Here is a 139,096-nt window from a genome sequence, read left to right as displayed (position 1 = left end):
GGCTGTACTACCTGCTAAGCTCTCTGCCCCCCACCCCCCCCCCAGGCTGTACTATCTGCTAAGCTCTCTGCCCCGCACCCTCCCCCCCCCCCCCAGGCTGTACTACCTGCTAAGCTCTCTGCCCCGCGCCCCCCCCCCCCCAGGCTGTACTACCTGCTAAGCTCTCTGCCCCCCCCCCCCAGGCTGTACTACCTGCTAAGCTCTCTGCCCCCCACCCCCCCCCAGGCTGTACTATCTGCTAAGCTCTCTGCCCCGCACCCTCCCCCCCCCCCCCAGGCTGTACTACCTGCTAAGCTCTCTGCCCCGCCCTCACCCAGGCTGTACTACCTGCTAAGCTCTCTGCCCCCCCCCAGGCTGTACTACCTGCGGAATGGGGAGCGGATCTCAGTGTCCGCAGCCTCCAAGCTGCTCTCCAACATGATGTGCCAGTACCGGGGCATGGGCCTGTCCATGGGCAGCATGATCTGCGGCTGGGACAAGAAGGTGGGTCCGCTTGTCCCCACACCCCTCAGTCCTGATGCGATGTCAGCCCCTCATTGTAACCCCCTTTCTTCCTCCCGGGGGCTGTGTCCCCCCCCAGTCCTGATGTGATGTCAGCTCCTCATTGTACCCCCCTTCCTTCCTCTCGGGGGCTGTGTCCCCACACCCCCCAGTCCTGATGCGATGTCAGCTCCTCATTGTACCCCCCTTCCTTCCTCTCGGGGGCTGTGTCCCCACACCCCCCAGTCCTGATGTGATGTCAGCTCCTCATTATACCCCCTTCCTTCCTCTCGGGGGCTGTGTCCCCACCCCCCCAGTCCTGATGCGATATCAGCTCCTCATTGTACCCCCCTTCCTTCCTCCTGGGGGCTGTGTCCCCACACCCCCCAGTCCTGATGCGATGTCAGCTCCTCATTGTACCCCCCCTTCCTTCCTCCTGGGGGCTGTGTCCCCACACCCCCCAGTCCTGATGCGATGTCAGCTCCTCATTGTACCCCCCCTTCCTTCCTCCTGGGGGCTGTGTCCCCACACCCCCCAGTCCTGATGCGATGTCAGCTCCTCATTGTATCCCCCCTTCCTTCCTCTCGGGGGCTGTGTCCCCACCCCCCCCAGTCCTGATGCGATATCAGCTCCTCATTGTACCCCCCTTCCTTCCTCCTGGGGGCTGTGTCTCCACACCCCCCAGTCCTGATGCGATGTCAGCTCCTCATTGTACCCCCCCTTCCTTCCTCCTGGGGGCTGTGTCCCCACACCCCCCAGTCCTGATGCGATGTCAGCTCCTCATTGTACCCCCCTTCCTCCCTGGGGGCTGTGTCCCCACCCCCCCCAGTCCTGATGCGATATCAGCTCCTCATTGTACCCCCTTCCTTCCTCTCGGGGGCTGTGTCCCCACACCCCCCAGTCCTGATGCGATGTCAGCTCCTCATTGTACCCCCTTCCTTCCTCTCGGGGGCTGTGTCCCCACACCCCCCAGTCCTGATGCGATGTCAGCTCCTCATTATACCCCCTTCCTTCCTCTCGGGGGCTGTGTCTCCACACCCCCCCAGTCCTGATGCAATGTCAGCTCCTCATTGTACCCCCTTCCTTCCTCTCGGGGGCTGTGTCCCCACACCCCCCCAGTCCTGATGCAATGTCAGCTCCTCATTGTACCCCCCTTCCTTCCTCTCGGGGGCTGTGTCCCCACATCCCCCCAGTCCTGATGTGATGTCAGCTCCTCATTGTATCCCCCCCCTTCCTCTCGGGGGCTGTTTCTGCATCTCCATGGCCACTTCTGGGTCCAGATGTGGACCAGTGTTTCATTAGCTTGTCCCTTTTGCTAAAATAGCGAATGTGAACTATGTCCCTCGCCTGCCCCCCCCCCCCCCACGTTCTATGACTGTTACTAGCGTGCTGTCCTAGCTCTAGTATTTCCGTGTTCTCTTCTCCACCTCTCCTGGCTCTCACCTGAAACTGTGTGACCGACCACACCCTCTCCGTTCCCGACCTGGGCCCTTCGTGCATCCACTAGGGTCCTGGGCTCTACTACGTGGACGAAAATGGGACCCGGCTCTCAGGAGACATGTTCTCCACCGGGAGCGGGAGCTCCTATGCCTACGGGGTCATGGATAGCGGCTACCGGCCCAGTATGAGCATCGAAGAGGCCTATGACCTGGGCCGCAGGGCCATTGTCCATGCCACCCACCGGGACAGCTACTCTGGAGGCGTGGCCAATAGTGAGTGACAGTGACAGTGCCCCACCAGCCGCCACAAGCCCTGGGCGGGGGTGGGGGGAGGGCAGGGGGTTTGACAGTGGGAGGCTGGGGGGGGGGCAGAGTGGCAGGGAGGAGGTTACTGGGCCACGAAGTTCCCAGTGACAAAGGCTGCGGCGGGCGTGTCGTCATGGCCTTCAGCGGCCACCGTGCGCAGGAACTTGCAGGAGGAAGCTGACCGCGCGCTTTCTCGTCTGCTCACAGTGTACCACATGAAGAAAGACGGCTGGGTCAAAGTGGAAAGCACAGACGTCAGCGACCTGATGCACCAGTACCGGGAGGCCAATCAGTAACCATGGCGGCGGCTGGCCCGCCCCCTCTGGGAGCGCCTGGCCCACTCAGGGACCCGGGCCTGCGCACCCCACGGCAGAGAGAGGGGCCTGGCCTGAGCCCATGGGTAGGGAACTGGCCGCCAGGGGCTTGGCGCAGACTTGGGCCTTTTTGTGTGTTCTCTATTGCAAGGAGCATCTCTCCCCTCCCTCCCTCTGCCATCTGGGTGTCCCACCGAGCACAATAAAGGAAAAACGGTTATAAAAGTCTCTCTGTTGTGGCCGAGTGGGTTTGGGGCTGTGGCGGTGGGGGCAGGGGGCAGGAAATAAAAGCTTTTCCTTGGAAGACAGACTCAAACTCCTACCTAAGAAATGGGGCCTCCCCAAATACTTCTCCTGGGTGTTCCTTCCACACTGGTCTCTCCAGGACCTCAGAAGTTATCTGTGGACACTCATTTGCAATTTGACAGAGATGAGGGCACCCAGAACAACCGGTTTCGCACTGGTAGAGTTAGCTGGAAAAGCTTCCACCGCGACTGTGTGTGGTCATCGCTAACAAGGTGCCGTTTACCTCAAACAGCACTTTGGAGATACCGGATATTGAGTGTAAAGACGGACATTAGGGGTTCAATTTCATAATGTGTCAGGCTCAGTTGCAACAAGACGACAGGACCATATTGAAACGGCAGAGATAAGGAGGACGCCCTCCAGTGGAGACTACGAGGAAGCGCCACAAGTTTCAACCTGAAAGTCATTTCTGGAATCAACAAGTCTACATGCTCTCTCTCTCTATAGGGATGGGCTCTCAGGCGGGTCCTAGAGAACACTCATCAGTGTTCTGGTCAGTGTTCCGTTAGACCAAGGAGACTGGTCCATTCCCTCCCGTGCGGAAGGTCCTCCGACATAACTGGGAACACACACTTAGAAGCGTCAGGCACGGGCTCTGCTCAGGGTGCTTGCGGGGAGGACAGATGAGGGGTCAGGGCCTTCAGCTCAGCGTCTGTCAGTCAGTGGGAGCCCTCTTAGGCCCCAGTGAGAGTCCAGGGTGTGTGTCTCTGGCTCAGAACGTGCTATTTTTTTTAAAAATTTGTTTATTTACTTATTTATTTTAGAGAGATGGCAGGAGAGAGAGAGAGAGAGAGAGGGAGAAGGGGGGAGGAGCAGGAAGCATCAACTCCCATATGTGCCTTGACCAGGCAAACCCAGGGTTTCGAACCCGCGACCTCAGCATTCCAGGTCAACGCTTTATCCACTGCGCCACCACAGGTCAGGTTAGGCCAGAACGTGGCTGTTTTTACTCTAAAACCCGAAAACCAGAGCTTGGGTTGGGGGGGAAGGCGACACTTCTCAAAACAAGTCCGGAGCTGGTGGTTGTCAGACCCGGCGCTTCTCCAATTCCAAAGCCTCCCTCTCCTTGAACACAGCTCTATTTCACTCAGTGACAATTTTTTTTAAAAAATAGCAATACTTTTCCGTGACGGGAACAGCCGCTCAGGGCGCGAGCCTCGCTGGGGGCCCCGGGGCGGCGTCCGCCGGAGTCGCGCGCCCCCTGCTGGCCGCGCCGCGCGGAGCCTGGGCCCGGCCGGGAAGCGAAAGCGAAAGCCGCGCGCGGGGACATCCCCGCTGGGGAGCGGCGCGGGCGGACGGAACCGGGAGCCAGGCGGAGGCGGAGGCGGAGGCAGCGGCAGCCGGAGCGGGTGGCCGCGCTCAGTCCTCAGCACTTCGCGGGGGCACCGCCGGAGCTGCCGTCCCCAAGCCGCCGCCGGTGAGTTCCTGCGGGTGGAAACCCGGGGCGCTGCCGGGGACGCACCCCAACCCGCCACCTCCCGGAGTCCCTGTGCCCCCCGGAGCCCGCGGGGTGCGAGGGCCGGGCCAGGGGCCGCCTGGCTCCCCCCCTCGGCCGCGGCGGGCGGCGGGGGCGGGGGTCCCGGGAGAGGGGCGACGGCACCGGACGGAGGCCAGGCCCCCAGCGCCCCCGGCAGGTCGGGGGAGACGTCCTGACGCGCGGGGTCCCCAGGGGAGCTGTCAGGATGGGGCCGGACGAAAGCAGAGCCCGTGGCCGGGCCGGCGGAGTGGGGGGGCGGCGATGGGGACAAGGATGGAGACGCCGGGTCGGTAACTTCGCACCGTCCGCCCCGCAGTGACACCATGCGGCTCCCCGACCTGCGGCCCTGGGCCTCGCTGCTGCTGGCCGACTCGGCGGTGCTCTGGCTGCTCCAGGGGACCCCGGGGGCGCTGCTGCCCCGAGGGCTTCCCGGCCTCTGGCTGGAGGGCGCTGTGCGACTCGGCGGGCTGTGGTGGCTGCTGAAGGCGGCGGCGCTGCCGGGGCTCGTGGGGACGCTGCTGCCGGCGCTGTGCCTGGGCACGCCCCTGCTCCTCTCCCTGAGGGCCCTGAGCCCCGGGGCCCTGCGTGCGCCCCCCGCCAGGGTGGCCTCGGCCCCCTGGAGCTGGCTGCTGCTGGGCTACGCGGCTGCGGCGCTGAGCGGGGCGGTGTGGGCCGTGCTGAGCCCCCCGGGGGCCCCGGGCGGCGAGCCGGGCCAGGAGAAGAACAAGGGCTTGATGTGGCGGCTGCTGAAGCTCTCCCGGCCGGACCTGCCGTTCCTGGTCGCCGCCTTCTTCTTCCTCGTGGTCGCCGTGCTGGGTAAGTCAGGGAAAGGCGTGGGGGCCGGGCGTGGGTGAGACCCGTGGCTCCAGCACGTTCATGTCGTCCTGCCTGGTCTTTCAGGTGAGACGCTAATCCCGTACTATTCCGGGCGGGTGATTGACATCCTGGGCGGCGATTTTGACCCTGACACCTTCGCCAGCGCCATCTTTTTCATGTGTCTTTTCTCCGTTGGGAGGTAGGTGATGGGCGATGGGGTCCGTGTGCTAAAGCCCCAAATATCTTTACAGGGGCCGTCAGAGCCGAAACTCTGCTTTGTGCACGAAGCACAAAGCACTTAAACTAAAACATACCCGTGTGTGTTTGCTCACCATTTGGTTTCACACATCCACACATTCATTCCTTCATTGGCCATTTTCCTGCCATCTTCCAAGTTTATAATATGACATCATTAAAGTACAAATACAGTGAAGATGGTAAAGAAGGTGTTTGTATGTGGAATGCAATGTCTCTCAGGGGAGGCTCAATATATATATATATGTATCATATATCATATATATATATATATATATATATATTTTTTTTTTTCTGAAGTGAGAAGCAGGGAGGCAGAGAGACAGACTCCTGCATGCAATTGACTGGGATCCACCCGGCACGCCCACCAGGGGGCGATACTCTGACCATCTGGGGCATTGCTCTGTTGCAACCAGGGCCATTCTAGTGCCTGAGGCAGAGGCCATGGAGCCATCTCCAGCGCCCGGGCCATCTTTGCTCCAATGGAACCCTGCCTGCGGGAGGGAAAGAGAGAGAGAAGAAGGAGAGGGGGAGGGGTGGAGAAGCAGATGGGCGCTTCTCCTGTGAGCCCTGGCCGGGAATCAAACCCAGGACTTCCACACGCTGGGCCAATACTTTACCGCAGAATCAACCGGCTAGGACTCAATATTTTTATATCCATGAAACTTCATTTCTCCTTTCCGTCTTCTACCTCCCACCTTAAGTTTGTCTCCAAAGTGACCCCCTGGTCAGGGTGGGCAGTTTTCTCCCTCCAACCCCCCCCACTCCTCCTGTCACTCTCTGAAGATCTCACCCTGACGCGCATCCCTGTCCTCTCCAGCTTCTTCCGTCTTTTCCGCTTTGTTAGCTTCCCCTCTTCTGTTAGACATACCCAGGAATCTGCAGTCAACTAACTAAGGAACCAACGGATGGGGCGGGGACTAGGGTGGCGTGAGGCACCTAGGCTGGAAATCTAAGGAGTTGCTCCCTCTTCTCACCCTCGGACCTGATGGCGCCCCTGGGAGGGTCATGCTCGATTTAATACCTCAGAAACCGATCTTCATTATGTCTTCATTCCATTCTTGTTACTTTTTTCTGAAACAAATTACTCAAAAAAATTGTTTTTAAATTAAAGTAAAAATGGTTCTTCAAGTCTCTGCGTCTCTGTAGCGTTTGGCATTAGAACAAATCTTTCATTATTGATCTCTTCTCAAGGTAGTTAGTTATTTATTTTTCAGAGACAGAGAGAGGGACAGATAGGGACAGACAGACAGGAAGGGAGTGAGATAAGAAGCATCAATTCTTTGTTGTGGCACCTTAATTCTTTGTTGACTGCTTTCTCATATGTGCCTTGACCTGGACGCTACAGAAGAGTGAGTGACTCTTTGCTCAAGCCAGTGACCCTGGGCTCAAACCAGCGACCTTGGGCTTCAAGCCAGCGACCTTTGGGCTTCGTGCCAGTGACCTTTGGGCTTTGTGCCAGTGACCTTTGGCCTTCAAGCCAGTGACCTTTGGGCTTTGTGCCAGTGACCTTTGGCCTTCAAGCCAGCAACCTTTGGGCTTTGTGCCAGTGACCTTTGGCCTTCAAGCCAGTGACCTTTGGGCTAAAGCTGGCATCCATGGAGTCGTGTTTATGATCCCAAGCTGGATGAGCCCATGTTCAAGCTGGTGAACCTGCACTCAAGCTGGCGACCTCGGGGTTTTGAAGCTGGGTCCTCCGTGTCCCAGTCTGACACTCTATCCACTGTGCCACCACCTGGTCAGGCCTCAAGTTAGCTTCTATGAACTCTCTTCTCACTTTCCAATCCACTCTTCTTACTCTGGAGAACTTTCCTTCTCTAGACCCTTAAGTACGGACTTTTCTCATGACTCGGTTCTTTGAGAACATTTTTTTCTTACTGGGCTGACTCAGTTCACCTCGGCAGGTGGTCCCATGTCCATATTTCCATGCCCAGCTCGTCTTGTAGGCCAGTTGCTCCCTGGCACGCCCATGGGGCCACCCACTCTCATCTCAGCTCCTCAGCCCCAGAGCTGCCGAGCTGTCACACTCCCTCCTGGTCTGGAAAATGGCTCCCTCCTCTTCTTCCCCTTCATGGAACCGGTATTCTAGGCTCCACGCCTCAGCATCCTTGATGCTTTTCTCACGTTTCAGAATGAGCCTTGTCATTTTCTACTTTCAAAATGTTTCTCCTGCGGCCCCTTTCTCTCCATTTTAACAGTGATCGCCAAAGTCCAAACCCTCAGTGTTTTATGACTGACTGTATCCTAACAGCCTGTATCTAAACATGGTAACTCGATTGGTATGAGAAACTCATATTTTGTAACATACCACCTCCCATGCGTTCACAGCTGTCCTTCATGTTTGTGGTAAACATCTGGTTGGTCTAACGGGGGCTGTCAAAGTCCGGGGAGGGTAGAGATGGGGACCAGCATGAGAGAAAGGGTTCGGGAGTTCATTGCTGTGGCCCCACAGCGATGTGTCTGGGAGTAGGAAGAAGGAGCTTGCGGGTGGGGAGGAAAGAGACCCAGACAGAGGGGAAGCCTGGAGGGATGGCTGGGGCGGCCAGGTCAACCCCAGCCTGTTTCTATTTACAGTATCTTTTCTCGGTCGCTGTATTCTCCCCTTCCATCTAGCAGGGTGAGCCCTGTAGAGACTGGTGAATTGGGACGTGCGTTGGGACTGTGTTCTGGGTGTAGCTCACTGTGGCCTTCTCTCTTCCTCCTCTCTCTATACCTGCCCCTCTCACCCCCCCCTTCCCTGTTTGTTCCCCTCCTGCCTCTTGGGTGTGCCCCCCCCCCCACGTTGCATTTCTTTTCGTCCTGTGCTTTCTCCTCGTCTCCCTCACTCATCCGCTCCGGCTCTGCCTCCGCCCCCTTCACCCTCCCGTCTCCCTCCGCCCTGCCGTCTCCCTCCGCTCTGCCCCACAGCTCCCTGTCCGCAGGCTGCCGCGGAGGCTGCTTCGTGGTCACCATGTCCAGAATCCAGCTGCGGGTCCGGGAGCAGCTCTTCTCCTCCCTTCTGCGCCAGGACCTCGGTTTCTTCCAGGAGACTAAGACAGGTGGGCCCGGGGTCCAGGAGACTAAGACAGGTGGACCCGGAGTGCAGGAGACTGAGACAGGTGGGCCCGGGGTCCAGGAGACTGAGACAGGTGGGCCCGGAGTGCAGGAGACTGAGACAGGTGGGCCCGGAGTGCAGGAGACTGAGACAGGTGGGCCCGGGGTCCAGGAGACTGAGACAGGTGGGCCCGGGGTCCAGGAGACTGAGACAGGTGGCCCCGGGGTCCAGGAGACTGAGACAGGTGGGCCCGGGGTCCAGGTGGGCCCGGGGTCCAGGAGACTGAGACAGGTGGGCCCGGGGTCCAGGAGACTGAGACAGGTGGGCCCGGGGTCCAGGAGACTGAGACAGGTGGGCCCGGGGTCCAGGAGACTGAGACAGGTGGGCCCGGGGTCCAGGAGACTGAGACAGGTGGGCCCGGGGTCCAGGAGACTGAGACAGGTGGGCCCGGGGTCCAGGAGACTGAGACAGGTGGGCCCGGGGTCCAGGAGACTGAGACAGGTGGGCCCGGGGTCCAGGAGACTGAGACAGGTGGGCCCGGAGTGCAGGAGACTGAGACAGGTGGGCCCGGGGTCCAGGTGCGGGGCCCCGCGCTGCCTGCACACAGCCTGTCCCCTGGCCTCCACGGCGGGGCCAAGCCATCGAGCTGCTTTCCTCTCTTTTGTGGGGGGTGGTGTGTCTGTAAGCCAGGGAGGCTGCTCGGAGGAGGGGCGGGGCAGAGTCGGAAGGGCCGGAGAACCTTCTACTGGGGGTCCACGTTGCACGCGGCTCCCTCACCTGCTCTGTCCTCCCCAGGGGAGCTGAATTCTCGAATGAACTCGGATACCAAACTGATGAGCTCCTGGCTCCCTCTCAACGCCAACGTGCTCCTGCGGAGCCTGGTCAAAGTGGCGGGGCTCTACGGCTTCATGCTCAAACTGTCGCCTCGCCTCACCCTCCTGTCTCTGTTCGAGGTGCCCCTCACCATAGCGGCCGAGAAGGTGTACAACGTCCGCCGTCAGGTACATGTGGCTGGCAGGGACCCCCTTAGCGACCGATCCGTCCTGGGGGTCTTCTCTGCCCTTAGAGCAGCAGTTCTGACGGACCTCAGGAGGCCCGTGACCCGGGGACTGTGTGTGCGTGTGTGCGTGCGTGCGTGTGTGTGTGTGCGTGTGTGCGTGCGTGCGTGTGTGTGCGTGCGTGCGTGCGTGCGTGCGTGTGCGCGCGCGTGTGTGTGCGTGTGTGTGCGCACGCGCGTGTGTGTGCGTGTGTGTGCGTGTGTGTGCGTGTGTGTGCGCGCGCGCGCGTGTGTGCGCGCGTGTGTGCGCGCGCGCGCGTGTGCGTGTGTGCGTGTGTGCGTGTGTGCGTGTGTGTGCATGTGTGCGTGTGTGTGTGTGTGTGTGTGTGTCTGAGAGAGAGGGAAGAGGGAGGGAAGGCACATTTTTTTCCGGGGAAAGGATCACTTTCATCAGAGTCTCAAAGGAGCTTGTGCCTGTCTGCCCCACAGAGACTGGAAGGCCGCCTTGGCGGGTTCGGGGGTTTCCCCTCATAATCACGGGGGTGGAGAGAAAGCAGAGCATGCCGTCAGGAAGACTTGAGTCTGAATATCAGCTCCAGCTCCACCTTTTTCCTCTTTGAAAAAAAAATTGTAGTAAAAGAGGCATAATGTAAAATTTACCATTTTAAACCTTTTAAAAAATGTGTCATTTCAGGCATTAAATACACTAAATACATTTATCACCCCCATCCATCTGCAGGGCTCTTTTCCTGTTCCCAAACTAAAACTGCGTACCCATTAAACACTAGCCCTGTCCCCCGCCGTCCCCCAACAGCCGCCATCTCCTTGCTTTGTGTGACTTTGATGACTTAGGTCCCTATAAACGGGCTCACAGGGCATTTGTCTTTCTGTGGCTGGCTTATTTCATCCAGCTCAATGTCTTCAAGGTTCACCCAGGTGGCAGCCTGTGCCCGATTTCTTCTCCTTACGGCTGAATCATCCTCCCTCGATGCCGACGACACACCTTGTTTACCCAGTCACCCGCTGATGGACACTTGGGTGGCCTCCACCTTTTGGCTATGGGGAATAACATTGTTATGAACATCAACGTGCAAATATCTGTTTGTGTCCCTGCTTTCCACTCTTTGGGGCATGTTCCCAGCAGCAGGGTGCTGGGTCGGAGGGTAACCTATTGTCACGTGTCGACGGGCACCGCTGGTTTCCACGGGGGCTGCGCCGTGTTACTTTCCTGCCAGCGGTGCACAGGGGCGTTCAGTTTCTCCAAACCTGCTGTCTTCTGTCTTCTAAAGTTACACTCCTTGTAATCATGTAACTGGAAGTTTGTACCTTTGGGTCACCTTAATCCAATTTCTCTGCCCTCACACACCTTTGGTAACCACAAATCTGATCTCTTTTTCTTTCAATTTGGTAGGGTTTAAAATTTTTTTTTTTTTTTAAGATCCTACTTACAAATGAGTTTAATACAGTTTTTACCTGACTTATGTCACTTAGCATAATGTCATCAAGGGTCACATTATTTGTTGCAAAAGGCCGGATTTCTATTTTTAATGGATGATTAATATTTATATATATATATCACTTTAAAAAAATAATAGCCATCCCAGTGATTATGAGGTTATCTCATTGTGGTTTTGGTGTGCATATTCTTTTGTGTGTGTGTGTGTGTGTGTGTGTATTTTTCCAAAGTTAAAAGCAGGGAGGCAGACAGACTGCTGCATGCACCCAACCAGGATCTACCCAGCATGCCTACCAGGGGGCGATGCTCTGCCCATCTGGGGCTGCTGCTCCATTGCAACTGGAGCCATTCTAGCACCTGAGGTGGAGGCCATGGAGCCGTTCTCAGTGCCCGGATCAACTTTGCTCCCATAGGGCCTTGGCTACAGGAGGGGAGGAGAGAGATAGAGAGGAAGGAGAGGGGGAGGGGTAGAGAAGCAGATTGTCGCTTCTCCTGTGTGCCCTGACCGGGAATCGAACCCGGGACTTTCACATACTGGGCCGATGCTCTACTGCTGAGCCAACAAGCCAGGGCCTGGTTTGCATATTCTTAATGGTTAGTGATGTTGAACATCTTTTTATGTGCTTATAAATACTTGTTTTGAGAAATGTCTATTCAAGTCCTTTGCTCAATTTTAAATTGGATTGTTTTAAAATTGTTGAGCTGTAGGGTTTCTCTACATATCCTGGGTACTATCACCCCTTTAACGGCTCTAAGCAAATATTCTGTCTTTTGCTGTGGATTTCCTTTCTCACTATATCAGTAGAGTCCTTTGATGCATGATAGTTTTTATTTTTGATGACATCTAATTTATCTGCTTAAAAAAAAAAAATTTATTATGTGTGCTTTTGGCGTCCATTAGCAGACGGAGTGTCGTCAAGCTTCTAGCTTCTAGTTTAGCGCCTCGGGTTTCGCTCTTTGCTCCACCTTCTGCTACCAAGCTGTGGCCCCTGGGAGAAACGGCCGTTTCTTCCTTCCCTCAGACACGGGTTTAGTGTGACTTATCCCAAAGGAAGTGAAAGAGAGGAAACCGCGTGTCTCTCCTACATTCACTACACTGAGAGCTCAGCTGTCGGTTGTCCCTCCGTCCTTCACTCCCCGTGTTCCTTCTGGAAATCTCCATGAGGAAGAAGGAAGGAAGACAGTGTGATAGTTTTAGGTGGATTGGGACGCATGCCTGCGGGGGGCTGCTGTCTCCCGCTGAGTGGACCCCTGACATCTCCTGTCCCCACGCCCCTTGCTGCTCCAGGCGCTGCTCCTGGACATTCAGGACGCGGTGGCCAAGGCGGGGCAGGTGGTGCGTGAGGCGGTTGGAGGGCTGCCCACGGTGCGCAGCTTCGGGGCCGAGGAGCACGAGGCCTGTCGCTACGAGGAGGCCCTCGAACGGTGCCGGCGGCTGTGGTGGCAGCGAGACGCGGAGCGGGCGCTCTACCTGCTCTTACGGAGGGTGAGACGGCTGAGGGGCGGGGGGCGGGGGACCTGGGAGGGAGAGGGTCCTGGGAGGGGGAGGGTCTGGGGGTCCCGGGGGCCCCCACTGCTCAGGGTGGTGGGGGCAGGGAGGGGAAGGAGTGGGCGAGGGGGGGGGGTCCTGGGAGGGGGAGGGTCCTGGGGTTCCGGGGGGGTCTCAGGGGGGCCCCCACTGCTCAGGGTGGTGGGGGCAGGGAGGGGAAGGAGTGGGCGGGGGCCCCGGGAGGGGGAGGGTCCTAGGGTTGGGGGGGGGGGCGGTGTCCCAGGGGGGCCCCCACTGCTCAGGGTGGTGGGGGCAGGGAGGGGAAGGAGTGGGCGGGGGGCCTGGGAGGGGGAGGGTCCTAGGGTTCGTGGGGGGGGTGTCTCAGGGGGGCCCCCACTGCTCAGGGTGGTGGGGGCAGGGAGGGGAAGGAGTGGGCGGGGGGCCTGGGAGGGGGAGGGGCCTGGGGTTCCGGGGGGGTGGTCCCGGGGGCCCCCACTGCTCAGGGTGGTGGGGGCAGGGAGGGAAAGGAGTGGGCGGGATCCTTCTCAGCCCCGCCCCTCCTCTGGCCTCCAGGTGCTGCACCTGGGGATGCAGGTGCTGATGCTGAACTGCGGGCTGCAGCAGATCCTGGCCGGGGACCTGACGCGGGGCGGGCTGCTGTCCTTCCTGCTCTTCCAGGAGGACGTGGGCCACCACGTGCAGGTGAGCGGGCCCTGCAGGCGCGCGCTATCTCTCTCACTCCTCCGTTTTCCTCCCTGGCCTCTGGGCCTGGCCTTTGCTGGTTCCCCGTAAAAATACAGAACTAAACCAAATCTCAGCTCATTATATTATGAAGGATTTAAAACATGCAAAAAGGTTAAAAAAAAGACACGCTCTAATCAACCCACCTGTACCTATCGCTCGCTTTAACAAGATCAATTCATTCATGGCTCATCTTGTTTCATCGGTACCCTCGCCCTCTTCCCCCTCCTCATATTTACCTGAAGAAAGTCCAAGACATGGTGTCATCTGCACATATTTCAGTTGTATTTCTTTTTTGTTTTATTTTTCTGAAGCTGGAAACGGGGAGGCAGTCAGACAGACTCCCGCATGCGCCCGACCGGGATCCACCCGGCACGCCCACCAGGGGGCGATGCTCTGCCCCTCTGGGGTGTCGCTCTGTCGCGACCAGAGCCACTCTAGCGCCTGAGGCAGAGGCCAAGGAGCCATCCCCAGCGCCCGGGCCATCTTTTGCTCCAATGGAGCCTCGGCTGCGGGAGGGGAAGAGAGAGACAGAGAGGAAGGAGAGGGGGAGGGGTGGAGAAGCAGATGGGTGCTTCTCCTGTGTGCCCTGGCCGGGAATCGAACCTGGGACTTCTGCACGCCAGGCCAACGCTCTATCACTGAGCCAACCAGCCAGGGCCTTCAGTTGTATTTCTAAAACAGAAACGAAAAAATGTAACCACACAGCCACGATCATGCCTGAAGAATTAGTAATAATTTCTAAGACTCACCCAATATGGCCGGTGGTTGAATTTCCCCTTGTCTTGTGCATGTAACGTGTGCATGTGTTACATAGTTCCCTCTCTCTGGTGCGTCTGTGGTGGCATCAGCCTCGGGCGCTCAGTGCCGCTGTCTGTGACCTTCAGGGGTGGCGGAAATGGGGACACTCTATCTCCACTGGTCAGCGGGACAGCCTTTCCTTCACCTACCGCTGGTCAGCGGGACAGCCTTCCCCTCACCTACCGCCTGGTCACCCGGCCGTGCAGTCAGCGCCCCCCTGTACTTACCAGGTTTCAAAAATAGTTACTTCATCTTGGACTTTATTTTATAAAGTTCCTACACAATTTGATTTTGATAGAGAGGGAGAGAGACAGAGAAGAGAGAGAGAGATGGAGGGACAGTCAAGGACAAACAGGAAGGGAGAGAGACAAGAAGCATCAACTCTTAGTTGCAGCCCCTTAGTTGTTCATTGACTGCTTCTCACATGTGCCTTGACCCCGGGGCTGCAGCCGAGCCAGTGACCCCTTGCTCAAGCCAGCGGCCTTGGGCTCAAGCCAGGAACCATGGGGTCATGTCTGTGAGCTCATGCCCAAGCTGGCGACCCTATGCCTAAGCTGGTGAGCCCGCGCTCAAGCTGGCGACCTTGGAGTTTCGAACCTGGGTCCTCCGCATCCCAGGCCGACGCTCTATGCACTGTGCCACGGCCTGGTCAGGCTTCTAGACATTTGTTAAACATCTTCTGTGTGTGGAGAGTGTTGAGAGGCACCCGGTGGCTACCAAGATGCGGTGGACGCACGCCTACCTCTAAGGACTGCCCTGTCTAATCAGGCCGGCTGGTCCAGGGCACAGTCACACGGAGCAGTAACTGAGGAGGGCGGGGGTAGAGGCCACGCCGTGTGGGAGGGTGTGCACCTCTCCATCTTGTACAAAGCATTTCCAGTGGGGGTGGGAGTAGAGGCCACGCCGTGTGGGAGGGTGTGCACGTCTCCATCTTGTACAAAGCATTTCCAGTGGGGGTAGGTGGGTGGGTACTGGTGCTGCTTTTACTTCCCCTCCAAACTGCCCTTTCAAAGGTGGAGCACCTCTCCTGGACGAGGCAGAGGTGTGTGAGCAGCCGGGAGCCTGGCCTCGGGTGCAGCTGTGTTTCCTTCGCTGACCCTCTGCCCCCCGTTTTCCAGACCCTGGTGTACATGTGCGGGGACATGCTGAGCAACGTGGGGGCCGCCGAGAAGGTCTTCTGCTACCTGGACCGACAGCCCAGACTGCCTCCCCCGGGGACGCGGGAGCCGCCGGCCCTGCGGGGGCTGGTGGAGTTCCAGGACGTCTGGTTCGCCTACCCCAGCCGCCCCGACCAGCCTGTGCTCAAGGTGCCGGAGGGAGGCCGGGAGGGAACGGACCCCTGGCTGCCCACTGCTTAGGTGTGGCCGGGCGTCAGGCCCTGCCGATCAGCCGCCTCTGAGACCCCGGTCTCCACCTCTGACAGAGAGACGGGGCAGGCTCCGGGGGAAGGACAGGCAGGCTCATTGCTCCTCTCCCCTGTCGTTGCTCTCTCCTGGCTCCTCCAGGGGCTGACGTTCACCCTGCGTCCGGGTCAGATGACGGCGCTGGTGGGGCCCAACGGGTCCGGGAAGAGCACCGTGGCCGCCCTGCTGCAGAACCTGTACCAGCCGACCCGGGGCGCGCTGCTGCTGGATGGGGCGCCCGTCCCCGAGTACGAACACCGCTACCTGCACCGGCAGGTGAGCGGGCGCAGGAAGGGTAGGAGCTGGCAGGAAGAAGAGCAGAGAGCTGGGCGGCCCTTGGGCAGACACCCAAGGAGCCCATTCTGGGGGAGGCAGGTGAGGAGGCGAGGAGGACCCCCGCCGCTGTGGCGCTTACACAGCGCCCTCTGCTCCCACGCCCTCCGCGCAGGTGGCTCTGGTTGGCCAGGAGCCCGTGCTGTTCTCGGGCTCCGTGAGGGACAACATCACTTACGGGCTGGCGGGCTGCAGTGACGAGGACGTGATGGCGGCCGCGCGGGCTGCCCAGGCGGATGAGTTCATTAAGGAGATGGAGCACGGACTAGACACAGGTACCTTCCGTCAGAGCGGGCACCGGATCTGGCTCTTGGGGGAGGCTGTGTCCCTGTGACTCCATGCTGTTCCCTGCCCCCTCCCTCGGCCCCGCCCCGCCCCCCCCCTAGCCCCAGGAGTTCCACAGGGCAGCCCAGCAGGTGCCACCCGGGCCCGCCCACCTGTGCCGTGGGAATACCAGTCGGGCCCTTGCTCCTGCCTGTGGGAGGATGTGTCGTGGTCACTTGTGCCTGAGGAGGGGTGTTTGTCCGCGTCCTCAGATGTAGGAGAGAAGGGAAACCTGTTGGCTGTGGGACAGAAACAACGTCTGGCCATTGCCCGGGCCCTTGTGCGGGACCCACGTGTCCTCATCCTGGATGAAGCCACCAGTGCCCTGGACGTCCACAGTGAGAGGGCTGTGAGTACTGGGGGTGGGGGTGGGGGTGGGACCTGGATGTCCACAGTGAGAGGGCTATGAGTACTGGGGGGGGGGGGGTGGGTGGGACCTGGGTGTCCACAGTGAGAGGGCTGTGAGTACTGGGGGTGGGGGGTGGGTGGGACCTGGATGTCCACAGTGAGAGGGCTGTGAGTGCTGGGGGTGGGGTGGGACCTGGATGTCCACAGTGAGAGGGCTGTGAGTGCTGGGGGGGCAGTGGGACCTGGATGTCCACAGTGAGAGGGCTGTGAGTACTGGGGGGCAGTGGGACCTGGGTGTCCACAGTGAGAGGGCTGTGAGTACTGGGGGGGGGGGGTGGGACCTGGGTGTCCACAGTGAGAGGGCTGTGAGTACTGGGGGGGGGGTGGGACCTGGGTGTCCACAGTGAGAGGGCTGTGAGTACTGGAGGGGCAGTGGGACCTGGACGTCCACAGTGAGAGGGCTGTGAGTACTGGGGGGGGGGATGGGACCTGGGTGTCCACAGTGAGAGGGCTGTGAGTACTGGGGGTGGGGGGTGGGTGGGACCTGGGTGTCCACAGTGAGAGGGCTGTGAGTACTGGGGGGTGGGGTGGGACCTGGACGTCCACAGTGAGAGGGCTGTGAGTACTGGGGGGGTGGGACCTGGACGTCCACAGTGAGAGGGCTGTGAGTACTGGGGGGTGGGGTGGGACCTGGATGTCCACAGTGAGAGGGCTGTGAGTACTGGGGGGATGGGACCTGGACGTCCACAGTGAGAGGGCTGTGAGTACTGGGGGGTGGGGTGGGACCTGGACGTCCACAGTGAGAGGGCTGTGAGTACTGGGGGGTGGGGTGGGACCTGGACGTCCACAGTGAGAGGGCTGTGAGTACTGGGGGGATGGGACCTGGACGTCCACAGTGAGAGGGCTGTGAGTACTGGGGGGTGGGGTGGGACCTGGACGTCCACAGTGAGAGGGCTGTGAGTACTGGGGGGATGGGACCTGGACGTCCACAGTGAGAGGGCTGTGAGTACTGGGGGGATGGGACCTGGACGTCCACAGTGAGAGGGCTGTGAGTACTGGGGGGGGGGGTGGGACCTGGATGTCCACAGTGAGAGGGCTGTGAGTACTGGGGGTGGGGGGTGGATGGGACCTGGATGTCCACACTGAGAGGGCTGTGAGTACTGGGGGTGGGGGTGGGACCTGGGTGTCCACAGTGAGAGAGCTGTGAGTACTGGGGGTGGGGGGTGGATGGGACCTGGATGTCCACACTGAGAGGGCTGTGAGTACTGGGGGTGGGGGTGGGACCTGGGTGTCCACAGTGAGAGAGCTGTGAGTACTGGGGGGGCAGCGGGACCTGGGTGTCCACAGTGAGAGGGCTGTGAGTACTGAGGGGGGGCAGTGGGACCTGGCGGGCCACGTCTGAAGGGTCCTCTGTGCAGCATCGGGCAGTGGGACGGGTGACCCACCGATGAAGCAGTGTGTGTGCACTCTGGGTGGTGGGGTACCCTCAGCCAGAAGACACTGGCCATTGGGGGTGTGGTATCCATGTCCCTCTCTTCCTGAGACGTCGTGACCCTCCCCGCAGCTGCAGGACTGGCGAGCCCGCGGGGACCGCACGGTGCTGGTGATCGCTCACAGGCTGCAGACGGTCCGGAGCGCCGACCAGGTCCTGGTGCTCAGCCAGGGACAGCTGCTGGAGCACGACCAGCTCATGGAGGGCCAGGACCTCTATGCCCGCCTGGCGCAGCAGCAGCTGGAGGACTGAGGCCCCGGGGACACCGGCCCTTCCCGTGACAGCTTCCTGCCCCAGCAGCGCCGCTCTGAGCCTCCCTGGGCGGTGCCTCTGCGCAGCTGGTTGCTCTGTGATGGAGATTGGACCACACGTGCCTTCGTCCATGGGGAGAGAGGGAGAGTGGGTTGTGGTCTCTGTCCAAGGACCTCATTTCCTTGATGGACAGAGCTGGGCCTGGTGTCGAGTAGTGTACTATGCATGACAAATGCATTTCCAAATACTTTTGCTTGTTATATAAACAACACACATTCGTATAGAGAAGTAAATCTACCCTCGGTTTCACTTCCCAGAGATAAACATGGCTGCTGTTTTGCTAGTAGTCCTTTATCTGTCCTTTGAGGTGTGTGTTAGTCATTGTGACTTAGATATTCATGGGGCTGGCTTTCTGTATTCTTTCCCATTCCCACCAGTGTCTGATACTTGGGAGCTTGGGTATGGAGGGGAAGAGCACACTTCCAGAATTAAGAGTATTAATAAAAATTGATAATAGCTAACATTTGTAGTTTAATATGAGAATGATGCGAAACATTTTTCATGTACTATCATTTTGAGTTCTTATTCTCAGTCCTAAGAGGTTGGTTATTGTTATTCCCATTTTATAGATGAGGGAACTGAGTCTCAAAGAGATTAAGTAACTTTCCCAAGCTTACACAGTGGTGGCCTCCAGATCCGGCCCCAGAGGCCACACAAGGCCATATGTCGTAATAAGCTCGTAGTAGACGATAATAAGTGTCTGGTGGATAAATGAATAAATCTCCTTCCTCCACTGTCCTCATTTTCAATCCTCCCTACGTGGGCCAACCAATGAAAATGCAAAGCTGTACACATTTCTGGGTGCTGGGAGGGACTTACCTTGGAAGGTCCCTATTCTAGGAAACAGGAGCTTTCACATTCCCAGAAGTAGCTGGGTCTTTCCAGCGCTGGGAGTTTGTCCTGCCCGCCGGGCAACTGCAGGGGCGGGGGCAGGGGCGGGGGTGGGGGCGGGGTGGGGATGGGGAGCTCCTGCATTAATAGAAAAGCCTCAGCGTCCTCCTGCTCCTCACCCCTCCACCCCCTGGCAGCCCCACACGGCTCTCTGAGTGTCACAGGACTGCAGTATGTCTTTGGGGAGACGGAGGGCTGGCCTGATTCCTTCCCTTCCACACCACATAGCCTTCCTGGTTTTATAAAATGGGCATAATCGTTCCTAATCTCCCAGCCTCAGGGAAATGGCAGCTCTCCGAGCAGACGATCTCTTCAACTTCCTCGGTATCTTCAGTACAACTGCCCCCACAGACTCACGACACTGTACCCCTGGCAGGCGTCATAGAAGCAACGCGGAGAGCAGTCGCATCTGACTTCACAGAAGAGGAAGGTGGCCTGAGACGCCGCGGCTAATCAGCAGCGGGTCTGGGAGGAAGCGTCAGGCACCCTGGGAGCAGTCTAGGAAGACTGGAGCGGAACTCAGGGTCTTAAGATGTCGCCCAGATCAGTTATCTCAGGAGAAGCTCGCAGGTACACCTTATGTCAGGGACACAGAAAAAGTTCCCGACAGTCAAGGTCATTAGCATTGACAGACACACCCTACGTGTCTGTCTGGCAATCGCAGGCGTTCGTACTCCTGTCTGTCCAGAGTGGTAGTTCTTTCCATCCAGCCCTCCTACCTCCCAACACCGTCTAGTGTCCCCTTCTTGTCACTGACGTTCAGTGTCTTTCCCGCTCAGCCATGTTTTACTCTTTACAAGGGAAGATGGGAACAGGAAGGAGGAACCTTAGGAAACTCAGTTTTCTTTGGAGCCCAAAGCAGCCCCCACTTCATCAGCCTTGCTCAGCAGTGTGTTTAACGTCCTCTGTGCCCTAGCCACGTGCGGTGCCCCCGCCTGGCAGTCGTGAGTCAAGAGGAGGAAGGGCGGTGGTGTCGGAATTTAGGGGGCAAGGACCGGGGAATAAGGAAAACTAAAAATCTCTGGTTTGGGAGGCTCAGCGAGTGGAAGGAGCACCTGTTTATTTGAGTCTGATGCCATCTAGTGGTTCTAGGAAATCCTGGGTTTTCAGTGGAGAGTTTTGTGGACTCCTGAGTTGTAATAATACAATAACAATAATAATCATTTATCGAGTCCTTCCTGTGTGCTGCTGCTGTGCTAAGTGCCTGACATATATCTTCTGAGTTTATCTTCAAGATAATTCTATGTGGCAGGTGGCACTATCATTCTAGAAATGAGAAAATGGAGATTTAGAAACATTTACTGACTTGCCTGGGTCACAGAACATGAAAAGGTGACACTCTGCCCAACTTTACAGCAGTACGCCTCAAAGGAGTTGACTATACTTTCTTTAACCACTTACCTCCCCCCACTGTTTTATTTAAAGATACAATTTATTGGAATAGGCAATATGTTAACATGGTTTACAATTCAAAAGGTGCAACAAGGTAGAGAGAGGAAAGCCTCTCTCTCATTCTTCCTCACAGTCTGCTGATACCCCGTAATAAGCAGTCCACGCTTGGAAGCAGCCCCCGCAGAAGTAGAATATCTATATAGAATAATTTCCTAGGCCCTGGCTGGTTGGCTCAGCAGTAGAGCATTGTCCTGGCGTGCAGGAGTTCCAGGTTCGATTCCCGGCCAGGGCACACAGGAGAAGCGCCCATCTGCTTCTCCACCCCTCCCCCTCTCCTTCCTCTCTGTCTCTCTCTTCCCCTCCCACAGCCAAGGCTCCATTGGAGCAAAGTTGGCCCGGATACTGAGAATGGCTCCATAGCCTCCACCTCAGGTCCTAGAATAGCTTCAGTTGCAATGGAGCGAGGGCCCAGATGGGCAGAGCATTGCCCCCTGCTGGGCATGCCGGGTGGATTTCAGTCAGGCACATGCCGAGTCTGTCTCTCTGCCTTCCCACTTCTCACTTCAGAAAATTACAAAAAAAAAAAAAAGAAAAAAGAGTATAATTTCCATAGAAGAAATAGAGAAAATTGTAAAAATGTTCTCCCCAGAAAAGCTCACGGTCTAGTTATTTAGGGAAATGTAAGACAGTCTTTATAATTAAATGGCTTAATTGTATAAACAGCATTCTTTTAACGAAACAAGTATAATACTGATGTTAAACGATGACAATAGACAAAAAGATGAGAGATGAATTTATTTACTGATATTGATGCAAAAGTGTTAAAAAGAATAATGTAAGCAGAGTCCAGCGCAGATTTAAAAAAACCTTACCAGGACAGAGTTTGGTTTGTTCAAAAAAACCTTCTGAAGTTCATAATATTATAACTACAGTGAATGTTTCCTGGGAACAGTGAGTTCAAATGAAGGAATTAGTGGGACAAAAGGCCATAAACATTCACTTTCCTGGATCTGGGGATAGACAAGACCCGATCATGGGAGAAAGGGGTCACATGACACACACAAATCAGTATGTGTGTGGATCCACCCACCCAGACATCGTATCAAAAGAGTGACCGCAGATGAGCGGCCAGAACCTTAGGTCAGTGGTGGGATTCAGCCAGTTCACACCGGTTCAGTAGAATCGATACCAAATTTTTGTTGAGTTCTGTGAACTGGTTGTTAAAGAGTCACTTTTCATCAGAGCTTTCGCTAAGGTGGGTGCGTGGGCAGCCGCCCACTGTGGAAATCACAAATTGACATTCCTGACTCTATTTTTAATGTCCATTTGCGCAACACCATATTCTAAGCGCCCGTAGTCGTGTTCATATCGTCCACAGGTGAAAAACATTGCAAGTGAAGACGCCAATCAAGAAGCAATATGGAAATACTTTAATGACAATTTATTGTGTGGTTTTTTTTGGCCAGGTATTATTTAATATTTTAAAACTCTTATAACATAATCTAGTTTGGTGCACCTCTTTTATTGTTCTTATTTAAGTATTAAATGCATGAAATAATAAATTACCTTTTGATATATCTTTTTTTTATACTTAAAACGGTCATTAGGGCAGAGAACTGGTTGTTAAATTATTTGAATCCCCCCACTGCTTTAGCTCCTCAGTTCCCAAATGGATTCTCTGCGTGAGATCATGAGTTTGCTTCAGACACTGCAAATTCCACCTCCTTCTGTTATTTATTTATTTATTTATTTATTTATTTATTTATTTATTTATATTTTTCTGAAGTGAGAAGCGGTGAGTCAGACAGACTGCCTCATGTGCCCAACCGGGATCCACCCGGCATGCCCACCAGGGGGCGATGCTCTGCCCACCAGGGGGCGATGCTCTGCCCATCTGGGATGTTGCTCTGTTGCAACCAGAGCCATTCTAGCACCTGCGGTGGAGACCTCAGTGTCCCAGCCAACGTTGCTCCAATGGAGCCTTGGCTGCAGGAGGGGAAGAGAGAGACAGAGAGGAAGGAGAGGGGGAGGGGTGGAGAAGCAGATGGGCGCTTCTCCTGTGTGCCCTGGCAGGGAATTGAACCTGGGACTTATGCCGGGCTGACGCTCTACCGCTGAGCCAACCGGCCAGAGCTCCTACTGTTCTTTCTTACATTCTTCCCTCCTTCCCTCCCCCTCAGTTGACTCTCCCTCTGCTTTGTGACCATGGTCACCACTGAGAAATTTTTTAGGTAATTGTTTTCAGCTGGCAAGGTTTTAACCAAGTACAGTCCCTTCCATTAAACTGGTGTTCAGAACATAGCGGTCTCTAAAAACAGGTTTTAATTTCTTGCCTTGTATCTCAGACTATGTTTCTAACTTCTCTAAAGCAGCTTAGGTTTCCGGTGACAGGAGGGTGTAGAAAGAGGAATGTGAATTTAAATAACCAGTTTATTTCAAATTTAAAGTCACCAAAATAGCAGGTGGAGGAGTGTCTTTGTCCGGCAATGGGGAGAATTATTTGTTAGGACTCTCACGAAACAACATCATGTGTCACAGCCAACTTCTCTCACCCCCTAGAGAATGGGGAGAGAAAGAGGAAGAAAGGGCAATATGCAAAATAGGAGCCCGTGTGAAGAACACAGAAACCCCGTGTTTATGTTAAGCCTAATCCGGAGGGACCCGAAACATTGAAGACAGGAACAAGGTCCGTCGGTTACACATCAAAGCTTTATTGTCTAGCTTGGCCAAGCGGCAGCAACTCCGACAGGAGAGCGCGCCAGCCCTTTGTTCTACCTAGTTTTTATAGTTTTGTAAGTGGGAAGTACAGAAGCAAAAATTGTAATTAGGAGCCCTTTACCACTATTGGTTATAGTCATATGTCCTTTAACATGATAGGACCAGGTTCAATTTGCAAGCCATACATCCTTTTGGAGAAAACAAATTTTACAAGTCAACACAATGGCAGAAAGATATCTTTTACATATTAAAAGGCATTCCTATATTATCTAGTGTTCATCTGCTATCTCTCTGTCCAGAGTCACATGTGTTAACTACATGCATTTACATAGGAGAGGTAGTTTCCGTGGGGACAAATGCCCGTAAATGGCTCATAGTTATAAGAAAAGGTTTATTTTGGCTTTTCTCTCCCTGCACCTGGCTAGCCAGTCACCCTTTTCCCCACAGGTGTGGTGGAATGTCTGGGGATCCATGTTTCCCTCCCCTTTGCATTTACAACACAATGCCAAGGGCCATCCTGGTTATGCCAATCACATAGTACAGAGACTATTCTCACAATTTCTCTGCACACCTTAACCCAAATTAATAAAATGTTCTTCAAGCCTCCCAAAATATTAATATTAATTCTGTAGCTTTTGGTACTTTACAACACCTGCGGGTGAAGTGGCTCAGTGGCTCCTCATTTATATCAGGTAGGGGCCGGGTGGAAGTCAGCCAGGACGAGAGGATAAAATGCCTCACTTTGTGTCCCAACTCCGACAAGGAGAACATGAAACAGAACAGAACCAGCCTCTATTCACGGTCCCCCCAGCACTGCCCAGTCTCGCTGGTAAACCTGGGGACCCCAGATCCTTCCACTGCGGACACTGACACCGAGCGTGGAAAATGACTCAGCAAAGCCTCCAGCTGGACTAACCAGGTGCTGCAGTTAATTTGAGACGTGTCAGAGGCCATGGACAAGGCAGCTTCCCTGCTGGTATTGCTGGGTCTCCTTAGTGGCTACAGAGGGGCTCCGAGCCATTCCTACCAGACCACCGGTTCCCTTCTGTGAGACAGGGGGCGGCGGATGCCTGTCCTCACACCCAGTAGTCACAGTACAGCTCCTCAGGGATGTGGCCCCTCTGTGCTTCCTATCACTGGAGAACCTGAAGTTCAGAAATAAAGCTTCTTTGGTTTTTGTTTTTACAGCGCCCCGGAATGAGCACAGCCTACAACCTCTCTAGTTTGGTGACCTTGGCCCATTCTTTTATTGCTTCACCTATAAAATGGCGATCTTCACGGTATTTAGTGCGAAGAGTTGTGCAAATGATTCTCTTTCTTTTCCCACCTTTCTCTCTGCCCTCTACCCCCCACATGTTCGTACAGTGCGTAGTAGACTGACTCCTGGCCTCGGACCGCCCCTCTGCTCCCGGCAGGCCTGGGGTCGCCTTGTGGTCCCTGTCTCCGGCTCAGCCCCTGACGGGTGGGTCTGAGTTCTGGCCAGGCAGCCGCGGACGGTCTCGGTAAGCGTGGAGCTGTGGCAGGTGGGCAAGGCTGTCCGGCGGAATCAAAAAGGCATCCTCCAGCCTTCCCCAGCTGGAGAGGGGCGTCTCCACAATCCTCGGCGGTGGCCCCAGGGCAATAATTTTCCTTGTACCCATGAAGAGTGTGTCATTCTAAGGAACATCGGCAAGCCAGCCCTTACTGACCCCCTACACGGAGCACGGCCATCAGGTGGAGGTGGCCAAGTACGCGCCCTGCCGACTCGATGTCCCCTCTGGAGTCGTGTCGGGGAAGCTGCGGGGTGGGGACACCACGCAGAAGGGGCACCCGTGGAAGTACGGGTGTCAGGCTCTCGCTGGGAAGATCGAGGACGTCACTTGGCGAGAGGACAGTAAGAGGTCCGCAGAGGTCAGGGAAGGAAGGGAGAAGTCTGCAGCCGTCTTCCTGGGGGGCGGGGGCTCCTCTGTGGGCGAGATCACGGGACACAGCACAGTCTTCAACGGCGTGGACATCAAGCAGAGCAGGCCATACCGGCTGGTGACCCGCAGTGAGTTGCGTTCTTTGAGGGGCCACCATTCAAGTTCAAGTTTCCAGTTAGCGACCACAGCCGCTCTGTCAACCGTGTGCCATTCTCTCCCGACGGGAACAGACCTGTCAGAGCCAGCGCCCACGGCCAGGTGCGCGTCTACGACGGGAAGGCCGGAGAGAACGTGTGCGCGCCGTGAGCTAGCCAGGCTCACCACGGGAGACGTCTACGCTCTTAGTGGGCACCCTGATAGCGCGCGTCTGCTTTCTGCTTCCGGAGACAGAGCTCTGAAATTTGGGACGTCAGTGTGAACTCGCTGGTCAACGCGGGTACCACGGGCTCAGCAGCCGGGCTGCTTGTGGCGGGAGGACCACCCCCCTCCTGAGCCCCTTTGGGGGGCCTGTGTGAGTGAAGCCGGGCACAAGGCGACAGACAAGGAGTTCAAACCGCTGAGTTCTAACTTCCTCCCTCCTTCCTGCCCACACGCACGCAGGTCTTTCCCGGGGGCCTTACTTAGCTCATTGGGAATCGGGGAAAAGCACTTGACCGGAGGCTGAGGGGGGGCGGTGCTCAGAGGCCGGGGAACCCGGGGAGGGCGGGCCTGGCAGAAGCCCAAAGCCTTTTCTCTGCCCGGCAGGCCGCACCCCGGCTGGGCCCGGGCAGCTGCTCTCAGAGATGAAGGAGAGACTGTTAAACCTAATCCGAGGGACCCGAGACATTGAAGACACGAACAAAGTCCCTCGATTACACATCAAAGCTTTATTGTCTAGCTTGGCCAAGCGGCGGCAACTCCTACAGAAATCTGACGGAGAGCGCGCGGGCGCTTTGTTCTACTTAGTTTTTATAGTTCTGTAAGTGGGAAGTACAGAAGCAAAAATTGCAATTAGGAGCCCCTTACCACTATTGGTTATAGTCATATGTCCTTTAACATGATAGGACCAGGTTCAATTTGTAAGCCATACATCCTTTTGGAGAAAACAATTTATAAGTCAACACAATGGCAGAAAGATGTCTCTTTACATATTAAAAGGCATTCCTATATTTTTAGTGTTTTTCCGCCATCTCTGTCCAGAGTCACACGTGTTAACCACACACATTTACATAGGAGAGGCAGTTTCCGTGGGGACAAATGCCTGCAAATGGCTCATTGCTATAGGAAAAGATTTATTTTGGCTTTTCTCTTCCTGCACCTGGCTAGCCGTTCACCCCTTTCCCCACAGGCGTGGTGGAATGTCAGGGAATCCATGTTTCCCTCCCCTTTGCATTTACAACACAATGCCAATCACACAGTACAGAGACTATTCTCACAATTTCTCTGCACATCTTAACCCAAATTAATAAAATGTTTTTCAAGCCTCTTAAAATATTAATATTAATTCTGTAGCTTTTGGTACCTTACAACACCTGCGGGTGAAGTGGCGCAGTGGCCCCTCAAGAGCAGGAGGGGAGAGGAAGGAGGGGGTTGAGAGAGCGGAGATCGGAGTGTATGTGGATTTGGAGGGAAAGAGGAGTTGTCAGGTGGCAGATGGCACGGGGTTGGTGAGACCAGGGGGCCAGGGGCGCTCACCCAGGAAGTTAGACACTGGCCCTTCCTTCCTCCTGGGGGTTTATCTATCTTCCGTTTGCTAAGTGCTCGCTGTATTTTTGCCTTATTCTGAATTGAATTCATTGAAGTCATACAACTGGAACCTCTTCGCTTTCCTCTTTCTCACCCCAAACCTTCCTGTCTTCCTCCTTCTCTCAGAAGAAGTATCCCCTTTTTCTTGCCACGACGAACGCTCTCTCTCATTCTGGGATTCCACTCGGCAGTTCTGGGGCAATTTCTCCTTCCTTTTCCGTTCTATCCTCAGTCTCTCTTATCTAACGGCTGCCTTCCACTTCTGTCAGAAACTTGTTAAGATCTTCCCTACCTTGGAAGTAATTTTTGCTTGGTGTCGCTTTTCTCTCAAGTGAGAGTCTTGCCTTTTCCTTTATTTTCACTTCAAGAATGTGAAGGACTGGCTGACGCCTGCCACCCTCATCTCCTCGTCTCCAATGTACTCTTCACTCTTTTGGAACGCAGCTTTGACCTTGAACACTCTGCGTCCCATTGAAGGTTATCGGTGCCCCACCGAGTATAAAATACAAAGGATGCTGCTTTCTTATATTTTATCCTCTTGGACATTTTTGCAGCATTTGATTTTCTTGAAAATCCTCTCCTCATGCCCCCATCCCCCTTTTTTTGTGGTCCTGTTTTGGTTTATACAAAATCACATTATTATTATTATTGTTAAATGAGAGGCAGGGAGGCAGAGAAGACTCTTGCATGCGCCCTGACCAGTATGCACACAGCAAGTCCACTAGGGGGCGATGCTCTGTTGCTCGGCAACCGAGCTATTTTAGCTCCTAAGGCGAGGCCATAGAGCCATCCTCAGCATCCAGGGCCAACTTTGAGCCATTTGAGCCATAGCTGCGGGAGTGGAAGGAAGGGGGTGGGAAGCAGAGGAATGGAGAAGCAGATGGTAGCTTCTCTTGTGTGCCCTGACTGGGAATCGAACCCAGGACACCCACGTGTGGGGCCGACACTACCACTGAGCCAACCGTCCAGGGCCAGAAGTCACATTCTCTAGGTTGTTCCCGATCTCTTCTGTTTCTCTCTGATAACCCCTCACTATCTCCTCCTGAGGCATAGGCTCCAGAATGCTCTGCTTTTTCTTGATTCACACACCCTCTGTTGGCAACGTCAGCCACCCCACGTGAAAGGGGAACTGTTGGTCAGGACAGGCCGGGACAGCACTAAATGAGGACGTGAGACGTAATAAACACTCTGTCTAGTTCTTCTGGGACCACCTACTACTTGGAATATACGTATCTTTTTCTCCCCCAGCCTCTTTCCACATACTAAACCACTGTCAGCGACCCTGCAGGTAAACAGTTCCTGCCTGGTACAACACAACTCTATGAAGGTATTTTACCCAGCACCTCGTGATGCACAACTCCTCTGTCCTGATTGGTTATCAGAGTGGGAGTTTCCAATGCTGGGGAGGCCAGAAAGGTATATACTCTAATGAATATTTTTTTGACTGAGTTGTGCAAGGGCAGGCCCCGTTCCAAAGAGGCTGATGCTTTTCCTGTCTCGTTTCTTTCTTCCAGAATGGGTTCTGGGTGGGTTCCCCGGGTGGTGGCTCTGTTAGTGATTTTAACCAGGCTGGATTTCTCTGTGACTCAAGGTGAAGACACTCCAGGTAAGTATAGAGTGATCACCCCCCCCCCCCAGGTGTGTATGCAAGAATTGGCGTGGCGTGGCGGGCCGGGGGGGGGTACCTTTCCACGCAGGTCCCGGCTACAGACGAGACTGCATGGCGAGGCGGGCCGGGGGGGTACCTTTCCACGCAGGTCCTGGCTACAGACAAGACTGGAAGTGGCTTCTGGTTTCAGAGAGAGTGTTCTTCCCTCTGACAGAAAGCATTTCTTCCCTCTCTGCCGCACACAGTGGGCTCCCGGGGAAGAGACTTCCTGTACCGGGGCCACAGGCTCAGGAGTGGGGAGGCAGGAAGAGGGAAATGGTTTGTCCTGCTTACGGTATCTTGGTATCACAGTCAGTGGGAGGCGGTCTGAGCAAAGCTTCCCTTCCTCACGGGGAGCTGGCTCTTTCTCTATTTATCCAATGGGGGCAAAAGGGACTGAAAGCAAAGTTTCTCCTTTTGGCATTTATTCAGCCAACATTATATGGTTAGGATTGTATCAAACCATTGTGAGAACTAAGAGACGTTCCCAGGGTACGTGTGTTTATTGCCGTTATGACACCGTGAAGCATATTTATCAGCAGAAAACAGGATATAATGTGGTGAAAAAAAAACAAAACCCTGCTTTGAATGTCAAAGTTTCATTAAGGACAGAAGAGGAACAAGCCTGGGTGGGGTAGAGTGGGTGACACCCGGGTGGGGAGGGAGGAACCTGAGCGGGGGGCGGGGCAGTTGTTCTTAAACAGTGGGAAGCTCTTGGAGATTGTAATGTCCATTAAACAACACACACGCACGCACACACACATGCGTGCACACACACACACGCACACACACACGCACACACACATGCGTGCACACACACACGCACGCACATGCACACACACACATACAAACACACACACATACTCAGCACAGATCTTAAATCTGAACCAGATGTAAAAAAAGAAAGAAAAGGTTTCCTGATGGTGACTGTAAGAGGGAACAGAGACCCGGAGGTTGGAGCCTCACCGTCAGTTCCCCGCTGAGAGTGAGGTGGGTGTGGCTGAGACAGGAAGGAGGCTGCTGTCTGTCCCAGCAGCTGGGCCCCGGGCCCCGGGCTCCGGGAGGGGGCTCTGAACTCAGAAGTGAGAGCAATTTCACAGCGCAAGGTCAGCAACAATGACTTTGTAACAGTCAACTTCAACGCCGTTTCTTCAGGGAGCCCTTTCCTGCCAGCCGGCAGTACCCGCCCACCTGGGTTTCCTTTCACGCTGTTGTTCTCAAGGGCCTAGAACGGCGTGGCTCCTACCCAGCCAGTTCGCAGCACGTTGCAGCCATTGTCAGTGCAAAGACTCTCTCCCTACTACCCGTGTCTCTGTTCTCACTTCCTCCTTTCTGTGGATCAGTGACTTTCAACCTTTGTTTCTCACGAACTCATAAACTAATTACTAAAGAAAAAGGGGCCCTGACCTCTTCTTCCTTAGTAACTAATTTATTTGTGCCATGAGATGAAAATGGTTGTATTTAGTCAGGGGCACTGATCTTAGTAGTTAGTGTGTGTTTGTGCCATGAAAAAAAAAGGTTGAAAATCACTGCCGTGGATAACTGTCCTAACGGGTCGGGTGTGTCTTTGAGTATGAGGGTGGCCTCTAAAAATATAAAGCATTGGGGTTTTTTTGGCGTATACTTTTAACTTTTAACAAATGTTGTCGTGCATAACCACATTGTATTCCTTTCTCACTTAATGGTGTGCTTTCCAGCTGTGCCTCCGTGTGCTGGCTGTGAACCCAAACCACCCTTAGCAACGGGAGAGCAGGTCAGGGATGGTAAGGGTCGGTGTCTGTGGCAAACTACTGGGCTTACCACGGGAATTCATACCAACTGAGACCCATCCCAGAGCCATGTACCAGTTTGTCTCTCAAACCTTTCCCGTTCTTCAGATCTTAGGCGAATATCGCGGTCTCAGTCTGTTCGAGCTGTGGTAACAAAACGGCCCAGACTGGGTGATCTGCGAGCCGCAGAACTTGGGCTCTCACAGTACGGGAGTCCGGGAGTCCGAGATGAAGGCGCCCGCATGGTGGTGCTCTGGTGCGGGTTCTCTGCCGGGTTCACAGCTGTCCCCTCTCGGGTGCCCTCACATGGCTGAGGGGGAGGAGCTTCTCCAGAGTCTTTGCTATAAGGGCACTAATCCCGTTAATCAGGGCTCCACCCCCACGACCTAAAGCACCCCGACTCCCCACCCCCGCTCAAAGGCCTCACCTAACGATCCGTCACCTTCGGGGGTTAGGATTTCAACACAGGAATCTGGGGGAGTTAGAACATTCAGAGCACAGCACACTGTATGCGCTACAAACGGGTCATACTTTTTTCTTTCTTTCTTTCTTTTTTTTTTTATTTCTCTGAAGCTGGAAACGGGGAGAGACAGTCAGACTCCCGCATGCGCCCGACCGGGATCCACCCGGCACGCCCACCAGGGGGCGACGCTCTGCCCACCAGGGGGTGATGCTCTGCCCCTCCAGGGCGTCGCTCTGCTGCAACCAGAGCCACTCGAGCGCCTGGGGCAGAGGCCAAGGAGCCATCCCCAGCGCCCGGGCCATCTTTGCTCCAATGGAGCCTTGGCTGCGGGAGGGGAAGAGAGAGACAGAGAGGAAGGGGGGAGTGGAGAAGGAAATGGGCGCTTCTCCTATGTGCCCCGGCCGGGAATCGAACCCAGGTCCTCCGCACGCCAGGCCGACGCTCTACTGCTGAGCCAACCGGCCAGGGCCTCATACTTTTTTCTTACCTACAAGGACTGATTAAACAGCTTTGGAAAATTAAATTACTTCGGAGAACATGAGCAGATTAGACATGAGGTATTAAAGTCAATACAGGGTGTAAATTCATTACTATCAGTGCTAGTAGGGACTTTGAGAGCAGAAAATCATAATGGAGAATGGAACTGGAGTTTTAAATTCCATCTTAAATGGCAGTGTTTCATATAAAATCCCCCAAAGAAGGTTTAAGCTAACTTTATGTTCCCCATCCCACCCCATTATTGCAACTACCAGCGTGTAGGTAGAGTGCCAGTGATGATGACGATGATGGTGATGATGATGATGGTGATAAAAGGCATCTTCAAGTCATAATTAATTTTTTTTTATGGACAGAGACAGAGAGAGTCAGAGAGAGGGACAGATAGGGACAGACGGATAGGAGGGAAGAGAGATGAGACGCATCAATTTTTCATTGCAGCATCTTAGTTGTTCGTTGGTTGCTTGTTCATTGACTGCTTTCTCATATGTGCCCTGACCGGGGGGGGGGGGACTACAGCAGAGCAAGTGACCCTTTGCTCAAGTCAGTGACCTTGGGCTCAATCCAGCGACCTTTGGGCTCAAGCCAGCGACCATGGGATCATGTCTATGATCTCACGCTCAAGCCAGTGACCCTGCGCTGAAGCTGGTGAGCCCGTGCTCAAGCCGGCGACCATGGGATCATGTCTATGATCTCACGCTCAAGCCGGTGACCCTGCGCTGAAGCTGGTGAGCCCGTGCTCAAGCCGGCGACCTCGGGGTTTCAAACCTGCGTCCTGTGCATCCCAGTCCAATGCTGTATCCACTGCGCCACAGCCAGGTCAGGCGTGATTAATGTTTTTTCACCCAACATCAACAGAGGTAATGAAGTTGTGACCTCACTAGAGCCAGCAGAGGGGATGAGGTCTCTAACTAAGAGCACAGAGGAACAGTTTTCTTGGAGAAAAGCCATCGTGAGTGGAAGGTAGAGGGGAGTTTATTTCACACTGACCATATACCTACCCTGCATTCCCCTCCCCCACCTCCATCACTCTGCTCTCAACTCCAGAGGAGGAGTGTGTAGAACGAACCAGCGAAAGGCAAGAACGCTATTGAATTATTCCATACAGGGCTGGGTCTTTTGACTTGATAACAAAGGGACTTCAGACCTTGGGCTTCTGGAAACTGGATTTGGAGAATCCTAGCCCGGTGTCTGGTGAAACCCAGTCAACAAATACTCGTTGGATGAACGTTTTGTCTCCTGGGACTCTCTTTGGTTTGCTTCCTTGGGTGACATGTCCCCCGTTGCCTGGCCTGGTAGGATGCGTCGTGGACGTCTTAGCAATGGGGGTCTCTTTGCCGATAGGAACCAGGTGGGGCCCAGGGGAGAGAAGGATGCTGTGGCCTGTTTACTGAGGTCAAGGGCCATCTCTCAAGTCTGTGCGGTCTGGCATAATTTGCCAGGTATATGTTTCTTCAAGTCGGGGGCTGGTGTATAGTCTTTTTTTCTTTTCTTCTTTTTGTTTTTCCAGAAGACTTTGTGATTCAGGCTAAGGCTGACTGTTACTTCACCAACGGGACCGACAGGGTGCGGTTTGTGGTCAGGTTCATCTTTAACTTGGAGGAATACGCGCGTTTCGACAGCGACCTGGGGATGTTTGTGGCGCTGACAGAGCTGGGGCGGCCGGACGTGGAGCTGTGGAACAGCCGGCCCGACATCCTGGCGAGAAGCAGAGCTTCCGTGGACGCGCTCTGCAGGCGCAACTACGAGCTGGGCGCGCCCTTCACGGTGGGCAGGAGAGGTGAGGGGTGGGGAGGAGAGGTGAGGGGTGGGCAGGAGAGGTGAGGGGCGGGGCGGAGAGGTGAGGGGTGGGGCGGAGAGGTGAGGGGTGGGGCGGAGAGGTGAGGGGTGAGCTGGGCGTGCCCTTCACGGTGGGGCGGAGAGGTGAGGGGTGGGGAGGAGAGGTGAGGGGTGAGCTGGGCGCGCCCTTCACGGCGGGGAGGAGAGGTGAGGGGTGGGGAGGAGAGGTGAGGGGTGAGCTGGGCGCGCCCTTCACGGTGGGGAGGAGAGGTGAGGGGTGGGGAGGAGAGGTGAGGGGTGGGCAGGAGAGGTGAGGGGTGAGCTGGGCGCGCCCTTCACGGTGGGGCGGAGTGGTGAGGGGTGGGGAGGAGAGGTGAGGGGGTGGGGAGGAGAGGTGAGGGGTGGGCAGGAGAGGTGAGGGGTGAGCTGGGCGCGCCCTTCACGGTGGGGCGGAGAGGTGAGGGGTGGGCAGGAGAGGTGAGGGGTGAGCTGGGCGCGCCCTTCACGGTGGGGAGGAGAGGTGAGGGGTGGGGAGGAGAGGTGAGGGGTGGGCAGGAGAGGTGAGGGGTGAGCTGGGCGCGCCCTTCACGGTGGGGCGGAGAGGTGAGGGGTGGGGAGGAGAGGTGAGGGGTGGGGAGGAGAGGTGAGGGGTGGGCAGGAGAGGTGAGGGGTGAGCTGGGCGCGCCCTTCACGGTGGGGCGGAGAGGTGAGGGGTGGGCAGGAGAGGTGAGGGGTGAGCTGGGCGCGCCCTTCACGGTGGGGAGGAGAGGTGAGGGGTGGGGAGGAGAGGTGAGGGGTGGGGAGGAGAGGTGAGGGGTGGGGAGGAGAGGTGAGGGGTGAGCTGGGCGCGCCCTTCACGGTGGGGCGGAGAGGTGAGGGGTGGGGAGGAGAGGTGAGGGGTGGGGAGGAGAGGTGAGGGGTGGGCAGGAGAGGTGAGGGGTGAGCTGGGCGCGTCCTTCACGGTGGGGCGGAGAGGTGAGGGGTGGGCAGGAGAGGTGAGGGGTGAGCTGGGCGCGCCCTTCACGGTGGGGAGGAGAGGTGAGGGGTGGGGAGGAGAGGTGAGGGGTGGGCAGGAGAGGTGAGGGGTGAGCTGGGCGCGCCCTTCACGGTGGGGCGGAGAGGTGAGGGGTGGGGAGGAGAGGTGAGGGGTGGGGAGGAGAGGTGAGGGGTGGGGAGGAGAGGTGAGGGGTGGGGAGGAGAGGTGAGGGGTGGGGAGGAGAGGTGAGGGGTGAGCTGGGCGCGCCCTTCACGGAGGGGAGGAGAGGTGAGGGGTGGGGAGGAGAGGTGAGGGGTGGGGAGGAGAGGTGAGGGGTGAGCTGGGCGCGCCCTTCACGGTGGGGCGGAGAGGTGAGGGGTGGGGAGGAGAGGTGAGGGGTGGGGAGGAGAGGTGAGGGGTGGGCAGGAGAGGTGAGGGGTGAGCTGGGCGTGCCCTTCACGGTGGGGCGGAGAGGTGAGGGGTGGGCAGGAGAGGTGAGGGGTGAGCTGGGCGCGCCCTTCACGGTGGGGAGGAGAGGTGAGGGGTGGGGAGGAGAGGTGAGGGGTGGGGAGGAGAGGTGAGGGGTGGGCAGGAGAGGTGAGGGGTGAGCTGGGCGCGCCCTTCACGGTGGGGCGGAGAGGTGAGGGGTGGGGAGGAGAGGTGAGGGGTGGGCAGGAGAGGTGAGGGGTGAGCTGGGCGCGCCCTTCACGGTGGGGCGGAGAGGTGAGGGGTGGGCAGGAGAGGTGAGGGGTGAGCTGGGCGCGCCCTTCACGGTGGGGAGGAGAGGTGAGGGGTGGGGAGGAGAGGTGAGGGGTGGGGAGGAGAGGTGAGGGGTGGGCAGGAGAGGTGAGGGGTGAGCTGGGCGCGCCCTTCACGGTGGGGCGGAGAGGTGAGGGGTGGGGAGGAGAGGTGAGGGGTGGGGAGGAGAGGTGAGGGGTGGGGAGGAGAGGTGAGGGGTGGGCAGGAGAGGTGAGGGGTGAGCTGGGCGCGCCCTTCACGGTGGGGAGGAGAGGTGAGGGGTGGGGAGGAGAGGTGAGGGGTGGGCAGGAGAGGTGAGGGGTGGGGAGGAGAGGTGAGGGGTGGGGAGGAGAGGTGAGGGGTGGGGAGGAGAGGTGAGGGGTGGGGAGGAGAGGTGAGGGGTGGGCAGGAGAGGTGAGGGGTGAGCTGGGCGCGCCCTTCACGGTGGGGCGGAGAGGTGAGGGGTGGGGAGGAGAGGTGAGGGGTGGGGAGGAGAGGTGAGGGGTGGGGAGGAGAGGTGAGGGGTGGGGAGGAGAGGTGAGGGGTGGGGCGGAGAGGTGAGGGGTGAGCTGGGCGCGCCCTTCACGGTGGGGAGGAGAGGTGAGGGGTGGGGAGGAGAGGTGAGGGGTGAGCTGGGCGCGCCCTTCACGGTGGGGAGGAGAGGTGAGGGGTGGGGAGGAGAGGTGAGGGGTGGGCAGGAGAGGTGAGGGGTGAGCTGGGCGCGCCCTTCACGGTGGGGCAGAGAGGTGAGGGGTGGGGAGGAGAGGTGAGGGGTGGGGAGGAGAGGTGAGGGGTGAGCTGGGCGTGCCCTTCACGGTGGGGAGGAGAGGTGAGGGGTGAGCTGGGCGCGCCCTTCACGGTGGGCAGGAGAGGTGAGGGGTGAGCTGGGCGCGCCCTTCACGGTGGGCAGGAGAGGTGAGGGGTGAGCTGGGCGCGCCCTTCACGGTGGGGAGGAGAGGTGAGGGGTGAGCTGGGCGCACCCTTCACGGTGGGGAGGAGAGGTGAGGGGTGAGCTGGGCGCGCCCTTCACGGTGGGGAGGAGAGGTGAGGGGTGAGCTGGGCGCGCCCTTCACGGTGGGGAGGAGAGGTGAGGGGTGAGCTGGGCGCGCCCTTCACGGTGGGCAGGAGAGGTGAGGGGTGAGCTGGGCGCGCCCTTCACGGTGGGCAGGAGAGGTGAGGGGTGAGCTGGGCGCGCCCTTCACGGTGGGGAGGAGAGGTGAGGGGTGGGGAGGAGAGGTGAGGGGTGGGCAGGAGAGGTGAGGGGTGAGCTGGGCGCGCCCTTCACGGTGGGGCGGAGAGGTGAGGGGTGGGGAGGAGAGGTGAGGGGTGGGGAGGAGAGGTGAGGGGTGAGCTGGGCGCGCCCTTCACGGTGGGGCGGAGAGGTGAGGGGTGGGGCGGAGAGGTGAGGGGTGGGGAGGAGAGGTGAGGGGTGAGCTGGGCGTGCCCTTCACGGTGGGGCGGAGAGGTGAGGGGTGGGGAGGAGAGGTGAGGGGTGGGGCGGAGAGGTGAGGGGTGGGGAGGAGAGGTGAGGGGTGGGGAGGAGAGGTGAGGGGTGGGGAGGAGAGGTGAGGGGTGGGGAGGAGAGGTGAGGGGTGAGCTGGGCGCGCCCTTCACGGTGGGGAGGAGAGGTGAGGGGTGAGCTGGGCGCGCCCTTCACGGCGGGGAGGAGAGGTGAGGGGTGGGGAGGAGAGGTGAGGGGTGAGCTGGGCGCGCCCTTCACGGTGGGGAGGAGAGGTGAGGGGTGAGCTGGGCGCGCCCTTCACGGCGGGGAGGAGAGGTGAGGGGTGGGGAGGAGAGGTGAGGGGTGGGGAAGAGAGGTGAGGGGTGGGGAGGAGAGGTGAGGGGTGAGCTGGGCGCGCCCTTCACGGTGGGGAGGAGAGGTGAGGGGTGAGCTGGGCGCGCCCTTCACGGTGGGGCGGAGAGGTGAGGGGTGGGGAGGAGAGGTGAGGGGTGAGCTGGGCGTGCCCTTCACGGTGGGGCGGAGAGGTGAGGGGTGGGGAGGAGAGGTGAGGGGTGGGGAGGAGAGGTGAGGGGTGGGGAGGAGAGGTGAGGGGTGAGCTGGGCGTGCCCTTCACGGTGGGGCGGAGAGGTGAGGGGTGGGAGGGGGGGGGGTGGGGCGGAGAGGTGAGGGGTGGGGAGGAGAGGTGAGGGGTGGGGCGGAGAGGTGAGGGGTGGGGAGGAGAGGTGAGGGGTGGGGCGGAGAGGTGAGGGGTGGGGAGGAGAGGTGAGGGGTGGGGAGGAGAGGTGAGGGGTGGGGAGGAGAGGTGAGGGGTGGGGCGGAGAGGTGAGGGGTGGGGAGGAGAGGTGAGGGGTGAGCTGGGCGCGCCCTTCACGGAGGGGAGGAGAGGTGAGGGGTGGGGAGGAGAGGTGAGGGGTGGGGAGGAGAGGTGAGGGGTGGGGAGGAGAGGTGAGGGGTGAGCTGGGCGCGCCCTTCACGGTGGGGAGGAGAGGTGAGGGGTGAGCTGGGCGCGCCCTTCACGGAGGGGAGGAGAGGTGAGGGGTGGGGAGGAGAGGTGAGGGGTGGGGAGGAGAGGTGAGGGGTGGGGAGGAGAGGTGAGGGGTGAGCTGGGCGCGCCCTTCACGGTGGGGAGGAGAGGTGAGGGGTGAGCTGGGCGCGCCCTTCACGGTGGGGAGGAGGGGTGAGGGGTGGGCGTGGTCCGCTGGGAGCCGGAGTCTCCCCGGGTGAGCCTGGCCATCGCATCACCCTTCTTCCTCATCACGGCCAACTTCCTGCCTCCGGATACCTGGGTTAGGAGCAGCGGAGTCCCTGTGTGTGTTCTGTCCCCAACGGTGACTCAGTCATCGTCGCAGGTCAGGTCACTGTCATCTTGGTCCCAGGCACCCCCCAGTTGTCGGGACTTTAAGGACTAGTGTGGTGTTGAACACAAGGGCCATTGTGGAAGTGTCTGGTAACACCTGCATTCCCCCCGGGGGGCACGGGCGTATCTGTGAGATTTCCTCACATTTCCAGTCTCCTCGTGGGTGCTCGGGAATGAGATTAGGGACAGAGAGAGTCCCTAAGGAAGCTCCCGCGTTGGCTTTGTGGTTTTCCTTCATGAGGCCTCAGTTCTCTCTCCCTCTAGTGCGGCCAGAGGTGACGGTGTATCCGGAGAGGACCCCGGTGCCCCAGCACCACAATGTACTGCTGTGCTCTGTGACCGGCTTCTACCCGGGGGACATCGAGGTCAGGTGGGCCCGGAATGGGCAGGAGGAGAGAGCGGGGGTCGTGTCCACTGGCCTCATCAGGAACGGAGACTGGACCTTCCAGACGGCGCTGATGCTGGAAACGACCCCTGAACTGGGCGACGTCTACACCTGCCGTGTTGACCACGCCAGCCTGCCGAGCCCCGTGTCCGTGGAGTGGAGTGAGAATCGGCCTCTGGGCCCGACTCGGGTCGCCCTGGCTCGGCTGGGGCCTGGGTGACCACCACGCTCGGCCTGGTCACAGCGCTATTTCTCTCTCCCCTGATCTGAGGGAGCCAGGGAGTCATGGGCGTCCTTGAGTCCGAGTGGGAAAGAACATGGCAGATAGCTCTCCGTAATCCCCCCAGAGATAAGGAGGTCTGGTCAGCCTGCCACTTCCTTCCAACATTGGGAGCGAACATCCTCTAGTACTTTGGTCTTGGCATTTAGAAATGGGGCATTTTTCTGGGCCATGAGAGTCAGTAGCAGAAACTCCAGGGATAAAAACCTTGCTTTCAAAGAGCCATTTCTAAGTTTATTTCTCCAGAGAGCACTGGGCTGGAGTCCGGCACCGGCCCTGGGACTTCAGGGAGGTCCACCCAGCAGGGGGAGCTTTGTCCTGACGTCACCGCCTGTTTCCCACAGGGGCCCAGCCCGAGTATTCTTGGGGCAGGATGCTCGGTGGAGCGGCAGCCTTCCTGTTCGGACTCATCTTCTTCCTGGTGGGGGTCGCCATCCACCTCCGGGCCTGGAAAGGTGACGAGCTGCTGGAGGGGGGCATGCTGGGGGGGGGGGACCCTGCCTGCCTGTCCCGCGGTTTCCTCTACTTCCCGCTTTTCCTAACATCAAAGGTGTGAGGCAGGGAGGCTGACTGAACTCAGGGGCCCCAGGCTTAGTCTATTCTGTAGCCAGAAACTTCCAGGGGGTAAGCAGAGATGCAGGTCCCCCCCCCATCTTCCAGGGGTAATCAGAGCATTTAGTCCTACTTGGGGGGTCCTGGGTGTGTGGGGACCCAGCTCTGGTGAACAGGCACCTTTGTTCTCGAGGTCCTTTGGCCGGAGGGAGACGTCATGGGGCGAGACGTAAGGGTGGCTCTGGCTGGGTGGCACATCTGCTGTGTCCCTGGAGTGCGGGGCCGGGGGAGTCACTCACGAGACTTTTGTCACCGTCCCTGCAGGTCTCAGGGGCTGCTTGCCCACCACCCCCGCTGCACCACGGTCCTGACAGAAGCTTTGCACCTTGGAGCCCGAAGTCGGACCAGCTGGCGTGGGTCCTCCTCTGAGCAAAGGGTTAGGGTTAGTGACTTTTCCCAGAGGCCTTGGAGGAGCCCTGACCTGGTTCTAGAGTTTTGTGTTCTGAGATGACGCGCCTCTCGTCACCCTTCCATCTGCCCTCCGTCCTCCCACCTGTATCTGTCACGAGTCCCCGTTTCCAGGACAGAGTGCTGAAACTCCCCCGAGCCCTGGCTCCTTCCGGCCACAGCTGTCCACAGCTCTGAGGTTCAGCCCCCGCCCTGCGAGGAGAGTCCTCCAAGTCTTTCCCTCTGTCCAACTGCAGGCTCCCGGTCTTCCCAAGACAAACGCTCAGACTGTCACTCTCCTCCGCGCTCTTTTTCAAAAAGCTTTCTAAAATGCAAAAATAAAATTGAGACACAGATAACAACACAAATGTATAATTCAATGAGTCATTTAAGACAAAACCTCTGTAATCACCACTCAGGTGGAGAAACAGCTTCGCTGCCACCGCTGTCTCCGAGGGCCTCAGGCCCGTGGAAGCCCCTCTGCCCGAGGCGGTCACATCCGAGCGCAGGGCACCCACGTTAGGGCATTTCTGTACCGTCTCCTCCTCAAGGGCGAGCTCCTGGATAGCACAGCCTAGCTGTCTGTTACGAACCGCCTACGTGACCGGTTTCTCCTCCAGCCCGTTCTTTTGCTAACGATGGCTCCGCTGAAACGCCTGAGCCCCGTGACCCGCAGTTTCCCACAGTCTGGGTGTGCTGATCGCAGACCCCGGGGGCGGCTCCGCACGTCTTCCTGTCCCGCATCTCCTGCGAGTGGGCCCGGCTGCAGAGCCCGCCCGGAGTCAGCTCTGTCCCGCATCTCCTGCGAGCCCGCCCCGGAGTCAGCTCTCCCGCATCTCCTGCGAGTGGGCCCGGCTGCAGAGCCCGCCCGGAGTCAGCTCCCCCGCATCTCCTGCGAGTGGGCCCGGCTGCAGAGCCCGCCCGGAGTCAGCTCTCCCGCATCTCCTGCGAGTGGGCCCGGCTGCAGAGCCCGCCCGGAGTCAGCTCTCTCCCGCATCTCCTGCGAGCCCGCCCGGCTGCAGAGCCCGCCCGGAGTCAGCTCTCTCCCGCATCTCCTGCGAGTGGGCCCGGCTGCAGAGCCCGCCCCGCCCCGGAGTCAGCTCTCTCCCGCATTTCCTGCGAGCCCGCCCGGAGTCAGCTCCCCCGCATCTCCTGCGAGCCCGCCCGGCTGCAGAGCCCGCCCGGAGTCAGCTCTGTCCCGCATCTCCTGCGAGCCCGCCCCGGAGTCAGCTCTCCCGCATCTCCTGCGAGTGGGCCCGGCTGCAGAGCCCGCCCGGAGTCAGCTCCCCCGCATCTCCTGCGAGTGGGCCCGGCTGCAGAGCCCGCCCCGCCCCGCCCCGGAGTCAGCTCTCCCGCATCTCCTGCGAGTCGCCCGGCTGCAGAGCCCGCCCGGAGTCAGCTCTCTCCCGCATCTCCTGCGAGCCCGCCCGGAGTCAGCTCTCTCCCGCATCTCCTGCGAGTGGGCCCGGCTGCAGAGCCCGCCCCGCCCCGGAGTCAGCTCTCTCCCGCATTTCCTGCGAGCCCGCCCGGAGTCAGCTCCCCCGCATCTCCTGCGAGCCCGCCCGGCTGCAGAGCCCGCCCGGAGTCAGCTCTGTCCCGCATCTCCTGCGAGCCCGCCCGGAGTCAGCTCTGTCCCGCATCTCCTGCGAGCCCGCCCGGAGTCAGCTCTGTCCCGCATCTCCTGCGAGCCCGCCCGGAGTCAGCTCTCTCCCGCATCTCCTGCGAGTGGGCCCGGCTGCAGAGCCCGCCCCGCCCCGGAGTCAGCTCTCTCCCGCATTTCCTGCGAGCCCGCCCGGAGTCAGCTCCCCCGCATCTCCTGCGAGCCCGCCCGGCTGCAGAGCCCGCCCGGAGTCAGCTCTGTCCCGCATCTCCTGCGAGCCCGCCCGGAGTCAGCTCTGTCCCGCATCTCCTGCGAGCCCGCCCGGAGTCAGCTCTGTCCCGCATCTCCTGCGAGCCCGCCCGGCTGCAGAGCCCGCCCGGAGTCAGCTCTGTCCCGCATCTCCTGCGAGCCCGCCCCGAGTCAGCTCTGTCCCGCATCTCCTGCGAGCCCGCCCGGAGTCAGCTCCCCCGCATCTCCTGCGAGTCGCCCGGCTGCAGAGCCCGCCCCGAGTCAGCTCTGTCCCGCATCTCCTGCGAGTGGGCCCGGAGTCAGCTCTCTCCCGCATCTCCTGCGAGCCCGCCCCGAGTCAGCTCTGTCCCGCATCTCCTGCGAGCCCGCCCCGAGTCAGCTCGGGTCCCTGAGAACGCCCTCTGGTGGCGGCGTGGTTCTTCACCTCCAGGAACAGTGTCCGCCTGTCTCTCTTCATGATGTTAGGGACCCGCGGCCGCTCAGTGCCTAGACCCTTTGATGCACCGGGGATGGCAGAACCGGGATGTTCTGATTCTATCCGTCCTGCATCTATGTGCTTTACTGCAGTATCTTAGCAACGGTACTGTACTCCATGTAACAGTGCTGTAAAAAGTCTGATGATTATCTAATCAAATCACTTTTTTTTTTTTTTTTTTACTGTGATGCCCTGGCCATATTTTCTTTTTCTTTAATGTTCAGAAAGTACACTGCTCACAAACATTAGGGGATCTTTTAGAGTTTCATATTCACTTTGAAATATCCCCTAATGTTTGTGAGCAGTATATACTGGACTATATCTTGGTTCTGGTAGTTTGAGTTGAGTTTTTCAATTAACCCCATTCTCTTTTAATATGCTGTTTAATCTTTTTTTTTCTCTTTTTTAACTTCAGGAATGTTTTATTGAGTTATATTATTTTAATATTTCCTTTCGTTTTCTTATTCAGAGACTCATCATTTAAATGTTGTATATATTTTTTCATATCTTTAATATTTGTCATTTTCTCTTGAATCCTTTAAACCTCTCATTTCTTTTTCATTTAAAATATTATCCTCATCCTGAAGCATGGGGTTGCTGGTTCGATCCCCCGTCAGGGCACATGCAAGGGTGGATTGGTGCTCCTGTCTCTGTCTCTCCCTTCCTCTCTCTCTCAAATCAATAAAATAAACGTTAAAAAAATAAAATATTCTCCTTTTATCTTATTGAGGATTCTTCATGGTGTTTATCTGTTCTTCTGTTCCTTTTAGTTTACTCTTCATTTCTGAAAGGATTAAAATATTTTTCTAATTATTTCTTGAGTATTGTCACCCTATGTTTAAAATTTTCTGATTCTTTAAAAAATTATTATATAAAAATTATTATGGTGTACATTGTGTTATTGTGATACTTTTTTATATTGTGGTATATACTTAGCATTGAGGCAATATTTATCACATCACAGTATTATTGTATAATATTATCGTCTATATTGAGGTTTTTCCAATTCTGATTATGCTGTTATTTCATATCTTCTAATACTTTCTTAGTGACTCTTCACTTGTTTTTATAAAAAATACTAATATTTACTTTTTTTGTATGACAGAGACAGAGATAGGGACAGACAGACAGAAAGGGAGAGAGATGAGAAACATCAATTCTTCGTTGCAGCTCCTTAGTTGTTCATTGATTGCTTTCTCATACGTGCCTTGACCAGGGGTCTCCAGCAGAGTGAGTGACCCCTTGCTCAAGCCAGTGACCTTGGGCTCCAGCCAGCAACCATAGGGTCATGTCTATGATCCCACACTCAAGTTAGAGACCTCGGGGTTTTGAACCTGGTCCTCCGTGTCCCAGTCCGACGCTCTATCCACTGCGCCAACACCTGGTCAGGCTTAGCTTGTTTTTGAGATAGGTTTTAGTTCAGTATTTTTTTTTTTTTTGGCATAATTTTCCTGGTGTGCCTCCATTGTCTGTGAAGATTTTGTTCTGTTTTCCATATTTTCATTAACTTAGTATATGATGTAGCTTTAGCCTTTTCTGTCACTCTGTTTGTATCACATTCATTGTGGATTTTACGAGGCACTGTTCAGGGAAGCGTCCTTGCCTTTGGAGAGCGCCCCCTTCTGCTGTGGTCGTGTAGTGCTCAATATCGCCCCTGCTTTTTGCGAGTTCCAGAGTTTCCACCTCCCATCGGACTCCTTTCCCTTGTCTTCTTGCCCCTGTCTGGCTCAGTCTTGATTCTCCTACCTCTGACTCTTACCTGTGTAGGGCTCTGCCTTGGGAAGGGGCATGGATGGTTAGTGTAGAGGCTTCTTACGGGTGACACTCCTGCCCGCCCTTCTGGGATGACCCAGGCCCTGTGTCAGCTGCTCTCAGATTGGGCAGCCCCACCCGGACCCCTGCACCTCCGGTCTTCTCTGCTGTCCCGCCAAGGCTCTGCTGTGCTTTTCATGAGTGCCCACGGGCCGACTGGCACTAACTCGTCCTCAGAAGCATGGAGCACCGGCGGCTCCCAGCACCTGCCCAATGGACACTACTCCAGGTGCATCTTGTGACTGTTAGCGGTTTGTCCCCATCAACTCGTATTTTAAGGTTCATGGAGGTGCCTTGTCACCTAGTTTTGTCGAACATGTTGTTAATTTGTTTTTAATTCTTTTTTTTTCTTTTTTTTCTTTTTTTTACAGATACAGAGAGAGGGATAGACAGGAACGGAGAATCAGTTTTTTGTTGCGACACCTTAGTTGTTCATTGATTGCTTTTTCATATGTGCCTTCACCGCTGGCTTTCAGCAGACTGAGTGACCCCTTGCTTGAGCCAGTGACCTTGGGTCCAAGCTGGTGAGCTTTGCTCAAACCAGATGAGCCCGTGCTCAAGGTGGTGACCTTGGGGTCTCGAACCTGGGTCCTCCGCATCCCAGTCCGATGCTCTATCCACTGCGCCACTGCCTGGTCAGGCTAAAAGTTAAGCCTTTAACAGACATACCTTGGAGGTATTGCCTGTTTGGTCCCAGACCACCGCAGTACAGTGGGTATTGCGATAAAGCGAGTCCCACGAATATTTTGGTTTCCCTGCGCGTATAAAAGTTGTATTTTCACTCTACTGTAAGGAATAATATTATGTCTAAGAGCAGTGTATCAATCTTAATTAAAAAATACTTTATCGTTAAAGTAATGCTCACCATCGCTTGAGCCTTCAGAGAATTGTAACGTTTGCTGGTGGAGGGATTCTCTTCCATGATGATGAAAAGTCAATATCTGCCTGTATTTTTACATAGTTGTCAATTCACATGTACATATAAAAAACAATACAGGCCCTGACCAGTTGGCTCAATGGTAGAGTGTGTGGTTGTCCTGAGTTTGATTCCTAGTCAGGGTACACAGGAGAAGCAATCATCTGCTTCTCTACCCTTCACCCTCTTGCTTCTCTCTCTCCCCTTCTCCTCCCCTCCTGCAGCCATGGCTCGATTGGAACGAGTTGGCCCTGGACGCTGAGGACCACTCCATAGCCTTCCTCTCAGGAGCTGAAAAATGGCTCCGGTTGCAACAGAGCAAGGGCCCAGATGGGCAGAGCATCGCCCCCTGGTGGGCATGCCGGGTGGATCCGGACGGGGCCCATGTGGGAGTCAGTCTCTCTCTGCCTCTCCACTTCTCATTTAATAATAATAATAATAATAATAATAATAATAATAATAATAATAGAAACAGAATTCAGAGGGAGCCTTTGACCCTTCCCCCTTTCTTGCTTAAGAAATCCAGACAGAAAAACCTGCTTTGGGAAGGAAGACTTGTCTTAATCACCTTGAGAATCTTTACCTGAGCTTAAGTTAGGGCTCCAGGCCTGTCCGTCGTTTCTGAGCTGCCGAGCAGGAAGGTACCTGCCACTGCGTCCTGCTCCTGTCCAACCACCTGTAAACCGCCCATTCGCACTTCTGAAATCTAGTACTCGTCCCCTCCTTTCTCTTTTGTCCAAAGATGTCTTACATGCCCAACGATGCCTCACTGTCTTTGGAATTTTTGTGCTGTGTGAATTTCCCACGAGCATGCATTATAACTTGATTTTCTCCTGTTAACCTGTCTCTGTTCATTTAGCCCAGCCTAGAACTTAGAAGGTGGGAGAAAAAGTGTATAAATATATATATTGGCCCCCACACCTGTTAGGTGGGCCCCTGCTTGCGCTGTGGGAGGGGGAGGTTAAGGCAGTCACAGGTCCTCTGCGGGTGGGGTTTTGGGGGCAGATAAATCTCATCTAATAAATCAACATCCTCGATAAACCATGGACGATATGAAAAAAAAATGGGGCTTTACGTCATAGCGTAGAACACCATCACGATATTAGATTAACCATTGAAAAAAAAAAGCCAGTTGGGAAAAGTTTAGAAATGATTTTACAGTTGAGCCGAGTTTTCTTAACGCAATGAACAGAACCACTGCGTGGAGGCTGCGATGTGGCACTTTGACCGCCAGATGGCGGCAGAGACCGACGTTTAAGTTGGGACTTCAAACTGTGGAGGGAATCCCCGTGGGAATCCCGGGTTTACAGGGGCTTTCCGCAGGTAGCCTTCCAGTTTCCTTCTTCTCCCACATTCCCTCTGTCTGCGAGGCTCTGGAAGGAGGGATGGGGGTGGAAATTCAGGAAAAGGGAGGCGAGATGGCGCGAGCCTGTCCAGTCCAGCCCAGCCCAGCCTCGCTGGTGACAGGAGCCTGCTGCTGGGGACAGGAGCCTGCTGCTGGGGACAGGAGCCTGCGGCCGGGTCCTCACGGCCGGTCCTTTCCCGGAACCCTCCCCCTGTGGGCTGTTGCTTTTTCCCTTTTAATTTTTAAATCGTTTTGCATTATTTTCATTTACAGTTTACATGCAATATTATTTTATATTAGTTTCAGGTGTGCGGCGTAGAGGTGAGACAATTGTACACCTTACAAATGTCGGTGCCCCGACATTTCCAGTACCCGCCTGACACCAGGCACAGCTGTGACAATAGTACCGACTATCCCGCTTACGCTGGACTTGACGTCCTCGTGACTATTGTGTGGCTCTGACCTGTGCTTCTCAACCCCTCCCCCTTTGTCACCCCGCCCCCCACCGCCTTCCCTTCTGCCAACCCTCAGTCTGTTCTCGGCGTCTGTGAGTCTGTGTCTCTGAGTCTGCTTCTGCTTTGCCTGTTCATTTATTTTGTCCGTTAGATTCCCGTGTAAGAGAAGTCACGTGGCGCTTGTCTTTCTCTAGCTGACTTCTTTCACTGAGCGCAATGCTCCCCAGGTCCATCCATCTCTGGCCGCTGTTCTTAATCACCTGCTCACCCTTTATCACTGAGGTCTCCAGCGACAGGAACCCGGGTCAAAGACAGACTGAATTCAATAGTCTATAAATAGCCCTGGCCGGTTGGCTCAGTGGGAGAGCGTCGGCCTGGTGTGTGGATGTCCTGGATTTGATTCCCAGTCAAAGCACACAGGAGAGATGCCCATCTGCTTCTTCACCCATCCACCTCTCACTTCTCTCTCTCTTTCTCTCTTTCTCTTCTCCTCCTGCAGCCATGGCTCCATTGGAACGAGTTGGTGCCAGGCGCTGAGGATGGCTTCATGACCTCTGCCTGAGGTGCTAAGAAGAGCTCGGTTGCTGAGCAACAGAGCAATGCCCCCTCGCCCCATGGGCAGAGCATCGCCCCCTAGTGGGCATGCTGGGTAGATCCCAGTCTGAACGCATGCGTGAGTCTGTCTCTGCCTCCCCTGTCACTGAATTAAAAAAAGTCTATAAAATGATCTTATGGATACAAAACAAAATCTTTTTTTTTTTTTAATTTTTATTTTATTTATTCATTTTAGAAAGGAGAGAGAGAGGGAGAGAGGAGAGAGAGACAGAGAGAGAGAGAAGGGGGGAGGAGCAGGAAGCATCAACTCCCATATGTGCCTTGACCAGGCAAGCCCAGGGTTTTGAACTGGCGACCTCAGCATTTCCAGGTTGACGCTTTATCCACTGCGCCACCATAGGTCAGGCTCAAAACAAAATCTTTAGAGTTGTAAGAAGCAAGTTCATTTAGCAAAATCACTCTTCTGTGACCTCAGGGCACCGGCCGGCTTCCCAATCTCCGTGAGATGACACTGGGCACCTGCAGAGGCCAGAGGCCTAGAAGGAACCACAGGGAGGGTCTAGTCAGCCCACGCATTTTGCCGCCTGTAATGCAACCCTAGAACTGAGCGCCGAAGGGCACGGATGCGGCCTTCTTAAATGTCCTCATTGTTGTGTTCCCAGTGTCTGGAACAGGGCCACTCAATACACATTTGTTTAAAGAAAGAACGAAGGAGGAAAATCCAGACCACACTGTTCTAAATGGCTCACCGAGCGTCACACAGGCAGTTCATGCCGAGCTCAGTGCTAACAGGTGCTCTGGCTTTCAGTTTGGCGTTCCCTTCGCCCATTTGCGCAATATCCGCAGTGTTTCTAGTTGGACTCTTTCAGCTTGAATTACTGTGTGGAAGGCGTCAGCCCCTCCTACAGCGGTTCAGTGGCTCTTTCTGTCCGCAGTGTCGAAATGACGGGCTCCTCTCCTTCTTCCGTCCTGACCGCAGGCCGTGAAGGTCTCTCCGAAGTATGCTCCGAATACTTTTGTTAGCACTTACACCTCACCTGAGTATGAATACATATGCGCATGTAGGAGCATATACATAGAAACGCACAGATACAGACACACACACAGTTACTATAGGTTTCTTGTCCTATGACCCTAGAATGTGCTATAGAAATTCTTAATGAGAATTACAACTTGACTGCAACCAATTTTTGCAATTCTGCAATTCTGATCATGTGTGTGTGTGTGTGTGTGTGTGTGTGTGTGTGTGTGTGTATATATATATATATATATATATATATATATATATATTTAATTAGAGGCTCATGATTGAAGCCACCTGTTCACTGTGTCCTGACCACGGTGTTGTGCACGGAGCAGCCACACAGGCCTGCCCCCTAAGTGACCCCAGTGCAGCGAGGAGAGAGGCCCGAAGCTGAGCTAGCTGGCGCAGGGAACCCCTATGCCAGCAGAAGGCCTGAACTGAGACCAGCCTTCATCTTCCATGACCTCTCCCAGCCTGAGCTCACAACCCCCAGGGCTGACTGTCCCCAGATGCTCAGCGGGTGTTCCCAGACCACTCCTGCCAGTACCTGTGCCCAGAGCCGGCCTTCTCGGCACCAGAGTAATCTGAACATCGTCACCGACACGGGCACCTCCTCACCCGTGCCCTGTAAGAGGGGAGCAACGGGGAGTGGGAGGTCCCCGCCCCGGAATGGACACTCGGTGTCGTGCCTCTACTCCTGCGGGGGACCACACACAGGCCGTAGCAGTTTCCCACTTCTCCAGCGGGTCCGGGACGCACGCAGTGAGACGCTGCAGACCTTCCCTGGCCCGCAGCCCTGGTTCCACACTCGCTCGGCTGGAGGAAGAGCGCCCAGCCCTGTGAGCACCGCACCGTGCTGGGCCTGCAGAGCGAGCGGAGGCTGTTGATGCCCAACCCGGCTCTGCTGCTGCTTTTCTGTGGGGGGTGGGCAGGGGGTGGGGGGACGGGGACAGGGAAGCAGGGAGGCCAAGGCCCACGAGCTCTTCTTCCCCTCTCCCTCCCTAAGTCTGTCAATCAATTAATCAATCAATCATCAATTATCTATCTATTTCAGTGGTCGGCAAACTCATTAGTAGGCAGAGCCAAATATCAACAGTACAACGATTGAAATTTCTTTTGAGAGCTACATTTTTTAAACTTAGACTATACAGGTAGGTACATTGTTATTAATGTTATTACGGTACTCCTAAGCTGGCCTTTGCTAAACACTCCAGGGGCCAAAGAGCCACAGTTTCCCAACCAGGGCTTTATACTATATCCCAGGCATCTCAGTACTCAGTCAGGGAAGGAAATAAACAGGTTTTAATGACCTTCTCTCCCAGCAAATAACATTCCATTTCCTTCTACCTCCCTACTGTCAAACCCTAAATATAAGAACCAGAATGGCCCTGGCTGATTGGCTCAGTGGTAGAGCGTTGGCCTGGCGTGCAGAAGTCCTGGGTTTGATTCCCGGCCAGGGCACACAGGAGAAGCGCCCATTTGCTTCTCCACCTCCCCCTCCTTCCTCTCTGTCTCTCTCTTCCCCTCCCGCAGCCAAGGCTCCACTGGTTCAAGTGCATCCATCTGCTGGGCTCTGAGAAGGGCTTGTGGAGCCTCCGCCTCCAGCTCTAAAAATAGCTCCATTGCCAGCATGGCCCAATATTGGCAAAGCATCCACCCCAGATGGGGGTGTCAGGCGGATCCTGGTCCCAGGCGCATGTGGGAGTCTGTCTCTCTATCTCCCCTCCTCTCACTTGGAAAGGAAAAAAAAAAAAAATCAAGAATTGAAATAAACGTCCCAGGATGAAATACTCCAGATCCCATTCCTCTGGTTCCTGAAACCTCCAAACATGTTTGCAGTGTGTCACACAGTTCAGCGATGTTTGGTGACGACCCGGCACTGGGCACCAAGTAGATGGTCCATGAATTATTTTTTTTTATTTTTATTTTTGCATTGAGAACTTTCATCACAAGTGTTCACCCAGAGACAAATGAGAACTCCAGTTATTGAGTTGATTGGCCTTTTCCCTAAGAACTGTCCAATCCTAAAGTTCATAGGAGGTTTCCTCATTTTTATTGTCTGTGAAGCGAATCACCAGGTGAATTGGTGGCAGCTGTGCTGACTGCCAGCGCCTCTGAGAGACTCTTTCTGTTTCGGGTGTGGAGCGATGGCTGCGACAGTCCCCAGGAGCCCCTGGGCCATGGCTGGAATGGTGATGGCTCTTCTCATGGTGCTGAGGACGCCCACGGCTCAGCACAGAGAGACCCCAAGTAAGTGCTGGACGGCCACTCCTCAGAGACCCCGGGCTGGGCGTTAATTCCCCGGGGCTCCGGGGCTGAGGGCCTCTGACCAGACCCCAGGGAGGTTTTGGAAGGCTCCTGGGACAGTCCAGATGTCTCCCCCTTAGGAAGCAGGGTTTTGCCAGATTCCTTCTCACAACCTCTGCAGTTGCAGGGAGGGTAGTTTCTCTCAGGGAAGGATCTCAGAGTTGGAACAAAAAGAGAAAGTACATTTTTATACCGACTGTATGACAAAGTTATCACACTATTATTGTCTTCATTCCCCTTCACCTTTCCACCCCTCCCTCCTCCCCTGTCGCCTTCGGCAACCAGCACTTTATTTGTTTCTATGACTCTGTGGTTTGATTCTTCTTTCTCTCTTTTTTTTTTTTTTGCTCATTTGTCCACCTGTTCCTCTTCCCATCATTAGAACATTTATTAACAAAAAACATCAGTTCCCCACCGACCTACAATGCCACCTTGGTCAGAAATTAATGTAAATATATACATGGAACTTATTTTGGGATATATTTTTGACATCCATCCATTTTCCCGTACCAATTACATGGTATATTTATCACAGTTTTATTTGATACTTTGATATTTAGTAGAGCAAAGATTTTTCATATTTACTTCTTCAAGAGTAGTTTGCTAATCTTTGCTCCTTCTATTAAATATTATAATCTGCTTGTACAGTTTTAAATAATAAAAAAAACCTGTAGAAATTTTGAGATACATACAATCCATAAATTCACTTGGGATAATTGTTATCTTTATAATAGTAAACCTTCCAGCCTGACCCGGCAGTGGCGCAGTGAATAGAGCGTCTAACTGGGATGCCGAGGACCCAGGTTCGAGACCCCGAGGTCGCCAGCTTGAGCGTGGGCTCATCTGGTTTGAGTAAAAAGCTCACCAGCATGGACCCAGGGTCGCTGCCTCAAGCAAGGGGTTACTCGGTCTGCTGAAGGCCCGTGGTCAAGGCACATATGAGAAAGCAATCAATGAACAACTAAGGTGTTGCAATGTGCAACAAAAAACTAATGATTGATGCTTCTCATCTCTCTCTGTTCTTGTCTTTCTGTCCCTGTCTATCCCTCTTTCTGACTCTCTCTCTGTCTCTAAAAACAACAACAACAACAAAAAAAACACAAAACATTTATAATAGTAAACCTTCCAATCGATGCACAAAATGTATCTTTCTATTTATTTGGGAATCTTTGAATATAGCTTATAAAAATATATTATCTGGCCCTGGCCAATTGGCTCAGTGGTAGAGCGTCGGCCTGGCGTGCAGGAGTCCCAGGTTTGATTCCCGGCCAGGGCACACAGGAGAAGCGCCCATCTGCTTCTCCACCCCTCCCCCTCTCCTTCCTCTCTGTCTCTCTCTTCCCCTCCTGCAGCCGAGGCTCCATTGGAGCAAAGATGGCCCGGGCGCTGGGGATGGCTCCTTGGCCCCTGCCCCAGGCGCTAGAGTGGCTCTGGTCGCAACAGAGCGATGCCCCGGAGGGGCAGAGCATCGCCCCTTGGTGGGCGTGCCGGGTGGATCCCTGTCGGGTGCATGTGGGAGTCTGACTGACTGCCTCCCCGTTCCCTTATTTTTTTATTTTGAAATTAAATTCAATGCGCTGGTATTGAAAAATTTATTATTTTCTTCAAGAAATCCTGCATCTCTTTTGAAGGTCTTATTCCCAGATAATATTATATATATATTTGATGTGGTAATAATAGAAAATTTGTTCTTGGTTTGTATAATGTTTTAAGATGGATCTTGAGTCCAGCTAATTGCTAACCTATTGCTCTACCATTTAATGGTCGATTATTTTGGGTTTCTTTATTCACTGATTTCTCATAGGCAAACACTGACTGTTTTATCTCTTTATTACCAACCACACATCTCTCCATTACTTGCTTACTTATTTGCTCTACATTCGACTCTCTTTCATAAGTGCTCAGTTCAGGATTCGAGGCAGGGCGGTCATCTAAATTCTTCCCGGGGACCCGATTCCATTCCGAGGCTGAGCGCAGGGCGTCCTGGGTCCCTCGGTGTGCCGGCGTCCCCCTTCCCTCCCCGTTCCCGGCGTCCCCGCGGCGCCGAGGGGCTGAGACCCCAGGCGGACGGCGTGCCAGGCGGCGGGTGCCCGCAGGGGACTTCGTGTACCAGTTCAAGGGCACGTGCTACTTCACCAACGGGACGCAGCGCGTGCGGCTGGTGGCCAGGCAGATCTACAACCAGGAGGAGATCGTGCGCTTCGACAGCGCCGTGGGCGTGTTTGTGGCCGTCACGGCGCTGGGGCGCTGGAGCGCGCAGAGCTGGAACAAGCAGAAGGAGCTCCTGGCCGAGTACCGCGCGCAGGTGGACACGCTGTGCAGGCACAACTACAGGGAGATGGCTCCCTTCACCACCGCGCGGAGAGGTGGGCGCCGAGGCCGGGGAGCGAGTCTCCGCGGCTGCGCGACTCCTGGGTGGTCCAGGGAGGGGTCTCCCCTTCCACCCGAACAACTGCGGGAGGCCTGGCGGGCGGCGTGGGTGTGGGGGATGAAGTCCGGGCGGGAGGAACTCCGCATCTGCGGTGGGTAGCGGCTGGCCGGTCACCGCCCTGAACTTCAGTCTTTCCGAGGCCGCAGGGCGCAGCCCCAGCGCGCGGGCTGGGCGCCTTCGCAGCGGTGCGCCCCCTGCAGATTCTGATCTTCAGCAGAGCGCTGGTCCCCCAGCTGCGGGCACGTTGTACACGCGCGTATCTGCGTATACACACATTTTGAGAATCACCAGTGCACGCTGCGAAGAGTTTCCGCATAAATGATCTTGTTTAATAAACAAGTAAACACTTTTCTAAAAAGCAGGCTAACAAATGAGCGGACTGAAACCCAGAGCTGGGATTCTAACGAAAGACTATGCAAAACCTGTTATTTCCTCTACTTAGTGTGGGGGGAGGGGCTGGAGCCCCTGGCGGGAAGCCCGGGAAGCCCCGGGAAGCCCGGGGCCGCCTCGCCCTCTAACTTCCTCTGTCTGTTGTTCCTCCTAGTGGAGCCCACAGTGACCATCGCCCCGGCCAGGACAGAGGCCCTGCACCACCACAACCTGCTGGTCTGCTCGGTGACAGACTTCTACCCTCGTCAAGTGACAGTCCGCTGGTTCCGGAACGACCAGGAGGAGACCGCCGGCGTCGTGTCCACGCCCCTTATTCAGAACGGGGACTGGACCTACCAGGTCCTGGTGATGCTGGAGATGACCCCCCAGCGAGGAGACGTCTACACCTGCCGCGTGGAGCACCCCAGCGTCCAGAGCCCCATCACCGTGGAGTGGCGTAAGGGCCGCTTCATGGACACTGTGGACTCAGAAAACACGCAGGGCAGGGAGGCCGCTGGGTCTGGTGGGGCGGGGTCCCTCCTCGTCTCTGTCCGGTCAGGCATCCTTCATACCTTCTCTCCTACCTAACTTCCCCACCTAATTTCCCGTTTGGGGCTAGGGGAGCCCGAGGTCCCCCTATCCCAAGCCGGAAGGCACAGGCTGAGGGCTGATCTCATCTCCTAAGACACTATGGCGACCCCTCTGCACACCGACTCCCCAGGCTGCAGTTCAGCCTCGGCGGTGTGTGCTCGTAAGGGTCAACATTCTGGGCTTCGCCGTTGAGGCGGGGGTCTTGGAGAAGGTGGGTGGGTTATGGATGTTCGGGCTTCCGGAGGCGCTGGCCGCCCCTCCCCCACCCATCTGCTCCGCCCCTGGGGGGGGGGGTGTGCGCGCGCGCGTGCGCTCAGCCTCCCCTGCGTGCGCTCGGCCTCCCCTGCGTGCGCTCGGCCTCCCCTGCGTGCGTTCAGCCTCCCCTGCGTGCGCTCGGCCTCCCCTGCGTGCGCTCGGCCTCCCCTGCGTGCGTTCAGACCCCTCTGTGTCCTGGCCCCTGGCTTACACTCCAGGCTTCCGGCCAAGGACACCGGGGAGTGAGTGTGGGGGGCAGACACCGACCTGCCGGCTTCTCCTTCCCAGGGGCACAGTCTGAATCCGCCCAGAGCAAGATGCGGAGCGGCGTGGTGGGTTTCGTGCTGGGCCTGGTCTTTCTGGGTCTGGGCCTCGCCGTCCACCTTCGCAGTGAGAAAGGTGAGGCGCCTGGGAGGAAGCCGGGGACGGATGCGGGACAGAGGCGGCCTGCTGCAACTGTTCCTGCCTGACCCCGAAAGGAAGGGGCGCTGGGAGGGGAACGGTCAGAATTTGCAGAAATTAGGGGGGCTCCATCTCCTTGTCTTGGGTCAAGCTTGCGTCATCGCAGAGGTGAGAGGTGGAGGGTTACTCTCAGATAGAGACGGGCGGCTCTGGTGCTGAGCTCACCTGTCAGGCGCTGTTACTGTGCCGCTTCCGGCTCTGAGCTTCCTTCCTTAGAAGAGGCACCGTCTTTCATCTTCCTTCAGGGACCCGCTCAGTGACTTTGGGGTGATCTCACTGTGTGGCAGGCAAAGCAGAGGTGGGATTCAAATAATTTAACAACAGTTCTTTGCTCTAATGACCATTTTAAGTATAAAAAAACCCTATATATTGAAAGGTGGTTTATTATTTCATCTATTTAATACTTAAATAAGAACAATCAAAGAGATACACAAAACTAGATTATGTTATGAGTTTAAAAATATTCATTGAAAAATATTAAATAATACCTGACAAAACCCAACAAAACTGTTATTTAAGATATCTCCATATTGCTTTTTAAATTTTTAAATTTATTTTTTATTTTTTATTTTTTGTATTTTTCTGAAGCTGGAAATGGGGAGAGACAGTCCCACAGACTCCCGCATGCGCCCGACAGAGATCCACCCCACACGCCCACCAGGGGGCGACGCTCTGCCCACCAGGGGGCGATGCTCTGCCCCTTCTGGGGTGTCGCTCTGTTGCGACCAGAGCCACTCTAGCGCCTGGGGCAGAGGCCAAGGAGCCATCCCCAGCGCCCGGGCCATCTTTGCTCCAATGGAGCCTCGGCTGCGGGAGGGGAAGAGAGAGACAGAGAGGAAGGAGGGGGGGGGTGGAGAAGCAGATGGGCGCTTCTCCTGTGTGCCCTGGTCAGGAATCGAACCTGGGACTTCTGCACGCCAGGCCGACGCTCTACCACTGAGCCAACCGGCCAGGGCCTTATTTTTATTTTTTTACAGAAAGAGTCAGAGAGAGGGATAGATAGGGACAGACAGACAAGAATGGAGAGAGATGAGATGCATCAATCATCAGTTTTTTGTTGTGACACCTTAGTTGTTCATTGATTGCTTTCTCATATGTGCCTTGACCGCGGGCCTTCAGCAGACCAAGTGACCCCTTACTCAAGCCAGCGACCTTGGGTCCAAGCTGGTGAGCTTTTTGCTCAAACCAGATGAGCCCGCGCTCAAGCTGGAGACCTCAGGGTCTCGAACCTGGGTCCTTCGCATCCCAGTCCGATGCTCTATCCACTGCGCCACCACCTGGTCAGGCACCATATTGCTTCTTGATTGGTGTCCTCAGTTGCAATATTTTTTTTCACCTGTGGACAGAATGAACACAACTACGGGCACTTATAATACACTGATGCGCAGATGAACGTTAAAAAAGAGTCAGGAATGTCAATTTGTGATGTCCACATTGGGCGGCTGCTCAGGCGTCCACCTTAGAGAGAACCCTGATGACAAGTGCCATTTTAACAACCGGTTCACCAAACTCAACAAAAAATTAGGTATGGGTTCTGCCGAACTGGTGTGAACCGGCTGAATCCCACCACTGAGTCAAAGTCTTATTATTGTATTAGGGTGGGGGCACAGAAAAAAACGTCTGAGGCCCTGGCCGGTTGGCTCAGCGGTAGAGCGTCCGTCTGGCGTGCGGGGGACCCTGGTTCAATTCCCGGCCAGGGCACACAGGAGAAGCGCCCATCTGCTTCTCCACCCCTCCCCCTCTCCTTCCTCTCTGTCTCTCTCTTCCCCTCCCGCAGCCGAGGCTCCATTGGAGCAAAGATGGCCCGGGCGCTGGGGATGGCTCCTTGGCCTCTGCCCCAGGCGCTAGAGTGGCTCTGGTCGCGGCAGAGCGTCGCCCCTGGTGGGCGTGCGGGGTGGATCCCGGTCGGGCGCATGCGGGAGTCTGTCTGACTGTCTCTCCCCGTTTCCAGCTTCAGAAATAAATAAATAAAGAAAGAAAGAAAGAAAGAAAGAAAGAAAGAAAGAAAGAAAGAAAGAAAGAAAAAAGAAAAAAAGTCTGAGGCTCCTGAATTTCCTTTTGGGGGTGAGATAAGGAGAGACAGATGCGATTTTCCCTTACCCAGGTTAATGAGTTTTTCCCGGTTCTCTTTCCCTTCCTCCTGCGGACAGAACACCCCGCGGCTCCGCCCACAGGTAATCTCCGCGCTCCTCTCGCTCCACTGTGACTCCCGTAAGATAGGAAAGGGAGCTGAGAGGGTTTGTCTGGACACTCTGACGGGCTTCCGCTATGTCCTCCTTGCTTCACGCCGGGGGAAAGTTCCAGAACAATCTGCATAGTCTCTGTAGGAAACTTGAGATCATTTCTCAGACTGAGACCCAGCCTTTGACATGAGCTGTTCAGTGAGGTTTGGATGAGGTCCCCAGAGTCCAATGTACAGAGACGGTTGCTGACCTCGCCGGCGGGTGAGACCACAGGGAACCCCGGTTCTCAGCCCCTCGGCAGCCCCGGCCTGTCCTTCGCCGGAGCGCGTCCTTAGGCCCCTTCAAGCCGAAGTCTGAGCTCACCGTAGCCGAGCATGGCGCTTGCCCGTGGCCAGGAGAGGGCGTGCGGAGCGGGTGTTGCTACAGGACGCACCTTCTTGTCCGGACGCTGCAGACAGGCCCGGGGCGGGCAGGGGCCGAGCGGATTCCGGGATGTGAGGCTCATGACCCCTTCTCTCTCCTCCAGGGCTCAGGCACTGACCTAACCATTCTTCTTTCCGGGACCTGTCGCCTCTTTTCCTTGGTCTTGTCCTACTGTGACGCTTGTCCGCAGTTCCCAGCGTCCCCTCCACCCGGCCTGTGAGCCAGCCCCCCGCCAGCGGTCAGCACCGGGATCCTGCTCCCACGGTGGCTGAGAGGACACGGCCGCCTCTTCCCCGTCTTCCCTGCGTCGCCGTCTGTGCCTGACGCGCCCCGGGTGCCCCGGGCTCCGTTCCCTGCGCAGCCGGTGGTGTCTGCACCGTAAGTGTTCCCTGTGGCACCTCGGTCCCGGCGCTCTTTCCCAAGACGGTCCATGGATTAAGTGTCAAGCTTCTCTTTCAGTGTTTTCCTTTCAGAATTAAACAGACTTGTGTATCACCTGTGTTCCAGTTACGCTTGTGTGTGATGCTGGTGGTTTCGAGGGGGAAACAGTGAACAAGGCAAAGTTCGCTTCTCAAGTTCAGTTTTGCTTCAAAAAAGGCCATGTCCAGGCACGGGGACCGGAAAGCCACGGGTCTCGTGCTCGGTCTAACTCGGGTGCCACGTAAGAACGGGACCTGGGGTGTGAAGCCAACTCAGTTTTCCGTCATCCTTGGGGCCTTGCACATCAGTCCTTCCTGGTTTCCACTGCAGTCTGACGAGTTCCAGGATTTGTGCAAGTGCATTTTGTGCCTAGTGCTAATGAATGGAGCCAACAGTGCAAATATCTCCTGTCAAGAGCCCTGTGTACACACACGGGCGCAAAAACGATTGTTAATTGAATATGATCCCCTCCCACAACGTAGTTAGCAATGGAGGTTTTATTAGATAGCACTTTTTCAGGTGCATATGAAGAAAATCCTACTCATACCAGCTTAAGCGAAAACGTTTACAGGGGATCCTCGGGTTACAAAACAGTTCTGTTCCTACGACAGTGACGTTACCTGAGTTTTAGTGTAAGTTGAAACACACCCTAGCCCAAGTCACTTACCTATCCTAACACAGTTGTCAAACCATCATCTAGAACAGGGGTAGTCAACCTTTCTATATCTACAGCCCACTTTTGTATCTCTGTTAGTAGTAACATTTTCTAACTGCCCACCAGTTCCACAGTCATGGTGATTTATAAAGTAGGGAAGTAACTTTACTGTATAAAATTTATAAAGCAGAGTTACAGCAAGTTAAAGCATATAATAATAATAATTACTTACCAAATACTTTATGTTGGATTTTCGCTGTTTGGCAGAATAAATCTTTATAAAACAACTTACTATAGTTAAATCTATCTTTTTATTTATACTTTGGTTGCTCTGCTACCGCCCACCTTGAAAGCTGGAGCGCCCCCTAGTGGGCGGTAGGGACCAGGTTGACTACCACTGAGAACATAAAGTCAAAAGTAACCAAAGAAAAAGAAAAAGTCCATAAATATAAGAGCCATGATAAGGGCCAAAAAAATCACCAAACAAAGCAACACAAACAGAACGCTTGTGCTTTTAACAATCCAAAATGGCGTAGGTAAGTGTCCTGGGGGCCACCCACTCTCTCACTCATACAACTCGTGACTCGTGTATTCTTCCGCTGCAAGCAACCGAATTAGTTCGCCCACGTAGTCTGTAAGTACCCCGCTAATGGCGGAAGCCAAAACGCTCATGTCTCAATTTTTTAAAGTTTTTATGTGATTGAGGGTTGTAAACTCGAAACATGGTATATCAAGATTGTTGTAACCAGAGGACCCTCCTTTACTTTTTTGAGTTAACGTGATTGCAAAGTTTGTATGTGAGTTTGGCTTCAGAACGTGCCTAGACCCCAGGACTCAAACGAGGTCTTTACTTCTCCTCTCTCTCACTCCCTCCTTCCTCTCTCCAGCTCCCTCCCTCCGCTCTCTGACTGCTCTGTCCTCTCTCCCTCCCCTCAGTGTTCTTTCTCTTCCTACTTTGTCTCTCTCTGTCCTCTTCTCTTTCTCTTTCTCTCCCTATCTCCTTTGCCATCCCTGTCTGTCCGAATGAACATTTCTTTTACTGTTAATTTTTTTTAACGGTGACAGAGAGAGAGTCAGAGAGAGGGATAGATAGGGATGAGAGGGATAGGGACAGACAGACAGGAACGGAGAGAGATGAGAAGCATCAATCATTAGTTTTTCGTTGCGACACCTTAGCTGTTCATTGATTGCTTTCTCATATGTGTCTTGACTGTGGGGCTGCAGCAGACGGAGTAACCCCTTGCTCGAGCCAGTGACCCTGGGTCCAAGCTGGTGAGCTTTGCTCAAACCAGATGAGCCTGCGCTCAGGCTGGCGACCTCCGCATCTCAGTCTGACGCTCTATCCACTGTGCCACCACCTGGTCAGGCCTTTTTCTGTTAATTTAGTAAACGACTTTTCACTCTTTCTGTCTCTGTACCTACAGTTTTCCTTTTATCCATATCTATGTGAATTTCTCTTCCTTTATTTCTCTTCTTTATTCTCACTCTATGACTCTCTCATATAAATATGAAAGGTGAGAAGGATCAACTCGTATTTGCTTCATTATAGTTTTTTTTATTATTGGTTGATTTTCATACATGCCTTGACCCCCTGCTCAAGCCAGTGACATTGGGCTCAAACCAGTGACCTTAGGATCATGTCTATAGTTCCACATTCAAGCTGGCAACCCTGCACTCAAGCTGACAAGTCCACACTCTAGCTGGGGAGCTTAGGGTTTTGAACCTGGGCTCCCTAGGATTCTGGGCTAACCCCAAATTCCCTGCACCACCAGTGCTCAGGCGAGATGTAAATCTCTTAAAAAGCCTCCAACTAGTTCCACAACCCCATAATGTCTTCTTAAGAACCTGGGTGATCTCCTTTTGAAATATGAACATCAAGGAGGATAGAACTCCTATCTCCCAGTCTTTGTGAGAAGAGTAGGAGCCCAACTTCAATGGGTACCTTGCTCCAAGGTGCAAAACTACCTCCTGCTATAAAGATGGGAGAAAGTTTATCTTTCCTTAGAGCAAAGCCAATGAGCAAACACAGATGGTCTAAAATCCTCCCTCCCCACCTCTTAAAAGCTCTTCTGTCTTTTTTATTTCCAGGGGTTCTGAGTATCCACACTTGGTCTGTGCTCTCCTTTATTACTGGTAATAGTATTAAGATAAAATCAGTGTCTCATTTTGTCCAGTGCAATTTTTCTTCAACACTGCCCAGTGGGCATAATTTCAAGAGGTCCAACTGGCAGCTCACCTTGCATTCAGAGATAAGTAGGTTAAGGTAAATTTATAAATAGACTCCCAGACAGTGGAAAATGGCTTGATCATTGAGACCAGCAGCTGGAAGGAGCAAGATTAGATTTGAGATAAAAAATGTCCAGGGATCAGGCATGAGGATATTGGTATGACAGTGAACACAACGTGCATAAGTCTGTTTTCTTGTGAATGCTCACCAGAGAGCATCTTCGGCAGAGGATACAATGAATGACCAGATGGGTAGAATGATACAAGTGGTACATGTCAGCCAGCATTTCTCCTTGGGCAGCCCTGTGCTTCTTCAATAAGTCCATGAATGGAATAGGCATGTAGCAGAGACTGAGGCCACTCAGAAACCAAGGGTCATCTAACTACTGTTAGTTCTGAATTCCCAAAATGTCAAGAGTATAGCACCACTGAGCCATGGGTAAGGTGCACTTTCTCAAGAAAACCCAACCATGGTTTGGTAGCACGTTGATTGATTGCACCATATCATTTCTGCCGTGGTGGGCAAAGAAAATAGCATGTTGTCAGGAGTAATGAACCCAGATGATTATAGTGATTTGGGTTGCTGTTACCAAATGAACACAATGAAGGGTAGGTAGGTGTAGAATTTAGGGGATTCACTAATATATGATATTTTGACATATGATGACCAATTATAATTGTAAAGAGGTGATAGATTATGGGGCCATATTGGCCTGACAAGGCAAGGCGACTAAAGTCTCCATCTTGTGAGTGATGAAAGCCTGTGCTACCCCATCAAGAAGACAAGTTAGAGTAGTTGAGCTGCTGACTTCATGAGGGAGAGCTGAATGGGGAGGGGTGACTATCAGTTATAGCCTTGTGACTGGCAGGGATGGAAACTTGCTCCATAAACCTTTCTGTTACGTCTCTTATAATGCTTCTAATCATCCACAAGGTTAAAGAATCAGCAACACAGTGACTTAATAAGGGCTATAATTGGGTCTTAGTAGTGCAAAGGGTGGAATTTGGAACCCATGTCACGTCACTTTAGCTCAACAATCATTTCAGTTACAATTTCAGGAGAATGGTGTGAGAAAATTCAGACTTACTTGACATTGACTGTGTCCTTCCTGAAGCATGTTTCTTCTTGCTACTCAGAGCCATTTCCCATGTTAAAGAGGTTCACTTGACCTATGGTGAAGTGTAGCCTAAAAACTCAGGAGAATTAATGCCCCCAGGGGCAAACCCAACCAGTAGGCAGTAGGTGATGGTAGGTAAGTGCCTAAGTCTCTTGTCCTTCAGGCGAACCTCTATGGAAGGTATTGTGCTTGCTATGTGGGAGGTCTCAGTGAATTGAAGTCTGCATTGTCCACAGTGGTAATCTTAATATTATATATTTATTTTGTTTTTCTTTCTCCCTTCCTCTTTCACTTTTCCCATTTCATCCCTCCTGCTCCCTAGACCAGTGGTCCCCAACTTTTTTGGGGCTATGGACCAGTTTAATGTCAGGAAATATTTTCATGAACCAGCCTTTAGGGTGGGATGGATAAATGCACAAAATAAAATTATGTGACCGGCGTAAAAACTGTGGTATTTTAATTATTTATTTATTTATTTATTTATTCATTTTAGAGAGAAGAGGGAGAGACAGAGGGAGAGAGAGATAAGGGGGGGAGGAGCTGGAAGCATCAACTCCCATATGTGCCTTGACCAGGCAAGCCCAGGGTTTTGAACCGGCAACCTCAGCATTTCCAGGTCGATGCTTTATCCACTGTGCCACCACAGGTCAGGCCAATTGTGGTATTTTTAAATATAATTGTCAAACTTATGAGACAAGCATCAAGAGTAAGTCTTAGATGGATGTAACAGAGGGGATCTGGTCATTTTTTAAAAATAAAACATTGTTCAGACTTAAATTTAAATAAAACAGAAATAATGTAAGTTATTTATTCTTTCTCTGCGGACCGGTACAAAATGGCCCATGGATCGGTACTGGTCCGCGGCCTGGGGATTGGGGACCACTGTCCTAGACCACCTAGTGATTGAATCAGCAGTATCCAAGCCCTTGTCTTAGACTTTGCTTTTAGGGAAACCCACTTAAGAAAAATGATGTGTGCAATTTGGTTAAGAGCCAGGTTAGTGAAAAAATAATAGTAATTCTGTGCTTTTTATGTTTCACCAAAAAAGTGGAACCATAGTTATTCACCTCAGACTACACTTCACTATTTTTATGTTACAACTTATTGTCTCAAAAACAGTGATAGAAGATTCAAGATGATGGTGGAGTAGGTGGAAGTTATATTTACCTCCTGTCAGGGCCAAATTATAGTTAAAATATAAAACAATCTACCTGAATAACCAACTGAAGTCTAGCTGAACATAAATCTCATAACCAAGGGTTTTCAGAAGAAGCCACTTAGGGAATGGTAGGAAGGGCACAGATGTGAAAAGGGGCTGGTCCTGCACCATCTGTGGTGGCTCAGAATCTGGAGAGATATATGGGCTACAAAGTTTTTCCTTGAGGAGTAAGGGGCTTAAACCCCCATGTCTGGTTCCACAGCTCAGAGCACCAGAGCCAGGAAGAGGATCCCACATAACATCTGACTCTGAAAATTAGTGGGTATTCTACCCATCAAGGAGAAATGGGAGTCTGCTAGAAACCCTGGCACACTCTTAAAGTATCAATGTAAAAAGTCTTATTCTCATTTACTCACTCTGGGATCCAGCAGAGGGAGGGTACTTTAAATGAACTAAACTCATGAGAGTAAAGACTAGGTTGTGTGGCTTTGGTGAGAGAGCTCATCGGACAGCTGCCAGGGTCCCTGGGCTGAGATCTTCTCCCACATCATCTATAGATGCCATCTTTCTTTCTTTCTTTTTTTTTTTAAAAACCATTTATTCACTTAGAGAGGAGAGAGAAAGAGAGGGAGAGGGAGAAAAGGAAGGAGAAGCAGGAAATATCAACTCCTGCATGTGCCTTGACCAGGCAAGCCCAGGGTCTTGAACTGGTGACCTCAGTGTTCCAGGTCTGATGCTTTGCCCACTGCGCCACCACAGGTCAGGCTAGATGCCATCTTTCTTGGGTGAATAACCCCCTCCATATGTCATCAGCCTGGGGGAAAGCACTAGCCCCACCATCTTGACTTCCTGTGGCTCCGTCCTGCCAAGTTCACACCTTGCGGAGGAGTCAGCTGCATAAGCCTGTGGTGTAGAGGTCTTAGAGGACTCAGGAGGTATCAGAGACTGATTTCTGTGAGAGCCATTTTCTCCTCCTTCCTTCTTACTTGACTGGCATCACCCTCAACAGGAGATCCACCAGCCCCATCCTCCCAGCAGCCATGCCTTTCTGTCCTTGGGCTTTCAAGGAGGACTGGGCAAAATTTGGAACAGACTGAATTGTGTGGCTCTAGGATTGGGATCGCTTTTCCCTTGCACATCTAACCAGGGCAGAACATTTTCTTCAAATAGTCAAGGTTCTTACCATGTTAACTCCCCAAGGACCCATCTCACCACAAAAGTCTGTGGGCACCTGGTAGGTGGTAGCTAGCCTGGGTGTACCTTGGAACTTTTGCTGAATGACCTCAGACTCAGCACTGGCACTGAGTTTGAATTTTTTTCAATCAGGTTAACACTACTTGTCCCTACCCAATGACTCCCTGAGATCCTACTTCACAACTCCAGAGTCTCTTTCAGTGACTAAGCCTAACAGGTATGTGGCAGTTGGAAGCAGGCAGAAGAAGATCTAAGAGTGCCTTGGACTGTTTGCTGGCCTGCTCATGGGTTTGGTGCTGTAGGAAGATGGCATTAGTGTGTAGCTTGGTCTTTCTCCCACACATTTAGGCTCAGTTGAGCCAACTCAAACTGTGGATGGCTTTGTAGCTCAAATAAGTTGCCCAAGGCCCATTACAGGCAACATCTGACATTTACCTGCACCACGATCCTTCACAAAAGGTCCCAGAACCCATACAGTCAGTGGAAGCTTCAAACAACATCAGTGCAAGACCCAATTAGCACCGTAGTGGCACATCCAAAGAGAGATCTTGGCTGGTGCCAGTCCTGCTGAGGCCAAATCTGTCTCATGCGGTCAGCACCTGCATAGCATCTCATACCCTGTGGTAAAAGTCCACTACTCACAGAAGGGTCAATAGCAATCAAGGCTCAACTACAATAGGATAGCAATCAAGGCTCAACTACAATAGGAGTATCCACATAACCCACGTAAAGGAGCACCAGCTGATGTGATCAAAGTGACTGCACTACTGGATCCCACAAGGTATCTATTATGTAAAGTCACCTTACCAAGACTGGGAGACAGAACAAATATACTTAATGCACAGAGACAAACACAGAGAGGCAGCCCAAATGGGGAGACAAAGACACGTGCCCCAAAAGAAACACCAGGAGAAGTCTCAGGAAAAAAAAATAAAAATAAAAACAAGTAATCTACCAGACATAGAGTTTAAGACAATGGCTATAAGGATGCCCAAGAAACTTGGTAATAATTTAAACAGTATAAAAAAGGACATAGAGACTAGTATAAAAAAGAGCCAGTCAGAAATAAAGACTATAATAATTGAAACAAAGAATACACTAGAGAAATCAACAGTAGGCTAAGTAAAGCAGAGGTTCAAATCAGTGCTTTGAAAGATGAGGTAGCAAAAAACATCCATCAGAGCAGAAAAAAAAATTAAGATGGTTTAAGGGATATTTGTGACAACACGAATCATAACAATATCTGCATCATAAAAATACCAAAGAAGAAGAGAGAGCACAAAGGATTGAGAACCTAGTTGAAGAAATAATGACTCAAAATTTTCTTAACCTGGTGAAAGAAAAAGACACACAGGTGTGGGAAGCACAAGGAGTCCCAAACAAAATGAACCCAAAGAGGCCCACACCAACACACATCATAGTTAAAATGGTAAAGGGTAAAGGCAAAGAGAATCTTAAAAAGGAGTTAGAAAAAGACAGTTACCTACAAGGGAGCTTACATAAGACTGTCAGCTGATTTTTCAACAGAAGCATTCCAGGCCAGAAGGAATTGGAATAAAATGGTCAAAATGATGAAAGCAAGGATCTACAACGAAGACTATGCTACCCAGTAAAGCTATCGTTTAAAAATGAAGGAGAAATCAAGAGTTTCCCAGATATGAGAAAGCTAAAAAAGTTCATTGCTTCCAAATCAATAATATTACAAGAAATGTTAAAGGGATTTCTTTAAGAAGAAAGAAAAGAAAAAGAGGAAAATAGTTATAAAGAACGAAATGGCAATAAATACATACCTATCAATAATCATTTTAAATGTAAATGGATTAAAGGTTGCAATCAAGAGACATACGGTAGGTAAATGGATAAGAAAACAAGACCCATATATACTGCTCACAAAAATTAGGGAATATTTCAAAATAAATATGAAGTGATAAAAAAAGAAGCATTTGATTTTTTTTTTTATTAAACAAGAATATCATGCCTGACCAGGCGGTGGTGCAGTGGATAGAGCGTCGGACTGGGATGTGGAGGATCCCGGTTCGAGACCCCGAGGTCGCCAGTTTGAGTGCAGGCTCATCTGGTTTGAGCAAGGCTCACCAGCTTGAGCCCAAGGTCACTGGCTGGAGCAAGGGGTCACTCAGTCTGCTGTAGCCCCACGGTCAAGGCACATATAAGAAATCAATCAGTGAACAACTAAGGAGCAGCAAGAAAGAATTGATGTTTCTCATCTCTCTCCCTTCTTATCTGTCTGTCCCTCTCTCTAACTCTCTCTCTCTCTGTCTCTGCCACAAAAATAAATTAAATTAAAAAAAAATAAACAAGAATATCAGAAAAGCAAAGGACAAGTCAAAGAAAGTTGTTCAATTATGCAAATGAGATGCAAACCCAATTATCGTGATTGAGTAGCAAAAAAGAATTAAATGCTTCTTTTTTTATTGCTTCATATTAATTTTGAAATATCCCCTATTTTTTTGCGAGCAGTATATATGGTGTCTACAAGACACCCACCTCTGAATGAAAGACACCCACAGACTGAAAATGATGGGATAGAAAATTTACAACAACATTGATGGACCTTGAGAACATTATCCCGAGTGAAATAAGTGAATCAGGAAGAGCTGAAAACTGCGTGATTTCACACAGAGGTGGGATATAAAACTGAGACTTGTGGACATAGACAAAAGTGAAGTGGTTACGGGGGGGGGAGATGTGGGGGAGGAGTTGGGGGAGGATAGTGAAGAGGGACAAATATACGGTGACAGAAAGTGATTTAACTCTGGGTAATGGGCACACAACACAATCAACCATTCAAATGCTACAGAAGTGTTCACCTGAAACCTATGTATTCTTATTGATCAATGTCACCCTGTTAAAGTTAGTTTTCTAAATAAAAAAAAAAAAAAAGAAAAAAGAAAAAACGCCAAATTATCATTTCTGATTTTCTGTTACTTCTCGGTTACTTTCAGAAACTTGCTATACCCATGACTCACTACGCCCCCCCCCCCTTTTTATTTTGAAGGCTTTTACTTTTCCAGGAAGTGCTGACCTCTTCCCTCTGGCCTTGCTCTGTCATATGAGTGAGGTCTACCACTTCCAGTTTCGGGTCTCTACTATGGTTGGAATTTGCAATCAGCTCTAAAACATCTCTGGTGATATTATTATTATTTTTTGTCTTAACATAGTATTTATTTTTCTCTTTCTTTCAAAAATTAAATTTAACAGGGTGACACTGATTGACAAGAGTACATAGATTTCGGGTAAACATCTCCACATCATTTGAACAGTCAATTATGTTGTCTACCCATCGCCCAAAGTCAGATTATCCTCCATCACATTATGTTTGCCCCTTTTTATACCTTCCCCTCTCCCTGCCCCCCTCCCCTTTCCCCTGATAACCACTGCACTCTTATCTATGTTCATGAGTCTCAATTTTGTGTCCCACCTATGTGTGGAATTGCACAGTTTTTAGCTTTTTCTGATTTCCTTATTTCACTCAGTATAATGTTCTTAAGGTCCATCTATGTTGTCATAAATGATACGATGTCATCATTTCTTTGTGGTGATATTATTTTTGAGGCTTTGTCACCATAAGACATTTTAAGAAAAAGAGTCCCACCATTAAACAGAAGATATTTATTATTTTCTGTATCCTGCTCTTACAGTACACGCCGCGTATAACCTTCTTATCATGAACTGAGACTAAGGGTCCCTTACTGAGAATGGCAGGGGTGAGAATCACAATAATCCTTAAAAACAACGATTTTCCTTATAGATTCATGTTCTTGGAGGGCATGAGATTTTGAATTTACAATAGTATGAAAGGTTTTCAGTTCTTTTAGCTTAAACACATCATTTACCTCAAAGGATAAATTTCCCCAAATAAATTGGATTTATATTTCCTGACCTGGACATGTATACTATTCTCTAGCTCATGACTTGAGAATAATTTTTCAGAGTGGGAGATTTCATAGTAGCATTTTAAGAGTGATATATAACTTATGTAGAGAGAGTTGTAATATATACATACATATATATATATATATGTGTGTGTGTGTGTGTGTGTGTGTGTGTGTGAGAGAGAGAGAGAGAGAGAGACAGAGAGAGAAACCAGTAACACACAGGTTAGAAAACAGAACACAACCTCCCAGAAAGCTCTCTGTGTGCACTTTCTAATTACCAACCTTTCCCTTAAGAGAAAAACATGACTCTTAATTTGTGAAAATTGTTTCCTTGTCTTATGAGCTCATGGTTTTGAATTTCATATAAATAAAATTTTACTTATTGGTTTTGTTTGTTTTCTTTGAGAAATATTTTATAAGATTCTCATATTCTTACGTGTAGTTACACACACACATTAGAATGGTTACTGTTAAAGATTCGGAACATATCAGGGTTGGTGTGGATGTAGGGAAATTGCAACACTTGTGCTTTGCTGATAGAAATGGGGAATGGTGCAGCCACTGTAGAAACCAATATGGTGGTTCTTCAAAAAATTAAAAGTAGAATTACCATGTGCTCTAGCAATTGGGGAGTGTGTATATATATCTGTATCTATATCTATCTATCTATCTATCTATCTATCTATCTATCTATCTATCTATCTATCTATCTATCATCTATCTATCTATCTATCTATGTATAGACACACACATATATAAAAGAACTGAAAAGAGGGACTTGAACTCGAACAGACATTTGTATGCCAGTATTTACTGCAGCATTATTCACAACAGCCAAAGGTGGAAACAACTCAAACATACATTGCTGAACGACTGGGTCAGTGTGGCATACATGTAGGAGGAAACACGACTCAGCCCCGTAAAGAAGGACATTCTGATAATACTACAACATGCGCGGTCAAGTTTCTAGAGAGAAGAGGTGGACGGGTGGTGGCCAGGGGCTGGAGGGAGGGTGGGAACGGGGAGTCACTGTCCGATAGGAGCAGAGTTTCAGTTTGGTGAGGGGAGAGGACAAACACGTTTTGGAGATGGATGGTGGTGCTGATTGCATGACAGCGTGAATGTGCTTAACGTCGCTGAACTACACACTGAAAAACGGCTCAAATGGTAAATTTTGTTATCCATATTATGCCACAATAAAGTAAGGGAGAAGGCAAGAAAGGTAGGAATGATACCTGGAATTGGTGTAAAGATATGCAAGAGTCATCTCTTCACCTTTTCTCATCCAGTCCTAAACATAGTTCCCAAAGTTTGGGCGTGGAGATCGGAGTTTCAGGTTTGGAGAATATAAATCATACTCAAAGTTAACAATATATTTGAGGGTTACTGTGTGGCACACATTAAGCTAAGGGTTTAATATGTATTACCTCATAGGTCATCTCCACAGCCTGTTTTGTGGCTACTGAAGGATTACATTCTATGTAAATTGAATATATTGCGGTATTAATATATTATTGAAATCTCAGTTAAGCTATCAAGTCTCATGCAATACAAGTAACCCAAAGTAGAATGTTGTCAGTAAACACAATTCATAAGCTTGAACATCGAGTGAATTCAAATTGTGTTTATACTATTGAAAAATAGAGGTGTCTTCAGGGAAAAGGGACCCTGCTAGCAGGTCAGAGACCCCCATCCTTTCCTTCTCACTTATAACCCGAATCAGCAAAGTGGGGGGTGCTTTCTAAGCTACACACCGTGGTATCTCGTGGGAGAGCGGGGGGTGCTTTCTAAGCGACACACCGTGGTATCTCGTGGGAGAGCGGGGGGTGCTTTCTAAGCTACACACCGTGGTATCTCATGGGAGAGTGGGGGGTGCTTTCTAAGCGACACACCGTGGTATCTCGTGGGAGAGTGGGGGGTGCTTTCTAAGCTACACACCGTGGTATCTCGTGGGAGAGTGGGGGGTGCTTTCTAAGCTACACACCGTGGTATCTCGTGGGAGAGTGGGGGGTGCTTTCTAAGCTACACACCGTGGTATCTCGTGGGAGAGTGGGGGGTGCTTTCTAAGCGACACACCGTGGTATCTCGTGGGAGAGTGGGGGGTGCTTTCTAAGCGACACACCGTGGTATCTCGTGGGAGAGTGGGGGGTGCTTTCTAAGCTACACACCGTGGTATCTCGTGGGAGAGTGGGGGGTGCTTTCTAAGCGACACACCGTGGTATCTCGTGGGAGAGTGGGGGGTGCTTTCTAAGCTACACAGTGAGGTATCTCGTGGGAGAGTGGGGGGTGCTTTCTAAGCGACACACCGTGGTATCTCGTGGGAGAGTGGGGGGTGCTTTCTAAGCTACACACCGTGGTATCTCGTGGGAGAGTGGGGGGTGCTTTCTAAGCGACACACCGTGGTATCTCGTGGGAGAGTGGGGGGTGCTTTCTAAGCGACACACCGTGGTATCTCGTGGGAGAGTCTCACTTCTGACTCCCATCTCTCTTTCTAACCCAGAGAGTTTCTATCTCACCAAGAAAGAGAGTGGGGGGAAAACCTCTCAGATCTCATACTTATGGGAAAGATTTCACTTTTTGTTCTCAAAATCCATTTTTTTTTGTTTAAAATACTTAATTTCAGTTTATTGTTTTTTTCCACAGATTTTAGAATTCTCTTTTAAAATTGAAACCCTAAACATCATCCCTTCCTCATTTTTCTGCATTGTAGATATAAAACACACTGCATGGAGGGGAGAAAGTCTGTGGTCCCCTCAGTGATCTCCAAATGGGTGAGGGGAGAGGACGAAATAGAAGCACAGAAAGGGAGAACACGTGTTTATTATGTTACAATATCATTTGGACACTTTGTGTGTCATTAACACGACAAGGGAGAGAGAGAGAGAGAGAGAGAGAGAGAGAGAGAGGTTAAATGGGGCCGAGACATCTGCTCACATTCCCACGTGGGGGTCTCCCGATGGTGTACGAGCTGAATTAGCCCTGGCAAAAGGCCGAGAGATTGTAGACTCTAAACAAAGATACTGCCGCAAGAGATTTCCTTTTTCTCCAGCACTGATATCGAATGAGGGTGCTGAGAACCAGAGGGCTGGGCGGCTCGGCCCAGGGCTTTCTGTGGAAGGCAGGCAATGGATAGAAGACTGAGCTGGAAGAATTCCTGAAGGTCAGCGACCTCTGAGGGAAAAACTGGCCCCACAGCCCACTCAGGCAGGGAGGTGAGGAGGCCGTGGAAGGAGCACTACGAGGCCGTGAATCAGGGAGCAGGGCTCGGCCATACGTCAAGGCCAAGGCAGGGAACTAGAGTCCCAGCCCTTCCTCTTCTTTCCTGTAAAGACGGACCACCGGGAACAGGAAACAGCATGAGGTCGAGGGGTGCTCTGTTCCCGCCCCCAAGGCCAACTCATTGCCCGACTTGCCCTCAAGTCCTCAAACACGCTTGTGTATCCCGGGTGCCGATCCTTCCCCGTTGGCTTCGCTCCCCGCAGGAACATCGTCCCAGGGCTGGCACACCCGATTCTTACCTTCCCCGTGGACCGGGCGGTGCGTGGCTCACGTCACGCATGGTCCTTCCGCGTCTGGAAGCACCGCCCAAGTGCAGCCCCCGGATGATTAGGATGGAGCCCACCACGATGCCCACGAGGCCCACGGCCAGCCCCAGGGCACAGACCACCGTCTCTGTCAGCTCTGACATTGGGGTTGGAGTCTCAGGCTCTGAGGATAAAAAAATTTACAGGGTCAGGCCCCGGCCAGTTGGCTCAGGAGTAGAGTGTTGGCCCAGGTGTGGAAGTCCCGAGTTCGATTCCCGGCCAGGGCACACAGGAGAAGTGCCCATCTGCTTCTCCACACTTTGCCCTCTCCTTTACCTCTGTCTCTCTCTTCCCCTCCTGCAGCCAAGGCTCCATTGGAGCAAAGTTGGCCCCGGTGCTGAGGATGGCTCCATGACCTCAACCTCAGGTGCTAGAATGGCCCTGGTTGCAACAGAGCAACACCCCAGATGGACAGAGCATCGCCTCCTGGTGGGCGTGCCAGGTGGATCCTGGTCGGGCACATGCGGGAGTCTGTCTGACTGCCTCCCTGTTTCCAACTTCAGAAAAATACAAACAAACAAACAAACAAACCTTACAGGGTCAAAGTGTAACCAGGAAGAGAGATGCTGTGTTACTGACATCCTGCTATCAGTCTGACTAGCCCTGAAACAGAGCTAAATAAGAATGAACCAACGAAGTCAGTTTATGCCAGCATTCCTGCAAAATGTTAAGTCCAGTGTGTTGGTCTCATAACCATGACTCAATATTGCTGGCTCAGTGGTCAAAGTTAAGTATTCCGTAACAAATCAACAGTACACCACCGATCCTGTGCTTTCTCCTCCGGCTAAGTTCTCGTTACAGTTAAAGGCCTGTTCCCCTCCGGCTGAGGCTCAGCCAGGGTTAACATCTGAGCAAGAAGAGGAACCTCGTCTCCTCACTCCCACCAGGCTGGGGCTTGCAATCCTGATTCTGGGGCTTGCAATCCTGATTCTCGCTCAAAGCCGAAAAGCCAACCTGCTGTGGGAATCTGTGGGGCTGTTACAGGAAACCGAAGCCCCAAGCTTCTGAGTTACTGCCCGGTTTCAGTTCCTGTAACAACCAAGGAGATCAGCTCTCGCTGGGAGACTGCTGGCCCTCAGGCACTTATCTGAACTGCTCGTGCTGGGTGCCCTCAGCAGAGATCCCTCAACCCCCTGCTTTTGGTTTCTTTGTTCTAGTTCTGTTCATTCCCCTTCCCTCTTTTCTCTCCTTATAGAAATTCCTGCCTGCACCAGAAGGGGACATGAGATTTTGAGGACAGGTGTCACCACATCTTCTCAGGTGGCCGGCAGCTGAATAAACCTCCTTCCTTCTCACCAGCCCCTGTGTCACGTAACTGGTTCTCATGGTGACAGGCAGCTGGAATAGAGGCTCATTTTTCCGGTTTCAGAAGGACGGTGTATGTAGCGTTTGCATATGTGGGGATCTGCGTGTGTGTTTGGAAATGCACCCGACATCTGGGCTTTGGGAGAAGAGTGTAGTCAATTGTCAGAAAACTCTGCAATTGTGGGACATGAACTTGCGACCCTGGGGGCTGAGGGCTCCAAGGCAGAAGACAAGGTGGACTTGGGACAGAATGAGAGGGTGTCCGACGTGGTGGGGTGTAGACGTACCCCAGTGCTGGAGGAGAGGCTCTTCCAGGCCCCAGTGCGCCACCCTGCAGTCGTAGAAGTCGTCGGCGGAGGGGAGAATGGTGAGGTAACTGAACTTGAGGAAAGAGTGGTCACTCTTGGGGTAGAAGGTGGTCTCGGCAACGCCTTCTGCCACCGAGCGTCCATTGTGAAACCACGTGACGTTGACCACGGGAGGAAAGATGTTGTCCACGAGACAGATGAGGGTGTTGGGGATACCCAGGATCACCGAAGCCTTGGGAAACACAGTCACTTCCGGAATTTCTACAATGGAGACAAAGTTTCTTAGTTAGTCTGGGAGAAGCCTCCCCTCCCAGTTCCCCAGCCGTGAGGGAGATGTTTCCTGTGTCTTTTCAGACTCAGTGAACACCATTTCTCCCTTTCCCCATCTGTGTTTTAGATAATTTATTTCACTTTTTTTTTTTTTTTATGTTTAGGACTGTCTGAAACTTCCACTTTGCCTTTTCCAGCTTCTGAATAATGATGCTTTGTGTTATCTACGGTGAATTCAGAAAGGGCGGAGTCATAGCCATGTGCAGATTCTAAATTGTCTTTTTCTGAATCACTGTGAAGCTTAGAACATTTTCCTCTCCGTGGGAATCCACAGGGCGCAGTGTGTGTGTGTGTGTGTGTGTGTGTGTGTGTGTGTGTGTGTGTGTTTGCGCACGCGCAAGGATTTTAGGCTAAGAGGTTGGGAACACCCTCCTATAGGAGAACGAGGAGTATCTCATGGAGCCAAGAGGGGGATACACAATAAAGATTAAATGGATGTGATGGCCACGAGGTGTTTGCAGGAAATAAAATGGAAAGGGGAAGGACTCAGTATTCTGGGAGGGGTCGCTATCCCGGGGAAGAAGGCGATGAGGCCTGGGATGTACGGCAGACGCCGCAAAGAGAGGCGGAGGAGTGGACACTTACTGTTGGCGGCAGGTGTAAAGTTGGAACTTTTTATCAGCATGTGCAGATTCCTTTTCGACACAACGATGTTTCGCAGGGCGCTCTGGGTTTCAAAGCTGGTGAAGTTGCTGAACTCAGGCAGCCGCCACACCGTCTCCCTTTTCTCCAGGTCCACGTAGAACAGCTCATCGCCGTCAAATTCGTGTGTGAACTGGCCCGAGTCGCCGTACGTCTGGTAGACGTTTGTGCCGTAGGTGCCCACGTGGTCGGCTGCTGAGAGGCGGTTCCCGAGCAAGAGGACAGAATGGGAAGGTACGAGATACAGGGAGGGAGAAGCTTTATCGCACAGAGAGCATAAGGAACTCGGCTCCATGTAGTGCAGGCGTGTGTGTGGCGTGGTCTGATATCTAGCCCTGTGTCTGTCTCGTCTGTCTCAGGGTCATTGAGAGGTAAGCTCTTAGAACTTCCCATGCACCTAGATTGTCTTCCTGCGATGGTGTACACACTCCATGAGGCGTTGGGATGCTATGTCTGGTGCACGTCTCTGTACCTTTGGTACCTAATAAAGCCATGGCATGTAGCAAGAACCCAGTATTTGTTACATAAATAAATGTAATTCTTAAGCATACCTCTGGTCACTTAATCTCCCCATTTTGTCTTAATTTTTCATAGCATTTATCTTATTCTGACATACTATGGAATTTATTGACTTATGAAATATATATTTTAAGATTATCTGTCTCTCTTTAAAAGCATGCTAGTTCTTTATGGCGAAGAACCTTGGTTTATGTTAAGCACCTAGAAGAGTGTTCAGACCTCACCAAGTACCAGCTGAATTGAGGAATTATGTTTGAGAAATGTTTTGGAGATTCCATCGTATTCTATTTTTCTTCTATTTTTCTTTGGTTGGCCTTTTTTTTTGCCTTTCTTTCTTTTCTTTTTTTTTTGCTGTAGGTTTCACTACTATTGTAACTGCCATGACAAAGCAGGGTGAATGCCTGGACAGAGGACTAAAATGTAGCGGTATGAGACAGACAAAGGTGTTTGGAAAGGAAATGGAGAAGCAAAGAGCGTTAAAGAACCATATAATTAACCTATTCTTATCCTCTTTTTAGAGCTTTCCTGACTGGAGGTGACAGTGTGGGTGGTTTGGGTTGAGAAGCTGGAGCTAACTTATGTTAAATTCCTAGGTTTTCATTCAAACTTTATCCCAACTTTATAGAATACACAGAAGGTGAAGTGACACTTATACTAATCATAACATGTCCGGCATTTATATAGTTCTTTGGTTTTTAAAATACACATCTGTGTGCTTATGTGATCATGTATTACTTAGGGCAATGTGCCAATCAATTATTTTTACACACGAGAAATCTGAAGAATCAATGTAGTAAACTGACTTGCTTAATATCATTGGCTTAATTAATTTTATTTCTCCGATTGCAATTATCTTCAACAAAATTTGTCCCTCCTGATTTTCTGAGCTCAAACCTGGAAAACATATATTACGTTGAAAACAAACAAAAATGACATTCTACTTTATATGTGGCACAAAAAAATTATGGAGATGGTTACTCTAAGAAATCAGATAGATAAGTAATAGCTTTGAAAAAGAGTTTCAGATGGATTAGAAAGAGTAGGCTTATAAATTGCTGTTAATGAAAAGGAACATATTTGGAGAAATGCATCTATATATACTATATAAATATAGTATGTGATTATATAGTATTGATTATAAATTAACACAATGACAACCTTCAGGATGTCATAGTTGGTTCTGACATTAGAAAGAGAACAACACCCTTGGTGAGCATTAGACTTACACGGGGACAGTATGAAGTTTAGTTTAATTTACAAACTGGCCTGACCTCTGGTGCAGTGGATAAAGCGTCGGCCTGGGAACACTGAGGTTGCTGGTTCAAAACCCTGCACTTGTCTGGTCATACAAACTGAGCAGAGATGTTTGAGCTGAGGTTTTGGTTTCTGGGAGGGAAAACAAGCCCAGAATTCACATAGAGGGGTACTGGGGTTTCACAAGCCACCAAGTGTAAACAAGCTCATTCGCAGTTTTTACAATTCTTTTCCACAGTTCTAAACTCACACCCCCTCAGCCGTGCACTCACCCACAATGTCTTCGCCTCCACAGGGGCCCATCATGGTGGTCAGAGTGAGGGCGCCTAGAATCAGAGCCTTCTTTAGGGCCATCCTCCCGCCAGGGTCTCCTCAGGAGTGGCTGCGCCCAGTGGGGCAGCGATGGGAACCGGACAGAGGCAGGAACTCAGCAGGAGGCTGGAGGAAGGGAGCATCAGGAGAAGCCCACGCCTGGCCCGGCCCTGCTCTGTGGGGCCTCAGCCCATCCGGGGAGTTCCCTGAGCTGACGCCTCAGTTGCCAGAGGAAGCACCTTCATGAAGAGACCTGGACGGAGTCCGGGAAACTCCCCTGTGCTGAATTCTCTAGGGGCACAGACTCATGTGGAGCAGAGGGAACCACTATCTATAGAGGGAGGAAGAGGGGAGCAAGAGAAACCTCTGTCCACTCTGACAGCTGTGTGCATGAGAGGGGTGTACACTCTGGGGTTGCTGGGTAACCTCACGGCTGGTCACTGTACCGGGTCCTCTGCATTAACGGTAACTGTTACTGTCTCTGGGAAGTCTCTTCCCTAGCACACCCTGCGTTTTAGGTGATTGGGGTCCAGTCAACAGACAGAATGTTTGGTTTCAGGGAGTTTATTTTCTGTATTTCGGATCAGCTTGTTCTCAAAAAGATCCTTATTAATAGGAGCCACATAATATCCTTCCCCCTTACTTTTATACGTCTAATTAAGCAAGTTCTTCACTCATATTTTCAAAAACATCATAATTTTAAACATAATTTTCTTTTTTTTCAAACATTTTGTTTCTTTTTTAATTTTTATTTATGCATTTTTAGAAAGGAGAGAGACAGGCAGCGAAGGGAGAGAGAAAGGGAGAGGAGCAGGAAGCATCAACTCCCATGTGTGCCTTGACCAGGCAAGCCCAGGGTTTCGAACCCACGACCTCAGCGTTCCAGGTCAATGCTTTTTCCACTGCGCCACCACAGTCCAGGCCACATCTGTAGTTTCCAAGTGCTTAGAAATTGGCGACATCGTGCAGAGTCGGCACATCGTATGGAGTTGTCCATAACAGCAGCACAGTTTTTTCTTCATCCTATGTCGTCCGCTCTGTGTGCTCCTTGTGGTCCGTGTTTGATGTGCCTGTCTCAAACCCAAGTTGTGAACGTGGTGCACACCAGGAGAACTGCCTCTGTTAGCTACTGACTATCAGGTCGCACATGGGGTCTCACACTTGTGTACGGTTTGCCCTAAAGTTATTGGTATAGATCAGGGGTCCTCAAACTACAGCCCGCAGGCTGCATGCAGCCCCCTGAGGCCATTTATCTGGCCCCTGCCGCACTTCCGGAAGGGGCACTTCTTTCATTGGTGGTCAGTGAGAGGAGCATAGTTCCCATTGAAATACTGGTCAGTTTGTTGATTTAAATTTACTTGTTCTTTATTTTAAATATTGTATTTGTCCCCCCCCCCTTTTTTTTACTTTAAAATAAGATATGTGCAGTGTGCATAGGGATTTGTTCATAGTTTTTTTTATAGTCTGGCCCTCCAACTGGTCTGAGGGATGAGGGACAGTGAACTGGCCCCCTGTGTAAAAAGTTTGGGGACCCCTGGTATAGATATTTGAAGCTACGAATGATCTCATGTTTCACTGTTCCCACTGACATGTGTCTCTATAAACTTGGAGATGTTTTTGGTTCCATTCACAATCTACTCCTTTTACCAGGACATTTCCAACCTTCTGCATGAAACACAGGCTCTTCCTCATACATCAGATTTCAGCGATAATTATCTCTCTTTTAAATTCATTGTAATTCATTTAGTAGGCTGGTGTTTCAATATATAAAATCAGAACTCCATCAAACAGCAAGAGCCCAGTTTCAGAGGTTGGATGAGGTAAAGGGAAGTCCAGGCAAAGTCCTGCTGCTAGAAAGTAGACAATAGATGTGTGTGTGTGTGTGTGTGTGTGTGTGTGTATTGTTGTGCTGACTTTCTGCTTGCCCCTCTGCTTCATCTGTCTCTTACACATTTAACCACTCCTTAGTTGCTTTTGAGCTCAGAATAGTAGCTTTATTCTAAAGCAATACAAAATTATTAGTCAGATGACTCAAATGAAAGGAATGAATATAATACTGACCAACCTAAAATGTCCTTTTATCTGATAAGGAAAAAACATTTCTCATGGTAATTTAGTGGGAGAATATGCATGGTTAAACAATAAAAACATTTCTAACAATTTTTAGCATTCTCAAATATTTAGAAGCATACTTTAGAAAATTACATATAACTTAGAATGTTGTAATTAAATTGACTATCATGTCAAATTACCATTATTTTTTCATCAATGAGGGTTTTCTGTCACCTCTGGTAACAGCTCTCAAGTCACTGTGTCAACATATATAACATAGTAACTGTTTGTAGTTTTAAAAAGTGCTTTAAAATGTAATTCTTATTATTAGTTTTATTATAAGTTCTTTGACTTCTGTATAGTCACAAAATCTACCACCGTTGAAATTCTGTCATCACAGCAGAGGCTGGAGAGGACTTCAGATAGTGCACGGACTCTCTAATGAGAAAGACAGGGATTAAAATACTCTCTCTTATATTAAGCAAGTCCCCGACGCTGGACAATTTATGGACATCATTTTAATCTGTAAAATGAATAGGAGAAGTCTTACCTAATACCCTGTTAATATTCTAAAACTAAATTATATCATATATGTAAATGCAGTTGTTGAATTAGTTGAAATAGGTCATTCAGAATATTCTTTTTTGGATGCTAGAGTAATTACAGCATGAGAGATACTCCTGGTCTCTCCCCTTGAAATTCCAACAAATTGAGCAGCTATGATGCAGGGAAGCAACCACTTGGGCTCACAGGCACACCTGAAAGATCCAAGCATTGAATCAACTAAAGGTAGGATGGGGAGGAGGCGAAAGATAAGGATTCAAGCCCCCCTCTGAGCTCTTGCAGTGGGGCTCCAGAGAGGGGAGAAATACAGAGTGTCTGGATCTTCTTCTCCGGGGAGGAATGGAGAGATTGGCGGGGAACTTAGAAAAGTGCTAACTCAAACCAGCGGCTGAGGGCAGGGACAGGGCGGAAGACATAACCCTGGGACATGGGCAGTGCTCCTGCAGTATGCCTGCAGCCACAGAGACAGAGAAATAGAAAGTGTAGCCCCCCTCCCAACCTCCCAGATCCCACTTCCCTTCACAGGGTCCAGAGAGTTGAACAAGGGGCTTGCCCTAGAACTAACTCCACAGAACCACTGATTCTCTTGAAGAATATGAGTACTCTCTGTCTGGCCCCTGGTCTGCGGGGACACAGGGAAAACACATGCAGTGGCCTGAGGCCACCATTGCTGGGAGGTAGAACAAAAAAAAAAGCAAAAAAGCCCTCACAGCCCATCCCACCTCCATTATCCTGGATACAGCATCCCAGCAGGAGTCAGCCTGGGGATTTCACAGAGCTAAAACTTGTAATCCAGTGCCATCTGCTGGAAAGTAATAGAAAATCCTCTTGTAAATGCAATCCCACTCTCAAATGCCTTCTAAGCATAGAAAGGGTTCTTTTTAATACAGGGGTCCCTAATCTATGGCCCGCGGGTCATATGCGGCCCCCTGAGGCCATTTATCCAGCCCCCACTGCACTTCCGGAAGGGGCACCTCTTTCATTGGTGGTCAGTAGAGGATGCATCCTGTGCTCCTGGAGTACTGTATGTGGTGGTGCCACAAAGCCGGCATTGCTCACGTACAGTACTACTTCCAGTGATGTGGGATGCACGTGTCACGGCTCTGGAAGCATGTCATATCACTTGTTATGGCTAGCAGTGACAAATATGGAACTGAACATTGACCATCTCATTAGCCAAAAGCAGGCCCATAGCTCCCATTGAAATACTGGTCAGTTTGTTGATTTAAATTTACTTGGTTACACATGCAGCCCCATGTTTATTGCAGCATTGTTCACAGTGGCCAGGACATGGAAACAACCAAAAAACCCATCAATAGATGACTGGATAAAGAAGATGTGGCACATATACACTATGGAATACTACTCAGCCATAAGAAATGATGACATCGGTACATTTACAGCAAAATGGTGAGATCTTGATAACATGATACGAAGCGAAATAAGTAAATCAGAAAAAAACAGGAACTGTATTATTCCATACGTAGGTGGGACATAATAGTGAAACTAAGAGACATTGATAAGAGTGTGGTGGTTACGGGGGGGAGGGGGGAATGGGAGAGGGATAGGGGGTGAGGAGGGGCACAAAGAAAACAAGATAGAAGGTGACAGAGGACAATCTGACATTGGGTGGTGGGTATGTAACATAATTGAACGACAAGATAACCTGGACTTGTTATCTTTGAATATATGTATCCTGATTTACTGATGTCACCCCATTAAAAAAAATAAAATTATTTAAAAAAAAATAAATTTACTTTGTTCTTTATTTTAAATATTGTATTTGTTCCCATTTTGTTTTTTTACTTTAAAATAAGATATGTGCAGTGTGCATAGGGATTTGCTCATAGTTTTTTTTCTTTCTTTTTTTGTTTGTTTGTATTTTTCTGAAGCTGGAAACGGGGAGAGACAGTCAGACAGACTTCTGCATGCACCCGACTGGGATCCACCCGGCACGCCCACCAGGGGTGACGCTCTACCCACCAGGGGGCGATGCTCTGCCCCTCCGGGGCGTCACTCTGCCGTGACCAGAGCCACTCTAGCACCTGGGGCAGAGGCCAAGGAGCCATCCCCAGCACCCAGGCCATCTTTGCTCCAATAGAACCTTGGCTGCGGGAGGGGAAGAGAGAGACAGAGAGGAAGGGGGGTGGAGAAGCAAATGGGCGCTTCTCCTATGTGCTCTGGCCGGGAATCGAACCCGGGTCCTCTGCACGCCAGGCCGACGCTCTACCACTGAGCCAACCGGCCAGGGCCGCTCATAGTTTTTTTTATAGTCCGGCCCTCCAATGGTCTGAGGGACAGTGAACTGGCCCCCTGTGTAAAAAGTTTGGGGACCCCTGTTTTAATACCATGAATAACCAAGAAAGAGTTGCAGTTCAGAAAGAAAATGGAAAATTGCCAGAAAGCAATCTCAATCACATAGGAACTTGGGAGTTAAATGACAGACAATTCAAAATTGAAATTCTGAAAATACTCAATGAGAAGTGAGAAAACATGGATAGGCAATTTAATGAACTCAGAAAATAAATTAATGAACAAAATGAATACTTCACCAAGGAGATCGAAACTTTAAAGAAGAACCAAACAAAAATTCTGGAGATGAAGAATTCAATAAATGAAATAAAAAAATAAACTAACAAATTTAGCTAGTAGAACCGACCAGATAGAGAACAGAATCAGTGACATCAAAGACAAGCAACTAGAGACAGTGGGGAAGGAAGAAGAAAGAGACCTAAGAATCAAAAAGAATGATGGAGTTCTATGAGAATTACCCGACTCCATCAGAAAGAGCAATATTAGAATACTAGATACACCCGAAGAGGAAGAGAGGGAAAAGGGAATGGAGAGCCTATTCAAACAAATAAATAACTGATGAGAACTCACTGAGCTTATGGAAGAGTTAGATCCTCAAAGCCAAGAAGCAAACATAATACTCAATTACTTCAACCCCCAAAAGGCCATCTCCAAGGCACACTATTAAAACTGTTAAAAATCAATGACAAAGAAAAACTCTTTAAGGCAAGTAGTAAAAACAATAAATAGCATATAAAGAAAAGCCCATCAGGTTATCAGTCGACTTCTCAATAGAAACTCTACAAGCCAGAAGAGAGTGGACCCAAACACTCAAAGTACTGAAAAAAAAAATTACCTGCCAAGAATACTATACCTATAAAACTTATCCTTTCGAAATGAAAGAGAAATAAAACTTTTCCAGATATACAAAAGCTGAGGGATTTATCACCAGCGCAGCAGGACATACTAAAGGGGATTAATCTATCCTATGGAAAGAAAAAACAAAAACAAAAAAACACCACACCATATTTCCAGTAGGTGTCGCTGCATTACAAGTTTTAGCTCTGTGAAACTCCTGGGCTGACCTCCCAGGAATTTCTGTTGCAATGATGCAGGCAGGGCTGCAGTCTGTTGGTGGGTGGGGTGTGTTGTGAGGGCTTTATGGCTTTAGTAATGGCGAACTCAGGTCTCTAAGTGCTCTTTCCCACGTCTCAACAGACCGGGGAATCAGACATGGAGCACTTCTGTTCTTCAGGGAAGAGAGTGGCTCTGGAGAAGTCGCTGTGGGGTCTGTCTCTGCCACACTTTAGTACCTCAAGATCTGGGAGGCTGGAGAGCTGCACTTTAGCTTCCTCTGTCTCTGTGCTGAGTGTGGGCTGCTGGCCGACTGTGGGGACACTGGCCATAACCCCTCGTCTCCTGATGATTTGGTTTAGTATCTCCCGCTTGGCCCCTCAAACTCACCACTCCTCCCGGCAGAAGGAGACCCAGTAATTCCAGGCTTTTCCCCTCTCTAGAGCCCTGGCAGGCAAAAACCCAGATACTCCGAGCCTCTCTCCTCTCCCTGGAGCTAAAGGCAAGTGCATTTTATCTTCCGCTCCCCTTCTCACCCTTCCCACCTTTAGTCCATTCAGTGTGTAGATCTATCAGGCACGCCTGTGAGCCCAGCTGGGGCCCCTTCGCTGCATTACAGTTGTTCGATTTGTTGAACTTTCAAGGTGAGAGGTCAGGAGTATCTCTCACACTGCCATTACTCTGATGTCATCCCCCTATGTGCTCTTGTTAATCAATGTCACTCCATTAAATTAATTTCAAAGTAAAAAATTAAAATTAAAAAAGAAAAATTATTATTCATGAATGAATCCACAAATAATAATCATCTTCTAGTTCTATGTCGCCAACCCATTTCAAGATAAGAGAATCAAAGGGCATCATCATCAGTTTATACTTTTGTGTCCCTGAACCTTCAACAACTTCTTTCATCAGCACGTATACCATTTTCCTTAGTGGCTATTGCAAACTTTCGTCTTTTTAAAAGTTTCCCCCATATATATTTCTCCTCACATGTGTGGATTCTTGGAAAGCAGGATCCTTCTGTTTTCATCTCTAAAAACCAGGCCCTTAACTCTGTAGGGATATGAAAAATATTGTTAAGTGACAATACTCACCATCTGGGATCTGTTGGAGTTTTGGGAAGGGGGAAAAAACTACTGGAAACAAGACTGCAGAGATGTGTCAGAGCTGAGGCACAGGGGACCCCCAATCATGGTGGGGGGCACACAGGACACTCAGCCTGTGGCCAGGACAGGGCTTTTAGACATTGACAGCAGCTAGAATGAGGAGCAGCTGGTCCATCTTCCTCTAAATCAAGGTGGTGAGTGTGGTGCTGGGCTCTCTGCTATAACAGCCCCTGAGCCTCACACAGCTGAGCTCACTGAGTTCTTTTTTTTGTCAATGTGTTCCGACTCTGTGTTTACACTCAAGTGTCCACATTTGTGGGCGCACTGAGAGGAGGACCAGGTTCTGAGATTGAAATGATAGTTAAATGACAGTTCTGTGCAGGTTAGCCGTGGGACTGCAGAGAGGGAAGAGGCAGGGGGTTCATGGTCAGACGTGTCTAATGAGCACTACTTGCTCTCTCTGTAACGATGAGGTAAACATCATAATAATTCCGTCCTGTGAACAGAGATGAGAAATAACAAGAAGACTTTGCTGTCTTTGTTAGTGATGTCAAAAACATGAACTATACTATTATATTAAAACTAACATGTATGTAGCTCACGGCATATAGTATTGGAGGACTTTTACACATTATGTCTGCATTCATGACAGTGGTCCTGCGAGGTGTGTGTTCTTCCTACAGATGAGGTAAAACTAAATCCTTCAGGCTGAAACATTTTATCTGTGGTCACTCTGCTACTAATTTGACTCTTTCTTCAGATTCTCTAAAATGTGAGTTTAAAGATGATTTTGTGTAAAGGCTTGACTTTATATGAGTAGTCATGGAAAGTGCATATAACTGGTTACCTAAGGCATCATGTGGGGATATATGTGAGTAGCTACATAAGGATTTAGAAAAATTTAGGAATAAACTTTCTCTGCAGGGTGTGGATACTGCAGAGAACTAGAAAAAGTAAAGGTGCTGGTGGTCAGGGGAAGAAGCTGACAGAAGCCCAAACCAGAGCCTTCTGGATGAGATTTCAGCCAACCAGGAAGAGGAGTCTAAGCTGACACTTCAGTTGCTGGCAGAGACGTCTGTGTGAAGAGCCCCAAATTTTTACTAAAGAGGAATATTATTTTGGGAGTAGTATTTCTTATTATATTACTATTGGCATTAAGGAGGCCACAGGACCCTTTAAAATAAGCAATGTTTCTTTGATTCTTGGTGGAACTTGTGGCCAGATGATTATTATATTCACGAGTAACCGCACTGACCAAGCACAGGTGCTGAGACATGCTGACCAGGGAAGATGATTTCTCCCTGAGTTTCCACATGCAAGGGGTCCTTTCATCTTCCACAGGAAACAAGGGATGTCCCCAGGGCAGAGTGTCCCTACTGTAACCCTGGCTCATATTCATGACTGTTTCTTTAATCTCATCATCTACGCACACGCGCACATGCTGCCCTCGTCCTAAGCGCCCTGCCTCTCAGGGACCCGGCAGAGTGACTCAGGTGAGATGCCTGGAATCAGGAGATTTGTGTGAGTGGCCTTTGTCACAGGCCAGGCCAGCAGTGACAGCCTGAGTAATGTAGCAGGGTGTGAACACTGCAGAGAACTAGAAAAAGTAAAGGTGCTGGCGGTCAGAGGAAGCAGCTGGCAGAAGCCCAAACCAGAGGCTTTCGGATGAGATTTCAGCCAATCAGGAAGAGGAGTCTAAGCTGACACTTCAGTTGCTGGCAGAGACATCTGTGTGAAGAGTCCTGTGAGGTGGGGAGTTCCCAGGTGTGAGGCAGCCTCTCTGCACAGCCCAGAGCAGAAGTGACAGGATTGTCCTCTCAGGACAGCAGGGAGGGTGTGGGCCAGAGGCCTCTTTATTCTGAGGGACCCTGAGGTGGGGGCTTAGGGAGCTGAGGCACCTTCAAGTTTCCCCTCTTTCTGTTCCTTGTCCCCCAACCCTATTCCTGGTCTGAGTTGGATGCTCGTCCTTATCGTGGAGTGACCCTGACCCTGACACACCCTGCTGGGGTCGCCCAGCGGGCTCAGGGGCTCTGGGTCGAGGCACCCGACTGAGAACTGGACACCTCACCGCCTGCATGAGCCACGAATGGGGCTCCTTGTTGTGGCCTCTTTCTTATTTCTGTTAACCTTGTAAATGCCCTTTAATCTGCTTTTAGATCTTGTCCTCAATTTTAAAAGGAGAACTTAAAGTACAGGGAAGGGGGACAGGAGAGTGGGACATACTTATTATCTTCTTTATTAATATTTCTGAGGCATTGTTTCCATTGCTCTATAACCGTTTAGTGCTCCCCCTGGTCACGGGTGAGAGGAGCCTGGTAAAGCTCACAGTCAGTGAGGAAACCTCACCAGTAGTTCTGCCATGTGGGTGGCACTTAGGGGCTGGCACAGCACACACTGTGACTCTGAACACCTGCTGCCTCAGGGACACTATTCAGGCCCAGGAATGACTTCTCCACATCTCTGCTCTCTGTCCTGGAAACTACAGGTGACCGTGTGGGAACGCTGTGAGAGTTTGTGGGCTGTGCCTTTGCTGACATCTGATCCACCTGCTTCATGGCTCAGGGAGGATTTATGCGGCCGAATAGCTTATAGAAGAAAAGTCAAGTTTTCAAATGCTTTCCTTCAAAGGCAAGAATACAGTGATTCCTGCACAATGAAGAGTCACGTGCTGACGGAGCTGGGAGTAGAATTCTGTGCTTGTTTCTTTGCTCCACATATAAACCCAGTATTCCTAAGAGTTATGTATGGTAGCAGGGGCCTGTTTCGCAAAACATCTTACTACTTCTAACTTTGTAAGTATGGAGATCAAGATGTAAAATGCATGAAACACGATCCACTCTTTTCAGAGAAGCCTGGAGCAAAAAGGCTGGACTTTCATAAAACACACACGAGGCAGAGCCGCAGCTCAAAACCATCTCCTATAGGGTCAAGTTATGTAATGTCTGAGAACTGGGTTGTACGCCTGAGGCTAATGTAATAATGTATGTCAACTGTAATAGAAAAATAAAAAAAATGATATTAAAAAACCCCAGTTAGCTCACTTGGTGAGATCATTTTCTGGATATGACAATGTTAAGGATTTGATCCCTGGTCTGAGCACACACAAGGATTAATCAATGAGTGCATGACTAAGTGGAACACAAATTGATGTTTATCTTTCTCTCTGTGTCTCTCTAAAATCAATAAATTAAAGTAAAAAAAAAACAAGTTGCATTTGTTGTAAAAGAAAAACCATCTCCTCTCAGAGCTCTGTCTTCCCAGCACAACTTAAGGCTCCTCGGAGTGTCTGAGATAAGAGAAGGAAACATCTCGGTGACAATAATTTTCTCTCCCCTGTTAAATCGTCCTCACTTACTTTGCCCTACTAAAAGTCTCAAGTGTAAGAACAATAGGTATTAGCTAAATATCACAAAGATGTCTGATTTGGAATCATTTTCGTCTCTTGGTTCTTTAAACCCCTAAGGCAGTCCATCTTCAAATCTATAACTGAGGGAAAATCCTCAAAGATTCATTCAGTGCAATTTGATGAGGACGCGGTTCCAGGCACCGGATAAAGACCCTTCACAGAGAACATCTGCCCAGAGACAGATGATGCACGTCAGCTCCGGTGCTGATTGGCTCCCTTCCTGGGGACTCTCAGATCCCACCTTGCAGGGACGCTTTCACAGGGTTTATTCTCTGGAGTGGCTCCAGCGGGGTCATCAGGGGCAGCTGTGTTCACCAGCATTACTTCTTCCTTTGTCACCGATCATGTCCGGGAAGACGGCTCTGCGGGTCCCCGGCGGCCTTCGGACGGCGGCTGTGCTGGTGACGCTGGTGGCGCTGAGCGTCCCCGTGGCCGAGGGCACAGACTCTCCACGTGAGTGCAGGGCAGCTGACCCCAGAGCCGCAGCCTGGGAGGGGCCGTGAGGACCCTGGGCCGGGCGTGGGGTGGCTGTGACCTGAGAATGTCTCCTGTCACACGTGTCCTCTCCCTGGGAGAGAGAGCTCTGTTACCTTCTCATTTCCACCTTCTAATGACGAGGTGAGGACAGTCCCCATCCACCAGCTATAATGGAGTGAGGACAGGGTGCGCCTAGGACCAGGGACAGGAACAGGGGATATTTATGAAGATAGAATTTCTCCAAAGAAGAGACACAGGATTGTCCTCTCGGGGTCCCCACGACCCTGTCTGGACTAAGTGCTAAGGGCCTGGGCTGGGGGAATGTCGGGGAGCAGTGGTCTCCGTGGGGTCAGATTTGAGGAAAGGGACCCCACGTCCCTGAGCCCGAGTGGAGGGTGTGGAGGTGACGTCTTGGAATCTGGGTGCAGCTGAGTGGGGCCCACAGACACGGAGACTTGACTTCAGGGTTCCCTGCTCTGTGGTCACCTAGTAAGTGCAGTGGGGTTTGGGGTCGTGAGTGGATGGAGGACAGGACTTAGGAGGAGAATGTGAGGGGGACTCACACACACTGGAAACCAGTTACTTCAGACACCGGATCCCACCTTCACGTCAGTCCTGTCAGTGTCCTGACCCCTGGGTGTAGGGGTGACGGTCTTTCTACACAACCACACTCATGGTGTGGACGCTCTGAGGAACCGTCCCCGTTGGTAACCGGCCCAGCCTAACTGGGACCTGATTTATCTCATTGGAAAGTCTGCGCTGTTTCCATGAATAACATGTTCTGGGAGTCGGAGTGCGGGCCCCTCTGTCCGCATTGCGTGGGAAAGACGGCACTTTGTCCGGGGCACGAGAATGTGCCTTTCAGGACAAGGACAGACTGAGTTCTAGACGGTTCTCTCCTTCCCTGTGCCTCTTGCGTGGACACATGTGTCCGAGACCCCGGGAGTCCATGGAAGATGGAATTTCCTGTGGGAGGTCCTGCCGGCCCGAGTGCGGGATGGATGTAAAGTCACCGCACTGCGCTCCTGGGCCGGTGGTCAGGCTCAAGCGGGGTCCCAGGCCAAGGAGTTTTCCCCGGGGTCGCTTCCCCCTCTGTCCCTCCCTACCTGCCGGCAGCTCCTGACGCCCGTGGGCGGGAGACGCTGGACGGAGCGGGCGGGGCCGAGGTCGCGTCCCGGGAGCAGGTCTGTGACTGTCCTCCACGCATCGCAGCCGCGCGGGCGGCGGGCTGAGGCTGACGGGCGGTCCCCGCAGGGGACTTCGTGTACCAGTTTAAGGGCCTGTGCTACTTCACCAACGGGACGGAGCGCGTGCGGCTCCTGGACAGATGGATCTACAACGGGCAGGAGCTCGTGCGCTTCGACAGCGACGTGGGGGAGCACCGCGCGGTGACCGAGCTGGGGCAGCCGGACGCCGAGTACTGGAACCGGCAGAAGGAGATCCTGGAGCAGAGGCGGGCCGCGGTGGACACGGTGTGCAGACACAACTACGAGATCGAGGCCCGCACGACCCTGCAGCGCCGAGGTGAGCGCGGCCGTCCACCCTTGGCCCGGGGCGGGTCTTTACGCGCGCAGTCGGGCGGCCTCGGGATCTGAGCCCCGGGCCCCGGACGAGACAGGGAGGGGCGCGTCCGAGGGTAGAAGGCCGGACCGAGGGCAGCACCGAGGGCGGCAGCAGGACTGACAGGGCAACCGGTCCGGTTCTCCGCGAGAACCCCAGGCTGCCGAGCGCGGTGGCTCCAGCTCCATCTGAGATTCTTTCCACCCACCTGCGCCCGCCGCGCAGGCGTGGCTTTCTCGTCCCTCCCCTCTGCCCACTGTCCCCGTGTCCCCTGCCCCGCCCCCGGAGTGCTGTCAGCTCCCAGTCCCGCCTTCTCCAGGCTTGTATGTCCGAGCCTTGAGGTGTGATGTTTTGTTTTGTTTTTGTCTCAAATTATTATTCATTTCAATTCTGTTTTCTTAATGTCTGTCACTACTCCTGGACGGACCTCTCTGACGTGAGGGACAGTCACTAATGGAGTGAGCTCACAACCTCTGTGAAATTCCTGCATAAATGTTCTAGCTGCCACCCTCTTAGGCTCAGTAGGAAACAGAAGGGTAAGAAGAGCCTTCAACTGACTTTATTATTTTGTGCAATTTTGCTTAATGCATTAAAGTTAACTCTTCTTCAACTGGATCTTAATAATTTAGAGTTTGTGACTGCAGTGTGAGGAAAAAAGTGTTTGCTAAAAACAAGCCTGACCAGGCGGTGGCACAGTGCATAAAGCATCGGACTGGGATGCAGAGGACCCAGGTTCGAGACCCCAACGTCGCCAGCTTGAGTGTGGGCTCATCTGGTTTGAGCAAAGCTCACCAGCTTGGACCCAAGGTCACTGGTTTGAGCAAGGGGTTACTCAGTCTGCTGTAGCCCCACGGTCAAGGCACATATGAGAAAGCAATCAATGAACAACTAAGGTGCCCCAACAAAAAACTGATGATTGATGCTTCTCATCTCTCACTGTTACTGTCTGTCTGTCCCTATTGATCCCTCTCTCTGACTCTCTGACTCTATAAAAAAAATAAATAAATGGAAATAAAAAACAAAAACAAAAACAACACTTGAATGGTGTTCTAAGACAAAATTTAATTTCTTAGAAGAGCATAACAAATGGTTCAATAGAGCTGATTTAAACATTTTAAAATATTATTATTGTTATTCTTAATTTTCTTTATTGATTTCAGAGAGAGAGGAAGGGAGAGAGTGTGTGAAGGACAGACACATGGTTATGTTCCTGTGTGTGCCCTGACAGGGGATCAAACTGACAACCTCTGTGCTTCAGGATGATGCTCTAACCAAATGAGATATCCTGCCAAGGCGAGCTCAAGTTATGAAGTAAATAAATCATTGCTGTGAAATAATTCAATAAAAATTATTTCAGGTTTCTTTTGACCTGGACCTGCCCCCTCACCTCTCCCCAGAAGCCCCATCCACTTCAGGAATAGATCTTTTGAATGTTAACTATAGCCATTGAATGAGCATCTATTTCTTGACAATTTTCTTACCAAACACCATCTCTATTATGCTACTTAATTTCACAGCTACTTGTGTGTTAGGAATTAGCATCACCACTTTAAATTTTTTTTTTTTCAGAGACAGAGAGAGAGTCAGAGAGAGCGATAGATAGGGACAGACAGACAGGAACTGAGAGATGAGAAGCATCAATGATTAGTTTTTCGTTGCACATTGTGACACCTTAGTTGTTCATTGATTGCTTTCTCATATGTGCCTTGGCCGTGGACCTTCAGCAGACCAAGTGACCTCTTGCTTGAGCCAGCGACCTTGAGTCCAAGCTGGTGAGCTTTTTTGCTCAAACCAGATGAGCCCGTGCTCTAGCTGGCGACCTCGGGGTCTTGAACCTGGGTCTTCCGCATCCCAATCTGATGCTCTACCCACTGTGCCACTGCCTGGTCAGGCAGCATCATCACTTTAATATACTAATATTGGTACATAATAAACACTTTAATTAGCCCACAGCTATTCACCAGGTCCTGAGGCTTCCTCCACATACAATGGTTATAATTTTCTATATCACGTGCATATAGTATATGTATATAATATAAGCAAAGTCTCATTAAAGCCAGTTATGACCAGAAGCAACAAAATAAGTCTATTCTTGCCAATTTTCAGTGGTGAGAAGAGATGATACTTTAGGGGATTGGAAATTCACTGGTGAGTCCCTAGTGCGACCCGAGTGTTACCTGTATACATTCACATGACTTTTAGCTGACTTTACACTCTCTTTCCTACTGACCCACATCCTCATGCCGCCAAGTATTTTTGTTATTTCAGGTCTTTTTCATAAAAATTATTCTAACATTTTTCTCTTGACCTTGTGCCCTCTGTTTTAACTACCAGTCCGTCTAAGCTGACAGATTTTATGAGTCCATCTAGCTGACCATGACCGTAGTCAGTCTCCAGGAGGAGAGCCTGAAGCAGAGTTGAAGTCTGAGGTGGAAGCGTGATCCCTTCCAGACGGTGGCTCAGGGGTGTCTGTAAAGGGTGCTGAGACCACCTGCCAACTCAGCACGTCCCCCTTACTTACCTGGTCACTTTACATTCTCATCCACCCAGTCCCACTCTGCAAGAGTCTCACAACACTCTCTACAGAGAACACACACAACAGGAATGTCTGATTTCAGAACAAGGAAGCAATTCTTAATAATGAGGGGACAGAGTAAGGCAGGCTGCTAGTAGTTAAACTGGTTTGAATGTTAAATGAAAATCAAGGGAAAAGGAAAATAAGTGAATGTAATATTCTCAAATAGATAAAATACACATGAACTATGTAGTATAGTTTCTCACCATGGGGATAAGGGAGAGGCAATAATAACACAGCTGGAGAGGTAGAGGGTGAGATGTATAAATCGGCAGGGAGAGTGTGTGGTATTTGACCACGAGCGAGCGGCCGTCTGAGAAGATAAGGGAGTTGAGACATGAGCGAACGTGACGTTTACAGTGTTACTTGTTTTCAGGTTTTCCTCTCTTTTTCTTCAAAAATTACAAACTTTTGAAATAACATTTATGTTTTGTCTCTGTTACTAGATTGCAAGTACTTTTAGGACTGGGACGATGGTCTGTTGTTTAATTTCTATTCCCAGAGCCTGTTAAATTTGTGTTTGTTGAATAAGTGAATAAAATGTAGGGGGCATATATGATGTTGTTATGGAAGTTTATGTATTTAATAACATAAGTTTTTATGGAGAGCTCACCACAGAACGGCATCTGAGCTAGCTTGGGCTAACGGCGAGGGAGATGCTTTGTTGGTGGGCAGCTTGTCAGAAGTGCTCTTGCTCTTAAATTCTGTTCTATTACATGCTGAGGATCATAGAACAGGGCCTGTTTGAGAAACATTGCTTTGAAGGAAGGATGTGATGGTCACCTCTGTCCTCCTTTGTTGGATGTAGAAATGTCTGTACATTCTTATTTTTCAATTCATGTTACTGTTTGTGGAGCCGTGACCAGTGTTGATGGTCTCAAATCCAGCAAGAGACTCAAAACTGTTGTATTCTCTCTACTGTGAGGAGCAGTGGGACTAACAGAAAACAGTGTCACTGCATGAGTGTGACTCATTAGAGCTGATCCCGATGGCCACTTATAATAGTGTGAGGGAAAAGAAGTCCAGGTTTATTATCTTTAGTTAAAAAATATTACGAATAGTGGCTTGTATAAGATAACAATTTGTCAATTGGGATCAAAGAATAACTCCCATACAATGATTACTATTATCTCTTGAGACTGAAAAGTAAACTGACCGATGTGTTTACTTGAGCTAACAAAGTGGCCCAGCTCAAACCGTACTCAGACCTGGAATCAGGCATCTTTCACTCGGTACCAGGAGGACGCTCCCCGTGGGGAGACTTGCCGTGCCCTATCACATCTCACTCTGTCTTTTCCTGTTGTCACCCCTCAGTGGAGCCCACAGTGACCATCTCCCCAGCCAAGACAGAGGCCCTGCACCACCACAACATGCTGGTCTGCTCCGTGACGGATTTCTACCCCAGACAGATCAAAGTCCGGTGGTTCCGGAACGGCCAGGAGGAGACCGCGGGCGTCGTGTCCACGCCCCTTATTCAGAACGGGGACTGGACCTACCAGGTCCTGGTGATGCTGGAGATGACCCCCCAGCGAGGAGACGTCTACACCTGCCACGTGGAGCACCCCAGCGTCCAGAGCCCCATCACCGTGGAGTGGCGTAAGGGGCAGCTGGTTTCCCTTCACCGTGGGCCCCACAAGACAGAGAACAAATGGGGCTTCCCTGCCCGTCCCACCTCGTCCCTGTCCCTGATGTCACTACTGAGCTGGTGTCACAGGACATGGAGTCCCTCTTGTGCCGTGGCAGGGCCATCAGAGGATTCCTGACACTAGGGAGGTCACCATACACACCGTGGCCCAGAACCAGCCCTGGGCTCTGCAGGACTGACTGTGCAGCTGGGGACAGGGCTCTTAGGGTCCAAGGTTAAGGACGTGTCTCAGGAGCAGGGTCCACCCCCCCCCCACCCGCTGTGCCCAAGGATTTACAGTCTGGTCCCTCGCCCTGGGGGGTCAGATGGAGAAGTAGGTCCCCCTGACCCCACCTCCTGTACCTCAGACTGGCCTTCCGGCTCCCCAGAGGGACACTGAGGGTGTGGGGACCAGCGCTGACACCCGGCTCTGCTCCCCAGAGGGACACTGAGGGTGTGGGGACCAGCGCTGACACCCGGCTCTGCTCCCCAGAGGGACACTGAGGGTGTGGGGACCAGCGCTGACCCCCGGCTCTGCTCCCCAGAGGGACACTGAGGGTGTGGGGACCAGCGCTGACACCCGGCTCTGCTCCCCAGGGGCGCAGTCTGAGTCTGCCCAGAGCAAGATGCTGAGCGGCGTCGGGGGCCTCGTGCTGGGGCTGATCTTCCTGGGGCTGGGCCTTCTCATCCGTCACAGGAAGCAGAAGGGTGAGGGCTCTGGGGACCTGGGGAGGTGGGCTGCGGCTGAGACTCTGGGGGGGGGGCTCTGCTTCCGGGAGTAACCTCCCTCCTGACCTGGGAGGGGGGGGGCTGGGCTGGTGGGGGGGCAGAACAGCCCGGGGGGGGGCTGTGGACTTGACTTTACTGGTAAAACCCACCAGACATGACTGGCGGGGTGGACCCCAGACTTCTTACTGTTCATCAATGTCTCACTGGACCCTTTCTGAAAGCCTCTTCTTTTAAGAAGGGCAGAGGTTTGCCTTTCCTTCCATCTGGTGACAGGCTCATTCATTCTGAGGCATTTTAGCTTAGGGCAGTTAAGGCTTTGTGGCTGGTGAGGAGGGGGAAATAAATGTCCAGTTAAGTCACTTATCTCGTTTCCCTTTGGGGTGGCAGAGAGAGCCTACTGTTTGTGTAATGAGACTTTCTCTGTACAACTTCCTTCTGTAGGATCCCACGGGCCTCCACCTGCAGGTACTGTTTCTGCTCTGACTCAGTGGGGGGGGCAGGGGGGGTGAGGACAGGAAAAAGAGGGAGGGGTGTGAAGTGAGTGTACCTGTCACAAAGATCTCAGTTCATGGCCTCTGCCCTGCCACGGGCTCAATCATTAGGGGAGAAATTTACTCAGTTCCTGTAGGAAGTTCTGGGCTTGTCATCAGGCCCCAGGGCTCAGCTCTGATGGCATCTTTCTGTGAGATGTGGAGCCAGAGCCACGTCTTGTGTGTCTGACACTGAGATGGTGCCCACTTTGTGATGCATGCTGGTGGCTACTGCCTCTGCGCATTTATAAGTGACTGAAAGGGACAACTAGTGGCAGAAGCAGGTGACCTATCATCTAATTCACTGAGAAGAGTGAAGTCTCCATATTCCCCAGAAGACAGCAGCTGCTCCCTCACCTCCCACACGTCTACGTGGAACTGAAGTGCGTGTCCTCTGTGGCTGACTTCACTTCACACAGACAGTGGGGGAGGAGATGACTGTATGCCCTGGACCTCAGCTCTAATCCTTTGAGGCTGCAGGACCCTGAGAGGAGGGGAGAGGGTTCGTCCTCAGGGTGCCGGGTGCTGACCACTCTCTCTTCTGCAGGGCTCCTGCACTGACGCCTGAGGAAGCCTCACTGGGCTTGGTTTTTGCTCCTCTGAAATGCATGCCTGTTCTTGCCCGGCTGCCTGGTAGCCTGTCCGTCTCTGAGATCAGAGCCCTACAGGGCACCCTCAGCCCACCTCCCGTGACCCCCCAAGGACCTGACTGCGATGCTGCCTCCTGCTCTGACTCCACAGCCTCTGCCTGTCCCCACCCAGGTGTTCTGTCTGCATCGTCCCCCCACACCTGTCCCAGAGAGCACATTGCAACCAGTTACCTGCCTTACCTGCCTCTGGAGCCGTTTATCATAATTAAACACATTCTGAGTTGTCTGTATCCCGAACCTCCTTACATGAGCAGAGGTAGGAAACCACTGCAGAATGAAAGGAACATATTTTGAGGTGGCCCAGCCGGCCGGGGACCAGAAGGAGGGGTTTCCTTGAAAGGAGACTAGAAGCATCTTGGGGTGCTGGGTAAAGGTTGGAAGGAGACAGAGTATCATTTCCATCATAACATCCTCATGGCTCTTTAGCACTGGTGCTGAGTGCGGGGGCCCTAGGGTGCACTGGCCGCTCTTCCAGTTCGGTGAGAGTTCTGTTGGGAAGCCCGCTGGACTTGTTTCTGGACGGATACAGTGGCCTCTGGTCACTGGTGCTTCAAGTATATTCTGGCAAGTCTCATTGAACAGGGTCAATTTTTATTTTTTAGAAAGTATAATTGGCAATAAAAGTGTTAGTTTTGGTTTCAAGTGATAGAAATCCAACACAGATTTACTTTGTTCATGTTACAAGTAAAGCTGTGGTCAGGTTAATTTCAGAAGAGACTAGATTTAGATATTCGAGATATTCATCTCTGTTTTATCTCTCTCTGTGCCCCCCCTCTCTCCCTGGGTGTCTCTCTCGGCCCCTGTATGTTTCTCTCAGTGTGTCTCTCTGCACCTGTGTCTCTGTCTCCCTGTTGGGTCTCTTTCCTGCCTCGCTGCCTCTCTAGCTTTTCTCTGTCTGCACCTTGGTCACTATGCACCTGCATCTCTTTACTCCTCTGTTTCTTTCTGCATCTCTATTTTCTTCAATATGTTTCTTCTCTTTGTCATCACCTCACCTCTGATCTCATCTCTGTGTGTGTGTGTGTGTCTGTCTGACTGCCTGTGTCATATGTTTCTAGAGTGTCTAACAGAGTTTTAACCATTTTAGCAAAGATTCTGATTGGCTCACCCTGGGTAACATTCACACGTCTCAAAAGCATCACCTTGTACATGGGATGTGGACCACTGGTGTGCTCGTCACATGTTTTAGGAACAGTGACTGGATTTTTCCATGTCTTTGTGTTGCTGGAAATGACCTCCCAGAGTGGAGAGTCTGCACCTGTCACGTGGAGCACCCCAGCCTCCAGAGCCCCCTTACAGCAGAGTGCTGTAGAGGAAGATTGTTTCTCGTGGAGCCCACAAGACAAGAGGCAGAGCTCCCTCGGGTTCTAGGCTTCCTCCTTGGGTGGGAGTGGGGCGCTCACACTCATGCCATCCATGTCTCCTGCACAGTAAGCTGGTGGCACCGCTGAGGTGGGGTGCTCAGAGAACGGAGCACCTGCTGTCTGAACATAATGAGCTGCTGATTCTGATGACAGTCTCTTCCCAGGTGTTAGGAAGGTCACTACACACAGTGGGTCCTTAGACATGGACCCAGCCCTGAAAGCCGGTCTCCATCCACCTCATCTCTGGGTTTTGTCATTAAGGTGGGTGGCTGGGAGCTTATCTCTAAGATTCCAGAGGACCCTGCTCCAGAGGGGCAGCCATCTCCTCCTCCCTGCTCCCTCACCCACCCACTGGGCCAGTGACAGGTCCTTCCTTCCCCTGGATGAGGCAAGAATGGAGAACTAGGCTTCCTCGGGACTCCATCTCCTGGAATCCCGGCTGCACTGCAAGTCTTCCGCAGGAACTCGGGGAGTGGTACAGACGGTGATACATGGCATCCTGCACTCCAAGGTCATAGTCTGACTGCTGAGGACAAGATCCTGGGCGGTCAGAGTTTTGTGCTGGTTTTGTGATCTCAGCAGGGTCAGCGTTGTCATTCACTGTAGGAGTAAAGACGGAGTGACACTTCTGGGGGAGTTGAAGGACTTGTGTGGGTGTCCAGGGAGCCTTTAGTCTTTACATGTAGCTTTTTGCTTTTGATCCTGCAAGGACAAGAGGCTGGGCTGGATACTGAACATGACCCAGAGTTTAGGGAGACATTGAGCTCTGACTTTTCTAGTTGAAACATAACCTCATTATACCTGTTATAAGGGTAAGTGGTAGAGTATATTCTGGGGCATTCATAGTTCCACATAGTCACACTGAACGCAGGCTGGATTTTTTTTTTTTAAGGGAGGGAGAGTGAGAAGTATCAACTCATAGTTGCATCACTTAACTTGTGCGTTGATTTCTTCTCATACATGCTTTGACCTGGGATCATACCTCAGGTTCAAGCCAACCCAGTGTCCCCTTGCTCAAGACAGCAACCTTTGCACTCAAGTTGGGGACCTTGTTTCTAAGAATCCTAATTAGAAAGACTAATAATTTATTTGCTCTTATATGCACCTTTCTACTAAATTTGTGATGATTTTCATTTTATTTTATTCTCTGTCATATTGCCAGATTTTCTGAAACATTTGCTCTTTCCACTTGAACCTTGTCTTTCACATGGTGTATACCATTTTGTCTCATTGACAGATACATTTCTTCAACTCTCCTTTAAGTTTTACCAAACTATACCTGGGTCCTGGTTTCTTTCTCATGTTACCTTTTTCTTTTCTTTTATAAATTTTACCATTTATAATTATATATTTGTGGAGTTATTTCATATATATATATTTCCCCCCACTGGAGTATAAGTTTTTTGAGGACAATGAAAGAATCTATGTTCACATTATTTTATACAGTCAGAACATGATATGTATCCCATACTGGTACTCAATGACCACTTTTGCAATATTATTTGAATTAGCAAATATTTTAATAAAGTTTGGGGCTTAATACAGTCAACAATAAAGGGAACATCACTTTGCTTTCTTTTGCAATTATTTCTTGCCGTTTATATAATCTTTAAAGTTACATTTCTAGAGTCCTCTCGTTTATAGCTTAGAGTAGCATTGGATACTCAGGCTTTCCTAAGTGTGCTAAAAGAAGAGAAAACTTTAAAAATCATCACACTTCAAATCGAATGCTTCTGTGCCTTTTTTTTTACTCCCTTTCCCCTTTAATAAGCTCCCCACTCCCCTTTCTTCTGTAACCAGCATACTGTTGTCTGTGTCTATGAGTTTCAATATTATATCCCTAAAGTGAGTGAAATTACATGATTCTTAGCTTTTTCTGACTGATTTTTTGCACTTTGTATAATATTCCCAAGGTTGTCGGGAGCCGACACTAATGCTAGCTAACTAGGTCACAGCAGGAAAAGATTCACAACTGCTGATTGACAAAGTCACAGCAAAAGAAGATCGATGGCTACTGGTTGATAGAGTCACCACAGTGAAGACCAACGGCTGCGGGTTGACAAAGTCACCGCAAAGGAAAGGCATAACGATACTTCCCTCTTTGACCTTTTGAATTAATCTGGCCTTATATCCCCCCTTTCCTGGGTGTGTGTTATTATTTATGGCACAGGGATAATAGTACTGTGCTTTCCCTGTAGATTCATAGTAATTTCTTTGAAAATGAGACAGAAGGTGTAAGTTCCACAGAAAAGCCTATAAGCCCCTTGAACTGGGCTCATAAACATAACAGGCTGGCCATGATATCCCTCATAAAGAGTTAAGTTTGTAGGAGAATTTCTTCTTATTAATCATGTTAGAAAGAATAAAGTTAGAACTTAACTAGTGTATGAATATAGTAAATGAATAAAGTTTAACTAGACATTAGAATCTTAGGTAAGGTGTAGTGGAGTGGCCTGTTGCGTGGCCTTGGATGGGAGCGCAGCTGGCAAGTAAAGAATGTTTTGTTAAAAAACTTGTTTTGTCACTGAAGGCAGTTGCTGGGCTTTTCTCAGTAAAACATTCTCATGAGATTTTTGTATTTTCCAAGAATAAGGAGAGGAATGTGATGGGATTCATAGCAGCAATAGCAATTAATGCCTTCTGATATTATGTTGCTACTAGCTATCTTGCAGGTGCACTCTATGTATCTTTAAGTAAAAGTTACTCTTAATGCTATGTCAGTTTCTTAAATAGCAAGCCTTTTGTAGTCTTGTGAAAATAGAATTAGGACACTACATGTAGTCAAGGCTATTTGCCTGAGCAAGCGGTGGTCCTTTGCTAGTCCTTGATGATTTCGTCTGCTATCTCTCTCTGCGCCCTTGATTCACAACAACAGTAAAATAGAGTTATTAATTAGTACTAATTTTTTAGAAGTTTGTACCAATATTGTTATTACTATTCAAGTTATTGTATAACTGTACTTTGAATAACTTACCACCTGACTTGTAGCTTATAGATATGAATTAACTGTTATCTGGAAATATGTAACCATAGTGAAACTAAAGCAATGATGTATTCAAAATACCATGTGATTGTAACTTAGTGTGTGTGCATAAAAAGTAAAGTTAGACCAGCCATTGGTAGAGATGCCTGGCAGTAAATGCTAACCAGAGAAAAAAGAGAAAGAAAAGAATTCGACTCTCTCACTCGAATTTCGCCAACACCGTCTCTTCCTGTGGGACCCCTGGATCCCCCCCCCGGGGCTGGACCCCGGCACAAGGTCTGTATAAACAGGAAAGTCCATCCATGTTGTTGCAAATGGCAGTATTCCACCTTTTCTTATGGCTGAGTGGTATCCCATTATATTAATATATATGAACCACATCTTCGTTATCCAATCACCTACTGAAAGACACTTTGGTTGTTTCAATGACTTAGTCACCATGAATAGTGCTGCAACAAACAAAAGAGTGTATGTATGTCTTTGCAAGAAATGTTTTCAAGTTTTTGGCTGGATACCCAGAAGAGAGGTTGCAGGGTCATATGGTAACTCTATTCTTAATTAACTGAGGAACCTCCATTCTGTTTTCTATAATAGCTGTACCAGTTTACATTCCTACCAGCAGTGAGTGAGGGTTCCTTCTTCTCCACAGCCTCTTCAACACTTGTTATTATCTGTCTTGTTGATAACAGTCAATCTAATGGGTGTGAGGTGTTATCTCATTGTAGTTTTAATTTTAATTTTCCTAATAGTGAAGTTGACTATCTTTGCATTTATCTGTTGGCCATTTGTATGTTTTCTGAGGAGAAGTGTCTGCTCAGGTCCTGTTCCCAGGTTTTAACTGGATTATTTGTTTGGTTTTGAGTTATGTGAGTTCTTTATATATTGAGGATATTAACCCCTTATCAGAGTGTTTGCAAATATCACCTCCCATTTGATTGGTTGACTTTTTGTTTGTTGGTTTTATTTGCTGTGCAGGAACTTTTTAGTTTGTAATATTTTTATTCATTTATTTTTGTTTTTCCTTCCCTTGCTTTTGGGATAAATTCACAAAATCCTTCTAAGACCAAGGTACATGAGTTTAGTACCCATGTTTTCTTCAATGTAATATATTATTTCAGATCTTATATTTGTTCTTTGATCCATTTTGAATTAATTATTGTGCAGAGGTCAAACTGTAGTCAAGTTTCATTCTTTGGTGTGTGGCTTTTCAATTTTTCCAGCATCATTTATTGAAGAAGATTTCTTGTCTCCATTGTATGTTTTTGGCCTCTTTGTTGAAAATTATTTATCCATACACATGTGGTTTTATTTCTGGGCTTTTGATTCTGTTCCACTGGTCTGTATGTCTATTTTTCTGCCAGTACCATGCTGTTTTGATTAATGTAGCTCTGCAGTATAATTTGAGGTCAGACAGTGTAACACTTCTGGCTTCATTCTTTTCACACAGGATTGCTTTGGCTATTAGGGTCTTTTATGGTTTTATACAAATATGATGTTTTTTTGTTCTATTTCTTTAAGGAATGACATTGGAATTTTGATGGGGATTGCAGTAAATCTGTATATTGCTTTGGGTAATATGGCCATTTTAATATGTTGATTCTTCCAATCCATGAACATGGAATATTTTTCCAATTTATTGAGTCTTTTTCAGTTTCTTTCCATGCTTTGTACTTTCAGTATATAAGTCCTTCACATTCTTTATTGTTTATTCCTAGATATTTTATTCTTTTGGCTGAAAGTGTAGAAGGAATTGTTTTTTTATTACTTTTTCTGAAATATCATTGTTAGTATACAGGAATGCAGTAGATTTTTAGACATTGATTTTATATGCTGTAACTTTACTGTATTTCTTTATTGTTTCTAACAGGTTTTTCTGGTTGAGTATTTAGGGTTTAGAATTATGTCATCTGCAAAAAGTGATACTTTTACTTCTCTATTTCCAATTTGAGTGCCTTTTATTTCTTTCCCTTGCCTGATAGTTCTGGCTAGGACTTCCAGAACTATGTTGAATAGAAGTAGTGAGAGGGACATCTTTGTCTTGTTCCTGATTTTGGAAGAAATGTGTTCAGTTTTTCATCATTAAGTATCAATATGTTATTAGCAAGGGTTTGTCATATATGGCCTTTATTATGTTGAGGTACTTTCTTTCTATACCTATTTTATTGAGTAGTTTTAAACATAAGTGAAGCCATCTGGTCCTGGACTGTTACTTGTTGACTATTTTAAGATCCACACAAATGATCCAGTTATGCTCCTCATACTTCAGTAAGTCGAGGACAATTTTTATGTCATTATAATCTTCTCACAGATATGTTGAATAACCAATTGGAACCGCCACATAAACATTACTGTTGTGTAGGAGAACACATTTTAGACTCCGTGTAGAGCTGTCAAGAAATAGCCACCATTCTGTTGGACTGTAAGTGGTAACACCTAGCTGGCTGAGAAGACTACTGATATCATGACAGTAAACAAAGTGTTTGTCTTCGGGAAAAAAGTCAACAAAAATTTGTTCACGCTTCCTGAAATGGGATACTTTAGCTGACCGGTGAAGTACATTCTTTTCTTGAAGCCTGGAGGCTAATAACTTAGCTGCTTTCTTTGATAGACCCAAATCTCCTACTAAGTCATTCAATTTGGGTTGGCTAAACTGCTGAGGGGTTAATGACTGCTTAGTATCAGAAGAAGACCCTTCAGATTCTACAACCATTTCCTCATGCATCTTATCAAAATACACTTGATCACTATGTTCACTTTTTTCATACTTAGAAAAAAATAAAACCATCGAAAACTGGAACCGGGAGTATCTCAGAGTGTGGGATAGGTTGTATTGCTGAAAGAATATTAGGATATGCAATCATATGATGTTTTTTCTTGCTGATACCCTTTGTATAGATCAGACAGAAATAACAGTCACTGCTGTGGTTCGGTATTCACCAAACCATGTGAATACCGAAAGGCATTCCTTTGCATTTTCCTTTTGTCCAGTCATGAAGCATTTCCTCACAATTATTTTTCTGGTTTAAGGGACTATAAAGTGTATACTAAAAAGTGTATTATCTTCTCTGTTTTGGTGAGGCTGGGTGATGAATACACGGGGGTTCATTATACTATTCTCTCTATTTTTCTGTATGCTGGGAAATATTTTTGTGAGCAAGTCAAACCTATTTTCCGTACTTGACATTGATTCAGCAATTGCCTTCCCTTCTTATTATAAATTCTTTATTTAATATTATGGTGAGAAAATGGTTTTGTAAGTAAAGTCTCATGTTGTTCACCTCATTGCAGCATTATTCACGGGGCCAAGACATGGGAAAACCCAGTGTCCTTCAATGGATGATTTGATACAGAAGAGGGGGGGCACATATTTAATGGAATTTTACTTAACCATAAAATATAATGAAATATTGCCATTTGCAGCAATATGAATGGATCTTAAGAATACCATGCTAAATATATGCAATTTTAATTTTTAATTATATCTTAATAAATCTTGGAAAAAGTGTCAAACACAAAGGAAGATTAATTTCTGAAATAAATTTCTTATGACTTCAAGGCTAGGACAATAAGGCACACTTCTTTAAACTATTTATATATTTATGTATTTATTTTTTTTTGTGAGAGAGAGGGAGAGAGACAGAGAGAGAGACAGACAGACGGATAGGAAGAGAGAGAGATGAGAAACATCAACTTGTAGTTGCAACACTTTTTTATTTGTTTATTGATTGCTTCTCATACATATCTTGATGGGGGTGGGGAGGTGCTCCAGCTGAGCCAGTGACCCCTTGCTCAAGCCAGTGACCTTGGGCTTCAAGCCAGTGACCATGTAGTCATGTCTACGATTTCATGCTCAAGCCAGTGACCCTGTGCTCAAGCTGCTGACCTTAGGATTTCGAACTTGGGTCCTCACATTCCAGGTCAATTCTCTCTACCCACTGTGCCACCACCTGGTCAGGATTAAACTATTTAAATAAAGACAAACATCCTTGCATATTTTATTCATTTTTTATTCTTTCTTCTTTTTCTTGTCACCAATTTTATGCTATGAAATGTATGTGTGCAGAGAAATGGAAGTGTGTCCTACAACTCTCAGAACTAAAGGTCAGGTCCTCTGAAAATAGTGGATCCAGTCAAGTGAACATGACTTCATGATTCAGCTGGAGTCCATGCCTGACATTCTGTTAATCTGATTTATTCACCAAGTGGCCTGCTGTTCTCATTTCTATTGTAGAACAAAGGGAATCTTATTAAATCAGTTTCTATGGCACATGTGTACCCTAGAGGAGAGCGGGCATGACGTGGTGACTTGGCTCCTGCTGACAGCAGTATCCCGAAGACTCTGAGGTTCTGGTTTATTTCCCAGGAGGGCAAGTAAGATTTCAGTCTTTCTCATAACAACACATTTCTCCTTTACATTGGCTGGCTGCCCACACACAGCACCGGATGAAAGGGTGTCTAGACTGTACTCATCCGTCATCACTATTGAAAAAACAATAAATTAATTGTGCTGCTTCTAGACCAGTGTTGCCACTTTTCTATTTATTTCTTTTAGATTTTTAATTAATTTATTCCCTTTTTGATTGAGGTACAATGGACATATATTAGTTCCAGGTATACAATATAATGATTCAATATTTGTATATATCATGAAATGATCACCACAGTAAGTCTATCTATCATGACACATAGTTACAAAAATAATAATTTTTTAGTAGTTGCTGTTTTAATATAAATTAAAACAATACCTAGCCTTTGGTTAATATGTTTCTTTCTTTCTTTTGTAATGCATAGTTTTTCTGTTCTCTATTTTTTCATACAAATTATTTGCTGAGGAAATGGAGTTGTTTGTCTATTAGAACTTCCCGTGTTCTGGATCTTGTTGGCTGCATCCCAGCAATGTCATTTATCATGGGATTTGTGACTTGGGCTCCAGAAAATACAACACCAATTGCTAATACCCATTGACTGCTTACTATGTATCAGGTTTTGTATAAAGCGCTAATTTGTAATAAAATATTTAATCCTTCAAAATCCCTAATTTGTGTGTGGTAAGTACAGACCTGATATATATTATGTATTTTTTCAATTATATAGATTATAAACAGTATAATATTAAATATTAAGAAAGTCATACTTTATGTACACAATGAAAAATAATTCCAGTAACTCAATTATTCAAGAATCTCATAATTTAACATTTTAAGAACTGATTTCTACTTTGTTTACAGTAATGTCAGGTGGTGATCCTACTTAATGTTTAGCTGACAAGCAGTGTGCTCTTATTTTTAATAATTTTAATTATGTTATTTTAAAATTATATAAGAACTTTATAAATGGATTTGTTTAATAAACACAACTACCATTAAGTTTGCTTCCTCAGTGCTTCATGGGGAAGGAGTCTGAGTAGGGCAGCGTTTGTGTACTTCTGGGACACTGGTCATAATGTCATTCAATATAATTCTTATTTTACCATAACACACGTACCACCTCTAAAATGCTGGGTTCTTACCTAATGAACTTTGAAATTTACTCAAAACTCCATTATCAACACTTCTTAACACCTTTGTGTATTTTCAGATGACGTACATTTTTTATACTTAAGTTTTTATTCTATACATTTGGGATCATCCTTGGTGACCTTTTCTTTTTAATACACTTTATTTTAGAGCAGTTTTAGGCTTATAATGAGATTGAGTGGGGGGCACGCAGATTTCCTGTATATCCTCTGTCCTCACCATGCACAGCTCCCCATTACCAACATCCCCGCCCAGAGCGGAACGTTTGCTACACTGGTCACCCTACATTGACATGTCATTCTCACTCAAAGTCCACAGTTTACATCAGGGCTCACTCTTCATGCTGTACATCTATGCGTTTGAACAGATGTATAATGACACGAATTTACATTGCCCTACAAATCCTCTGTGCTCTGTTTCTCACATGATCACGGTGTCTCTGGGTCAGGTTCCCTGCAAGTACTAATTCCTAGTCTACATTTTTAATTATGCTTTTACTTCTACCTCATAGGTAGCTCTTTCTCCTTGAATCTTTTCTACCTCCTCTCCAAGTAAAGAAACATAAAGGTATGTTGCATAATTAACTAAAAATTGATGGGTTCTAAGGAGAGAACATATTTTTCATTAGGGTAAAAACCCACGGTCAAATATTACAACTTCTTGCTACATCAGAACTCTTAGCCACCCCTTCACTAATGATAAGTCACTGACTGCTCTACCCTCTCTATTGGCTCAGCCTAATTCAATTTAGTCTTTCTCCTCCTAGTGAGGAAAATATTCTCCAGTTAACATATGAAAAAAAATTCATCCACAGGTCCATGTTAGAAACTCCTCAATTATTAAAGGGATCAGAAAAACAAAAGTGATTCCCATATAACATGATCCATTGGAAAATAAATTTGATAAAGATGTGGTACATATATACAATATTATTCAACCATAAAAAGATAGAAACTTGTAATTTGTGGCAACATGGGTGAACCTGAGGGTATTATGTTATATGAAGTAAGTCAGAGAAGACAAATATAAGATTTCACTTGTATGTGGATTCTGAAAAACAAAGTAAATGAACAAAGTAGACACAAACTCGCAGGTACAGAGAACATTTTGATGTTTACCAGATGGAAGGAGGGTTGAGGGGATGGTTGAGAAAGAAGAAGGGATTAAGAAGTAAAAATTCTCAATTTTATGAACCGTCATGGGGATGTGAAGTACAGCATAGGAAATATCAATCTATTATAATAACAATGTATACTGTCAGATTTGTATTAGATTTATAAGGGTGATCACTTTGTATGTTATGTAAATGTCTAATCACTGTGTTGTACACCTAAAGTAATATAATATTTTATGCCAATTATAATTAAAACATTAAAAATTATAAAAAATAAATTTACTAATTATAGATATAACTAGCAATGTTTACTTATGTATTTGTATTCTATGTGTAAGGCACTGCCTACATATCAAATCACTCAAGTTCTGTCAATACTTCTGCAAGGAAACTATTGTTACTCCCATGTATGGATGAGAAAAATAAGGCACAGAAATATTAGATGTTTTATCCAGTGTTATAAAGTTTAAAATAGTAGCTATGAAGTGCTGAGTCCTGGATTTGAATTTAGGTTTCTTTGTACCAAACTATCAATTGTTAGCACCTGTTTTTCTCTCCCTTCCCCCAGTTACATTTTAAGCCCACTGAGGCAGATGGCACGGACAGGGACAGTCTCGTACATTTTGCTGCTCTTCCATGATGTCACTCTAGATGCTGTGAAGGAACTCAGTGATTGTAAAGTGGAAAGACTGCAGCAATGTGCCAGAAACATTCTCAAAGGGCACAAGGATTCCAGTTCAGGTCACATACATTCTCAAGAGTAAAGTGTTGGACACACTCAGGAGAGCCAGAGATTCCCCTCTGTTGACCCATGTGTTCTGGAAGGTTCCCACTGGGAGACGGTGAACCGAGAGGAGGACCCAGCACCCACAGCTGCTGCTACATTGTCTGAACCCTGCTGTCCCCCTGTAATTTCTCTCTTACAGGGTTACCCTTTCCTCAGCCAGGAATAGAGAGGGCAGGGGGCTAGGGAAGGTGGGCTGTTCTGCTCGACAAGGCACCCAGGGACACAGGGGTTCACTGAGCCTGACCTGGACTCATCTGCCTGGACACACCCTGCAGTCACATTCACTCCACTGTCCCTGACCTGCCATGGTGACAGGAAAATCTCTGTGGTTCTCTAGCAGGACTTCATCTAGGAGGAGAGGCAGCTACACCTGTATTCTATGGACCTGAAATAGGTCTGTGGTTTCCACTCCCACACTTTTCCCTTTGTTGCTAACCCTCAGTAAGAACAAAGCATTTGGTCCTTCTCAGATACCCAGATTACTGTCTTATTCTAATGCCCTCTTAATTAATTTTCATTTCTTCTCCAGCCGAGAGTCTTTTTATCTCTTTAAGGGGGAGAAGGGGAGAAGAAAGCTGTTACTGTCATTACTACACTTCACAAATTTAAAATTGGGGAACAATACTGACTGCTGGTATCTTTGAGATGCAAAATGTCTTTCTAGCAACTTATTTCTCTATCATAACTTTAACAGCTATATTAAAATGAATACAGATTTATTCCTTGGTTTTTGTATTTCTCCTATAACAAATCTACATCAAGGACAGAAGGTATATATCAATATTACCTTCATTGATGCCTGACTTTGGGGGGAGGGGGTGGCAGTGGCCAAAGGTGGGAACACAGGAAGAGAGAAATATTAACCTCAGCTAAGGTATTAAAATCTTATCAAGACTGTAACTGTTTTGTTTGTGTACCTGGGCATGAATCATGATCTGGGAAATGTGACTCAATGGGCCTGAAACATTAAGGACCATGGTCCTCGTCAGTCCTGAGATAAAAGACAGGAAGGAATTCAGTAAAGACCTCATAAAGGGGGTTTATTCCTCCATGGAGAGATTAGCTCAGGGTCACTGAGGGATTAGGGAGCTGAGTGGGACACCCCAGGAATCCCACAATAGGTAACCACTGAGAAAATAATTCAGGAGTTTAGGGGAGAATTCCGAGAGGGAGGTGAGATCTGAGTGTATACAGCATCTTTAGTGACAGAGAAGATGTGCGAGGAGAGGTGTAGGAGGAAGGAAGGGGTGTGATGACCGTGGCCAGAGGATAGTGCTGGTCATCTAGCACGTCCACTCTTCTGCTCTTGTACATCGGCCATTCACCTGCAACAAGACAGACGTGAGATCGATGGATCCTAGTGGTTCTTGTGCTACCATTATGCTATCTCCCAACTCTGTGTAAAGTTTCTACCACATCTGTGTCCACAGCTTCCTCTCTCTCCCTCCTCCTGCTTTTATAAATCTCTTACCTTCCCTTCACAAGGGCCCTTGCTGTCTGGAGGCACCGCCGGAGCGCAGGCCCTGGATAATGAAGACGGTGCCCACCACGATGCCCACGAGGCCCACGGCCAGCCCCAGGGCGCAGACCACCGTCTCCGTCAGCTCTGACATAGGGGCCGGAACATCAGGCTCTGTGATCGGGAGGGTGTGGAGGTCGGAACACAGAGCGCTCCTGTGCACGGACAGGGGGTACAGTGGGAGGGGCCGTTCTGCAAAGCCGTGGGGCCCGGGGTTAGGGGGCGTGTGCAGTCTGTCATAGAACCCTTGACGTGTTAGTTTTAGGGCCAGGAGAGTTAGGGGTCATCGGCAGGATGTGTGACGTGACACAGAACAGGAGGCAGCAGGGGGCGTGGCACTCACACTCACCCCAGTGCCGGAGGAGCGGCCCGTCCAGGCCCCAGTGCTCCACCCTGCAGTCATACACCTCGTCCTCAGAAGGCAGGAAGGTCAGGTAGCTGATCTTGAGGAAGGAATCATCATTTTTGCTGAGGAAGCTGGTTTCAGAAACACCCTTCGTGACTGACTGCCCATTGCTCAGCCATGTGATGTTGACCACAGGGGGGAATATGTTGTCCACAGCACAGAGGAGGGTGTTGGGCTGACCCAGTGTCACGGGAGACTTGGGGAACACAGTGACCTCAGGAACCTCTGTGGTGAGGACACAGCACTGGATTAGATTTGTGTCCCACATTCCATCTGGGAGGAGCCCTCCCACCAACATCCCCATCGGACAGTGAGGAGCTCCTGTTTCCCTTCTCCTGTGAGCCGAGGTACACAGCCCTCACGTCACCCGTGCCCTTCTCCCTGAGGGCCTGATGGTTAAGGTAGGGGGTCTGTGGGACCTTGAAAGATTCGAGGGTTGCAATAAGGGAACAAGAACCTTTGTATTACACAGAAATACGGGATTTGTAAGAAGGGAGAGGAAGAAGGTTCAGCAATTACCACGAGAAGATCTAGGGAGTCCTTGGAAAGCAGAGAGACTTACAGAGTAGTGAGGGGATCTGTCTGAGGGAAGAGGGGAGTGAGGCCTGTATGAAGGGGCAGGTTCAATAAACAGCCGGAATGGTGAACACGTACTGTTGGTAGCAGCGGTAGAGTTGGAGCGTTTAATCAGGACATCCAAGTTGTGTTTTGCTACACCCATGTTTGCCAGTGCACGCTGCGGGTCAAAACTTGTAAATTCACTAAACATAGGCAGCTGCCAGACAGTCTCCCTCTTCTGCAGGTCCACGTAGAACTCCTCGTCTCCATCAAATTCATGGGTGAACTGGCCAGAGGGACCGTAGGATTGATAGACATTTATGCCATAGGCAGCCACGTGGTCAGCTGATGAGTGAGGGTGGAGAACAGAGGGAGAGAACAGGATCTTATTAAACAAAGTGACAGGAGAAGCTGACTTTCAGATGCCGTGTGTCCACCTCTGGCTCTGTCTGTAGACACAGTTCCCAGCATCTGCTCCTCCCTTTGTTTGTCCCATTAAAATCCACTCCAACATCCGCTCCCCAGAATGGAGTCTCACAGGCTTGTTCACTGCTACTTGCTGCTGGTCTAGCTCAGCGCCTTGTGATAAATATTACAGCAGAATGAAATAAGGAATGAATGAATGATCATGGCATTATCTTTCTTTCCTAGAGATTCAGCTCACCTCCCTCTGTTTCATTAGTTTTCTCTCTCACCTAATTTCTTCATCAGCTCATAACACACTCATTATGGGTCCTCTCTCCTCAGGACTGACTCAGAAGAGAACACTTTGTATACCATGAATTCCTTCCTTGGCTTTTTTTTTAACCAAAAAAAAAAGCATAAGATCTCATTATTATTATATTTATTTATTTATTTATTTATTCATTTATATATATATATATTTTCCAAAGTTAGAAATGGGGAGGCAGCCAGACTCCAACATGCATCTGACTGGGATCCACCTGGCAGGCCCACCAGGGGGTGATGCTCTGCCTATCTGGGCTGTTGCTCCACTGCAACTGGAGCCATTCTAGCGCCTGAGGCGGAGGCCATGGAGCCATCCTCAGTGCTCAGGCCATCTTTGCTCCAATGGAGCCTTGGCTGCAGGAGGGGAAGAGAGAGACAGAGAGAAAGGAGAGGGTGAAGGGTGGAGAAGCAGATGGGCGCTTCTCCTGTGTGCCCTGAATGGGAATTGAACCTGGACCTTCCACACGCCTGGCCGATGCTCTACCGCTGAGCCAACCGGTCAGGGCCTCATTATTATTATTTTTATTTCGAAATTTAATTTAATGAGGTGACTTTGAAGACCTGATTATTTTTAAAATGGCTCCTTTCACTACTTCAGGGTATAAGGAAGAATATGATACAGTGACAACACTGTAAGGTGTATAAAACTAAGCGGTGTTTCTAAGGTCTCTGTGTTTGGAACAGCAGTGATCCTCAGGAGAGCACCCGGTGTCTCTGTTATAACAATAAAAAGTTGATTAGATTTGGGGTTTTTATTAATTTTCACTCCTCTTTTTTTTCTGGAAGGATATGACTAAACTTCTTTTTCTAATTCAACAAACATTTGCTGAGGACTCAGGATAAGCTCTGGCTTTTTACCTCAAATGATCAGTGTACTTGGGTGCAGATGCTGATGTACATGGACACCCAGCACAGTATGACTCCACCCAGAGGAGCCTGACTGGACACCTCTGAGCCTTTTACCACATCCTCTTTCCACCATGTCTTTATTGAGTATCAGTAAAGTCTCAGACATTGTGAGGAGCGATGAGTAAAGCACAGATCCTGCATGCCACCTGAGAGCTTGTTGGACAGGGGAGACTCAGGTGAGTAAAGGAGCCGGTAAGGTGTGTGGGGCTCTGTGAAGGGATAACCAACAGCCGTATAGTCCAGCATCCTCCACAATGCCTCATCTGCTAATCAAACCAAATGACATTATCATTTCATGTTCCTTGGTCTTTACAAGAGTCTGTTTTTCTCCTTGAAATTATCTTTTAGGGTTTCCTGGACACCTGCAGTTCATTTTTGAAAGCTCTGCTTAGTCACCAACTCCTTAATGAAGTCCTCTCCCTAAACATATTTTTGTCCACATCATGATCTCCAACCCCTCCCCCTTATCCAATGTCTTTCTCTACACATTCATCTCTTCCTCTTCCCTACCCAGTGTCACCCCGGGGTTGGTTACTTTGAAGGACCTCCAGCAAAGCCTCCTTGTCCTGTAATGCATCTGCCTGACTCAATTTTCAGACATGAACACAGGAGCTCATCCTCTCACCTGGAGCTCGTCCTGGGCTGCACACGGTGCCTGAGAACATCACAGTCCTGGACCAGCTGCTCCTAATGCTCTTCCCCAGTTTCAGCCTCACTGGTCCCTGTCCTGCTCAGTACTGGTCCTGCCCTCCTGCCCCATGCTGTCCCCATCACTAATCTGAGCATCCTCTGGGGGCAGACAGTGTGTCTTTCCATCTTTGAACCCCCAGCACTTAGCTCACTGTGTGCTCAGGAATGTGTATTCCATGCCACCTACTCTTCTCCAGGATGACAGAGACTTGGGAAGACTGGCTGACACAGAGGTAGCGGAATCCTAGGAAGGTGAGACTCAGCAGAGACCAGGGCTGCGTTATGACTTGTGAGCCCTCAGCACTTGTTGCTAAGGGGGGAACTTTTTCCTCATGAAAATATTAAGAATGCATATTTTATGATCATATTAATATAAAAACAAATAGACTTCTCACAAAAATTAGAGGATATTTCAAAATGAATATGAAGCAATACAATATCCCTTATTTTTATTTTTTTTATTTTTTATTTTTTTATCATTTTTCTGAAGCTGGAAACAGGGAGAGACAGTCAGACAGACTCCCGCATGCGCCCGACCGGGATTCACCCGGCACGCCCACCAGGGGCGACGCTCTGCCCACCAGGGGGCGATGCTCTGCCCATCCTGGGGGTCGCTATATTGCGACCAGAGCCACTCTAGCGCCTGAGGCAGAGGCCACAGAGCCATCACCAGCGCCCGGGCCATCTTTGCTCCAATGGAGCCTTGGCTGCGGGAGGGGAAGAGAGAGACAGAGAGGAAAGCGCGGCAGAGGGGTGGAGAAGCAAATGGGCGCTTCTCCTATGTGCCCTGGCCGGGAATCGAACCCGGGTCCTCCGCACGCTAGGCCGACGCTCTACCGCTGAGCCAACCGGCCAGGGCCCCTTATTTTTTTTGTGCAGAGTATAATCCAGGCTAAATTAAAATAGTTTCTTCTACCCTAAATGTTTATTTTTTTCTAATTTTTTTTTTTTTTTTTTTTTTTTTGCTATTTTCTGAAGCTGGAAACAGGGAGAGACAGTCAGACAGACTCCCGCATGCGCCCGACCGGGATCCACCCGGCACACCAACCAGGGGCGATGCTCTGCCCACCAGGGGGCGATGCTCTGCCCATCCTGGGCGTCGCCATGTTGCGACCAGAGCCACTCTAGCGCCTGGGGCAGAGGCCAAGGAGCCATCCCCAGCGCCCGGGCCGTCTCCGCTCCAATGGAGCCTTGGCTGCGGGAGGGGAAGAGAGAGACAGAGAGGAAGGCGCGGCGGAGGGGTGGAGAAGCAAATGGGCGCTTCTCCTGTGTGCCCTGGCCGGGAATCGAACCCGGGTCTTCCACACGCCAGGCCGACGCTCTACCGCTGAGCCAACCGGCCAGGGCCAATTTTTTTCTAATTTTAAAAGAAACAAAAACACTTTCATGGATTCTTACAGGCACGGCAGCCCCTTGGCCCTGTGTCCACTGGGGTTCATGGATAGGTCCCACCTGACCAGGGCACACTGGGTGACCCTGAGAACAGGAGATGTGGACGTGCTCTGGAGAAGCAGGCAGAGCTTCACTACAGACAATGTTAGGTGGGAGCCGCCATGCGAGTAGAGTAGTTGAAGGTTAGAGTGACCTCCTTCCCACTTCCCCTTTGGACTACCTGGCTTTTCTACCTTGGTTTTTACAAACCCAATCTTCATGCCAACAACACCACAGGAAAAAGAGCCAGATGGGTCCTGGAAAGAACAGAAGATGAAGGAATGTATGAAGAGAGGGTGGAAGGAGGTGACAGCAAAGGTAGGGGGCTCAGGGGACAGTAAATGACTTTGTGCTGGCCACTGTCCTCTCCAGAGCTTCCTCAGACGGGTGAAGGGCAGGACGTTTGGGCAGACAGTGGAAAGTAAATAATTTATTCACCAAGTTTTCATCGCAAAGTTCTCAATTTTAAAATAATAATATTCTTTGCTTTGTTAAAGAAAAATTATAAAGCTGTATCTGTAATAGTCATAATTTAAAAATAAGAATATCCTTGACAATTATATGTCTTCATTACTTGGAAATCATATTTACATACTTGGTTTACTTGGTGTTCCTGTGAGATGACACAGAAGAGGTAACAGATCAAGTGAGGACGTGGTAACATGACTTGTCTAAGGGCGTCCACTGGGCTCCTTACCACTCCCCACCCTTGTCAGTTCTCAGTGTGGGAATGTATGTAAATCTGGGACAATGCAAAGTACCCTGCTTTATATCTACGTAGTCTACGTAGTTCTTGAAACTATTTTCCCGAAGATAAAATACAGAAGAAATATAATTATATGTAAAAACAACTCCAAAAATTGTTCAGAAAAATTTGGGAGCATTAGTTCATGAATTTTTAGTAACAAAACACCCACTCGTGAAAACACTCCTGTTTTTGAGACAATCTCAGCACAGAGCCCTGCAGGCTGAATTCACTGGATCCAACACCAGAAACAGAACACTGTCCTCAGAGAAGGTGCAACAGCACAGCTAGCAGAGACAGCAGACTGGGACTCTGGTTTTCTAAGCGGGGAAGGACCACGGTTTTTGGATCTGCTTCCTGTTGAGAATGGCTTTGAGTAATCTCTACTAGTTCTATGCGAATCTCTATGTTTTTCACCCTCCAATTCTCTGTTTCCCAAGGCCAGTCCCCACACCACTCAGTGGTGCACTCACCCACAATGTCTTCACATCCACAGGGACTCATCATGGTGGTCAGGGCGAGGGTCCCCCAAATCAGAGCTCTGTTTAGGGTCATCGTCTCCTCAAGGTGGTCTCAGCAATGGCTGTTCTGAGTTGGAGAACAATTATGAGGACAGAGCTGAGAAAGAATTCTAAAAACACCCACAGCAAACCCTGCAGATCAGGTTCTGGCCAATCAGAAAAACCCCCTGTGATGACACCTCAGTTGCCAGCTGAAGAGTTTGTACAGAGAGGCCGGCAGGGAGTGGGAAACCCCCTGGTTCTGCTGCAGCCTCCACTCAGCGTGGACCTGAGGGAGGTTTCTATGAAGGGGGGAAGGGATCAAATCACCATCTTCTCTTAGTCTCTGTATCTGCTGGTGGCGAGAGGACAAGGATTTCTGAGCAGCCATGTGGACAGATGCAGCCATCACTAATATGGCGTCCTTCAGGATTTTCTGGGTTACAACCTCCAAGAATTCTCCAGAGTTGATCCCCCTCCCTGACAGCTCAGCCTCCTCCCTGTTCCCTGGCCCCATATCTGGGTAAGCTGTCTCTCTTTTTTCTCCCACAATGCATATGGGATCCTCTAAATCTTGAGTTGACCCACATCAAGGGGACCTCTGCTGGTGGGAGCCAAAAAAGTAGTTTGGCCTTTTCAACTTACCATATTTTTCACTCCATAAGACGCACCTGACCATAAGATACACCTAGGGTTTTAAGGAGAAAAATAGAAAACAAAATATTTTGAAATAAATGGTGTGTTAAAATATTTAATAAAATACCATATTATTTGCTCTATAAGACAGACACACGGGCATTTTCCCCTTCACTTTTTTGGGAAAAAGTGCACCTTATGAAGTGAAAAATACGGTATATAATAAATCCATCAAGTACTTTTTTTCTCTCACCCTCAAAAGCTCCCACATTTGTAGCTGGGGCAATGAAAGATGATGTGGTGCTTCTACACTCACTGCAGGATCTCACAGCTGAATTTCTTCGTTGCTTTTAGTGACACTAAGTTAATAAGTTCTGATAACCCACTACCATTGGACCAGCCTTTGTTGCTTTTAGTACTCTTTATGATCCATGTTTTGGTGCTGCCTAGGTACATTTAAAGAAAATTTGGGGACATTTATTATACTAAAGAAAGCTCTGCTGGCTCACACAATGATTTCTTAAAAAATTTTTTTAGAAAATTAAATTTAACAGGGTGACATTGATCAATTAGAGTACATAGGTTTCAGGTAAACATTTCTATATCTTTAGAACAGTTGATTATGTTGTAAACCCATCACTCAATGTCAAAATATTTTTCGTCACTTTATATTTGTCCCTCTTTATTCTCTTCCCCCAACTCCTCCCCCATAATCCCACCTACTGATAAGCACTTCACTTTTATCTATGTCCATGAGTCCCAGTTTTATATTCCACATATGTGCAAATTTATATATTTATAGTTCTTAGTTTTCTATGATTTACTTATTTCACTCAGAATGTCCTTAAGCTCCATCCATGTTGTTGTAAATGGCAGTATGTCATCATTTCTTATGGCCGAGTAGTCTTCCATTGTATATATGTACAACAACATTTTTATTCAGTTTTCTGTAGAAAGACACTTTGGTTGTTTCCATGTTGTGGCCACTGTCAATAATGCTGCAATGAACATGGAAGTTAATGAGTCTTTATGCACCAATATTTTCAAGGTTTTTGGATAGATATTCAGTAGAGGGATTGCTCGGTTATATGCTAGTTCCATTCTTAATTTTTTAGAAGAACCACCATACTATCTTCCATAATGGCTGTACCAATTTACATTTCCACCAGCAGTGAGTGAAGGTTCCTTTCTCCTCACAGCTTCTCCAACACTTCTATTACCTGTTGTTGATAATAGCTAGTCTAACAGGTGTGAGGTGGTATCTCATTGTAGTTTTGATTTGCATTTCTCTACTAGCTAGTGAAGATGGGCATCTTTTCATATATCTGTTGGCCATTTATATATCTTCTTGGGAGAACTGTCTGTTTAAGTCCTGTCCCCTTGTTTTAAATTGGATTGTTTGCTTGTTTGTTGCTGAGCTTTGTGAGTTCTTTATATATTTTGGATATCAACCCATTATTGGAGTTGTTTGCAAATATCATCTCCCATTTAGTTGACTGTTTGTTTTGTTGTCAGTTTCTTTTGCTGTGCAAAAGCTTTTTAGTTTGATATAGTTTCATTCATTTATTTTTGCCTTTACTTCCCTTGCCTTTGGAGTCAAATTCATAAATTTATCTCTAAGGCCAAGTTCCATGAGTTTAGTATCTATTCTTTCTTTTGTGTAACTTATTGTTTCAGATCTTTTGGTTATGCCCTTGATCAAATTTGACTTAATTTTTGTGCAAAGGGACAAACTGTAGTCAAGTTTCATTTTTTTGCATGTGAATTTTCAATTTTTTCAGCACCATTTATTGAGAAGAGTTTCTTTTGTTCATGGTATGTCTTTGGATCTTTTGTTGAAGATGATTTATCCACATATATGTGGTTTTATTTCTGGGCTCTCAATTCTGTTTCATAGGTCCGTATGTCTGTGTTTTTGCCAGTACCTTGCTGTTTTGATTATTGGGGCTCTATATTATAATTTGAAGTCAGGTAGTGTGATTCTTCCAGCTTCATTCTTTTTCCTCAGGATTGCTTTGGCTAGTCAGAGTATTCTTTATGGTTTTATACAAACCTAGTGATTTTTTGTTTTATTTTTTTTAAATGATATTGGGATTTTGATGGGGATTGCATTGAATTTGTATATTACTTTGTGTACTATGGCCATTTTAACATGTTGATTCTTCCAATCTATGAACGTGGAATATTTTTCCATTTTATTGCATCTCTTTCTATTTCTCCAGTTGTGCTTTGTAGTTTTTAGTATAAAGGTCCTTCACATCCCATGTTAAGTTTATTCCTAGGTATTTTGTTTTTTGTTGCTTTAATTGTAAAAGAAATTATATTTTTGAGATCATTTTATAAAGTTTCATCATTGGCATATAGGAAAGCAAGAGACCTTTGTATACTGATTTTGTCTCTTGCAACTTTACTGTACTGTTTTATTGTTTCTAATAGTTTTTCAGTAGAGTGTTTGGGGCTTTCTAGATTAAAGATAATGTCATTTGCAAAAAGTGATACCTTTACTTTCATTCTTGATATGGATAACTTTTATTTTATTTTCCTACCTGATTGCATTGTCTAAAACTTCCAGAACTATGTTAAAAAAGAGTGAAGAGAATGGGCAGCCTTCTCTTGTCTCTAATTTTAGAGGAAAAGCCTTCAGTTTTTCACCAATTAGTATGACATTAGGTGTTGGTTTGTCATATATGGCCTTGATTATGTTGGGATACCTTCTATACCAATTATTGAGTGTTTTTAACACAAAGGGATGTTGTATCCTATCAAATGCCTTTTCTGCATCTATTAATAGGATCACATAATCTTTGTTTTTTGTTTTGTGATGTGTTACATTACATTGATCGATTTATGTTTGTTGAACCACTCTGGTGCTCCTGGAATGAATCTCATTAGATAGTGATGTATTATTTTTTAAATGTGTTGTATTCAATTTATAAGTATTTTGTTGAGGTATTTTGAATTGCTATTCATTAGCTATTTTGATCTGTAATATTTATCTATCTATCTATCTATCTTTCTATTTATTCATTCATTTTTGTGTATGTTTTCTCCTTGCCAAGTGTTGATATCAGGGTGATGTTGGCCTCATAAAATGTGTTAGGGAGTATTTCTTCTTCTATTTTTTGGAAGACTTTTGAGAAGTGTAGGTAGCAAATCTTTGAATGTTTGGTAGAATTCACTGGTGTAACCATCTGGTCCTGGACCCTATTTTGAAGGAAATTTTTTATAGTTATTTCTATTTCCTCTCTGCTTATAGGTCTATTTAAGTTTTCAACTTCTTTGTGACTCAGTCTAGAAAGATTGTATAGTTGTAGAAACTTATCTATCTCTTCTAGATTGTTAAATCCAGTTTCCTATAATGCTTTTAGTAGTCTAGTATAATCCTTAGTATATCAATGATGTCTGTGGTAATTTCTCCTCTTTCATTTCGAATTTTGTTTATATGATACCTTTCTGTTGTTTCCTTAGTGAGTCTAGCCAGGGTTTTTAAAAATTTTATTGATCTCTTCAAAGTATCATATTTTTGTTGTATTACTTTTTTCTATAGTTTTTTGTTCTCCATTTCCTGTAGTTCTGCTGTAATTTTTATTATTTCCTTCTTTCTGTTTATTTTGGGTTATTTTTATCTTCTTTTTCTAGCTTTTTTAGATGTAATGTTACCTTGTTTATTTTGAATTTCTCTTATTTTTTTGATACAAGCCTGTAATGATATAAAATTTCTTCTTCTTATTGCTTTCTCTGCATCCCCCAAATTTTGATATTTGTGTTATTTTTGTTTGCCTATAAATATCTTTTGACCTTTGCTTTTAATTCTTCTTTAACCCAGTCAGTGTTTTTAGCAATATGTTGTTTAATTTGCACAGTTTTGTGGGTTTCTTTACTTTCATTTTGCAGTTGAAGTTTAATTTCCTAGCCTTATGGTCAGAACATATGCTTGGTATAATTTCAATCTTCCTAAATTTATTGAGGTTAGTTTTGTGGCCCAAAATATGGTCTATACTGGGGAATATTTAATATGCATTGGAAAAGATTGTGTAATTTAATGTTCTGGGATGAAATATCTTGTAAATGTCAATTATGTCCATTTGGTCTAGTGTGTCATTTAAAGCCAATATTTTTTATTGATTTTTTTGTTTTGATGGATGATTTATCTAAAGCCACAAATGGACAAATATGATTGTGTTTAGGCTGTTTCTATTTTTAGATCAGTTAGTAGATGTCTTATCTATTTTGGTGCTCCCTAGTTCAGTGCATAAATATTAAGAAGTGTCTTCTTGATACAGTGTGCCCTTTATTATTATGAAAGTCCATCTTTGTCTCTTGTTATCTTTGTTGTCTTGCAGTCAACATTGTCAGATATGAGTATCTCTAATCTTGCTTTTCTTTGGGTGTTATTTGCTTGAATAATCATTTCCCAACCTTTCAATTTGAGACTACTTTTGTCCTTGGGACTTAGATGTGTCTCTTTAAGGCAGCATATGGTTGGGTTTTATTTTTTGATCCAATCAGCTGCTTTATGCCTCTTTATTGATGAATTCAGTCCATTTATATTTAGGGTAAAAATTGACATTTGAAGATTCCCTAGAGCCATTTTATGTTCTGTTTTCTAGTAGTTTTATGTCTTGTTTGATTCTTCTCTTATACGTTTCTCTCAATTGTTTTGTTTGGTTGTATCCCCTACTTATCTCACCTATTTTTCTTTTGGAGCTATTAAATTACTTATTATTGTTTTCTTGCATCTCATTGAGTATTCTCAGAAGTTTAATTTTGAATTCTCTAAACTTTAATTCCTAGGTTTCAATGTGATTGAGCTTTCTTTCTAGAATGTTTTCTTTTCTTTCTGAACTATGTCTCTTTCTTGTGTAACCATGGTATTTGATATCTTCTTCCTTGATGGCATTTAAAAGTAGCATTGTTAAGAACTCGAAAAAAACCAACTAAATATTCAAAAAAAACCATGAAATATAAAATAAAAAATAAAAATTTTAATCATGACAATTATAAAAGCGCCCTCCTAAAAACAAAGAGGAAAACCAAACAAAAAGAAAAGGAAACAGGATACCTACAAAAAATAGGAATAGCATATGAAAATTTAAATGAAATGAAATTCAAAAGAAGAAAAACAAAGGGAATATTTTTGTTTTGAGACATTATTGTTTTCTTCCTCTAGGTGGCATTGTATCACAAGTTTTAGCTCTGTGAGATCCTGAATTAATGTTTGCTGAGATGTTGATTTCAAAATAATGTAGGAAAGAGTGCATTTGCCTTGGTGTGTGGGGCTCCTCGTGAGGGTTTTTCTGCTTCACTGTCTTAGCTATGGAGTTCTCAGGCCTCGAGGCTCTCCTTCCCATATCTTTTTTTTTTAGATTTTATTTATTTATTTTTAGAGAGAGAGTAAGAGAGAGAGAGAGAGAGAAAGAGAAGAGGAGGAGGAGCAGGAAGAATCAACTCCTGTATGTGCCTTGACAGGCAAGCTTAGGGTTTTGAACCGGTGACCTCAGCATTCCTGGTTGATGCTTTATCCACTGCACCACCACAGGTCAGGCTCCTTCCCATATCTTAAAAGACCAGGGAACCAGACACGAAGTGCCTCTGTTCTTCAGGAGTGAGCATGGCTCTGGAGAGTTAGCTCTGGGGTTCATCACTGCCATGCTTTGTTCCCCAGGAGGCAGGGGAGGCAGGATCTGGGACACACTTTGGTTTTCTCTGCCTCTGGGCCGAGTGTGACCCCCAGGTAAACCATGGGAACAGTGGCCATGACCCCTCATTCTGCTGCCACTTTGGTTCAGTATCTCCCCCCTGCCTCTCAATCTCACGACTCTTCTTGGCAGAAAAAGACCAACTCACTCCAGGCTTTTCCCCTTTTGGAGCCCATGAAGACAAAACCTGAACAGTCTGAGCTTTCCTCCTCTCCATAACCCCAGTAGATGAAATCCCAGACAGTCCAGGCCTCTCTGCTCTCCAGAGGTGACCACAAGTGTGTGTTATCTTCCACCCCCTTCTCAACTCTTCCCATGTTTAGTCCATTCAATGCACTGATCTTTCAGGCAAGCCTGTGAGCCCAGCTGGGGTTTCTTCATTGTGTTACAGCTCTTCAACTTGTTGTAATTTTAAGGTGAGATATCTGGGGTTTCTCTACATTGCCTTTACTCTGACATAATCCCCCATTGTTTCTACTCATGTCAGTTCTAATCAACATGTATAACGGTCTTTAGAAACCTGTATCTTTTCAAATTCTTTTGTTCTGACTTTCAACTACTTTACTCTGATACAACCCCTGGTTGTGATGCACTGGTGAGCTTTTACTCCAAAGGCCAAGACCTCTATCATCTTGCAGTAAAGATGTTTCACACCAGTAAGAGAGTTGAGAGTAGAAAGTAAAAAGAAGATGCCCTTTGTAATCAGATAATCAGTACTCAATCCTGCTTCTTATTTTACCAGTTGCATCACCTTCAGCAAATCACTCAATACACAAGACCTTTAGTGTTCTTTCCTATAAAATGGGTAGAAATAATTACATGATAGTTCATATGATGACATGAAATTATAACTAAGTAAAAATTACGAGGTTTAAATACAGTGCAGTGCCTGGCATATAACAAGCATTCCCAAATGATGACTGCTATATAATAACAAATATTAATAAAGATAATGGTACTGGTGACATCATGCCTGTCCAGCACCAGCCCATAAATTTTCCCTCAGGTGTGCAAGCTTCTGCCTGTGGCCGCCTATGTATGTGGGGCACAGAAAGTCTAAGGAGTCTCTGGGGAATACAATTTCTTTGATGAGAGTTTAATTTTTTTATGTAACAATCTATTCTAACACTTAAATTTTTAAAAAATATTTTATTTATTCATTTTAGAAAAGAGAAAGAGAAAGAGAGAGAGAGAGAGAGAGAGAGAAGGGGGAAGAGCAGGAAGCATCTACTCCCATATGTACCTTGACCAGGCAAATCCAGGTTTTGAACCAGTGGCCTTAGCATTCCAGGTCAACACTTTATCCACTGTGCTGTCACCAGTCAGGCTCCAACACTTAATCACTTTAAACAATAATTTATTAATTTCTCATGATTCTGTAAGATAGTTGATTGTGTTAGGCCCATGGGGACAATGTTCATGCTCTGGGCTGGGCTCAGGTGTTCTCAGGTGGGCTCTCTCACATGTCTGCGGTCTCAATTGGTTGAGCAGGGACTGCTGGGTTTCTCTCCAAGTGGGTTTGTTACCCATTATGCTGACTGAGGCTCATTCAAAAGGTGCTGGAAGGCTCCCTAATGCAGAAGAAAAACCGATGGGAGTCTTGAGCTTAAACTTAAAACTCACAACAACACTTCCACTGTCTTCTATTAGTTAAAGCAAGTCACGGGACCAGCTCAGGTCAAGAGATGGGTTGACAGACAGATCACATTTGACAGAATGAACTGACAAGTATTTGTGGCTATTTTTGCAACTTGCCACAATGGGTTCTGGTTGTATAGCTTATGTAAATGAGTTTGGTGTGTGTGTTAAGAGTGGCTCGATATTTGGAATGAATCTGACCCACCTGTCTGTCAGCATTTATTCCACCCCCATTGAAAGCACAGTTTGGCTCTCTCCAGGCAGAGGAGACCTGCGGTCTGCTGAGTCCCGTGAGCACAGGGGCTGTGTTGTGCTCTCTCACACACATCTTTCATGGTTTTACACCTGAAAGAACAGAATACTGGAGATTATAAATAAACTTCTTATGCTGTTCTGATACCTGGTCTATACTAATGTTTATACTTTTCCAGTTTGAATGACATACAACTCTTTTCTTTATATCCCTTTACCTTACATGACCTATTTTCTGTATAACTGTCTTAAATGTTTTCTCTACATACATTGAGAACTGCATGAGTCAATAGAGTTTTTGCTTGAACCATTAAACCTAGTTTATAAAACTCAAGAAGGGAAAAAAAACCCCTACTTTACTTACCCATTTTTAACTCTTTTTCATTGTTTTTTCTTTCTTTGAACATTTCAAGATCCCTTTTTCATTATTTTACATATGTTTGGATAACTTTAGGACTTCTTTTTTTTTTTTTTTTTAATAATTTTATTTTTTTAATGGGGCGACATCAATAAATCAGGATACATATATTCAAAGATAACAAGTCCAGGTTATCTTGTCATTCAATTATGTTGCGTACCCATCACCCAAAGTCAGCTTGTTTAGGACTTCTTTTGTGATAGATTTAGTAATGACATATTCTCTTTGTTTTCCTTCATCTGTGAATGTCTTGCTTTCCTTCATTTCTGAAGGATATTTTCACTTGACATATATTTTTGGGTTGAGAGTTCTTCTCTTTCATCACTTCCAAAATGTGCCGTTGCATTCTGGTTTTCATGGTTTCTAAGCAGAAATTCACTGGTATTAAAATTGCTCTTCCCAGTTAGGTAAAATATTTTTCTTTACTTCCTACTCTCTTTTTTCTTCTTTCTGTCTTGCTGCTTTGATGAGTTTTCAGCAGGTTGACTATGATAAGTGTTGGCATGAATTTCTTTGTGGTTAAGCTGTTTGAGGTTTGCTTAGCTTAGTGCATTTCTCTGTATATGTCTTTGATAAGTTGGGGGGCATCTTTAATAATCATTTCTTTACATTCTTTTATAGCCTTTTACTCTTTTTATCCCTCTTTCCAGAATTCCAGTGACACAAATAGTAAATTTTTGTTATGATCACATAGGTCCTTGATGCTTATTAATTCATTTCCATTATATTTTTCCTCTGTTGTACAGGATGAGTATTTTATATTGTTCCTTTCTCGAATTTACTTATTCTTTTCTTTTTTTGTATTTTTTTGAAGTGAGAAGCAGGGTGGCAGATAGACAGACTTCCTCATGCACCTAACTGGGATCCACCCATCATGCCCACCTTAGGGTGATGCTCTGCCCATCTAGGGCATTGCTCCATTGCAACTGGAGCCATTCTAGCACCTGAGGCAGACGTCATGGAGCCATCCTCAGTGCCCAGGCCAACTTTGCTCTAATGGAGCCTGGGCTGCGGGAAGGGAAGAGAGAGATAGAAAGGAGAGGGGGAAGGGTGGAGAAGCAGATTGGTGCCTCTTCTGTGTGCCCTGGCCAGGTATTGAACCAGGGACTTCTACACATCAGGCTGATGCTCTATTGCTGAGTCAACTAGCTAGGGCCTAGTTTACTGATTCTTATCTTGTTCACTTAAAAAGTTTATAAAAGGCATTCTTTATTTATGTTACAATGTTTTGATCTTTAACATTTTTTTCAGTTCTTTTTTAAAATTTCCATTGTTTTGGATTACCAATTTATTCTTGCATACTCTCTAGTTTATCCATTAGAGTCCTTAAGAATTTAATCATAGTTGTTTAAACTTCCTGTCTGATAATTCCAACATCACTGTCATATCTAAGTCTGGATATTTTTTTTGAAACTTTAATTTTATTTAGAAATTTAATAGGATAATATTAGTCAATAAGAGAACATAGGCATCAGGTAAACATTTCTACAGGAGATGATATCAGAGTAATGGCAGTGTGAGAGATAGCCCTGACTTTCCCCTTTGAAATTTCAACAAATTAAGCAGCTATAATGCTGTGAAACAACCCCAACAAGGCTTGCATTCATGCCTGAGAGATCTGCAAACTGAATGGATTAAAGGTGGGAACAGTTGAGAAGGGGAGCAATGGATAAGATACACTCATGGTTGGTTCCAGAGAGAGAGGTCAGGGCTGTCTGGTTTTTGTCTGATGGGAATCTGGAAAGGAATAAAACCCAGGGTGATGTGTTTTTTATCCAGGGCTCCAGAGACACAGGAAGCACAAACTGTCTGGGTTTTTCTCTGCCAGGGCTCTGGAGAAGGGAGAAGCCTGGCGTGACTTGGTTTTCTTCTGCCAAGAGAAACAGTGAGATTGAGGGGCAGAAGGAAAAACAATAAATCAAAGTTCTAGTAAAACAATGGGTCACAGTGTTCCAATTGTCTGCCAGAAGCCCAGGCTTGATGCAGAGACAGAGAAAACCAAAGTGTGGCTGCCCAGCTTCCAAGATCCTTCATCCCACACCTTGCAGGCTATGTACAGTGGCAGAGACAGACACCACAGCTAGCTCTCTAGAGTCAGTCTCCCCCCTGAAGAACAGAGGTACACCATATCTGGTCCCCTGGTCTGAGGAGACGTGGGTAGAAGTTCCAGGAGGCCTGAGATGGCTATTACTAAAGCTGTAAAGCCCTCACAACATGCCCCATCCACCAACGTGACCACAGTCCCACCTCCATCATTGTGACAGCCAGATCTCAGCAGAGGTCAACCCAGGAATTTCACAGAGCTAAATCTGGAAATATAGCACCACCCACTGGAAGAAAACAAATAAACAAACAAAACCTCTGAAAGCTGAAATTGTTGTTTTTTTTGAATTTCATTTTCTTTAATTTTTATATTTATATTTTTGTGTAGGTGTTGCATTTGTATTTGATTGCTTGGTCTTTGGTTTTGTTCTTTGTGTTTCTCTTTTTAAATTGTAATTATTAAACACTTCTGTATTTTTCACATTTTTAGTTGTTTTTGTTGGAGTTCTTACCACTCTCAAATGGCATCAAGAAAGAAGAAATCAAATACCATGGTGACACAAGAAAGAGACATAGTTTAGAAATAAAATGATAATCTCTAGAACGTAATCTCAATCACATGGAAACCTTGGAGTTAAATGAAAGAAAATTCAAAATGGAAGTTTTGAAAATACTTGATGGATGCAAGAAAATATTAATAGGCAATTCAATGAGCTAAAAAATGAACAAAAAGAGTAATTCACCAAGGAGATTGAACTTTAAAAAAAACAAAACCGAGCTGGAGAACTCAACACATGAATTGAAAAATTAGCTAATAAGTTTAGCTAATAGAAGAAGACTGAAATGACACCAAACATATTTTCTGACTATAAGGCTTTGAAATTCAACTGCAAAATGGAAGTAAAAACCCCCACAAAAATGTAGAAATTAAACAACATACTTCTAAAAAATACTGGGTCAAAGAAGAAATAAAAGCCAACATCAAAACATACATACTAAACAAGAAAAATGCCAACACAACATATCAAAATTTCTGAGATGCAGCAAAAGGAAAGTTTATATCATTACAAGGTTATATCCAGAAGCTAGAGAGATCTCAAGTAAACAACATCACATCACATCACATCTAAAGAACTAAAAAAAGAAAAGCAAGGCCAACACACAGCAGAAAAAAAGAAATAGTAAAAATTAAAACAGAACTAAATAAAACAGAGAACAGAAAAAGTATAGAAAACAATAATATACAAAGAGCTGAACTTTTTACAAGATTAATAAAATTGACAAAACCCTAGCTAGACTCACTAAGGAACAAAGAAATGACTCATATAAACAAAATAAGAAATGAAAAAGGAGAAATTACCACAGCCATCATAGATATACATAGGATCAGAGTAGGATACTATGAAAGATACATGCTACCAAATGTAACAATCTAGAAGAAATGGATAAGTTCCTAGAGCTATGCCATTTTCCTAGACTGAGGCAAAAGAAGTCAGAAACCTAAAGAGACCCATAAGCAGGAAGAAAACAGAAACAACTATCAAAAACCTCCCCCAAAATAAAAGTCCAGAGCAGATAGTTACATTAGTTCCTTCTGCCAAACATTAAAGAAGATTTCGAACTTATCCTTCTCATAATCTTCCAAAAAATAGAAGAAGAAATATTCGTTAACACATTTTATGAGGCCAACATAACCCTCATACCAAAAGCTGGCAAGGAGAACACACAAAATAAAAATATAGGTCAATATCTCCCATGAATACAGATGCAAAAATCCTAAACAAAGTACTAGCAAATCAAATACAATAATACTTTAAAGAAATAATACATCACAATCAAGTGGGATGCATTCCAGGAGCACAGGGGTGGGCTCAGGATCAAATGCATCTCCCTGCTTTTCTCTCCATATGACGGTGTAACTGGTCATTCCATCATGTGAACAGAGATGAGGAATAACAAGAAGACCTCACTGTCTTTGTTAGTGATGTTGTAATAGACAAACTTATAGCTACTGCGTTAGAACTAATGTGTATGTAGCTCACGGCATATGGTAGAGAGGACTTTCATATATAATGTCCGCATTCATGACAGTGGTCCTGTGAGGCTGTGCTCTCCCTACAGATGAGGCAAAACTAAGTCCTTTAGGCTGAAATATTTTATCTGTGGTCACTCTGCTACTATTGAATTTGATGCTTTCTTCAGATTCTTTAAAATGTGATTTTAAAGATAATGTTCTGTAGAGACAAAGGACCTATTTATATGAGTCATCATGGAAAATACATAGAACTAATTTCTTGGGCATCATGTGGGGACACATGTGAGTACCCTCATAAAGATCTAGAAAATTTAGGAAAAATGCTTCATAATTTTTATTAAAGGGAAATAATATTCTGGGAGCAGTATTTCTAATTCTCTATCGGCAATAAGGAGACCACAAAAACCTTTAAAATAAACGGTTTTTGATTTCTGGATGGCACTTCCAGTGACAAGAAGATTATTATGTTTAGGGGTTACCCTACCGACCAAGCACAAGTGCTGAGGGACGCTGACCAGAGAAGATGATTTCTCCCTGAGTTTCCACATGCAAGAAGTCCACGCCTTTCATCTTCTACAGGAAACAGGGGACGTTCCCAGGGCAGAGTATCCCTACTGTAACCCTGGCTCATATTCATGACTGTTTCTTTAATCTCATCATCTACGCACACGGGCACACCCTGCCCTCCTCCTAAGCGCCCTGTCTCTCAGGGGCCTGGCAGAGTGACTCAGGTGAGGTGCCTGGAATCAGGAGATTTGTGTGAGTGGCCTTTGTCACAGGCCAGGCCAGCAGTGACAGCCTGAGTAATGTAGCAGGGTGTGAACACTGCAGAGAACTAGAAAAAGTAAAGGTGCTGGCGGTCAGAGGAAGCAGCTGGCAGAAGCCCAAACCAGAGCCTTTTGGATGAGATTTCAGCCAATGAGGAAGAGGAGTCTAAGCTGACACTTCAGTTGCTGGCAGAGACGTCTGTGTGAAGAGTCCTGTGAGATGGGGAGTCCCCAGGTGTGAGGCAGCCTTGCTGCACAGCCCAGAGCAGAAGTGACAGGATTGTCCTCTCAGGACAGCAGGGAGGGCGTGGGCCAGAGGCCTCTTTATTCTGAGGGACCCTGAGGTGGGGGCTGAGGGAGCTGAGGCACCTTCAAGTTCCCCCTCTTTCTGTTCCTTGTCCCCCAATCCTATTCCCGGTCTGAGTTGGATGCTCGTCCTTAATCTGGAGTGACCCTGACCCTGACACACCCTGCTGGGGTCGCCCAGCGGGCTCAGGGGCTCTGGGACGAGGCACCAGACAGAGAACTGGAAACCTCACCACCTCCATGAACCATGAGTGGGACTCCTTGTCATGGCCTCTTGTTTATTTCTTTTAATCTTTTAAATGCCCTTTAATCTGCTTTTAGATCCTGTCTTCAATTTTCAAAGGAGAACTTAAAATACAGGGAAGGGGAGAAGAGAGTTGGGACATACTTATTGTCTTCTTTATTAATGTTTGCGACGCATTATTTTGACTGCTCTATAACCGTTTAGTGCTCCCCCTGGTCACGGGCGAGAGGAGCCTGGTAAAGCTCACAGTCAGTGAAGAAACCTCACCAGTAGTTCTGCCATGTGGGTGGCACTTAGGGGCCGGCACAGCACCGGCTGTGACTCTGAACATCTGCCGGGGACACTGTTCAGACCCCAGGAATGGCTTCTCCACATCTCTGTTCTCTGTCCTGGAAACTACAGGTGACTGTGTGGGAACACTGTGAGTGTCTGTGGGCTGTGCCTTTGCTAACGTCTCATCCACCTGCTTCATGGCTCAGGGAGGATTTAAGTAGCCAAATAGCTTATAGAAAAAAAATCAAGTTTTCAATTGTGGGGATGAGAGTAGAGTTCTGTGCTTGTTTTCTTGTTCCTAATATTCCCAGGAGTTAAACTTGGTAGCAGAGAAATGTTTCACAATATTAAATATCTTATTACTCCTAACTTTGTATGTATGAGATCAAGATGTAAAATGCATGAAACACGATACACATTTTTCAAAGAAAAGCCTGAAGCAAATATGTTGTGGACTCTCATAAAACACATACGAGGTAGAGCCACAGCTGAAAACCATCTCCTATAGGGTCAAGTTATGTAATGTCTGAGAACTTGGGTGTGCACCTGAAACTAATATAATTGTGTATGTCACTGTAAGGCCAGTAGCTGTGGCCATAGTGGTCACGGCCATTCACATGCAGGTTCTCATTAGATTCAGGCAGATGGCAAAGACACTGCAGAGCCAAAAAATGGTGGCCATTCCTTTATTCTAGCCTCACAACCGGCCAGTGAGTATAAACACACAGGGCACCACAACCCACTCACACATTCTCTGGTTCCACAACCTGGAGAGTCTTTTCCAGTTTCTCCTAGAATCAAAGGCCCCACCAGTCTAAGTCACCTCTGGTTCCCCATCTGACAACATGGCTTCTTACTCCGCAAAACTGGCTTCTCCCTCCTTCCCTTCCATCTTGGCTTCTTCCTCACAAACTTTTTTTGGTGTGAAAACCCCTCCTCCAGCACACATTAGCACAACAAAGGCCCTGCCCAAGCAGGAAGGTAATCAGCACTGTCACCTGGCAGCGCCATCACTTGGGCAGTGGCTATTTTTAACAATAAAAGTGAGCAAACATAAAAATCACGTTTTACAAACTTATTTATCCAACAGTCACTGTAATTGAAAAATAAAAAATAATTAAAAAAAATACCAGATAGCACAGTTGGTGAGATGATTGTGTGGGATATGACAATGTTGAGTGTTTGATCTCTGGTCAGGGCACATAGAAGAATCAATAAATGAGTGCATGACTAAGTGGAACAACAAACTGATGTTTCTCTTTCTCTCTCTGTCTCTCTCCCTTTCCCTTTCTCTCTAAAATCAATAAATTAAAATTTAAAAAATCAAATTATGTTTGTTGTAAAAGAAAAACCATCTCCTCTCAAAGCTGTCTTCCCACCACAACTTCAGGCTTCTCGGAGTGTCTAAGATAATAGAAGGGAACATCTCAGTGAGATTTTCTCTCCCCTGATAAATCACCCCCATTTACTGTGTCCTACTAAAAGACTCAAGTGTAAGAACAATAGGTTTTAGCTAAATATCATAAAGATGTCTGCTCTTGAATAATTTTTCTCTCTTGGTTCTTTAAACCCCTAAGGCAGTCCATCTTCAAATCTTCTCTAATTGAGGGAAAATCTTCAAAGGTTCATTCAGTGCAATTTGATGAAGACGCGGTTCCAGGCTCTGGATAAAGAACCTTCACAGAGAACATCTGCCCAGAGACAGATGATGCACGTCAGCTCCGGTGCTGATTGGCTCCCTTCCTGGGGACTCTCAGATCCCACCTTGCAGGGACGCTTTCACAGGGTTTATTCTCTGGAGTGGCTCCAGCGGGATCATCAGGGGCAGCTGTGTTCACCAGCATTACTTTTTCCTTTGTCACCGATCATGTCCGGGAAGACGGCTCTGCGGGTCCCTGGTGGCCTTCGGACGGTGGCTGTGCTGGTGACGCTGGTGGCGCTGAGCGCCCCCGTGGCCGAGGGCACAGACTCTCCACGTGAGTGCAGGGCAGCTGACCCCAGAGCCGCCGGCCTGGGAGGGGCCCTGAGGACCCTGGGCCGGGCGTGGGGTGGCTGTGACCCGAGAATGTCTCCTGTCACACGTGTCCTCTCCCTGGGAGAGAGAGCTCTGTTACATCCTCATTTCCACCTTCTAATGACGAGGTGAGGACAGTCCCCATCCACCAGCTATAATGGAGTGAGGACAGGGTGCGCCTAGGACCGGGGACAGGAACAGGGGTTCAATTTGAAGATAGAACTTCTCCAGAGAAGAGACACAGGATTGTCCTCTCAGGGTCCCACGACCCTGTCTGGACTAAGTGCTAAGGGCCTGGGCTGGGAAATGTCGGGAGCAGTGGTCTCCGTGGGGTCAGATGTGAGGAAAGGGACCCCACGTCCCTGAGCCCGAGTGGAGGGTGTGGAGGTGACGTCTTGGAATCTGGGTGCAGCTGAGTGGGGCCCACAGACACGGAGACTTGACTTCAGGGTTCCCTGGTCTGTGGTCACATAGCAAGTGCAGTGGGGTTTGGAGTCCTGAGTGGATGGAGGACTGGACTTGGGAGAGGAGAGTGTGAGGGGGACTCACACACACTGGAAACCAGTTACTTCAGACACCGGATCCCACCTTCAGGTCAGTCCTGTCAGTGTCCTGACCCCTGGGTGTAGGGGTGACGGTCTTTCTACACAATCACACTCATGGTGTGGACGCTCTGAGGAACCGTCCCCGCTGGTAACCCGCACAGCGTAACTGGGATCTGATTTATCTCGTTGGAAATCCTGTGCTGTTTTTGTGAATAAAACGTTCGTTTCTGGGAGTCGGGTTGCCGCTCCCTGTCTGCACCGCGCGGGAAGGAGGGCACTTTGTCGGGGGCACGAGAATGTGTCAGGACATGGACAGGCTGAGTTCTCTCCTTCCCTGTCCCTCCTGCGTGGACACGTGTCTCCGAGGCCCCGGGAGTCCATGGAAAATGGGATGTCCTGTGGGAGGTCCTGCGGGCCCGAGTGCGGGATGGATGTAAAGTCACCGCACTGCGCTCCCGGCGGGTGGTCAGGCTCAGGCGGGGTCACAGGCTGCAGGCTTGTCCCTGGGGACACTTCCCCCTCCATTCCTCCCTACCCGCGGGCAGCTCGGAAAGTCCTGGGGACGCGGGCGGCGGGGCCGAGGTCGCGTCCCGGGAGCAGGTCTGTGACTGTCCTCCCGGTATGGCCGCGCGGGCGGCGGGCTGAGGCTGACCCCCCCCCCCCGACCCCCGCAGGGGACTTCGTGTACCAGTTTAAGGGCCTGTGCTACTTCACCAACGGGACGCAGCGCGTGCGGCATGTCACCAGATACATCTACAACCAGGAGGAGTACGCGCGCTTCGACAGCGACGTGGGGGAGCACCGCGCGGTGACCGAGCTGGGGCGGCCGGACGCCGAGTACTGGAACCGGCAGAAGGACTTCCTGGAGCGGGTGCAGGCCGAGATAGACACGGTGTGCAGACACAACTACGGAATCGAGGCCCACACGACACTGCAGCGCCGAGGTGAGCGCGGCTGTCCACCCTCGGCCGGGACGGGTCTCTCTGTGCGGGGACCGGCGGCCTTGAGACCTGAGACCTGGGACCCGACGGGACAGGTAGGGGGCGCGTCCGGGGGGCTTCAGCGGGACTGACCCGGCAGCCGGCCCAGTTCCCCGCGAGTCCTCCACGCTGTCCAGAGCGGTGGCTCCTTTTGCGGTTCTTTCCACCCACCTGCACCTACGCTATGAGAGAAATGCAAATCAAAATACAATGAGATACCACCTCACACCTGTTAGATTGGCTGTTGTCAACACCACAGGTAACAGGTGTGGAAGAGGCTGTGGAGAAGAAGGAACCCTCACTCCCTGCGGGTGGGAATGTAGACTGGTACAGCCAGTATGGAAGAAAGTACAGTGGTTCCTCAAAAAAATAAAGAATGGATCTACCACATGACCCAGCAATCCCTCTATTGGGGTGGGGTGGGACCGAGGGAGGGTGTGCCCTGCTCCTCAGTGGCCACCTGGCCCGCGCACACCGGCTTGTGTGTCAGAGCCGTGACGTGTAATGTTTTGGCTTTTTGGTCTCAAATTATTATTCACCTCAATCCTATTTTCTTAAATGTCTGTCACTACTCCTGGACGGACCTCTCTGACGTGAGGGACAGTCACTAATGGAGTGAGCTCACAACCTCTGTGAGATTCCTGCATAAATGTTCTAGCTGCCGTCCAGGTAGGCTGAGTAGGAAACACAAGGGTAAGAAGAGCCGAAAACTGACTTTATTATTTTGTCCAGTTTTGCTTAATGTGTTAACGTATACTCTTCTTCATTTGGATCTTAATAATTTAGAGTTTGTGACTGCAAAGTGTGAGGAAAATAGTGTTTACTAAAATAAAAACAACACTTGAATGGTGTTGTAATTTCTTAGAAGAGCACAACAAATGGTTCAATAGAGCTGGTTTAAAAAAAAGTATTATTATTTTATTATTTTTATCTTTTATTTACTGATTTTAGAGAGAGAGGAAGGAAGAGAGGGAGAGAAGGACAGACACATGGTTATGTTCCTGTGTGTGCCCTGACAGGGGATCAAACCCACAACCTCTGTGCCTCAGGATGATGCTCTAACCAAACGAGCTATCCGTCCAGGGCGAGCTCAAGTTTTGAAGTAAATAATTGATTCTGTGTAATAATTGAATAAAAATCATTTCAGGTTTCTTTTGACCTAGACCTGCCCCCCCTGTCCCCAGAAGCCCTGATCACCATCTCTATTATGCACTTAATGTCACAACTACTTGTGTGTTAGGAATTAGTATCACCACTTTAATATATTAATATTGGTACATAATATACACTTTAATTAGCCCACAGCTATTTATCAGGTCCTGAAGCCTCCTCTGCATACAATGGTTATAATTTTCTATATCACATGCATATATCACATGGAAGCAAAGCCTCATTAAATCCAGTTATGACCAGAAGCAGCAAAATAAGTCTATTCTTGCCAATTTTCAGTGTTGAGACAAGATGATACTTCAGGGGATTGGGAGTTCACTGATGGGTCCCTATTGTGACCCCAGTGTTACCTGTATACATTCACATAACCTTTAGCTGACTTTACACTCTCTTGCTCTCTGACCCACATCCTCATGCCACCAACTACTTACATTTTTGTTATTTCATGTATTTTTCACAAAAAATTATTTTAACATTTTTCTCTTGAATTTGTGCTCTCTGTTTTAACTCTCAGTCCATCTGAGCTGACAGATTTTTTTTTTTTGTTATTTTTCCAAACCTGGAAACGGGGAGGCAGTCAGACAGACTTCTGCATGCACCCGACCAGGATCCACCCGGCATGCCCACCAGGGGGTGATGCTCTGCCCATCTTGGGGCGTCACTCTGTCGCAATCAGAGCCATTCTAGCACCTGAGGCAGAGGCCACAGAGCCATCCTCAGCACCCGGGCAAACTTTGCTCCAATAGAGCCTTGGCTGCAGGAGGGGAAGAGAGAGACAGAGAGGAAGGAGAGGGGGAGGGGTGGAGAAGCAGATGGGCGCCTCTCCTGTGTGCCCTGGCCTGGAATCGAACCTGGGACTCCTGCATGCCAGGCCAACGCTCTACCACTGAGCCAACCAGCCAGGGCCTAAGCTGACAGATTTTATGAGTCCGTCTAGGTGACCATGGACATAGTCAGTCTCCAGGGGGAGAGCCTGAAGCAGAGTTGAAGTCTGAGGTGGAAGCGTGATCCCTTCCAGATGGTGGCTCAGAGGTGTCTGTAAAGAGTGCTGAGACCACCTGCCGACCTCAGCACGTCCCCCTTACTTACCTGGTCACTTTACATTCTAATCCACCCAGCCCAGCTCTGCAAGAGTCTCACAACACTTTCTACAGAGAACACACGTGACAGGAATGTCTGGTTTCAGAACAAGGAAACAGTTCTTAATAATGAGCGGATAGAGTAAGGCAGGCTGCTAGTAATTAAACTGGCTTGAATGTTAAATGAAAATTAAGAAAAAAAGAAAATAAGTGAATGTAATATTCTCAAATAGATAAAACACACATGGACTATGTAGTATAGTTTCTCACCATAGGAATAAGGGAGAGGCAGTAACACAGCTGGAGAGGTAGAGGGTGAGACATATAAATCATCAGTAGGGAGAGGTGTGTGGTATTTGACCACGAGCGAGCGGCCGTCTGAGAAGATAAGGGACTTCACAGTGTTACTGGTTTTCAGGTTTCCCTCTCTTTTTCTTCAAAAATTACAAACTTTTAAAATAACATTTATGTTTTGGCTCTATTGCAAGTACTTTTTAGGACTGGGACCATGGTCTGTTGTTTAATTTCTATTCCCAGGGCCTGTTAAATTTGTGTTTGTTGAATAAGTGAATAAAATGTAGGGGGCATATATGATGTAGATATGAAAGTTTATGATTTAATAATAACGTAAGTTTTTATGGAGAGCTCACCACAGAACGGCATCTGAGCTAGCTTGGGCTAACGGCGAGGGAGATGCTTTGTTGACGGGCAGCATGTCAGAAGTGCTCTTGCTGTTAAATTCTGTTCTATTACACGCTGAGAATCATAGAACAGGGCCTGTTTGAGAACATTGCTTTGAAGGAAGGATGAGATGGTCAGTGCTGTCCTACTTTGTTGGATGTAGAAATGTCTGTACATTCCTATTTTTCAATTCATATTACTGTTCCTGGAGCCGTGACCAGTGCTGATGGTCCCAAATCCAGCAAGAGTCTCAAAACTGTTGTATTCTCTCTACTGTGAGGAGCAGCGGGACTAACAGAAAACAGTGTCACTGCCCGAGTGTGACTCACTAGAGCTGATCCCGATGGTCACTTTTAATAGTGTGAGGGAAAAAAAGTTCAGGGTTATTATCCTTAGTTAAAAAAAAATATTACGAATAGTGGCCTGTATAAGATAGCAATTAGTCAATTGGATTAAAAAGAATAACCCCCATAAAATGATTACTATTATCTCTTGAGACTGAAAGATAAACCGACCCATGTGTTTCCTTAAGCTAACAAAGAGGTCCCACTCACCTGGAGTCAGGCATCTTTCACTCCGGTACCAGGAGGACGCTCCCCGTGGGGAGACTAGTCATGGGCTCTCACGTCTCACTCTGTCTTTTCCTGTTGTCACCCCTCAGTGGAACCCACGGTGACCATCTCCCCAGCCAAGACAGAGGCCCTGCACCACCACAACATGCTGGTCTGCTTCGTGACGGATTTCTACCCCAGACAGATCAAAGTCCGCTGGTTCCGGAACGACCAGGAGGAGACCGCGGGCGTCGTGTCCACGCCCCTTATTCAGAACGGGGACTGGACCTACCAGGTCCTGGTGATGCTGGAGATGACCCCCCAGCGAGGAGACGTCTACACCTGCCGCGTGGAGCACCCCAGCGTCCAGAGCCCCATCACCGTGGAGTGGCGTAAGGGGCAGCTGGTTTCCCTTCACCGTGGGCCCCACAAGTCAGAGAACAAATGGGGCTTCCCTGCCCGTCCCACCTCGTCCCTGTCCCTGAGGTCACTACTGAGCTGGTGTCACAGGACATGGAGTCCCTCTTGTGCCGTGGCAGGGTCATCGGAAGATTCCTGACACTAGGGAGGTCACCATACACACCGTGGCCCAGAACCAGCCCTGAGCTCTGCAGGACTGACTGTGCAGCTGGGGACAGGGCTCTTAGGGTCCAAGGTTAAAGACGTGTCTCAGGAGCAGGGTCCACCCCTCTTCTCTCACCCACCCGCTGTGCCCAAGGGTTTACTGTCTGGTCCCTCTCCCTGGGGGGACAGATGGAGAAGTAGATCCCCCTGGCACCCCACCTCCCGTACCTCAGACTGGACTTCCGGCTCCCCAGAGGGACACTGAGGGTGTGGGGACCAGTGCTGACACCCGGCTCTGCTCCCCAGGGGGACACTGAGGGTGTGGGGACCAGCGCTGACACCCGGCTCTGCTCCCCAGAGGGACACTGAGGGTGTGGGGACCAGCGCTGACACCCGGCTCTGCTCCCCAGAGGGACACTGAGGGTGTGGGGACCAGCGCTGACACCCAGCTCTGCTCCCCAGGGGGACACTGAGGGTGTGGGGACCAGCGCTGACCCCCGGCTCTGCTCCCCAGAGGGACACTGAGGGTGTGGGGACCAGCGCTGACCCCCGGCTCTGCTCCCCAGAGGGACACTGAGGGTGTGGGGACCAGCGCTGACCCCCGGCTCTGCTCCCCAGAGGGACCCTGAGGGTGTGGGGACCAGCGCTGACACCCGGCTCTGCTCCCCAGAGGGACACTGAGGGTGTGGGGACCAGCGCTGACACCCAGCTCTGCTCCCCAGAGGGACCCTGAGGGTGTGGGGACCAGCGCTGACACCCGGCTCTGCTCCCCAGAGGGACACTGAGGGTGTGGGGACCAGCGCTGACCCCCGGCTCTGCTCCCCAGAGGGACACTGAGGGTGTGGGGACCAGCGCTGACCCCCAGCTCTGCTCCCCAGGGGGACACTGAGGGTGTGGGGACCAGCGCTGACACCCGGCTCTGCTCCCCAGAGGGACACTGAGGGTGTGGGGACCAGCGCTGACACCCGGCTCTGCTCCCCAGAGGGACACTGAGGGTGTGGGGACCAGCGCTGACCCCCGGCTCTGCTCCCCAGAGGGACACTGAGGGTGTGGGGACCAGCGCTGACACCCGGCTCTGCTCCCCAGAGGGACACTGAGGGTGTGGGGACCAGCGCTGACACCCGGCTCTGCTCCCCAGAGGGACCCTGAGGGTGTGGGGACCAGCGCTGACACCCGGCTCTGCTCCCCAGAGGGACACTGAGGGTGTGGGGACCAGCGCTGACACCCGGCTCTGCTCCCCAGGGGCGCAGTCTGAGTCTGCCCAGAGCAAGATGCTGAGCGGCGTCGGGGGCCTCGTGCTGGGGCTGATCTTCCTGGGGCTGGGCCTTCTCATCCGTCACAAGAAGCAGAAGGGTGAGGGCTCTGGGGACCCGGGGAGGTGGGCTGCGGCTGAGACTCTGGGGGGGGCTCTGCTTCCGGGAGTAACTCCCCTCCTGACCTGGGAGGAAGGGGGCTGGGCTGGTGGTGGGGGCAGAGCAGGCTTGGGGGGGGGACTGTGGTCTTTGACTTTACTGGGTGAAAGGTAGCCCCCCACAGACACGACTGCTGGGGTGGACCCCAGACTTCTTACAGTTCATCTCTGTCTCACTGGCCCCTTTTTGAAAGATTCTACTTTAAAGAAGGTCAGAGCATTGACTTCCCTTCCTTCTAGTGACAGATCATTCATTCTGAGGCATTTTAGCTTAGGGAAGTTAAGGCCTTGTGCCTGGTGGGGAGGGGAAATAAATGTCCAGTTAAGTCACTTATCTCGTTTCCCTTTGGGGTGGCGGAGGGACTGGCTGTTTGTGTAACGAGACCTTCTCTGTACAACTTCCTTCTGTAGGATCCCATGGGCCTCCACCTGCAGGTACTGTTTCTGCTCTGACTCAGTGGGGGGGGGGGGAGGCGGGGGCTGGGTGAGGACAGGTAAAAGAAGGAGGGGTGTGAGGTGAGTGTGCCTGTCCCAAAGGTCTCGGTTCACGGCCTCTGCCCTGCCATGGACTCTAGGGTTAGGGGAGAACATCACCCAGTTCCTGTAGGAAGTTCTGGGCTTGTCATCAGGCCCCAGGGCTTAGCTCTGATGGCATCTTTCTGTGAGACGTGGAGCCAGAGCCGCGTCTTGTGTGTCTGACACTGAGATGGTGCCCACTTTGTGACGCATGTTGGTGGCCACTGCCTCTGGGCATTTATAAGTGACTGAAAGAGCCGACTAGCAGCAGAAGCAGGTGACCTATCATCTAATTCACTGAAAAGAGTGACGTCTCCCTATTCCCCAGAAGACAGCAGCTCCCTCACTTCTGTGTGGAGCTGAAGTGCGTGTCCTCTGTGGCTGACTTCACTTCACACAGACAGTGGGGGAGGAGATGACCATATGCCCTGGACCTCAGCTCTAATCCTTTGAGGCTGCAGGACCCTGAGAGGAGGGGAGAGGGTTCGTCCTCAGGGTGCCGGGTGCTGACCACTCTCTCTTCTGCAGGGCTCCTGCGCTGACGCCTGAGGAAGCTTCACTGGGCTTGGTTTTTGCTCCTCTGAAATGCGTGCCTGTTCTTGCCCGGCTGTCTGTTAGCCTGTCCGTCTCTTAGATCAGAGTCCTACAGGGAATCCTCAGTCCACCTCCCGTGACCCCCCAAGGATGTGACTGCGATGCTGCCTCCTGCCCTCACTTGGAGCCTCTGCCTGTCCCCACCCAGGTGTCCTGTCTGCATTGTCCCCCCACAGCCTGTCCCAGAGAGCACATTGCAACCAATTACCTGCCTGTGGAGCTGTTTATCATAATTAAACACATTCTGAGTTGTCTGTATCCCGAACCTCCTTACATGAGCAGAGGTAGGAAACCACTGCAGAATGAAAGGAACATATTTTGAGGTGACCCAGCCGGCCGGGGACCAGAAGGAGGGGTTTCCTTGAAAGGAGACTAGAAGCATCTTGGGGTGCCGGGTAAGGTGGGAAGGAGACAGAGTATCATTTCCATCTTAACATCCTCATGGCTCTTTAGCCCTGGTGCTGAGTGCGGAGGCCCTAGGGTGCACTGGCCGCTCTTCCAGTTCAGTGAGAATCCTGTAGGGAAGCCCGCTGGACTTGTTTCTGGACGGATGCAGTGGCCTCTGGTCACTGATGCTTCAAGTATATTCTGGCAAGTCTCATTGATCAGGGTCAATTTTTATTTTTGAGAAAGTATAATTGGCAATAAAAGTGTTACTTTTGGTTTCAAATGATAGAAATCCAACACAGATTTACTTTGTTTATGTTACAAGTTAACCTGGGGTCAGGTTGATTTCAGAAGAGACTAGATCCGGATGTTCAGTGAGTTATTCCCTCTCTGTTTTGTCTCTGTCTGTGCCCCTTCTCTCCCTGGGTGTCTCTCTTGGCCCCTGTATGTTTCTCTCAGTGTGTCTCTCTGCACCTGTGTCTCTGTCTCCTTGTTGGGTCTCTTCTCTGCCTCGCTGCCTCTTGGTCTCACTTTTCTCTGTCTGCACCTTGGTCACTATGCACCTGCATCTCTTTACTCCTGTTTCTTTCTGCATCTCTATTTTCTGCAATATGTTTCTTCTCTTTCTCATCACCTCAACTCTGATCTCATCTCTATGTGCATGTGTATGTGTGTCTTTCTGTATCATATGTTTCTAGAGTGTCTACCAGAGTTTTAACCATTTTAGCAAAGATTCTGGTTGGCTCACCCTGGGTAACATGCACACGTCTCCAAAGCATCACCTAGTACATGGGATGTAGACCACTGGTGTGCTTGTCACATGTTTTAGGAACAGTGACTGGATTTTTCCATGTCTTTGTGTTGCTGAAAATGACCTCCTAGAGTGACCTCCTCTGCACCTGTCATGTGGAGCCCCCCAGCTCCCTCT

The 139,096-nt window shown here is 49.2% G+C and overlaps 7 protein-coding genes across 14 annotated transcripts in view; 5 read left to right on the top strand and 2 right to left on the bottom strand.

Moving 5' to 3' along the window:
- Positions 1 to 2,767, top strand: part of PSMB8 (proteasome 20S subunit beta 8) — a 6,047-nt gene extending 3,280 nt beyond the window's left edge. The window contains exons 4-6 of the mRNA XM_066359843.1: positions 354 to 483; positions 1,988 to 2,192; positions 2,433 to 2,767. Coding sequence (XP_066215940.1) covers positions 354 to 483; positions 1,988 to 2,192; positions 2,433 to 2,521 — 424 coding nt within the window. The 3' untranslated portion in view covers positions 2,522 to 2,767. The remainder of the gene's footprint in view (positions 1 to 353; positions 484 to 1,987; positions 2,193 to 2,432) is intronic.
- Positions 2,768 to 4,065: 1,298 nt separating this feature from the next.
- Positions 4,066 to 18,584, top strand: TAP2 (transporter 2, ATP binding cassette subfamily B member). Its single transcript, XM_066359841.1, has 12 exons — positions 4,066 to 4,262; positions 4,639 to 5,138; positions 5,223 to 5,337; positions 8,301 to 8,431; positions 9,223 to 9,428; positions 12,169 to 12,366; positions 12,943 to 13,071; positions 15,030 to 15,218; positions 15,417 to 15,590; positions 15,763 to 15,922; positions 16,184 to 16,320; positions 17,884 to 18,584. Exons 2-12 carry the CDS (start codon positions 4,646 to 4,648, stop codon positions 18,061 to 18,063), a joined length of 2,112 nt encoding a protein of 703 aa, XP_066215938.1. The 5' UTR covers positions 4,066 to 4,262; positions 4,639 to 4,645; the 3' UTR covers positions 18,064 to 18,584.
- A 9,623-nt stretch (positions 18,585 to 28,207) lies between these two features.
- LOC136389630 (HLA class II histocompatibility antigen, DO beta chain) lies at positions 28,208 to 39,835 on the top strand. Of its 3 annotated transcripts, none has more exons than XM_066361472.1 (5): positions 28,208 to 28,356; positions 32,639 to 32,905; positions 37,702 to 37,983; positions 38,447 to 38,557; positions 38,979 to 39,835. In XM_066361472.1, exons 1-5 carry the CDS (start codon positions 28,266 to 28,268, stop codon positions 39,023 to 39,025), a joined length of 798 nt encoding a protein of 265 aa, XP_066217569.1. In that variant the 5' UTR covers positions 28,208 to 28,265; the 3' UTR covers positions 39,026 to 39,835. The 3 variants fall into 3 exon arrangements, with proteins under 3 accessions (XP_066217569.1, XP_066217570.1, XP_066217568.1); XM_066361473.1 differs by having other exon boundaries at positions 32,636 to 32,905; positions 37,702 to 37,802; XM_066361471.1 differs by having other exon boundaries at positions 32,636 to 32,905.
- Positions 39,836 to 49,679: 9,844 nt separating this feature from the next.
- On the top strand, positions 49,680 to 138,039 carry LOC136387807 (HLA class II histocompatibility antigen, DQ beta 1 chain-like). Of its 5 annotated transcripts, none has more exons than XM_066359850.1 (6): positions 49,680 to 49,782; positions 51,936 to 52,205; positions 52,815 to 53,096; positions 53,774 to 53,884; positions 56,098 to 56,121; positions 56,657 to 57,042. In XM_066359850.1, exons 1-6 carry the CDS (start codon positions 49,680 to 49,682, stop codon positions 56,668 to 56,670), a joined length of 804 nt encoding a protein of 267 aa, XP_066215947.1. In that variant the 3' UTR covers positions 56,671 to 57,042. The 5 variants fall into 5 exon arrangements, with proteins under 5 accessions (XP_066215947.1, XP_066215948.1, XP_066215949.1 ...); XM_066359852.1 differs by lacking the exons at positions 53,774 to 53,884; positions 56,098 to 56,121; positions 56,657 to 57,042 and adding exons at positions 92,803 to 92,913; positions 93,376 to 93,399; positions 94,012 to 94,573 and having other exon boundaries at positions 49,683 to 49,782; XM_066359848.1 differs by lacking the exons at positions 49,680 to 49,782; positions 51,936 to 52,205; positions 52,815 to 53,096; ... (1 more) ...; positions 56,098 to 56,121; positions 56,657 to 57,042 and adding exons at positions 86,228 to 86,422; positions 87,701 to 87,970; positions 91,896 to 92,177; ... (1 more) ...; positions 93,376 to 93,399; positions 137,716 to 138,039.
- LOC136389629 (HLA class II histocompatibility antigen, DQ alpha 2 chain-like) lies at positions 70,033 to 75,559 on the bottom strand. Of its 2 annotated transcripts, none has more exons than XM_066361468.1 (5): positions 75,436 to 75,559; positions 73,334 to 73,585; positions 72,398 to 72,679; positions 70,740 to 70,929; positions 70,033 to 70,543 (listed from the first exon to the last, which is right to left on the bottom strand). In XM_066361468.1, exons 1-5 carry the CDS (start codon positions 75,515 to 75,517, stop codon positions 70,516 to 70,518), a joined length of 834 nt encoding a protein of 277 aa, XP_066217565.1. In that variant the 5' UTR covers positions 75,518 to 75,559; the 3' UTR covers positions 70,033 to 70,515. The 2 variants fall into 2 exon arrangements, with proteins under 2 accessions (XP_066217565.1, XP_066217566.1); XM_066361469.1 differs by having other exon boundaries at positions 73,334 to 73,582.
- Positions 106,063 to 113,477, bottom strand: LOC136387810 (SLA class II histocompatibility antigen, DQ haplotype D alpha chain-like). Its single transcript, XM_066359856.1, has 5 exons — positions 113,339 to 113,477; positions 108,458 to 108,706; positions 107,747 to 108,028; positions 107,350 to 107,511; positions 106,063 to 107,203 (listed from the first exon to the last, which is right to left on the bottom strand). The coding sequence occupies exons 1-4, from the start codon at positions 113,418 to 113,420 to the stop codon at positions 107,357 to 107,359; spliced, it is 768 nt and encodes a 255-aa protein (XP_066215953.1). The 5' UTR covers positions 113,421 to 113,477; the 3' UTR covers positions 106,063 to 107,203; positions 107,350 to 107,356.
- LOC136389685 (HLA class II histocompatibility antigen, DQ beta 1 chain-like) lies at positions 129,461 to 137,278 on the top strand. Its single transcript, XM_066361503.1, has 5 exons — positions 129,461 to 129,652; positions 130,910 to 131,179; positions 134,807 to 135,088; positions 136,503 to 136,613; positions 137,247 to 137,278. The coding sequence occupies exons 1-5, from the start codon at positions 129,544 to 129,546 to the stop codon at positions 137,276 to 137,278; spliced, it is 804 nt and encodes a 267-aa protein (XP_066217600.1). The 5' UTR covers positions 129,461 to 129,543.
- Positions 138,040 to 139,096: the final 1,057 nt, after the last annotated feature.

This window comes from Saccopteryx leptura, chromosome 1 (assembly GCF_036850995.1).
Source record: "Saccopteryx leptura isolate mSacLep1 chromosome 1, mSacLep1_pri_phased_curated, whole genome shotgun sequence".
Lineage (NCBI taxonomy): Eukaryota > Metazoa > Chordata > Mammalia > Chiroptera > Emballonuridae > Saccopteryx > Saccopteryx leptura.
The sequence above is the reverse complement of the archived record's forward strand: the minus strand, read 5'-3'. Positions and strand labels throughout refer to the sequence as shown.

Bases quoted from the DNA above. Each gene is read 5' to 3' on its own strand.
- TAP2 (XM_066359841.1), top strand. From the start codon at position 4,646: ATGCGGCTCCCCGACCTGCGGCCCTGGGCCTCGCTGCTGCTGGCCGAC. The intron at 8,432-9,222 runs GTGGGCCCGGGG...TGTCCTCCCCAG, and splicing joins CTTCCAGGAGACTAAGACAG to GGGAGCTGAATTCTCGAATG. The intron at 15,219-15,416 runs GTGCCGGAGGGA...TGGCTCCTCCAG, and splicing joins CCGACCAGCCTGTGCTCAAG to GGGCTGACGTTCACCCTGCG.
- LOC136389630 (XM_066361471.1), top strand. From the start codon at position 28,266: ATGGGTTCTGGGTGGGTTCCCCGGGTGGTGGCTCTGTTAGTGATTTTA. The intron at 37,984-38,446 runs GTGAGAATCGGC...TGTTTCCCACAG, and splicing joins CCCCGTGTCCGTGGAGTGGA to GGGCCCAGCCCGAGTATTCT. The intron at 38,558-38,978 runs GTGACGAGCTGC...CCGTCCCTGCAG, and splicing joins CCACCTCCGGGCCTGGAAAG to GTCTCAGGGGCTGCTTGCCC.
- LOC136389629 (XM_066361468.1), bottom strand. From the start codon at position 75,517: ATGGCCCTAAAGAAGGCTCTGATTCTAGGCGCCCTCACTCTGACCACC. The intron at 72,680-73,333 runs GTAAGTGTCCAC...TCTCCATTGTAG, and splicing joins CTTTACACCTGCCGCCAACA to AAATTCCGGAAGTGACTGTG. The intron at 70,930-72,397 runs GTACGTCTACAC...TTTTATCCTCAG, and splicing joins GCCTCTCCTCCAGCACTGGG to AGCCTGAGACTCCAACCCCA.
- LOC136387807 (XM_066359848.1), top strand. From the start codon at position 86,314: ATGTCCGGGAAGACGGCTCTGCGGGTCCCCGGCGGCCTTCGGACGGCG. The intron at 87,971-91,895 runs GTGAGCGCGGCC...GTCACCCCTCAG, and splicing joins CACGACCCTGCAGCGCCGAG to TGGAGCCCACAGTGACCATC. The intron at 92,178-92,802 runs GTAAGGGGCAGC...TCTGCTCCCCAG, and splicing joins CCCCATCACCGTGGAGTGGC to GGGCGCAGTCTGAGTCTGCC.
- LOC136387810 (XM_066359856.1), bottom strand. From the start codon at position 113,420: ATGACCCTAAACAGAGCTCTGATTTGGGGGACCCTCGCCCTGACCACC. The intron at 108,029-108,457 runs GTACGTGTTCAC...TCCTCACCACAG, and splicing joins CTCTACCGCTGCTACCAACA to AGGTTCCTGAGGTCACTGTG. The intron at 107,512-107,746 runs GTGAGTGTGAGT...TCCCGATCACAG, and splicing joins GCCGCTCCTCCGGCACTGGG to AGCCTGATGTTCCGGCCCCT.
- LOC136389685 (XM_066361503.1), top strand. From the start codon at position 129,544: ATGTCCGGGAAGACGGCTCTGCGGGTCCCTGGTGGCCTTCGGACGGTG. The intron at 129,653-130,909 runs GTGAGTGCAGGG...CGACCCCCGCAG, and splicing joins CGAGGGCACAGACTCTCCAC to GGGACTTCGTGTACCAGTTT. The intron at 135,089-136,502 runs GTAAGGGGCAGC...TCTGCTCCCCAG, and splicing joins CCCCATCACCGTGGAGTGGC to GGGCGCAGTCTGAGTCTGCC.